At 43.7% G+C, this 125,902-nt stretch overlaps 1 protein-coding gene across 1 annotated transcript; it reads left to right on the top strand.

Moving 5' to 3' along the window:
• Window positions 1-4,553: 4,553 nt before the first annotated feature.
• TOX3 (TOX high mobility group box family member 3) lies at window positions 4,554-89,094 on the top strand. Its single transcript, XM_044427959.1, has 7 exons — window positions 4,554-4,655; window positions 63,851-63,916; window positions 69,403-69,660; window positions 79,681-79,950; window positions 83,035-83,262; window positions 84,677-84,757; window positions 87,274-89,094. The coding sequence occupies exons 1-7, from the start codon at window positions 4,554-4,556 to the stop codon at window positions 88,009-88,011; spliced, it is 1,743 nt and encodes a 580-aa protein (XP_044283894.1). The 3' UTR covers window positions 88,012-89,094.
• The last annotated feature ends 36,808 nt before the right edge of the window (window positions 89,095-125,902 follow it).

The following is a 125,902-nucleotide window of genomic DNA, read 5'->3' as shown; positions in this document are numbered from 1 at the left end:
TCTTCTCTTCTCTTCTCTTCTCTTCTCTTCTCTTCTCTTCTCTTCTCCAAAATATCACCCTCACTACTTTTCCTGGCCAGTGTCTTTGCTTTCCTTCTCCCTGCTTACTTTTTCCTTCTTCCTGGATAAGTTAAACAGGTGTGTCCGCAGTAAACAGGACAGCCATCAGATTTAGCAGTGCACTGACAAGGTGAGACAAGAAATTTAATTTTAATGTAATTTAAACAAACATTTATATCCTGTCCTTTCTGATGAATGGCTCAGGATGGCTTACGATTTAAAATATTACAATAAGACAATGATAAAACAGCAGGTATTAAATCAATATAAAGCAGCACATCATAAAACTAAGGGAAAGAGAGGAGGAGGGAAAGAATAGAAAATGCGACTGTGGAAAAAAAGATTTTAAAAATCTAAAAACCTCAATAATTAAAATGATGGTTGAATAAAAATAAAAATGAAGAATGAAGGCACCCAAAACTCACTGAGGAGGAGAGGCCAATCTACTCCACGGGACATGATCCAGCCAAGAGCCCCAAAATCGGTCCTAAAATTCTTGGCAAAATGGGCCATTCTACTTTCGAAGGATTGTTTTGGCGGTGCCAACTCTGGCTTTGGGGAGGAGCATGGGCCCCTCAACAGCTCTTCTAAAGGCCCAGCATTGGCTTCCTGCATGGCATCCACCCGTCTCATATTTGGTCCTCTCCACGCTTGTCTTCTGCAGGAAGTCATAGAATCATACGGTTGGACAGGGCTTAGAAGCCCATTAGGCCCAACCTCCTGTGTGCAGGACTCAGCTTACCCATCCAAATATTAACCCGTCCTGATGTTGCTTAGCTTCCAAGGTTAGACAGGACCAGGTACTTTGGGCTATATGGAAGCTTCTATGGAAGCGTCATGATGTGCCCAAAGTATTCCACCAGCAGCTTTCGCTTCTCACCCTTTTTCAACAGGGCCGCCAGTCGCTTGCTTGGCAGGGTGGAGTCAAGAGCAGGGACGGCTGCTCCTGCTCCTCCTTGCTACCCTGTTTCCTGGGCCAATGGGAGAGGACCAAGTCCATAGTGACCCCCTGTGAGGCCCTTCCTTGGCTCTCCATTGGCACTGGCCTTCCGTTTGCCTGTGTGGGCATAGACCAAGGAGCGAAGGAGTTTTGCTATTGTTGCTTTGCTTCTGCTGGCTCCATGCGACTGCCAAGTGCTGCTATTTAGGAGGAAAGCCTCTTGCTTCTTCCTACAGGCGTTCATTACTTGGCACCACAGAGCAGAAAAACGTGTACAAGTGGGCCAGTGTGTGTTTGTGTGTGAGACAGAGATAAAGAGATTGTGTGTTTTTAACCCTACTTGGAGAATATAGGAAAAATGGAGCTTGTAGCTTTCCTCTAAAATGAGGTAGCCAGACTACAGTATGAATCAATAAAGCAGAACGCAAGGCATGTTGAAGCTGCAATTTATTCTTTTCTTTTTAAAGGGAAAGTGGTGGAAAGTATTCACTTGTACCAAAAAAGTTTTCTAGATCTACCAACTGGCTCTTTAGAATGCAAAATGAAGCATGGCAATAGAGTAGGTTGCTGGGAAGGAAAAATGGAAACCTCCCAAATGAATTGTCAACAAACAGGTGCTTTGGAAAATGGTTTTAAGGTGGCAATTGAGCTAATAGAAAAGCCCACAACGTTGTGCCAAATGCTTCCTTGACCCTTCTTTGGAGCATCTTTCTCCCTAACACACACACATACTCTTGTCCTTTCTTTATTAGATCTGCATGGTCCCTTCCCTGATTTCTACGTAGCCGTACATTCCTTCCAGACGTCATTGCAGCCTTTTCCTCCCCAGTCTTCACCACATTTGAACAATAGTAATACGTATCCGCACCCGCATGGTTCCACACTTCCTTTTTCTCAGCCTGGGCAGTCTAGGTACAAGATGCATAATGTTTCCCACTCTAAACCATTTCTGTGTGGGGAATCCATAATGCACATACGATGTCCAATACTTACCCACACCCAGATCACCAAGACACCCTTCAGATGTCTAGTTCAATTGATGTGTGCTCATTACAGCATCACTTTCTCATTACAAACATCAACCGCCTCCCTGGAAAAAGTTTTATGTTTTTCTCTGCATGCACAACCATCGCTGGATGACTTCAGCATCAAAAGGGATTTGTGCGCGAGAACAAGCCTCAGCAGACAGAACTTTCATTCTCCTCTCGTAGCACCTCCATCACAAGGCTTTTCAAAGAACACCCACCCTTATTTATTTATCTGAAGTGCTTATATACTCCTTGATTTGATACACTCGCTAAGCTTTTGATATTATAAACTCTCTAAGCTTTTTTTTTTACACAAAGGCATGAAATACAAAATAAAAGCCATCATAAAAACAGCAATAAATATACGAAGAATGTTACAGTAAAATAACACACGGCACGGTGGGGAGTGCACAGGTACATTTTCAAGAGGCACCTGAAACTCACCCCAGTGTCTGGTTCATGAGAACGACACGCGGTGTTTGTTCCAGAGGATGGGAACCATGCTAGAGAAGGGCTGTTATGTGCTGTTCCTTGATGAGAACCAAGGATGGATGGAGCCACATTGGGTTGTGTGTCAGGATGGGCTGAGGGGGTAGCTAAGTGAATAGAAAGCTATGTGCCTGCATGCATGTCACTTGGCTTCTCACCCACAGATCTGTTCACATGTTATGTACACTAACATGGGAATGAGACCTCTGCATGCCAGTTCCCACGTGTTCAGCAGCATGTGGAGAAAGCGCTCTAGATGGAGAGGTGGGCCCCTTTCAGATGTTACTTTGAGAGCCAGTGTGGCATCGTGGGCCAAATAGAGGGCTGGAGAACTGGGAGATGCAGGTTCTAGTCCCAAAATGGCCATGAAGATCACTGGGTGACTTGGGACCAGTGGCTCACACTAAGCGCAACCTACCTCCCAGGGCTGTTGTTGTGAGGATGAAATGTAGCTGGCTAAGCTGCCTTGGGTTCCTCACCAGAGGAGAAAGGTGAGATATAATTGCCATGTTAAAATATTAGTATATGGAACCCATGAAGGTTGGATGCCCCCCTCCAAAAAGAACCAAAGGTGATGTAGCCAGGAACAGAACGTGAGAACTGGAACTCTGCCAAGAGGCATCGGATCCGGGGGAACATCAAGCGACGGGAAAGTTCGGTCAGATCACTCTGTGCAGCCCAGGCATGTTCCCACGTCCGAGCGGTCATCGGCCTTCTCTCGGGCAAGGGAGGGAGGCTCGGCCAACGTGCCAGGATGGTCTGGGTGCGCAGGGCTGCGGCAGGACCTCCACGGTCCCCCGACCGCGCAGGGCGAGAGACGTGGCCCCTTTGCCCGGGCGCTGCACGTCCCAGGGCGCACGCGGTCGGTCCATCGCACGGCAGTGCCGTCGGACCGGGGCAGCCCCGCTCGCGGCGCGCATCCCGCAGCCCGCGCCCGCCTGCGCCCCTCCGGCCAGCGAAGGCCCGTCCGTGCGCCCTCGCCGGCCAGGCGGGGCGCGGGGTCGTCCGAGCACCGCGCGCCCGGATCGGGCCGGCGGGCCGCTGGCCCCCGCGTCCACCCCAGCCCGATCGGGCAGGAGGCGCTAGGGAGACCCCCCGCTGCAAATGCCCCGCTGGAGAGGCTCCCCCAGCGCGGCGGGGAAGGGGGCGGCGAGGCGCGCGACCCTCCCCCCTCTCCGCCCCCCCCAAAGTGCAAGAGTTTGGACTGGCTCTCTGCCTCCTCGCTCCTCTCCCCCCCCCCGCGTTTCTCTCTTTTCCGAAGAGGGGAGGGACCCTCGCGAGGCTGCTCCGGCGGCGGCGGCGGCGGCGGAGGAGCGCGCGCGCGCCCGCCCGCCCGGCCACCCGCCCGCACGCCCCGTCGCCGTCCCTTCTCCTGAGGCTGGCGGGCTGGCTGGCTGGCTGGCTGGCTGGCGAGCGGGCGGGCGGGCGGCGCGGAGCCGAGCCGAGCGAGCCGGGCGGGGTGGGTGTGTGCCTGCGTTGCGGGGGGAGCGCCGGAGCCGCCGCCTGGGCTCCCTCTTTCTGGTCCGCGCCGGGCGCGTGGCTCCTTTGTGTGGTGCAGCTGGTCCTGGAGGCGGAGAGGCAGGAGCCCGGGCTGCCGTCGGAGGGGGTGGGGAGTGCCTCCCGGCGCCGCCCGCCCGCCCAGGCGCAAAGCCTCCCGGCCGCCGCCGCCGCCCGCAGAGCGCCCTCACCTGCGCCCCCGCGCCGCTCACCTGCCGCGCCCCCTCCGGCCCCGCGCGCGCCTCGCCCGCCCCTCGCCGCCCCCCGCCTCCCCGTCCTCCAGGAAGCGCGCCGGCGCCCCTTCCCTCCCTCCCTCCCTCCCCGCCCTCCCGCCCGCCGCCGCCGCCGCCGCCGCCACTTGATCGACGCCGTGCCCCGCAGCCCCGCGGCACTCGGGAAACTGGATCTATTTGGAGCCGCTCCGAACTTCGCCCCCTTGGACCGCGCGGACCGGCCGCCCCTGCCCTGAGCGCCTCGCCCGCGCGGCCGCCCGCTCCGCGCCTCTTCCCCCATCCCGCCCCACTCCGAGCAGCGCCAACATGGATGTAAGATTTTATCCAGCTGCCTCTGGAAGCGCTCTTCCCGGAGACCCCTCCAATCTGGACTTTGCCCAGTGTTTGGGTTACTACAGCTACAACAAGGTGACGACTTCTTTAATCTCTCTCCTCCGCGCCCCCGCGCCTTTGTTTCTGCTGATGCCCCGGGGGTGCCTTCCGGGGTGCAGCGGGGTCATTGTGGACCCTGGACTGCGTGGTCTTACGCCCCCCTCCCTTAGACAGCCATGTACAGGACTTGTGATATGTTAGAACAACAGCGACGAAACGGGTGGATGAGAAGGAAAAAAAAAGAGAAGGAAAACAGCCAAACCCAAACCTCTTGGCTCTGGGCACTTTTGCCTTTTTAAACTCACTTAAATCATAGCGACACCATGTCTGCAGGAATAAAATGGAGTGTCTTTCTCTTGCTCCGGTGCCTCCCTCACCTGCCACGCGCTGAATGGTAATTTGGGGGACCCCCTGGGTTTCGAGGGCCTGGACTTTGTCCCCAAGGTCTCGCCCTCGTGGCATCGTTGTGCGCTCTTGTTTACGCTCGGGGTTTATGTTTGTGTGTTCGTGCCCGGGGGCAGCCAGAGGGAGGAAAAAACATCGGAGTGACTTGCTGTTAAAACTTTGTTTCGCTCCAGTTTCAGTGGGACAGCGATTTTTAATCCAAACTTTTAATCCAAACTCACCAAGACTTGGTTGCTCTCTCTCTTTCTGACTCTCTCTAACATGTACAAACCATTTCGGACTTTTTTCATCCCTCCCACACCCCCTGCTTTTGGCAGCATAATCCCTTATCATTTCCTCCCAGTTCTTTTGAAATAAGGCACAATTTCCCTGTAAACAGACAGGCATATATTTAAAAAAATGTGCAACTTGCGGAATAGCTACAGTTTCATTGGCCATGGGGGAATTGCTGATGAAGGAAAAGTGCGTGCTTGGTGTATCTGGGCAAAAATGTGCAGTTTCTAAAGATGTAGTGTTCTGTCTTTCTTGGAAGCCTGGAACAATAGACAGTTTTGCTGAGCCTTTCAGCAGTACTTTGGGAATTGCAGCCAGGAACCAGCAGCTGCCGATGTCTCTTTTGTGCTTGCTGGATGTTTTTGTAGAGATTAGCCCTATTTTTTTGTCTCAATATTTCGATTATGATAAAATGCAATGCTTACCACAGACTATGCATTGTTGCAGATTGCGTTCCCTTCTCCCCTCCTTCCAGTTCTCAGTGGTCCCCCCTCCCGACCTGCAGCACACATTCCACAACTGTTATGCTAAGACATTAACTAAGGCTTTGGTTCTAAGACAGTAATGGCTAGAGTGGAAGTTTTACTGAAGCTTTGGTTCTAAGAAAGTATGGCTAGGTGGAAGTTTTACTGGATTCCATGGGAATCCTCACTGTGTGAGGGTCCAAGTGCCATTCCTAATGGGAATTAGTTAGGCGGATGCATGGATCCACAGCTACCAATGACATAAAAGAAACAAACCTTGTAATTTGGCTTGTTAGCCTGATGGAGAAGTTGTAGTGCTATTTTTAGCCTGTGCCTTATTTGCATTGCTCTTGTGGTGTTTATAGATGACAAGGTACATGTAGCGGCCAGAAGGGAAGGGCATTCCCCGCAGCAAAATACATGTACAAAAAATATGTTTCAGCCTTTGCTGGGCTGCTTTTTCCAACAGCTGAGAAAGAACAGGGAAATGCAAACTTAAGAGGGATATCATGAGTCATACTATTCTGCAAAGGAATAAGCTGTTTGCACTATGCTGTGTCAATAGCACTGGGCCTTCATACATGTTTATAAGGATTCTTTTCACAGCCATTTTTGGACCCCCCCTCCCTGCCCCATACCCATTCTGTTTGCCCAACCTCTGGGGACCCTTTTGAGGTTCTGCCTAAGATGCTGAGAAATAAGAGATGGCATGCAGGCAGTCCACTAATTCTTGGCATGAAGATGATTCTCTATATCAAGTTTGAGGAGAAAGAAAGCAAGCCAGTTGAGGAGGAAAATAGGATTTTAAAAGCAATTTCAGGGGCTTGTCGAACAAGTTTCTTATTGGAAAATTGCTTTGCGGGAAGATACCACGGAAGGAAAGTTTTCTCGTAGAAGCTCTAGCATTGCATTTACATGGTTGGGAAGGGTGGTGCTGAATTATGAAAGCCAAGCTGGTGTTTGCCCTGTTCTGTTTAGTCAAAATGGACATATGTCTTTTCACCCAGTGATATGAAACTGCTCGTGGATCATGTGTGCCTGAGCATGCACTTGGGGAGATACACACTGATTGTATAAACACGCTGCTAGGTTGGAAGCATGAAAAGAAAGGGGGCGCGCTTAATGCCAGTTAGGGATGAGAATATCTGCTAGAACATCAGCTGGAGTTGTTAGGGTTTTCTCTTGGCTTTTTGTACGCTTGGTACAACTGCATGGTCATTTGGTTGGGTAGCCAAATGTATGTATATTTGTTGCATGCTAAGTACCATAAGCATTTTGATGTGGGCCCTGGTTTTAGGTGAGGACAGAAAGAAATCTGTGTAAATAATAGGTTGTGTGCTGTTTATTTATTCCTATAAGCGTGAATAGCTCCAAAATTAGAACTTGGTGAAGCAAATCAACCGTGGCACTGTTTGAATAACTGTCCGATGTATCTTTGGAAGTATGGTCGGGAACAGTGATAAGAACTGCTTAGGAAATCATTCTCCTTTTGACCCGCCTGGAATTTGTTAACTCTGTGTCTCTTTTTCTGCACCTTTACAAAAGGAACTTTATGGCCATTTATACTGGTGGGGAATGGAGATGACTTGGGCTGTGAGCACCCAGCTGGAGGAAAAAGACAGTTGAACTGTGTAATGCATCTAAGAAAACATGCTTTGTAGGTTGACACTGTTACCTAACGTGGCACTTTTTAGAGTGAAACTACTCTGTTAAGGAGTTAATCCAGAATAAGGTGTTTGTAGGCTCTGGTGAGGGATTTTGTACTAATTTATGCAGCTTTACACAACAGCTGGCTAGTTGGCTGATGACCTCCTCAGATTTCCTTTGCTTCTTTCATTAGCTGATGTCATCCAAGCAGCGTCTGGATGCTTTGTCATCTAAAATCTCATTGCATCTGTGTATCTTTTGCACAGGGCTGTGCAGAGGCTGGGGAGTCTTGCTCCTCTGTGCGTGATGGACTTCCTATCCACTTCTGAACCAATGCTGGAAATGGACCAAGCTGTGTCTTTTTCCATGGATTTCCATCTGTAAGATGGGCTGTGGTTTGCGCTGTTAAAAAAAAGGAAAAATAAACAACCCGCTGTAAACAAAAAAAAATCTTGAAGGAAATTCCTGCAAATTGCACAGGAATTAGCAAATTGTGCTATTTCTGCAAATTTGCACTGTTTACACAAACTAGAAGCTGCAAATTTCTAGCAAAATTTGCACGGTAGTTTTCCACTCTCAGTTTGCTCAAATTGCACAAATTGTGTGGTTTGGGCAAATTTCCTTAGTGTTTGCAAAAATATGCAAACTACAGCCTTTCTTATAGGTGAAAGACTGTGAACTGGCTTGAGTCAGTGCCAGCACTGAGTTAGCACCACTGTGGGGCTAATGAGCCAGAATCTGAGGGGGACAAAATGTGAAAAGAAGGGGAGTTAACCCCTTCCCACCAGATTCCTCATTCATCCATATTTTATATACATGATCATGTGCTGGCACTCAAGATCAGGTGTATCTACTTTATAAAACAAGGTTGTGACAATGTTACTGCTTGTATGTTTTTGTTTGGTCCTCCGTCTAATGCAATAACCTGGTTTTTGCTGCACACCTTGTTTAGGAACAGGCGAATAAACTAAAGGAGGAAATAGATTCACCTATATGTGGTTATCTCATGGACCAATAACTTACAATACAGAGTTTTTATGTCTCTGTTATTGCTCTTAGTCTCAGCCACTTCAGAATAATATGAATTTAATGGGATTTATTTAGAGTGGTTCAACACCACCTGCATTAACAATTAGGTCTGGTCTAAACATGGAAGGCACTTCTCATGAACACTTTTCAGCAGTGGTGAAAAAAGACGTGTGAGTGTGTGTGTGTGCATGTGTGTGTGTGTGTGAGAGAGAGAGAGAGAGAGAGAGAAGCACTGAAAGCCACTGCTGATTGATGGTTCATATGAAAACAAGTAATACCTTTGGATTGATAGATTTGGGCACTATTATTTATCATTTTTTTCAAGTATTTTGAAATTGTCAAATAGTGGGATAGCCACGCAGAAAGGGTCCCTGAGTTGAGTCAAACAAGAAAAGAGATGGCTTGCAAGTCCACAGGCTTGCAAGGAAAAGGGGATGGACAAGGGACAGGGGGAAAAAAGGAAAAAATACTAGTTTTAAGTATTGCTGGTGCAGTGGACTTACTTCTCTGTACCTCCCTCTGTAACAGTAGAGTCAATTTTTCCCACAGGGGAGCAGCAATCAATTTGTTTAAAATGGTGTTCAGTTTCGGTATAGGCAAATGCATTCTTCATAATCTCAAATGTTTTGGGTACTAATGAAATGTGCTAAATGGAAGATGTAGGTGTGTTGACATCAAAGAGCCTTGCTTTACTGGTTTCCGTGGACCTAACTGGTCCATATTCTTGTTATTTCTTTGCTTTTTCAAAGAACTCGGTCTGGTGTCTTCCTTCTTTCTTTATTAAATGATACCTTATATCTAGTTTGTAATGCACTAGATGTGTGTGTTAGCAAGAGGTGTCCCAGGACATTTGGGGCTCCTTTGGAGATCCATATCAGAGTATCTCCAGTGAGAAGATCAGTGATGGTGCAGAAGCTTTCCTAGAAGACAGTTGTCCATCACTACTCTTGTTACGGTTCAGAAACCTCCAGATTGGAGGATCTTCGCTGAAAGGTGTCAGGCAGTTGGAAAGACCTGTACTTAAGAACACACAGTGCTTTGGGACAGGAAAAAGGGTCTGTAGCTCCCAGCTTTCCTCAGCCAGCGCTGCAGTGGCCTCTTTTCTGTCTCAACATGCGTAGCTTTGCTCCTTAAGATGCTGAAAACTCATTGCCAGTGAAACGACAACATGGAGCTTAATCCACACTTACTCTGACCAGCAATAAGACGGCTTCCTCTGTTTTTTGAAGGAGGGGCTTATTTCATGGCTAGAGTGCACACTTTGTATGTAAAATAAGAGCCAGTGTGGTCTAGGGGTTAAGAGCACAGGACTGGGACTCAGGCGACCTGGGTTCTAGTCCCCACTCAGCCATGGACCCAACTGGGTGGCTTTGGGCTGGTCACAGACTCTCAGCCTAACATACTTCACAGGGTTGTTGTGAGGATAAGAATGAGAGCAGCAGGAGAGAAACAACGTAAGCTGCTCTGAGTTATTAAAAAAAGTAAAAAGACAGGCTATAAATCTAATTAATACATAAATAATGGCTGCAGAACCTCAGAACTGGGGGCTGAACCTGAGACCTTCAAGGGTCCCAGCACAGGGATGTCTTGGAAGGTCCCAGCTACGTTCCATAAAGCACGGATGCTTTCTTGGCCTCGTGTGCCATTTTTCTCCTTTCTGAAAAGCCAAAATTCTTGTCCTAAGGGTTAGTTCCCTGTGGTAAGAGCTTTAAGCTAAAAGATGTTTCACCCCCACCCGCATCCCCAGCTGTATTCACCACAAGAATGTTCTCCCATCAGAAACTGAATTTGGCCTTCATGTTGAAAGAGGTTTGGCACCCCTGAGGCTGGCTGTAGAAAGCTAAATAGGCAATGTTGTGATGCTTTGCACATTGCAACTAATGTTTCCTTGAAATGCACAGATGGCTGAGGACTCTTAGGTGTATTCTCCGCCGCTTTTCCAGAAGCCACCTGTCCTGGGGCCTATGAATTCTAGAACCTACCATGCTTGCCAGAGCTGGAAAAATTCTCTTTTAACTCATCCCTCCTTAACTTGGCTGAAAGGTCTGCAGCTCTCAACCAGGATTTTGGCCTTTTTTTCTTTCCCCTGTTAAGTCCCACCATTTAACAAAGAAGGCAGTGGCAAGCTCGCTGTAACAAGAAGAGAGCTGGCAACTCTTTTAGGTTGGGCTAATTTACCCCAGGGAAAATGCTGCAAATATTTATGATGCAAACAAGCCACCTGGGATCCTGGCAAACCGCTGTGCACTTGATAACTAGGTGTTGGTTACTCAGGGTTGCTAATTTCTTGGAGCAGAAAGAGCATCAGCTGCAGGAAGCTGTCTTTGTTGAATCAATGGAAAACTCCATAAGTATACTGAGAAGAATGCCAGTGTGTGCAGTTGTTAGTTAAGAACTTCTCAGGGTTTCTATATAATAGAGAAATTAGCTATCAGATCACATACTGCCCTTGAGTAAACAGCTACAGCAATTGTACGCGGACTGCAATCCCAGGCTACGGTAGGGGTTATTGTGCTGTGTTGTTTTCAGCACATCATGCTGGCAAACTTTCCAGCTTATGCAGGCACATCCTCAGCTATGCTCAATGCTAGAGTGCTTGGGAGGCTACATGGATTATGGCAGTCCAATCGCGAACGTGATTTTTTACGTGGAAAAAGTAGTCTGCATGCATACACAAATAAAGTCATTGGACCTTACATGTGACTTGTGAACTGGCCATTTGGGATTTCTTCTGACAGGGTGCTGAGTTGCTGCAGGGGAATGGGGGTAATGTGATGCTACATTTTTCAGAACATATGGCTTCCTTTTGACCCAGCTAATTTCAAGAATGGGCTTGGGATGCTTTAATTGGTTTACTCTAATGTTGTGATTTCTGTTTTTGTCTTAGGCTTGCTTTTTGTTCTTACTGCTTTCAGCTCTGAGTTATCCTTAACTGTTTTGAACTTATCACAGAAGCTGAAATTGATAGCTAATTGATAGAAAATCCTGATAAGTATCTAGTATATCAATCAAAGAAGCCTTCTCCTGATTAAAGTTCCCTTTAAAAAATCTTGTTGTACGTCCTACATAAAGGATAGGATATCAGTGGTCCTCCAGATGTTGTTGGATTTCAAGTCTGATCTTTAGTCAGGTTGCCTGGAACTGATGAGGTTGTAGTCCAACAGTTTCTGAAGGGATGCAGTTTCCCACCTGTGTTTTGCACAAAATAAAACCTTGGCTTGCTCGCTAGCAGCTGTATTTTGTGTGTGCAGTGCTGCCATTTTGGATTGTGTTTGGATTTAAGTGCCCAGTGTGGGTTGGCTTTTGGCTTGGTTTTATGAATGGGTTGATGAGTCTCCATTGCAGCCCATGATATCCTGGTTCCAATTCGTCCAGGATAATGTGCATTAGTACCTAGTATCAGGGCTCCACACACATGCTGAGCTTTTTAAAAGCAGATGCCACCCTCTGGGTCCCCCTTCCAGTGCGCAGTCCACAGTCTGTCCCACGAAGGAGGATGCTGAAAAGTCTGCAAGCAGGCATGAGAAGGTGTCTTTCTGTTGAATGTGTCAGTTGAGACACTGTAAGTCTGGCATCACAGAGGAATGGAGCAGGACGGCTCCATCTGTTGCTTCATCTGGTCTGTGTTGTACCCTGTCTTTCTGTCAAGGAAATGGTGCTCAAGGAGGCTTACCATCAAAAACAGAACAGCAGTCACAGGAGAAGAACTTCCTTGAAACAACAATAAAACGAGTACACCAAACACCATTCAAGACACAACAGTGACAGAACAAAAGCAATACCCAGCCAAACACGTCCTGTCCTCCCCAGGACAGAGTTCCACCCCCTGAGAGTTGTGGCAAAGAAGCCCACCAAACATAGCTCTGTAGGAGGCAGTTCTGAAAGAAAGGCCTCTGCGGAAGATCTTAAAACTGAAGCGAACTTGCATGGGAGAAGGCTGTCTTTCAAGTCGCCTCTGCTCCCAAAACTTGCGTCATGATGCATCAAAGCAAAGCAGGAGCTTTGCTCCCCAAGTAATTTTGATACGGCAGGGCAGTGGGTGAAGGCCAGTGCCATTCATGAACACAAATCTCATGTGCATCAAGGGAGCTCCTAATGCTTTGGGTTGCTTCAGTGGAGGCTGAGCTGCTCTCAGGACCACATTCCTCCTAGGAGTTATGTTCCCCTTTCCAGATCTCCAGCACCCCCAAATTGTTGCGGAGGCATAGTGAAGGCGAGTTGTCAGTCTCTGCTATGCTGAACTCATTTTTCTACATTAATGAGGCTGAATTTACTGTGAGGGCACATAGTGGTGTGTCCATTGCAGCTGGGAGATTTTTTCACTGGCCCGGTGAGGACATGGGCCTTGTGAAGGTCTTACTCTACTCCCACATCTTTGGCAAGGGAGAAGATAAAGTTAAACTGGTCCAAGATCTATACTTACCTGTTCCCTCAGAAGACAGCCAAACTGAGGTCAAGGAGGGATGTTATGACCTGTTTCCTAATACGAATGAGTAAATGGGCACATTTGCTTGGCGCCATCTCTGTGCCTTTTTGATTTGGAATCAGGGTTTTGAGGTCACCTTGTGCTATGGCACAACTAGGCACAGTTTCTGGTGAATGCAAACTACAGCCTTTCTTATAGGTGAAAGACTGTGAACTGGCTTGAGTCAGTGCCAGCATTCATGTCAGCCATAGGATTCAACTTGGCCGACCTCCTCACCAGTTAACTTCAGAATATCCATGGGAGGAAGTCAGGCTGAGAGAGAATAGCTGGCCCAGGGTCACCAATGAATTTCGTGGCTGCGTGGGGAGTCGAACCAACATCTTCCTGCTCGACACCTGAACCGGTACACTGGATTGGCTCACAGTCACTAGCAAGGGTTTGAGGACAATCCGCCTAGCATATGTACACCACTTATGAAAACTGGGCAAGATTCTGTGTTGCTCAAAATGGACCATGACAATTCAAGGCATCTGTACAAGCCTAAGCAAGAAGAGAGAACCATGGTAGGCTCTGGGATGACCTTGCATATGGAAATAACCAGGGATGTGATGGGAAAAAGCCATGGTGATGCTGGATGCAGATTGTTGTTCTTGCAGGTTGCATCCCAAGGCAACTGACACAGTTATCTCCAAAAGTAGGCCATGAGAAAGGAAGTGGAGGTCCGTATCATTGGGAAACAAACTGGCCCATATATTTGCTTGGTGAGGCATGAGCGGATGAGCAAAGCATTGTTCAGACAAGACAGCACTGATGCTATGCACATGTGGAATACATGCAGGACTTGTTTTCCTGCACAATGCTAAATATTATGCACAACTGGTTTGTATGATATCGGTTTCAGAGTTTCTAACTGAGAGGAGACACAGGGAGATGTCTGTTCGGGAGAGATGCTGTTCAGATGTTTTGGACTCTCATCATCACAGAGCATCTGGTGACCTCATGGTTGAAGAATGTAATAAGCTCATTGTCTGTCTCCTTTGATTTCTGAATGAACACATCCATGGTGTCTCTGGTCTAATAGAATAGCAAAGGTTGTCATACACTTCTGGTTGCTATGGGTTTAGCTTTCTGGTTTTCTGGAGAAAGGGCAGTCATGGACTAGCCAGCTTATTCTACGGAGAGTTTGGTAGAGCTTAAAACACTATGGGCTATGAGCACCATTGCTTAAATTACATACACACTACCTTCATGTTATGGACAGCATTCAAATAACACTTGGTTGGTACAAATTGAGTAGGTTTGGATCTTTTGGTAGGACAGGAATGAACAGCTGATGGTTGGTTGCTTTTTATGGCATCTGATGTACTGGGATGTTGCCCAGCTGTAATAATTACAAGATGCTAGCCAGATCTAACCATGATTTGGCTAGAAGGGTAACTCATGAAACTTCACAACATGTTTGCTCTGCCAGAATTGATTGTCTGAATAACCCTGCATGCAGCAAAGAGAAACAAACTATCCAAGTAAGGCAGTGTTGCCAAATGTGGCTTTTAGTGGCAAGTCCACTGCAAGCATAACTCTGAGATTTGTGTAGACATAAAGCTGCTGAGCCTGTTTGCACTTAATGGTTCAGCGGGTTAATTAATCCACAATTTGCTGGGTTGTTTGTCAGGCATGAGCCGTAGCTGCATGCATAATCAGTGTATCGATTACCCTGATAAGAGGTTGTTTTCTGGCTTTCAAACCTGGATGCTATGGCTTATTTAACAACTCCTGTTCAACCTATGATTAACTCTCAGGTTAACCGTGGGTTGTTTAACCCATGAATAACCCATATTGCTTGAATTCACATTCCCAAAGAAAGCTCTGAGCAGATTGACTATGTGGAGTGACAGAAGCACAAACCATGCATACGGCACACAAATTGTAGGACATCTCATCATGCGCAATTAACCAATTCACTGCCATGGTGTGCAAACTGGGTGATTCTGTACCTTAAAGAATATTCTCTCAGGGGACCCTGTTTCTGGCAACATCCTTTCGGTGAATGTAAATCGGAGAGTGGGAACACGTGACCTTCCTGCCTGTTTTGGTGGGCCTTTTGGCTCGGTCAGATTTGCCATGGTGCCAGCTACCTGCACCCAAGAGAAGAGTTTCTACAAGGAATCAGATGTGTGGGAAGTTCACATTCTGTTTCCAGCAATGCCGTGCTCCCAGGAGCTTCTCGGGAGCACGATTCCGCTTGCAAACTAATCCTGCCGTCTCCGTGCCTTGTTGCTTTACAGAAAGGCAGCTTTTTTGCTGCCTTGGCAAAACCATTTTGGCAGGGGTGAGGTATTGGTTCTGTGGGGGAGGCAATGTGGCCCCCCCATCCCTGGAATTTGCCCACTGCGGGAATAAGCCAGTTTGGCTCATGACACAATTAGCTTTTAATAGAGCTGAGCTCTAATTTGCAAAACGATACAGTGAGCCTGAGCAAGGCTCATTTTGGTCTCTTTGGCCTCTCATTTTGAACTCCTTTTTGGGGGGGAATATCACCACATGAAAATGTTGCAAAAGAAAATGCTCTGTATTGAAAGATACCAGCTGCTCGACATTCTGCTTCTATCTTGAGCCCTTTTATGGTTCTGCTGATGGAGAAGTAATTTTGGGCACTGGCTTTTAGTTTAGTAGCTTTTAAAATAAACAGCCTCCTCCCCCCCCCCCCCGCCATACCCCAGTTATTGAGTCAATTACATGCCTTGTACTGAAAATATTTCGCAGACACCCAAATACTAAACAATCTGTTAAGCACCCTCAGTTCACTTGCAGCAACTCCGTTCATGTTTTGCTGATTTTTAAACAAATGTAAGTAAGGAGTCTTTCTCCTAGAACTGTGCTAAAAGCTCATCCAGCATCCAAGTATATAACAAGTCAGAAATAAATGTTGTGTTTTGGCTGGAAAGCTTTATCGATTGCATCAAGGGGTTTGCTCTCCTCTACTCTGCGCTAGCTTTTTTCAAGATGGTCGAGTGCTTATTTACTTATCTGTTCCAAAAGAGAGTGGCTTCACAGTTCCTCGAAAGAGGAATCCATACAAGATCCTCTTGTTTTCTTCTGGGCCCACTCCCATGCCTCGTGCATATGACGTCCTTTTCCTTGCAGCTTTGTGAGGCTTGGCTTTTTGTTAAAAAAAGGAAGGAGGAAGAAAGAGCTGCTCTTTTCTTTCCTGCACCCGTCCAAGCCGACATTTCTGCCCCCAGCTTATACCGTGTCAGTGATTGACGCCGATGCGTTTAGCTGGAGGGTTTCTTCCTCTTTCCTTGATGCCAAGACAGCGGTTGTCGTCGTGAAGGACCCGAGAAGAGGCTCATCCAGTCAAAATAAAGCCCAATCCCTTATTCAGGCATTCCGAAAGCATGTTGTTCTACCATGGAAGGAGAGGGAATGTTCCCGCCCCATCCCTCGCAGGGGCTCCCAGGTATGGGTCTCTCCATGCAAACTGTACTCCAAGAGGATCTTCCGTCCACTGCTGCCTGCGTGTACAAGGTGATGAGAGTTCCTGATGGGGTGTGGTGAGAACGCACATCCTCATTGTGTGTTTAAACAATATGCTTTCAGAACAGACTGCCACGCATAACGCATCATTCTGCCCTTCTCAATCTGATCCTCACAGCAACAGCCCTGTGGGGTTGGTTGGGTGAAGGGGCTGTGACTAGCCCAACGTCACCCAGTTAGCTGACTGGAACCAAGATCTCTGGAGTCCCAGTCCTGCACCCTTAACCACTACCCCACACTGTCCCTTTATGAACAAGATCATAAAGGGACCCATTCAGATCCTCGGGGGACCCTGTAGATGAAACCCCTCTATGGTGAGAACTGTTGGCTTATTCTTTCAGCTTCCTGTTCTTTAATCGACTACCAGTGTTAAAGAGGGCTTGTCTTCATATTCCATGGCTGCTAAGTTTGCTCAGGAGTCTTTGGTGAGGGACTTTCCAAAAGATTTTTAAAACTCCAAATAAAAAACACCGGCTGAACGAGGAACTAACTTTGCAGAAGCCATGTTGATATTTCCTGAGCAAGGTTTGTTCTTCGGTGTGGTTTATAATGTTTGCTTTAATGATTTTTTTTCACTGATTTGCCTGGGTCAGATGTTAACCCGAAGGGTCTTGCATCTCCCCCGATGCACATGTTAAAAATGGGCATTAGCCATTTCCGCAGGCCTCTCATACACAGACTGATCCTGGGGATATCTTATATCTTTTGTTAGAAGATTAGCAATTTCACATATGACTTCTTTAAGAACTCTCAGATGGATACTATCTGAGCCCAACAATTTGTTTATTTCCAGTTTGCCAATAAGTTCTAGAAATTCATCTCTTGTCACCACTCCACTGAAGCCTTCCCTGGTTCTGAAATTTGCTATTACTCATCTTCAGGCAGGCGAGCTCAACATGAAATTGGATAGCTGATTTCATGTATTTGGTTATTTTGATTGACTGCCCACCTGGACTACCGGAGAGTTGTTTACGTACCTATCATAGCTGCCACACGCAGGTCAGCTTGAATTGCTCTGTGCATGCAACAGCTGGAGGTGCAGCTATTTTATCTTTGCAAAACCCTGAGCAGTGGGTTAGGCTGAGAGTCGTGCCTGGCCCAAAGTCAGCCCATGACTTCCATGATGGAGTGGGGACTAGAAGTCAGATCTCCCAGGTACAGCTTTCCAACAGCTGCATCACACTAGCTTTTCAGGTGCTGGCACCGATCCACTTCCGGGCTTTGGTGCCCTGCTTTGTGCAAACAACATACTTTGTGATGTTCACTGTCACACAGAAGGATTTGGAACAGGTTTGCTGAGCTGGCCGGAAGATAAATGACTGCTGAATTTCAGAATGCTCAGCACTGAGCTCCTCCTGATTGAACCCCATTCTGAAGTGAGCCGTGGGCAGGGTCTTGGACATCTTTACAACTGTGGTTCACTATTGTGAAATAGTGGTTTAGGAGGAACCCTGGTCATACTTAGCAAAACACACACCTCGCAACCCTGCAACTCCCAGGGTTCCCCAGCCAGCATGCTGGACAGTGTACAACCTTTTCTAGCTAAACGTTGCCTTGTGAGCAGAAACTTGAATGATCTGTGATAATCCTAGTGAAATGACTCAATGGTGGACCTCAGTGAAGGGATCTGTAAAATGGGAATACTGATAGCCTTATTATCATTGCAACAACAACCCTGAGAAAGGAGAAGAATGTTTAAAGCAGGTGTGCATGCAAATGTTTGGATTAGTCATGTCTTAAATGAATAGGTTGTTCTTAATTAGCTCCCAATTATATTACAAAGTCAATAGAAATCCTTAATTTCAAAGCATTCCATGTGTTGGACTGTCAATCGGTTATCCACACAGAATCACCTATCTCTGAGAAGCCACCAAATAGTCAGTGTATAAAATGTACTTATACCCAGGGCAATTGTGTCTAAAAGAATTCTCCTGGAACTCAAGACATGTTGATCCAGCTCTTTCAAATAAAGTAGACAGTGACATTTTCTGGATCGCATCAAATATCATACTTGCCCAGGGGAAGATGGCCAGTTGCCTTGAACAAATGGGCAATTCCTGGTCAACATCTTAAAAGTCACGCATGTTCATTGTTCATTATATTTCTCACTCAGAAACTCCAGCTCCAGGTGACGCAGCTGGAATGGAAGCAATATTACATTTCTTTCTGGGTTCGTATGAGTCAAAGCAGGGAGCAATTTACTCATGTTTACTCCACTCCTTCTCCAAGCCGTGTAGAGGAAGGTGGAACGATAGTCGGTTGCATCTGCTGGTGGCGCTGCTGGGAGAATCAGGTTGTCCTTTTCAGTGTGGCACCCCCAGATGTGTAGTCGGGCCTCTCCCATCTTCCCCAGCCAGCACGGCTTCAGACTTTGAGGAATGGCATTGCGGAGGAGCCTGCAATATGGGGGAAGCTCTTGGAAGTTTCACTGTCTGAACTCAAGATAATTGCTGAGACATGTTAACCACTTGCACTTCCCATATTGTGAAACTCTGAGATGATGGGTGAATGGGACCCAGAAGAGATGGGGGAAATTCGCACTGCATTTTTAAGTGAACCTAAGTGATCGATCCTTTACATTTCCTGGACTAATGCATAGATTGCAACAGGTTGTGTACATATAATTAAACTATGGAATTTGCTGCCATGGAAAGTGGTGATGGCCACCAATCTGGGTGGCCTTCAGAGGGGATTAGACAGATCCATGAAGGAGGAGGCTATCAGTGGCTACTAGCCTTGCTAGCCATGGGCCACCTCCTTTACCAGAGGTGGCATGCCTGCATACACCAGTTGCTGAAGAGCTTGGGCAGGAGGAGGACTCACACCCATCCTCCTCGACAGATCCTGTGGGCAGCAGGTTGGCCACCGTGTGTACAGAATGTTGAAGCTGATGGACCTTGGATCTGATCCAGTTTGGCTTATATAATGTTCTCATGGATTGTCTATAGACTTATTTGGCTGTTCCCAGCACACAGCAGCTTTATCTTCTGGGTTCACTATTTGCGTAGTGGCAGAAAGTCACCTGTGTCATTGGAAATAGGCTAATGGATGGAGATCTATGGGCCTCATTCAGAAAAACTCATTTTGGAGGGTTGGAGGAGCAGGAGTAAGAGAAATTAGTGGAACGGACTTTCAACTAAGCGTCCTCTCCCTGAGTTTGCAAGAACTGAGCAGGGCTGCCTAAGAAAGACTATTTGGAAGGCATGCATTCACAGGATGGCTGTGAGTCAGCGGTGGCTTGACAGGCACGTAACCACAATGAAGCCCTCTGGAATCGTTATCAACAGTAGAGACAATCAACATGAGACAATCTGTCCTCAGGTTTGGTTCACTTGTTTTTGGCAACCACATCGCGATGAACTTTTTTTTTAATGCCAAAACAAAAGAGGAAAATGTAAGAAAATCTTAGAATTTTCAGCAAACCCTCATGGTGTGATGCTCATAAAATTGAGCTGTGTGCAGCTGATCACCTCAAGGAACCCTCTCTGTATTGAATAAAGAGGAAGACACTAGCAAAGCAATTAATGTAGAGGAAATGGATACATCCTGCCACTGAAAATGATTTCCTTGCAATTTTCTTGAACCTAAAAACATCATTATTCACCTATCTATAGGATTGATTTGCTATGCACCTTTAAAAACAAAATCTGGCAGATGCGAAATTTGTAATGGATTTGTCACCACCGGTTTCTCCCTTTCTCCCTTTTGCTGCTTCCTTTGAGGTGGTACCCACTCGCTGTCCATTTTCTGTCTTCGTTCACTGTAACATTTATCACAGTACCATCAGTTATCGGACTTCCTCTGCAAGGAACAAACTGGGGGAAACTTCCTCCCCAGAGTTAAGACATTTTTATTCTCTTAGGCATTTTAATGGCTTGCATGCCAAAAGTTGCACGCATACAGTGGAAAACAGTGGAAAAGAAGTTTCCATTCCTCATTTAGTTTACAGGCAATTGTCTCATTTATCGGTGTTCAATGTTTTCTTCTATAGCTTCTTGTTTTCATAAACCTCACATGCTGACTTGCCCCCAAGCTTTTACCATAATCCCCAGCTTTTACAAAAAGAAAACTATTTAGGATCGGGGGAGAGAATCCCAGGGACCACTGAGTTGTTTGGCATCGCACTTCCAAGGCCCTGGACTGCGCTCTGACTGCTTCCTTGCCCTGTGCTGATGCTGGGTGAAGGACATCTGTGGAGAAAAGAAAGGCAGCATTCTGGCGGGAGGATAGCAATGGGTCAAGGGCCAGGGCCAGTCTTGGCTGGAACAGAAGCCTGTCTAGGACAAACCGTACCTACAAAGAGTATGGCAAGGCCATCAGGAGCATGGCTGGGTATCTTCTCACGTTCCACAGGTTGTTTGGAGTGCTCCTTACAGGGCATAGGATGGCATCTTTACTTGCAGTCTTTTGGTGCGTTTGCTTACTCGCTCAAGGGGAGAACCAAACCACTTGGCCATATCTCAGTCGAAACCAGTTTGCCGGAAAGCAGTCAGTGTCACTCCTCCAAAATTGGCCTGGGATGCTCCATGCAGCCTGGTCCTCTCCACAGTCACTTTGAAGTAGCTCTGCTTTCTCTGACTCTGACGCAGAGCATGCTGCAGCAAACCCCAGGGTGCAGTGTGACGGGTAGGGCTCCTTTTGGAGTACTGAGCTTCTGCACTAAGCCCTTCTTCAGACTGAGACTGGCTAGCCCATCCGATAGTATTAGAACTGGATGGAACCTCAGGTGCAGGCCCTGTGCCCTCTGTGGGTTTTCTTACGCCATTTTGGGCACGTGTAAAGAATTATGCCATATTATTCAGCTCTCTGGCAGGTTCACTTTGGGAAATTTCCAGATTTCAGGATGGCTCAGGAGAAGAGCCTTTTCTCCCCCTTCCCACCTCCCTCTTCCCTTCATCCTCTTGTCTTCCCTCTTTATCTGAAGAAGCACTGCTATTCCTTCTTTTAAGCAGAATCCCTGGCTGGCTGTTGCTCCAAAACAATCTGAGCGTCATGCGGATTTGCCAATTAATGGTACAGCTCCATCACTTGCTGCAGTGATTAGGAATATGTCTGCTTTTTTATTTTATTAAAATCTAATGTTGCTGTCAGAATGATCTTGTGTATATAATTGAGTCTGATTCTGCTGCTTTGATATCGTTGACAATTGGTTATGTGCTATTTGTATCTTTTGATGTTAAGGCCTCTGGCTGAACCAATTAACAGATTCATTCATTCAACATGGCAATTACAGGCAGGAGTCACCTATTTGCAAAAATGGATCATGCTGCAGAGGAGGAATTGTTGCTTGTGGCATGCAGTTCAACCAAGTTTTTCATTATCTTTTCAGCAAGGAAGAAAGCTATAAATGTCTGAACATAAATGAACCCTTTAGACTTTTAAATGGGTTCGCCAGTGTTCCAGCCAACCTCCTTAGGGTCAGTTGCTTTGAGCCATATTTTTAAAGACTCTGGCAATAGCAGATGTTGGTTATTTCCCCCATTGGCAGCTGTTGGTCATTCCGGGTTGTTGTTTTTTCTCTTGCTAGCTTTTTCATTCAGCATGACCAGGAAGCACGGATATGTAAGCCGCTTAGAAAGGCTTTGGACTAGTGAACAGCGGAATATAAGTTGCATACGTGAATAAATAAATGAACATGTGGGAAGAGATCTAGATCAAGATGCTTGGGTATCTTTTGAGTGGTACATGGATTTGTTGTTGCTAGTTGCGAAGTCGCATCCGACCCGTCACGACCCCAGGGACAACACTCCTCCAGGCCGTCCTGTCCTCCACCATCCCCCGGAGTCCACCTGAGCTCATGCCAACTGCCTCAGTGACCCCATCCAGCCACCTCGTCCTCTGCCGTAATTCAGGAATGCTCAGTTTTTGGGAAGGAGTGAACACCTTGTTAGAGAATTTCATGGAAGCAGCTGGGGGAGAGATTGCTAGCTCATAAAATGGCTGTCCCAGTGGACATGTCTGGTCACAAAATACTCATTTCCTGGAAGGTGAAATGGGGAGGCTAGCAGAAAGGCACCTGGCCAAGAGGTGGAAGGCTGCAGTCTGAGCTCCAAAACAGAAAGCCGCTATTTTGAACCCACTGAGAGCTAGAGCTGGAGCTGGAGGGTAAAGCTTCTCTGTGCAGCATGTAGACTCCCCAGCTTCCCAATCAAAAAGCAAAAACAAAACCTTAAGTGAATGAAAACCCAGCAGGAGTGTGGATCCTGCCAGGAACCAAGAGAAACAACAGCAGACCTGTTGCTTCCATGGGCACTGCACTGGAGACCCAGGCAGGGAACAGGAGAGCCAACCATTTAATGTGGCGTCTTCTCCACATGGAAGCCCTTCTAGAGAGGCCACTTACTCATGATTAAAGCCGAGGAAATGCATAACCTGATCAAGGATGCAAGGGTGCCGATCTGCCCAGAATTTGCGTGTGTGCATTTCTATGTATAGATGCACATTCAAACACTGTTACTATAGCCTAGATGAAAATTCAACACATTACTGGGAAGGCTGTAGTCAATCCAAGTGCAAACTGTTGACGAGCAGCATTGGAACCCCCGTTGCTCTCCCTTCTGTCTCTAAACCAGATTTCGACTGGCCTGCGCTTCAAAGAGAGGAATGCCTCTGCAATGCAGGGCATACGACCACTCTTCCTGTGAGCTGTAGCTTTCTCCAAACCATGTGCTATGACCGGAGAGTCCCTTTCACTTGACACCCAGCAGGAATGGCAACTCTCTTTCAGCTAGAAGGCCAAAGTCATGTTGGAAAGCTCTTAGGGGCTCCTCCCACTGGTGGCCGAGCCAGAGGTGGGACCCGGAAGGCACCATGTTCGCAGGTCTATTGTTCCTTCTAGCTCCTCCTGCCGTTATGTAAGCTGTAGGAGAGCCACTTCAGCCTTTAGAATGGGAAAAAGCTGCATAAAAACTGGAAACCATCAAAGCAGAGTTTGGGGAGAAGGTGTGTGCCCACATGGGGGCCCCTGGTCTCCATTCAAACCAGCTTCATTTGGTGGGTTTCTCGGGTGTTCTAGAAGTCTTGTCATTCCTATTCAGTTTGCAGGTGCTAGTAGCTAACACAGTCATATGAATTTATGTATTTTTATTTATTTACAACTTCTTTATACAGTCCCATCACAGACGTCTCAGGATGGTTCCCAACAACATTAATAGAATAGAATAAAAATGGAAGAAAGAGCAAGAGAGGCACAGCATCCAATGTTAGGTATAAAACCACAAATGAAAATAAATTAGCAATTAAAATATTGGGAGAATAAAAAGGCTTTCGCCTAGCACCCAAAGGAAAGAAGCGTTGGTGCCTGTAGATTGGGAAGGAAAGAACCCACTCCTGTATGTGTGCATTCAGGCCAGTCCTTTAAAAGCTTTTCATTTACTGCAGCTTTGGTACAGCAGGATTTGAGGGAGCCCATCATCTGGGGTTCCTAAAATAGGTGTCTGCAAATAGTAAACATTCGCACGAGAGGGTTCTCCTGGATGCACTTGCTAATTGTGTAAACAACGTGCATTATGCACACTGTACATTGCGGATGGATGATGTACACAAGGCAATGACATGCAAGTCCTATTCTATACATCCTCTTTTACTGCGTAATTGCTTCATCTCTTATGTTTGCACTTCTCGTGGCATACAAAACCCCCACATCCATGCTTTGAGGGATCTGTGGTTCTTCTCATTCTGAAAACTGCAGCTATCTCATGACTAATTTTTTTGTAATTGCTCGATGGTACGGCAGTCACATTGCTCAAATAAATAGCTTTATTTGAAAAGCCATAAAGATTCCCTTACTAAAGTTTATTCACAAGACTGCATGTGTGCTAAATGCTCCTGAATAAGATGGTCTCTGACTGACAAGCTTTTTATAGCAAAATGTTAATTTCATTAAAGTCTTAAGTAGTTTGGACAATACCGTACTCGCTTTAAAAATGTTTTACATGTCTTAACAAAGACTATAACCATGTAACATGAACAAGATTCTGGCTTCATAGAAGTATTCTTCTAAGATCCTTTGTGGTTAGGGTTTCTTTCCACAACACAAGAATGACTATTTTTCTTTTGCATTGTTGCGTATAATTAGAAGCTCTCTCTCGCCTTGCAGCTGGAATCTCAAATTATTTTTCTGGCGCAGACCCTGTTCATTTCACGGCGGCTGCGATAACAGAATGCTTTGCGGCTTGAGCTGCTGTATTTTAAAAATGGCTGATGATGCAAGCTTTGAATAACGAGCAATCAGTCGCAACTTTGCCTATGTCTAAAATAGGAGGTGTTTCTGGCACAGTGTGCATGCGTGTTTAATTTTACCAAGGGGCAGCTGAAGTCCTCCATATGCCGGCCCCACTTCATTTTGCCACAGCTACTTCTGCCCATTTTTAATTTAAATCGATGAGGAAGAAGTGATGGGGCCTCTGGATGATGCCTCTTGAATGATAACTGTACGGCCCCTTTGTCTGGCACATGTGGGGCATTATTATTCTACAGGGCTCCTTAAATAGATGGTTTTTGAATGGCAGCGTAAAAAGAGGGTCATGCCAGAGGTCCGTGAACATTGGATCAGTCCTTGGGTGCATCTTGTTCAGTGTTGCCCAGATGAAGATGCTGGGAATTAACTAAGCTGCTGTCTGAATGCAAAGCACCTGCTCTGGCCCTAAATGCGGTTTTCCTACATTTTCCAAGAGAGGCCAACCTGATCAGTTGTCCTGGGACTGTGCAGGCCAAGATCAGCCCCCTCTGAACTCTACTACCACTCACGGAATCATAGAATAGTAGAGTTGGAAGGGGCCATGAAGACCATCGAGTCCAACCCCCTGCTGCTGCAGGACACCACATTACATCACCCTCCTCAGAGGGCTGCCCAGTTTCTTCCTGAATGTCTTCCGTGTGGGAGAGCCCACCACCTCTCCAGGCAGCTGATTCCACTGCCGTGTTGCTCTGACAGTGAGGAAGCTTTTCCTGATGTACAGCCTGAATCTGGGTTGTCACAACTTGACTTGATTATTCCATGTTCTACACTCTGGCACCAGCAAGAAGAGAACTTGACCTTCCTCTTTGTGGTAGCCTTTGAGGGACTTCTAGAGGGATACCATGTCCCCCCTCAGTCTTCTCTTCCCAAGGCTGAACATGCCCAGTTCTCTCAGTCTCTCCTCAAGGGGCCACAGACCAAGTTGTACCCCCTGCCTTCCATCTTGAAGGGAGACCGCAGTGGCAAGTGAAAGCCTGTGTGGTGTAGTGTGTACGAGCACAGGAATGGGACTCCAATGATATAGCTTCTGGTCCCCACTCAACTGGGTGATTTTGAGCCAGTCATGGCCTCTCAGCCCAACCCGTCTCACAGGGTTTTTGAGAGGATGAGATTGAGAGCAGGAGGAAGGCAACGATGTAAGCCAGATATAAAACAAACAAATAAATAAATGTGGGGAGTCAAACCTGGCTAATCTATCAGTCAGCTTCAGAGATTTTGTTTTAATACTCCCTGCAAGAAAAAAAACCAAACAAACAGAAGAACTTTGTATGTAAGAACTAGTGCCTGAACTTTTCCTTTCCCCCCACAATCCTGTTGTGTTTGTTAGGCTTTACACCTGTTGTCTCAGAGCCTTTTCCGACCACACAGTGAAAATTCTAAGCCATTGATGTAGCTGTTCCAACTGATGATGCCCTGGGTGACAAATCAGGGAAGTTTGCAAAGTGGGTATGAAGGAACCACCCTCCTGCATTTGTGCTCTGCAAACTGACATCCAGATGTTTTGTAGCTATTTCACATCCTTTTTAAGCTCTTCACTTGTGTCTGTTCAGTTTCGGATTACTGGATGGTTGGGACCTGGGTATCAAAATACTTTGCAATGCCAAAATTGTGGGAAGTGGCGATTCTATGATTTTCCCACTTCAAAAGTAGTTCTTTTTAATTAGAGGTTGGTTTGGCAAGTTGCTGAAACAGAAACATTTTAAAGAGAATTGGAAAAGTATGAATAAATATGCTTCAGTTTTCTTAACTTCTGAGGCATCCTTTGAACAATTTTCTACAGAAACAAAACCTTGGTGCAGGACAGTGTTTTTACTAAAATATGTGAAATGCGGAGTGCGAGAGTCCTTATTTTTCTTACAGTGTTCTAACTTGTGGTATGAGAATCAAATTAAAACTTTTTTATTTCCTTTAGGCAGAGTTAAAACATTAACTCCTCACAGTGTGTCTGTCACCTGCCTGCCTGCCTCTTTTGCTTCTACCACCAATTCTGTCTTTTGGTGAAAAGGTGCTTTTCTCTGTTTTATCAGGGCATTCCCAGCCCTCCCTCCTGTTCATTAATAAAGCTATCAAAAACACAAAGGCAGCAGCGTTGGTCATAAGATAGATTTTAAAATCCATACAGGTTAATGTCTTTATGAGGCTAAATCAAAGATCAGAGAAATATGCAAGCTTTCAACTTCTTGGGACTCTTGGGCATACTTTTAATTGGTCTAATAACAGTATGGCACTCTATTTTACATAGGCATTACAACAACCAGTGTTATTCTTAGAATCTTGGAGGAATCCGGACACTTAGGCCTTCCAGTTACTTCCTTCTGAAATTCTGAGGATGTAGCACAGTAGTCTTTGCTGATAGCTAACAGCTCACAACTGGAACCTTTTGGTTCACTCAGATCCACTTATGTATCCAGATGCTCTGATCCAAGTCAACATGGATCTCCTGGATCTGCATATTACAATTTGGTCAAGTGAAAAACACTGTTAGAATTTCAGGCAATTTCAGGCCTGGTACCCGAAGGCGTGCTAGGGGTGATTCTGCAAGATACAAATCAGGTTCAAGTGCACACACTTAAATCCTGTAGTATGAAATGCGTGTTCAGTGTCATAGTTCCACTTAGCTTTTTCTGTTAGGCAATCTTCTTTCTATAGACATTAGCACTGAAAAGACTATTTCAGAAAAATAGCTTGGCTGGTCCTGCCCATGGAAGATATTTACACGACAAATACTTTGAACTTGTTTGTATAGTCACAGATAATTGCTACCCTGCAGGCTTTCCTCTTCAGGCTTGGTGTGTCATTCTGAAGCACTCTTTTCTCGCTGCCCTTCCTAGGGAGGACTTTGAGGGAAGTCTTTGCTCTTGCGTGGCTCTCAAAGCCAGATATCTCACATAATTCAGCCCGTACAGCTGGTGATCCACCACGCCACATGTCAACCACACGCCACTGTGTTTCGTTGGGTGTGTGGTATCCTGTCCACAAGCTATGCTTTGGTGTTTCCAGGCAGACAGCAAAACTAGGAGGCTGCTAAAGCCATGAAGGGCCACCATAGATGGTCTGCTTAGTGCGTCATAATGATCTTGTCATAAAAATGGTGGTGGATAGGATAAGAATGTAAGAACATTAGAAAAGCCACGAGGGATCAGGCCAAAGGTCCATTTAGTCCAGTGCTCCATCCGCATGGTGGCTAACTAGCTGCCCACCGGACCCCTCGAGCAGGACGAGTAAAAGACCAAGCTCCTTAGCGACTCGTGGATCCAGGCATGCTACCTCTGGTAAAGGAGGTTATGCATGGCCAGCAAGTCTAGAGTCTCCTCCCTCTCGAAGCCAAAAGAAAAGAGAAACATAGCCCTGCTGTGAAAAGGAACTTCGTAGATACATTTGTGCCTGTGTACGCATGTATAGATTTATTCTTCTTACGGCATCTCCAAGTTTTTCAGAACTCTCCCTTAGTGAGGGTCTCATTGCTATGGTCACCAGGTGCTGTCTTTCTCCTCATTGGTAATACTTGACTGCTTGACAGGCTGAGAGCCAATGAAAAAAGCAGGAGCATCTGTAGCTTCTCATCTGCACCGCCCACCATTCTGGGACTGAGAGAGCGGCTGGTCATTGAGGAGGGTGTGATAGTGAAGAGGTGGGAAAAGTCCCTGAGGAGTGAATCAGTGGGATGCTGCTGGGGTGTGGGAACTTGGCAGGTGTCCAGCTATTTCTTTCATGGATGCCCAGCATTATGATGATGGTTGATTTATATCGATGATGATGATCATGATGATGATGCTACTCCTACCATGGAGAAAGAGAGAAAGAGCACAGAACTTGCAGTCACACAAGAGCAAACTTTTAGGTGTGTTCCACTATCCTCTCAAGTCTTCTGCCTCCTGCTGTGACATGTCCCACCTGAATGGGCAAAAAGGGTGCTATAAGCAATGGGACGGCATACAAAAATTCTAAATAAAATAAAATAAAATAAAGGCTGTCTGGAGCAAAGTGCAGGGCAGAAGAAATCGCCTCCAGTGCTCTTTTCCCATTGGCCACCAAAACACTCACTTTGCCCCTTTCCCCTTGCTGGTCTTATGATCACCAAGGACATAAGCCGACAGATTGTGCTCTCAGGAGCCCTTCTTCTGAACTGTCCCCCTCTCGCAGCTGACCCTACACAGCTCTTGGTCTGAGTGTGTGATCCACAGTCCTGAAGGTACTGAGGACGTCTCAGTGTGTGGGCCAGCGATTCGAGCCCCATGAAGCTCTGGACGTTTCAGGACTCAACTATGCCGTGCCCTGGAAGATTATTCCACCGTCCTCATCCCCCCTCTGCATGTGCTGTCCTGGACCGGCCCTGACATTGGGCAGAGTGATGCAAGCCCTCTGTTTGGGCCTGGGCAGAGGCGGGCAGGTCCACAGCTGCTTCTCATCCACTTTCAGAGTTCCCTTCCTCTGGAGACCGGAACTGTGGATGTTGCACAGCTTGCCTTCGACCTCATCAAGTCGCTTCCTGCCGTTGGTGCCTTTGAAGAGACCGTCTCATCACTAGGGTTGAAGTGATCCGAGTGCCCATCCAGTTAGGTTCTGAACAGGACATGGAGAGCTGCCATAACATTGTTCACCTTGAGCAGCTAAATGTCTTCAGTTAGTCATAGCACTGTAATTAATGGGAGCCACATGATTAAGCATATGCTTGTCATCACTTTACGGAATAAATTCTTAAGCATGTCAAATTCTCAGTTGGTAAGCATGTCAAATTCTTGGCTTGGTAATTGAATATATGTAGTGATCAGAAACGAGAAGCTTTTTCTTGCTTTGCTTGCAGAAGTCCCAGGAGTGGAAATGCAGTTCCCACATTTGACAGGTACACTGGACTTCATTTCCAAAAAACCTCCCCAAATCTCATAATAATCTTCTTTCAAGTTAGAAACTATAACTCCTCCTCTGTGTACAAGAGCCCTTGTCAAATAATATTTTATGAAAGGGAAGTATGCAATTCACAAACTGTGGTAGAATATATGAGATTAAATTTCAACTCATATACTGTTTATTTCTCCAGATGCCACAGTTTCAAGGCATGCCTTTTCAATACTACATGTGAAATTCCAGAGTTTCATAATAGCACATGACATCTTAATATCCTTCGCGGCATCCTACTGGTCACATCCAACTGTGATAAACAGTTCCATATGTTATATGACTGACATCTACTAAGCTTGAGGATAATAGGAAGAACACAAAATCGTTTTCTTTGCAGAATCCATTCCAACTCTTGAATGTTAATTTTGAGGATGAAAAAATAGACGGTAAATTTAAAATTTATGTCTCGGTTAATAGTCCTTTATTTCTCCAGGAGGTGTGTGTGTGTGCGTGTGTGTGCGTGTGTGTGTGGCAGGGGGGAATGTAGACATCCCTGCTTTAAATGAATTTAATGAACTGCAAAGACTGACGTTTTCACTGTAAAAGTCACACTTCATTTCATGAAGTAGTTAAATATTGATGGTATATTAAAATACAGGCTTGAATATAAATGGCAGTGTAGTTTACAAAATAGGGATCTTAAGGATTTCTCCCTCGCTCCCCCTTTGTATTGAAAATTTCATGAAGTGAGGAAATAATAATATAGTTGAGCGTTCCCTTAATAAACACAGAGTGCTCTGCTGGAATAACACTGAGTTGCCAGACAAACTGCAAAAAGCAAGGAAATCAAGCTAAGCTTTGTCTGTGCATTTTAAGGTTAGGTTATTCATCCTTAAAATAATAATGGGGCGTTTGTTACCGATTGTTACCGATGGTTTCTATTACTATTAAGCAATATTTACCTTTGGTTTTAGAACAGATACTCTCACATTATGTTCTCAGATTGCAAAAGCGAGACCTTGTCCTCTGTAAGCCTTCATGGCAGAAGCCACGAGTAAAAGAACGTTGGGTGGAATCCAACGGGGCGCTTGTGCCTGCTGAAGCCTTTCACACCGCCAGTTTCTTTCCACCGTGCCAATTCCCTTCTGCAAATGGTGCGTCCATCCGATTGTCTTGTACAAGAGGAATCCTCTGCTTAAAAAAGGGGAAATTTATCACATCCCTCGAGAAGTCCTGAAACAGGCAAAAACACAAGCTTCTGGAAGGAGAAAGATCTGCGGAGCACCGTTATACAAGTTTGGCTGGCTTGCTCCTGCCCAGGGCATTTCCAGCAATTTCGGGTTACTCTGGAAATGCTAAACCACTGCAGGGTTTACAAGGAGGGGCACCTGTGGAGAGGTGGAAGAGAATCGATGGGGCCAGAAGTGCTCGGTTTGATTCTGCTATGTTGTAATGACATGCATCTTGTTTATTGCAGCCCCTGGCTTACATGTATTGTTTTGTGATCATTCTATTGCATGAATTAAGAAAAAAATCCATTTTTAATCACTCTTTGGAAAACTGTGTAAGCAAACCAAAATGTCCAAGGGTGGCATGAATAAGCACTCCGTTGTATCCTACACTAGTCATAGGCTGAGAAGACCCACTGAAATGTACGGAAGTCAATTTTTTAATTGGAGACAACCCATTGGCTTGGATTTACTTGAGATGTGTCCTGGGGAAGATCCAGTAAAATAAATCAGAACACATGTTCATTATTCCTGCTTTATTTTCATATGATGCAAAAATGGAAGCACCGGTGGTGTGGCTTAGAAGCCCCTACATTGCATCACCCTTGTTTCAGTTCCGATGGATCGGGCTCAGTCACAGAGCACAGGTTGTGTATGTGCAGGGTTCAGTGCATGGGACCTGTTCTGAAATACCTGTCGGCAGCATGACTAGGAGAGACTGTTGGCCCATAAAAAGCTTCTAGATATGGGTCAAACCACTGGACAAGCCCATAAACACTGTGGTAGGGCAGGACCTGGCTGAGTGAGTCCTATCCCGTCAGTGGGAAAAACTGGGGATTGCTCTCCCAGCTGCCTCCGGGTTTGCCCCACTCTTCTCCCAAGCATGACCTGGCTTGGATGCAGCTGAGAGACCTCTAGCAGACCTGGGTGTCGGAGGATCCTCAGCCATAGCTTGCCTCAAAGTGGCCTTGCATGTTACAGAGGGCAGTTATCTTGTGGGACTGCCAGAGAGCTCTGCTTTTGGGGCTGCCCAGAGGTTCAAGATAACTCAAATATAAACCATTGCCGTTAGAATCCGGGCAGTAGACTGGCCAGTTGCTTGATCATCACCTTCAGTGCTTTGCTTCAGTGTACTGCATTTCTATTTGAATTATAATCATCATTTTTACACTGCATCTATACCGAGAGTTCATCATATGAAAAGTTTGTGCACATGTCTGTCCTCATCAAAAAGGCATGACACATGAGGAAATGGGATGGGGAGGGAAGAGGGGAAAACGAAGCTCAGGTGTCAGTCCTTAAAGTTCCGATTCGTACAACCACTATCTGGGATGCAAACAGGTTGGGAAGCCTGATGGAATTGCTGTAGCTCTTTCCGGGGAAATAGGGAAATTAGGTAAAAAGGAAAAAAAAGTTAGAGGATGATTATAGAACATTTCTCTTTGTTTTAAACTATCCCAAGTTGCCAGTAGACAGATAGTTTTATAAAGCCTTAAATAAATAAAATTATTGTACAGAGGATCTGAGTATTTCTTCCTGCATTGCAAGTGGCACAGTCCGGAAAGGTTTTACCAGCTCTTTGACAATTAGGCCCCAGTCAAAGATTACAACATGAAGCAGGCAACAGCAAAAGCACCCTGGATTCTTGCATCCAAAGCAGGGGTGGATACTTTGGCAGGTCCAGAGGGTTTTTCTTCTGCTGCCTCTGGCAGCTCATGGAAACAGGAAGTGGCCAACCATCTGCTAATTTGCCCCCAATCTTTGCCAGGAAAGGGCTACAAAGCGCTACCAAAGCCATATTTAGAGAAGTAAATGGGCATGCCAAGGTTTTCAGTGATGCGGAGGTGGCTGGAATGTACCAGAGGTCCGTGAGATGTGTGTGGCTCAAATTAGCCCTAAGGGCAGGCTAAATCTTTTGAATGATTTTGGAGAACTGCTTACATGACGCTGCATCTTCTACCAGGAATATTTGAGGATGTGGTTGGGCAAGCCCACCTGTGAAAACTCGGGTGAGCTGCACAGCAACCTTGCCGACAGCCCAAAGTCATATAATGGAGTAATAATATTAATAATGCTTCATGGTGGTTTTAAGGAAAAGATACCGTGTTGGTTTGATTCTTTAAGCCTACTGAATGCATGTTTGCCTAAGCTTAGATCACCAAGGTCAAGAGCTTGTGCTTGCAGTACTGGACTGGGATTCAGGAAATTTGGGTTCTGTTCCCCACTCAGCCTTGAAACGCAATGACTGACTTTGGGCAACATACTGCCTCTCAGCCTAGAGGCAGTAAGTAAAATAAAAGGTATTTTGAAAATAAAAGGTATTTCATTCTCTCTGGAGGAGGAAGTGCATGTAGTTCACTTTGGCAAGAGGAAAACTGATGGGATATGAATGCAACAGAAATTATAAGGCAAGCTGTAGAGCTCAGCTGTCACAATTTCAGTACTTCTCATTCTTTTCATTTAATGTGTTTGAAAAATAAAGGCTTGATTTGCCAGCTGGCTTCTGCTCTGTATTGTGAGAAACATTTTTTCAGCAGTGTGGCATGAATCAGGGAGTTTGTATTTATTTAGCAAATGCTGAAGTATATTTTTATTTAAGTATGGCAATTGGAATGTTTTTTTGGTGGGGAGAATAGAATAAAATTAAGATTTTGAAATCCCAGGCTATTTGGTGAAAACATGAAGGATGTGTTCAAAGATCTCACCTTTTAACTTTGCCAAAGTTGTTCGTTTCCTGTTTCTCACAGCCTTCCTCTTTATACCTATTAACAGAAGTGCTTATTTGAGGTCATTTGCTTCATTAGTACCTGCTTAGAGGGCCCCTTATGAATTGCCAAAAAAGAGGACATATGCCAATGTGTATGCATGGATGCAAATATAGAAATCATTATCATAATTCTAATGAAAATCAACCATCCTGTGGAAGTCGATGCCCAGGTGATCTGCAACTCTTGCTCAGGTTGTTGCCCTGATGCTGTGACTGGGTGACCTCAAGGCCTAGCCCTTCCTTCTGACGGGTCTTTATCTTAAACTGGATATGGACTGGACAGCCCTTCAAAGAGAAGGCACCTTCAAGATCCAGCACGATGCCTGGTCAGCCTTTCACGACATGGTGGGCATGTCGTGAGCGGAGCCGGCTGTTGCCGGAGGTCAGACTACATGGCCCGGGAGACCCCTTCTGACTCGCTCTGCTTCTATGTTTCCATGTTTCCAGCAGAGGATTGCTCTCTGCAAAAGAGGACACATGGCCACCCTAAGTTACCTGCTCACTCCTAGCACTGAAACTTAAGTTTTGGGGATGACCTTTGGTTCACCGTCTGGTGCGCTGTGTTGGGCTGCCCTTCATGTTGGTTCAGAAGCTTCAGCTTGTGCAGAATGCGGCAGAGGTTCTTGGGGTGCATTCCTTGTGATTTAGAACATCTGTGTTGAAGGATCTACAGGGTCCCTGCTGCTGTCGAGCTGGGTTTAAACTGATGGCATTAGTCTACAAAGTGCCTTATAACTCAGCAGCAGGTTCCTCCAAGGAATGTCTTCCAGGGCCATGACAATTTTCAGTGAAGGCCCTGTTGGCTGGGCAAGGAGCTGCAGGTTTCCATTTGGTGGCAACACAGAAAGGGCTTTCTCAGCACTGGCGTCTGTTCCATAGAATGCTTTGGTATGTCAGTCAGTTTATTGAAACAGTCAAAGACCAACATAATCTGAGAGAGAGAAACAAAATCCCAAATACTGCACATTTAAGTTCAAAATCCAAACTCTGAAAAGATGGCGATGCACATCGTGTTAAAGAAAAACAAGAAGGCTTCATATTGGTGTTTTTTTAGGTATTCATTGGAAATATACATGTTCACTTTTGATTTTTCCTAGCTCTGCCTTACCTTTGTACTAGACTTGACAGTATGAATGTGTATAGAGATATGTGGTCGTTTAGTTCTGTTTGTTTTCATTCTTTTGCATTTTGGTTTGAGATTTGTTGCAAGTGTGAAGCATTATATAAGTACTGAATAATGAATAAATACATAAAATCCGATACCGCTTTTTGATTAGGTTCTGTGTGGATGTCCATTTAGCCAAGGATCGTGCCCTGTGTCTGGCAGCTGCTTCTTGACTTCATTTGACTGTAGCAGAAAGTAGCTGAACCCAGAAGTTTCTGCATGTGAAGCAGGTGCTGCATCCCTGAGGAACTGCCGCTTTCCAAAACGCACCATCGGTTTTGTCTCTGAGCCAAATTATTAACAATGGCAAGTTACAAGCCATGCACTGCAAGCAGTTGCTTCGGCTGTGGGTTCAGCCCCGAACTTCCTGCGTGACTTGAAATGAAGCCATCCGTAGAGCCTTGCAAACTAGGGTTAATAATATGAGCGTACCTTATCGGATCGTGCATCTAGCGGGAAGGCTAAAACCACCATGATGCTTTGAAAAGAAATCCCTACTCTAAATCAAGGATCCCTTTTAGCTTTTTAGAGCAGGAAGCACACCAAACCCAGCCCAGTGCAGCGAGTAGGCAAAATCCACGTCAGTCACCAACTCCTGGTTTTGGGCAGCTTTCCCTCATCCTTTCCAAAGACTGGCAGTGAGAGCTGTGAGCTCATGAAGGCTGGTACTGGGGTCCCCATCAACGAGAGACGCCTGCCAAGGGCCTCCAACCCAATTGTGTTGTCCACTATGCTCCTCATCTTTACCACTGCAGTTGATCAGCCTCTTGTCATGGACCAGACAATGATGATGATGATGATGAGAAGGAGTTGTGGACGCCTCTGAGCTTTCTTTGCCTGCCAAGCCATCAAACTGTTGCAATTCTGAGAAAGGGAGTGGAGAACTATCACAGCTGATGACGAGGGTGGCATGACGGTGGAACGGTTGAGAGAGGGAGTCCACTTAATGTCTTGCCCAAGGCCAATGACCTACATTCAGCCCTTGCTGGTATCTTGGCTCTTTGCTCCACTGGAAAGCTTCTCCATGATGGAATTTGGTCTACGCTGCAAGAGATTGGTACCCATGATGCAGCTTATAAAAATACCGTGACTGTATTTCTCTTGACTGCTGCTAATGTTCTTTTGGAGCTTGTTGATTAATTAATGCAGCTTAGATAGTAAAACTTTTTAATTTGAAGATAACATATGAGCGACAAGGTATTAATTGCACCAAAGATAACATGCTAATTAAAAGGTTTCTGCACAGTTGTCTAAGGTTAACTGTGCCTTGAAATACTTGAAAAGAAAGCCTAATTATATTATGATCTCTGAATGGCGTATTTTTAAAATTTTATTTTGTACAAGGAAATGTGAAGATGTCTTTTCTTCCCTTTTTGTATTTTCCTGCATTCTTTTGCCTGTGCAGGATTTTGAGAGAAATTCCGCACAATTGTTCCTTTTGTACCACAGCTGTGCAGATAAGGAGTAAATAGGAATGGCAAACTACTAAAGCAGGTGACTCGCCCCACCAAACAATCACATGCCAAACGGGTCCAATGGCATGCATATATTTTAGAGCGGTATACGGATCTCAGGAATTTCAGAGAATGGCTGGATTTTGCTTTAAGATCAGATGCAAGAGGGTGTTCCAGGACTAAGGAGCACCTAGATGAGGATTCCTCAATGTGGTACCGTCCAGATGTGCCAGGCCACAGCTCCCAACATGCCCTGGCCAGGCCGGTTGGGGAATGCTGGGAATTACAGCCCAACAGGTTGCACACACACAGTGAGGCTGTAGAGGCACAGTTTTTTCAGATTCCAGGAGGTCTAGAGTTGGACACCTCTGCTATGATGGAAGAAATCAAAGTCTTCTTAAATGTTTACAGCTAGTGTTTTGTTTCCTGTTGGGTGCTTCAGCATGAGTCAAAATGGCTCTCTTCCCACATCCACTAAAACCTGGGACTTGTCCTTTGTTTCTTGAGGACCCCGCAGTTTGATATCTTTGCGAATATTGCACGGCACCTTCAATCAGTGCTTGGATAATTCTGGTTGGATTCCAAGGTTCCCACCCCCTGAAAAAAGCAATGGCTCCTTCCGCTGGAAGAGGACACTTCTGAATCCCACTGTTTGTTTGCATCTCTGGCTTTCCAACTTGGATGCTTGATACCAATATGAGATTTATAGTTTACAAGGAAAATAACGGATCTCTTGATCTCTTATACAATTTTTTCAGACCACCCCTTGTCCCATACCTTTATCTTCAGTTCTGTCTTCAATATTTAGAAGCCAAAGTTCCATAACTGAATTTGTTGCTTTTCCCTATCATGTTCACATTGGTTCACTCATAAATTCAATAATCTGTAGATTAAAAATAGAGCTGCATGAAATGTCACACTTAAACACACATTTCTAAACACATTTTCTCTCCAAATGCGCACGTTAAATGTTGCTCATTGAGCTTGTAACTGTGTCAGAACATTTGGCAAACGTGAAAGCCGGTGGATGCTGAAGTTCTCAAATGCAAAGTAGTCTGTGAGGTGAGAATCTGAACAGTTTGTGTCAGATTTCACAAAGATCAAATTTCCCAAGCATCCCATTTCCATATGTTGGATTTAGGGCATCTCTGCACAAGGTATTTATTGTATGCTCATTATCCCTCATCACTTGTGGGGGCTTCTCACAACATTGTCATCCTGTAGGGACTCTCTTGAGCTTTTCAGCCATTTCCATAGCTTCTTTTTAGGACAAAGAAAGTCTGCTTTTTTCCTAAGATGGCGCCATGATTCACCATGGAAACTCGGTATATTTTTGCAGTTCTTTTCCATATCACAGCACTACCTTGTGTTGTGTCATGGAAGACACAGGAACATGTAGAAAGGCAGAAAGGAAAGTCCCTGGAAAAAGAAGGCTTTAATCTTTGTGCAACAAAAATAGTCTTGGGAAGGCGCTGGCAGATGTGCTCATGTGGAGAAGCCCTTCTGTAGAATATCTCAAAAGACAGGATCAAAATTCAGTTCTGTCCCCAGTTTGGTGACAAAGCCTGTAACATCTGGGTAAACCATAAATATGCATGCACCTCGGAGTGGTGTTGTTAACATCTCAAGGCAGGTATGTGAATCTGATCATTTGTGAAAAAGCAACTCGGGAAGTTGCAAACCACTGGTATCTCAGCTGAGGTGGAGAGTGAAGTCACATTTTTAAAAGTTTGTAAGTGACCTTTGAAAGAAAATAAGACCCCCTATCTCCCCAGCCCCAAGGATAGGGTTGCAATTTTTATTAACCAGGCAACTGAATGATGGATCGCGTAATCCAAGTGTCTGTTTGTAAGCTTTCAAATTGGGGGATTGCATCTTACAGGGGGTGGAAGTTTCAATCATGCACAGACTAAAGCAAATCAAACAGACCTTCACAACCTGGCACTCTGCAAATGTCTTGGCCTGTAATTTCCATAATTAAAGGATGCCAGGGTGGGAAAGATTAGAGATAATAGAAAAGATCTCAGTGTTTGGAGTATCCATGGCTATGTGGGTACCTTGTATGAACAGCCTTTACAGTAAATATTCGTGGACTTTGCACCTCTTTTTACTTTTCCGGAAAAGTTGTTTGCTTAGGGAGATGGTTGAAGCTACTGCACTTGTTGTTCCTGACTTTTAAAATTCATTTTAAGTGTGCATTTTGCTCAGCTCTTACACATGGGAAGTATAAATGCAATATAGAATTGAGTGCACTGAATTGAGTGCACTGAGTGTATAAAGCTTCTATTATCCATTCTGATGGCTGATAACAATCAGGCTGTTATGTTTTCCACTGTATAATGTGGAGTACAGGTCACTGCAGGAAACCCTGTTCTAATCATGGCTTCTCCCAACATAAATCCATTAACCTGCAGTGATAACCTCTCCTCTAAGTTCTGAGATAAACAGGACTGCATTATAAATGATAGAGACTCCATGCATAAACTGCTTTTTGAAAGGACATTGTACACAAAGTAAAGAAAGTTAGTGGGAAGTAAGTTGTTCATGAGACTTTCATCTCAGGATGACTATGGAACTATATGGATGCGCCATGTCTGCTCTAAGATGTAGAATTCAAAGCAACAAAAAGTGATTATAACCTTAATGTCTAAATAGACAATCGTAGGGGGAAATTTAAGGATGGAGAAAGGACAAGCCATGGCTGTATTCAGGTTCCATTTTTCTTCTGTGGGTGCCTGTCTTGCCTTTCCTTTATGCACCTGCATTGATGCATCATCAGCTCGCTTGATGGTATCATGGCATGCCATTTGCATCTGAAGTAGCCAGCTCTGTTCTGAGTGAGCCTTCCAAAAAAGGTGGCCAGCTACTCATCCCAAGAAAAGAAAACACAATATGCATAGAGGTAGTTTTAGACATTTGTTTATAATTTGGATTGGAAGTCCAGTGCAAGCTGTTGATGGACAAATTGAGGATTATACTCTCACTTATTATGGAGCATTCTCTTTAAACCATATTGGAACTGGACAGCTCTTCAGCTAGCAGGAGTGGGCAACTAGAATTCCCATCAGTCCGAGCAAGCATAGCCAATGGTGATGGATTACGAAAGTTGTAGGCCAAAACATGGGCTACAAAATGGCCACTCCTGCAATGGAGGATATGTTCAAATAGAGGACTGTTCTGTGCTAAGTTCAGCCTAGCTTCAACTTGCTGCCCAAGTGTGAGTGCAAGCAGTGGTTTGATTCTGTTTTGAGATGGTGGACTCACTCAAACCAATGTTCGCTGCTTCGACTGCAATGCCAGATAGTTTGATCGACCCATTATTATCTGGAATACTACGTATCGAGCTGCACTCGTGATGCCCCATGATTCATGCACAATCTTATGAAGGGTTCTGAATATGACATCTGCATGCAATCATTAGAGAGAAAGATACTAAAAAATAAAATAAAAATCTCTCAGCTAAGAGTTGAAAGCCTAGAAAAATAGATTTGTCTCAAGGCGTTTCTTCAAAAGTGACAGAAACAGCACCATCTGAGTATCTGGAGAGAAATGAGTTCCAAAGATAAGGTGCTGCCAAAGAAAACGGTCAGGGAGTCATGAAACAAAATGTAATCCTTGATCTAAGACTGTTCTAAGAGGATTCAGTTTCTCCCTTTTTACCATTAAGATGAATTGAGAACACGTCATAAATTTATTTATTGAACATGTTTTAAATGTAGCATCCAGAATAAAAAGCCGGTAACAATACAAATGAATGTTTAATAAAAGCTAATGATGATTGGATAAACATGCAGCCTCCCATCCAATCATAATTGCAGACTAAAAACAATCATGTTTTTCTGAGTGTACCGTACTGTTGGATTTATGGACTTCTCTACAGTTATTAATGATTCCTCACAATGGTTTGCAGGAGATCTTCATCTCCTGCAGACTCTCTCTTGTGCTTTCCAAGTGTTTCTGTAAATGTATTCTTTTAGATCAAGAAAGGTGTAGTATTATCTGAAAAGAGTAAATTAAGAACAGGTATTTTTGCAATTCTGCTCTATCTTGGCTCCACCTTGTGGTTCTATAATTGCACAGTCAGAAAGATAGAGGAAAGCAAATGTTGGGAAAAGAACACATGTTCAGGAGCTGCTCTGAAATCCTGCAGAGAATCTGGAAGCACAAACCTTGGTAAAGTGGTATGTTAAAAGGAGAGAAGCTCTGTATTGGGGTGCAGATCCGTTTTCAGCCCAAGGCCTGAATTCCAGTTTGGAAAAGCTTCTGTGTGCTGCACTGAGAGTTGGGATCAAAGCAAAAGCAAATCGGGACCAAAACCGAAATGGACAGGGCCAAAAATACCAGGATCTTTAAGCATGAAGCTCTTACTGCCAGCAACAAAACCTTAGAGGAGCCTTTTCAATCAAAACAAGCAAGCATCAAGCAACCAAGCAAACAAAAACCCGACTCAATACTCAGAAAACCACCGGTTGGTGGTTGAACTGGAGGGACATGTGGCCTGGCCATGTGGGAAGATGCCCCTTCTTAAGAGGAGCAAAGAACTGAGCTTTCTACTTTTTTAAAAGAAGAGTTGTTCACCTTTTCTTGTGGACCTGGCATTCCCAGCCATGGAGCACCTTAATGGTCAGTATCCCCAAAACCTATCCTTGCATATTACTTCACTAGTTCCAGAAGACGTCTATCTCTATCATATCTTCTTCCCTCGGATTTAAATGCAGGCGTTTGCTTCCTTGTAAACATAGCTTGACCATGCTTTTCTAATAACTTACGTTTTTGCACCAATGAGCTAGCAAGGACCTGCCATGTGATCCCTGCTCCTGAATATCCAGGGCACTTTGCTATGAAAAGTTGCTTGCCTTCTTCACTATTCTCCCCCAATTGGTAATTATAAAGTTTCATTGTTGGAGGTCACTGTGAATTCCCTTTAGTAGTTCCCTTTCTGCCTTCATTCTCCTCAAATGTAATAGCTATTTTATATTGAATTGGTATTCATTTTAGTTAATACAGAATAATCAAATCACCCACCATTATTACTGGGGCATTGAAAAAGGAAAATAATGGGGACATAACATAAATCTCATAATGTAATGAAACTCTCATTGTATTCGATTAAGAATGCTAAACCTGCCGGTTCCAGCTCACTAGAAACAGTGATTGAATAAGGAAAATAGAAGGCAGTTTCATTTTGCCATGTACATACTAATTTGAATGCATACTTGCCTGTTCAGGACCAAAGAGGGGATGGATGGTTCATGAATATGTCCATAGTTTATGGTAACCTGAATACTAATCTTCATCAGGGGAAGCTCCGGCATTAGGGGGATTCAGGGTACTATCAAAGGAAGCAAACATTCATTTATGCTGTTGCCTTAAATGTACTGATACAGCTTACCTGACTGAGACTCTTCTTGTTCTACTGCTTCCTGGTTCTTCCTTCGTTGTATCTAGTTAGTCAACTATTAGATTATAAACTCCTCAGGACAAAGACCATCTTGTACTGTGTGAGCACCAAATATATTATGGAATAATATGAATGAATGAATCAATCAATCAATCATTGCTATCATCATCATATTTGAGCTACCAGTGGTAGTGTTTGGATTGTCTGCCTCAGGCCCCCAAAAGTCTCCAGCTTGGAGGCTCCATGTAATCTTCTAATGGCTTTTGGTAGGCCATGAGTCATATATAGTTGTTAGCAATACATCTTCCACAGACATGCGAGCCTGTTTCTTAGAAAGGCCAAAGAAGAGTCTGAAAGGTGGCCCACAATGAAGATGGGAAACAGAATAAAATCACAATAACATCACATTGCTGTACAAAAGAACTGAGAGTTTTAAATCCGAAGTGGTGCGATGGTATCTAAGACTTTATATTTTAATCCCAAAGGGACCCAAGGTTTTTATTGTTCATTGTTAGATATTAGAGAGCTCCAGTAAGGGCAAATGCTGTTTTAGGCTACATTAATAGAAGTATCACTTCCAAATCATGTGAAGCACTTGTTTCCCTTCACTGGTTGGACCTCATCTGCAGCCCTGTGTCCAGTTCTGGGCACCACAGTTTGAGAAAGATGTAGACAAGCTGGAATGGCTCTAGAGGAGGGCAACAAGGATGATCCGGGAACTGGGAACAAAGTCCTTTGAGAAGAGATTGAAAGAACCAGACATGTTTACCTTTGAGAAGAGAAAACTGCGGGGGTACATGATAGCAGTCTACAAGTACTTGAAAGGCTGTCACAAAGAGGAAGGCCAGGATCTCTTCTTGACCATCTCAGAGAGCAGGACATGGATTAATGGGTTCACCTTACAGGAAGCCCGAAGAAATTCCCAACAGTCAAAGCAATATGGCAGTGGAACCAATGACTGGGAGGATGTCTCTCCCACACTGGAGGCATTCAGGATGCAACTGGACAGCCCTCTGAGAGGGATGGTTTACCTTGGTGTCCTGCACTGAGCAGGGGTCTGGACTCTCTGGCCCCTCCCAGCTCCACTATCCTTTGATGCTATGATTCATGGAAAAGGGAAGAAAAAAAGAGGTACAGGGTTGACAGGGATGATCAGGAGTGGGTGAAGTGACTGCCTAATGAAGATGAATGAAGAAAATTGCCCGTATAAGAGTCACATGTTGGGCTTACAGCCCAGGTTGCTGGAATTGTGTGATGGAACCTCACAGCTCCATTTATCAGTGTCATATTTGGGCTAAAAGTGAGCAGCATTGTTCTCTTTCCTCCTAGATGAATAGGTCAACTTTAATATATATGGCTCTTGTAGAACATTTGTTTGATGTATTTCCATTAGCTAGGCAATAATAGAAAAGCAGTGGAGAGAAACATGAAAGAGCTTCCTCATTTTCCTCCCTGTTGAAATATGGCATATACTAATGTGCAATATTGCTGGACTTGTCATTGATTTTTTAAAGGTTTCATGATCGTATATATGATTCCTTTAAAAATAATGGGAATATATCATCAAGAAAAAATAAAAATATATTACTGGTAGTGTGTAAATTTTTATCTCTGGGATACTTTCAACAGATCTCTCTTATATATCACCTTTCTGTCCTGAAACACATGGAAAGGACTCTTGATAATCTTTCTCAAAAGCAAGTCAAAGCTTGTAATTCAAAGAACTAGCTCATTTAAAATGCACACATAATTTAGGATTTGTCCATTGAAGCATACTTCTTCCCTTTTATTTTGTCCCATATCCCAGTTATGCAAATGAAGCATTTCCATCTTGGTGGAAAGAAACCAAACTAATCATCTTTGGGTTCTAACCCCATTATTATTATTATTATTATTATTATTATTATTATTATTATTATTATTATTTTAAGGACAAAAGCATTCCATTCTTCCATCTTTCCAGAATGGTGGCTTTTGGCTCAGAGGACACATTAAGTTGTCTGTTAGCCAATGTTTTTCATGCATTGTAGGGGAAAAATCAGGGATGGACTTGAAAGTTTTATGTATTATCCAAGTAAGACAACAGTGCATGTATATGTGTGTGTTTAAAACAGGTGTTTTTAAGTGCAATGCAAACATTCTAGCCATATGTTTCCATAATTTAAATTAATTTGGTACAGTCGTACTGTTAATCTTTGGTGACTTGTTGATTGGCATTTTGCAGACGTATTTCTGGAAGTCTCCCAATACCATTTTTTGCAGGCTTCCTGGCGGTAGCAGAGAGCATCGTTTCCACAAATTGGAGTCTTGTACAGCACTGGGAAGTGAGCCAAGATTTAAATTAGACAATAACCTCTGCTCTGTATATAGCTTGTATTCCTCAACAGTAGGGAGAGTGATTTGTTTAATACAGTCAGTCCTGTAGCATATAATAGACTGATAAATGAGTCATTCCTTGGCAATGCATGTTCTTTAAATTTGTATAGATTGAACAACTGGATGGTAATATACTTACATACAGTTGTGCAAACAGTAACCATTAGCAAAGGCTTACAGAAATCCAGCAGGGAAGAAAAAAACCTGCATTGGCTTTGGTATTAAGGGTTTTGTTGGAAGTATTTCCCCCCTGCATGTCTCTGAGTGCAGCAAGAGTTTGTGCATAAACATGATTTTTGGAAAGATGGTGGCAAATGTGTTGTATATCATATTTGGTTGTTTCTCACACTCCCTGGCTATAAATATTGACTTTGGCAGATCGCATTGCTCTACAATTAAATTTAGTATCCATCTGCATTTGTGGCTGAATAATTAGGACTCTGGTCTTTTTCGGTTGTGTTGGATTTGCCTTGCTCATTGTTTCCTTTTCTCTCCATTGCGTGTTTAAAATGTGTCACTGACAATTGATATCCATGGAAGCAAGGAAATCTTTTCTTTCCAGACAACAAGAGGATTTTCTTTAAAGCAGGGGTGGACCTCTCCATACCAGTGCAGTTCATGTTTATTTAAAAGCTTAAAATCATTACACCAAATCTCAGTTTTTGTCTCTCACAAAATTGATTTTGCTCACAAAAATGTAGAGGTCTGAAAGAGAATATTCAGAAATATGCAAATCTCACTGAGATAGAAATCTGTTTGAACAGCTGCACAAAAGCAATCCGTTTTTTACCCCTTCTCTCTCTTTCTTAACCTCAAGAGATTATTTAGCTATGGTGTGAACATTTCTAAACAAAATTGTCACCTGCCTCTGTTAACACACACGCACACACACACAGATTTTGAGAGAGAGAGATTTTGAGAGAGAAAGACTGAGAGGACAGGAAGAGAGAGGTGCAAATCTTTCTAAGTTGAACAGCTCATAATGTTTCTCATTTCTGCCACTCTCGCATTTACAAAATAAAGCACAGACTGTATAAATATTGAACAATACAAAGACACCCTTCATAACAGTTTATAGCACACTGCACCCTACCCTGGATTCATGCCAAACAGTAGTTAACAGGAATGATATGCCAATCAAAAATTATTATTGCAAGTATATCCTGTTATACTGCCATATCTTATCTGGAAGTGTCAACTTGATATAAGCCAGATGCTTTCTTTTAAAACTCAAACTCTTACATATATAATTCTGCTTGTTACAAGGTAATCCTGCCTCTGACAGGATCACTTGAAGTGCACTATATTAAGAGCTTTCTGGTGGGGCGCACACTCACGCCGACCCACCGTGATTGCACGGCCTGCTGCCATAGGCCCTCGCTCTGGTTCTTCGCCGGTAGATCCTTGACACTATCACTGCAGAGATTGTGACAGACGTGGAGCCAAAGTATTGGCTGCTATTTCGACTTAGGTGGGGTTTTGTCATCCTGTCCTCTGGAGCCCCCAGTCCCAAGGACCAGATTCAAGTCGTTTTGCTTTTCTTCAGCTCCATATCCAGGGCCAGCCCACCCACTGAGCAGAAGGAGGAAGCTGCCCCAGTTGGCAGATGTTAGGAAGCTCGATAGCCTGCTAAGCTGCCTCCTCCAGCCCTTCCCTTTGCTGGGCAGAGCTGTCCAGCACTTCTAAGGGAACCTGCTGCCCTTAGGAGTGGTGGAGCACATTGATCTGGCCACCAGATCGAGGGCAGATTTCAGTGGCGGGTCCAGATCACTTCTGGACATGGTATGATGAGCAGAAGAAGACGCACCTTGGTCTCTGCCTCAGGAAGTCAAGAGCCTTGAGCCAGCTCTGACCATTTCCCTCCATCTGCTTTTCACTCTCCATTTCCAAAAGCTCTGCTTCCTGATGGGTCTGACCGGTTCTGAAACTATAACAGAGGACAGTTCCTCAACCCTGAGCCTTCAAATATGAATGTGGGGCCTACTCTTTATCTGAGTGTGGGCAGTGCCCATCTCTTAGTCTCTCCTCTCTGTTTCTCTCTCTTCCCTTTTCCTGTTTTGTTTTTCTATATAAAAAGAAATCCTAAATACCATCAACAGCCAAACAGAGAGTGGTGGGAACCATGTGGGAGCCCTAGCTTACCAGCTGAAGTGGCTGTAGTCTGCCCTGCCCTGCCCTGCCCTACCCTACTTCCATAGTGCAGACCCTCCAGGCGATGGAGTGTTTGGAAGACACCAACCAATTTTGGAACTCAAAGCTTCCCTGCCTCACTGATTATAGATTTTAACAGGCATATCTGATGTTATTCTCTCAAGGAATTATAATACATTTGGTGGGTTTCCCCCCCCAATCTATTAAAGGCTATGGTGTTGGAAGATGGCTATGCGTTGCTCCTGAGTTAACTCATGGAGCATGTCTCCATCCTTTTTCACCTATTAGTTCTTCACCAGCAAAGGTGTTGCTGCTCCAGCAGGTAATTGCAAAGGCTTCCACACACATGGATTCACCTAATTTGTCAGTTACATGCTCTCCAAACAATGAAGGTCCTGCTGGATGGGTGGGCTGATGCTTTTATAGTATGTAAGGATGCTGTAGGGATGAAACATATGCTAAGCAGTCCAGTGGAAGAACCGCCCTATAGCAAATGAAGATATGTATGAAGGGCTCTTACGGAATGATGTAAGTGATGTTGCCATCACTTTGGGAAGTAGTTTGGAAGAGTGGATTGAAAGTAGACTAGATAAACAATAGACATCCTTCTTCTTTCAACCTAAACCTCAGTTATTGTCACCAATTTATATCTCGAGGCTGCTTTACCTCTGTGAGGTAACCCTCAGGTTCCTCAAACCTATGTATGCAGAGTTCCTGTGGTTGTAATTTTACTATATTTTGCATTTTCAGTGGGATGAAATTATCCTTCAAGCAATGCTGTACTGATTTGTCAAAGGGTAAATTCTTTTCACAGCTTTGGAGACTTCTCTGCTCCCCAATATTGTTATAAAATACTAGTGCAGAGAATGTGACAGAAAGAAGTCCATTATGGAATCTGAATTACTGTTTTTGTTGCTACAAGCTGGGCTCAGAAGGAAAAGGCTCACAGCAGGACACTAAGGGGAAAGGGAAAGAAGTAGAGAACTAGGCTTTTAATGTTATTGCTAGGACTTGGTTTTCCAGGATTCATGGCTGTGGAGAGTCCACCTTCTCCCAAACCTTACATTACGAGGAAGGAGATCTGTGTCAGCTAAAAGAAGATCTCAATGACACAGTTAGTAGTTAATAAATACCAAAGTCATCTTCTGGAACACACCAAAAAGTATGTCCTTAAGTTTTCCTCCTGCTTTTCTAGCATCCTGTTAGTTGGCAATCCTGGCTGAGGCTTCCCCAGCTTGGTGCCTTCCAGGTTCTTTGAACCAGCCCATTGGTCATACTGGCTGAGGTTGATAGGAGATGAGGTTCAAAACATCTGGAAAGTAGCAATGATGCTACTTTACCATGCAGGACTTCCTAAATGATGCCTTGGGGAATAGTGTAGATAGCACAGACTGGCCTTTCTCTGGTCATAGTCCTGGTGACTATGTCCTGGTGACAGATGCCTAAAGATTTGCACCATTCAGCAAGAGAATGGATGGCACTTCTTTCTTCTAGCTGATATGTCCAAAACTGATCCTTAAAGAAGGCAATGTTCATAGAATATGTGAGATTATCTGATGAAGTTAATCTAGGAAATGGTTTTATTAATGTGGCCTCCATTATTGTTATTGTTATTAATTATGATTTCATTCTGGGAGGAAATGTTGATTTTTTTTATACTGCTGATTGGAAAGGGTCTTCTTTAGGCCAGTGCTTCAAAATCAAACTACCTACTGGCAACTCAAAGGCAATTTGAGAGCTATATTTCATGAAACAAGTTAGTCAGATCTTTGCTATAATGCCTAGTTTTTCTTTTTCCCATTTCCTCCCTCATTGTCAAGGCATCTTGTACTTTGAAGTCAACATTTTTCTTGCCCTAAGTCAGGGTGACCAGATGTTTTGGCCCTATCATTTATCAATATTTGCTTGCAAGCTAGTTATGGTGGGACTTGTAGGCTAAAACATCTGGGTGGGGGCGGGGGGTCACCAATTGTCCACTCCTTCCTTTAAGCATAAGGGATTCCAGTCATAATGCTTTCCCTGAAGGCTTTGTGGTGTGTTTGTGTGATCGTTTTCATTACTGTTATTGCTGCTGATATTATTATTAGTATTATTATTACTATTATTATTACATTAAAACCCTTCTGTAAAAAAAAGAGTATCCCCATTCTCCCTGCCTGATCAGGAAATATAATTCATTATGAATTGCTCATTATGTGGCTAGCAATTAAGTTCTTAAAGTCCTCCGCAGATTCTGCTCTCTTCAAGAAGAGAGGTAGAAATGTATCAAAGAACTAAGACACTTGTAAGTGCATTCATCTGCTGTGTTTAACCTAAAAATGTCTTGACTAATCTTTCGTTATGATTATTATAAAATACCTCCATCTGCCTCACCCTTTCCATGTCATCATCATTTTTTTTAACATTTGTAACTCAGTATAATTTGCGGCTGTGCAATTGAGCCAAATAATGTTCCAGATTAGAATTCACAATTTTCGCTTAAGTGAGTGGAATTTGATCTAAGCATCTAAGGAAAGCTACTTATAGACCAATTGCAGTATAATCATATATTGCTTGAAATTCATTTGAGGAAATATTGCAGTCATCTCTGATTCGGTAGTATAAAACCATTTCTTAAGATTCCAAGAATAAATTATTATTATACTTTGAAACATCAGCTATTAGGCAGAATAGAAATGTAATAAATAAAATAGCTAAATAACTTAAATTCAATAGCTGGGCTTCATCTCTCTCTCTCTCTCTCTCTCTCTCTCTCTCTCTCTCTCTCTCTCTCTCTCACACACACACACACACACACACACACACAATTATACATGTAATATGTTTAAAGTTTTATGAGATAAGATGGATTTTCAGAGATCTGTTTATGAGATAGAACTGATAGATCCCTTTATTGGATGAGAACTTCTGTGACTGCTGGTTGGAAGTGTAAATATTATAAGCAACCAGTCTCCTCGAGCAAATGTGAAGATCTTGCAATGTCCCTTTGCAGTGCTCCAGAAGACAATGTTTAAGCTTCACACAGTGTCCTAGAATGACTCAGGTATAGTGGCACTATGGAAGTCAACACACCAATCACATCGAACTTCCCAGTGCTAATCAATACAGCTCTTACCCAGCCTGAGCAAAGTTGAGCAGGACTCTCGAAGGCTCACCAAAGGGGCCCCTCAACTTTGGAGTTGGCCCTGAGTTTAAGGAATGATCCTCAGCAGCAATTGGTGGACAGATTAGCCATGAGGAGTCCTGCAAGATAGTGGCCAACTACAGTCTTGAACTTCTTACTGATCAGCATTGCAACAGCCCAGCTAATTTCTTACTACAGGATTGTTGGTGCATCCCTTGAAAGATAAGGGACAAAAGAATATAGTGAATGGTGTGTTGACCTGGGCATCTTTCCTCCTTTCAGGGGTTGCCAAGGGCTCACTTTTGCAGGGGGATTGTCCACTGTTTGAAGGACTGCCAGCAGAATGTTCTCTATTTTGAAAGGGTCACCTATGAAAAGATGAAGACCCATCAGAAGGAAGAACAAAAGGACCTCAGAGTTGCCCATTAACAGCATCTCAAGGGGAGATTGAGCAAGGTTCACTGGTGACCAATTCAGAGTCTTCCACCCTACGTTGATATTTACTTTCTTCCTATTTAAGTTATATGGATTAGGTCCAAATTAGTATCCACCCACCCAATTTGGCCTAGGCATTATTCACACCAGTTGGAAACATTCTTGCCTTTTTTGTTTGTTTTTGTGATGCCTGTCTAATTTTGGCTTCCCTAATACTTAAGCTCTTTATTCCTAGTGGCCACTGCTCTGGTTCTTGTCCCTCTTTCATACTAATCTTGGCACGGAGTCAGTTTGTCCTCCGGTACCTTCTAGGCACCTGTGTTGTGGTTGCTTTGGCTGTAGAGAATCAGAGGAGGGAATGGGAGGTTTCAAATGCCAGCTGAGGCCAGGATTCCTGTTATGTGTGTACAATGCCAGTCCACAGGGGCGTTCACTGATTAGCTGGGATAGTAATAACAGCTTGCACTGAGCCAGTGTGAAATACTCACTCTGCGTTAGAAACAAACGTGTGTACCCTGCATAACAGATAATAAATACAAATTGAAATACGTATTTGTTTCTAAAGAAATGCAAATCTAATATCCACGTTCTGTGTTAGATAAACAATTCTATCACCATCTCCACATGCCGAACACTGTACAGGGCGGCTCTTCACGGCCTACGGAGAGGCAATTCCCACTGAGTTCAGTGGAGATAACCCAAGGAACTGAGGTTTAAGTTTGAAGCCTTAGTGTCTGTGAGAGATACCATTAAATTCCGTTACCTCAAAACAAACAGCCAGACAATCAGACAACATTTGCAAAATGTTGCAAAATAAACAATCAGACAACATTTAAACTACCTTAAAAGAAATCATAAATGAGGTTCTGTTAAACTTGAAATAAGAGCAGGGAAGGCATACTGCAAATCTTGCTCCATCCCTGAGAAGACTTGGTCCTTGTTAAACCTCAGAATTGATCTTTCCTTCAGGTGAACCTGAGCAGAGGGCTTGTGGAGCTGATAGGAAAGCACTTATGCAGAACAGGCTGATTACCAAAAAGAGGACCTGTATTTGCATGAAATTAATATATATATGTGTGTAGATGTAGATGTAATTTCTGTGGTTTAAACAGCAATGCAGGACTTCATTGTAGTAGTAAGGAATGTGTCCAGGTCAATTGAGGCTCTTCCAGAACAAACTTGTTGAAGGGTGCCTCAAAGGCCCTAGACTACTTTCATAGTTAAAAAAAAAAAACTCCTTAAATGATCCTTGGTTTAGAAAATCCTTCAAATAGAGGACTGCCCTCTGTATACTAGAACAAGTGGATACCCTAAGATTCAGACAGGTGAATGCACTCTTTCAGATTACTTTGTCCCTGACCATTTATGTTATGAAAAGATGAAGGCCAGGAGTTTTGACCATACGCAGCCTGTTAGGCACCATTTCCCACTTTTATGTATTGTGCTGAGAACAACTCTCCCAATTTTCCTTAAAAGGCTATTTGACTAGGTCGGTGGTTCTTGGCCAGGAGAACTTAATGACCAATGATTTCACATATTCTGGAACTCTCTTCATAGCTACATATACAGGGGGAAACTGATTAGTCATCACCATCTGTGGCACATACTTAGAAGGTTGGCAACTGATCTGGAATGGTGATAACTGTTGGTGAAATGCTGTATTGCGATGAAAAGTGGAGGCCCATCTCCCATGAGGGCATCAGACAGTAATTTATTCTTCCGTAATGTAACTGCAATGACTTGGTTGATCAGTTGAAGCAAACCTTCCATCCCCCTGCTCGCCCAATCGTTTGTTTTGTCGCCAGCAAAATATTAGCACACACTGTTGTTGTTTGGAATAATCTTGTTGAAGTAACATTTGTCCCGATCCTCATTTTTAATTACAGGCAGTTTATTGTCTAGGCTGCCCCACTTTCTATGTGGCTCCCCAGCAGCCAACTAGACTTAGCCATCTCCATTAATTTAATCTGGCATTTCATTCAATCAGAGAAGCTGTGAACATGGTGAATTTGGGAGGAGGGGACAGAAAAACAAAGAAAAGCCAATATGTGTTCTTATCAGAGATTTGCCAGAGAATTTTAATTATTGGTCCAACCCACCCACCCACCCACCCAATGCAGCAAAGAGGTTTTCTGATGGACTTAATAAGATACAGTAGTTAAACCTAAGTAATTTAGTTCTGGCCTGTAATTGCATCTTTTGGGATCATCATGTTTCCTCTACCCATGAGGATAGCTAAAGTTCTAAAACTATTACATTTTATAATTTTCCTTGGAATCCTATTGAACTTGAAAGGTGCTTCATAAATGTATTAAATAAATAAATGGACAGTATAAATAATAATAAACCCATAGATTTGGTCAGATCTGTCAGCTTTAATTTCTCATTTTTTCCAAAAAGTTCCATTACTTCTATTCCATTTCTGAATTAGTGTGAAACTTTGTAAAAAGCACAGTAGGCAAATTTGCATTCATTTTCACAATTATTTTCCTAATACGTTTGTGTGCATTTTTGTCCAATATATTCATTATTTGCAAGCAATTTTATACACATTTTTCTATATCTTTCTTCCACTAACTTACAGATTTGTCCATTTATCATTGTTTGGAGAAGTGCCTTGTAAAATTCTCTAAAGCTCAAATAGCAAAAAATAATTGCATTCCAATCACACCTTGATTCAGGAGGTGCGAATTTGAAAAATTTCAATCAAAATGCAAAGAAGATAAAATTTGCCCTGTCCGTAACAAGCAGATGACGCCTATTCGTAGCTTTACAATCTAATAAAATGCTAAGAACTTAAAGGGTGAAAGGTACAAGAAAAGAGTTAGGTATTGTATATCACAACTCTTACAAGCAATCAAGAAGGTAGGACGTATTTCTGGTGCTGTCATTCACATATGTGTGAATCCAAAGGAAAAAATGATGACCTGCTGTTGTATATCCTTCCCATTTGCACGTGTCTTGATGTGTGTGCACACATGTGCACACGGGGAGTTCATGATCCCGCTGCAGCATCCTTAACCATTCTTTTGGTCTTGCTGAATGTAGCATAGGAGCCTGCAGCCTGAATCCTGGAAATACCTTTTCAAATATTTTTAACCATATGTGAAGTGTGACATTATGGCTTTCCACACCCCTTGCCAAGGCTGTTAAGGTGCATTCCTCATTCATGATTTTACAGCTAGTGCTGCCTGAGTCAGAAAGGATTAGCTCAATAACCCCTGCAGCCTGTCACTGTTTTCATAAGAAGTTATGGTGAACCGACTGTTTTAACATGGATGGACTGAAACCTAATCTCATAAGTAGAGGGAAATGTGTGTTTAATATACAGCACAGGGTGAGCTTCCCATATGCTGAGCTCCTTATGCACTCTACACACACACACACACACACACACACTCACATAAGAACCTTGCTCTTTCATGTACTTCAGTAGGAGACAACAGCTCTATGTTGACAACATTCCGCAGTCCTTGAAGCTCATGGGGGAAGCGGTGCTATCCCGTGGTCACAGACCTTGGAGACAGGCAAGTGGGCTCTGTCTGGGTGAAGAGGATAGTCTTTGCTTAGTGCTGAAAAGGTGATGATGCTCATGGGGACCTAACTGGGGGTTTCCATATTACTTCCTTCTGGAATTCCCTTGGAGGAGGCTGTAGGTAGAAGGCAAAGTATGTGGGTCATAGTGTAGGAGGTGCCGGAAAGTCTTAATCTGGCGCCAGAAGGATTAGTGTGGGTGTCAGGTGGACCTTCCTGGGGAGAACATTCAGCAGTCTGGGGGTACCATGGAGAAGACCTTCTCCTTCAGTTCTGTTCTCCAAGCCTCTCTTGGAGGAAGTACTCAGAGGATGGCCTCAGATGAAGCATGCAGGTAGCATCATCCCAGGAAAGATGATATATGTGGAGCTTTTCCCAGATATGCCAGGTCCTCATATGTCTTTTCAAGGTGCCATCTGGGCTCCCGAAAGGCACCTGGCCTTTGGAAAAGAAGGCAATAGAAGATAGCAAATCAACATGCATTTCCAAGCAAAAAAGTAGGAACCTACTGAGGTATAACACGGCTAATGATTGCAAACCTAGCTGTGAAAGCTCATTTATTTGTACTATTTCTTTACCACTAAATATTTTTAAGATTTCTATGTGGTTCCCATATGAATATTAAAATCACATTTAAAATACAGTTTTAGAAACAGTGTGGATGGGTCAGACACTGAGAACATGCTTGGTACCGGAGGCTGGATAATGCATAATAAATGGGAACAGCTCAAAATAGTGTGGAGCTTGGAACTGCCTGGGGGAGATGCTTTTGCTAACCTGGTACTGTTGCTGGAGAACTTGGCAGTTTTGTTTGTGATGAATTAAACCCAGCAAATTGTTCGAGAATCCTTGTCTTGGCTGTAACCTGCAATCGCGGTAGGGCAAACTGCGATGGGGTGGGATGCTATCCCTCTTCATTTCGGGTGGACTCATTGCCACCTCCTTTCTTCCTGTTGTTCTGTGCCATCAGCTCCTTTCTGATGTATGATGATCCTGTGAAGGAAAGCCCTCCAGAATGTCCTGTCTGTCTGGCAGTGGACCTTGCTTCCACAGTGGACCACAATCATGAGGAAAACATTGCTATGGCGCTTGGTCTGGGGACTTCCTCCTCATGCACTGAGGGGAGAAGCCAGCCAGGGATTTCCCACCTGATCCAGCCCAGGTGCAGCAGGAAGCTGACCACACCTGAAGGTCTGGCTTTGGACTGCAGAGGAGGCCAAAGTAGGCGGAGGGTGCATAAGGCAGAGGGAAGATTGTGCCACGGCTGCCACTGTGCCTGCCTTGCAAAGCAAGTGAAATAGGTGGACTTGGAGGAGCCTCGGCAAGAGGCACTGTCTCTGCCCTGCCTGGCTCTTAATGGCAGGGGTTGGATGGAGGGTGTATCCTGAGCATCGGCCAAATAGGACTATGATCTGGCTGGTGCTGAGTGATTCGAAGGCTTTGAGGCCATGTCTAATGAGGACCGGCATTTATTTGTTTTAAGCTGGGGATCCCATGGCCCTCTAGATGGTGCTGGATTCTACCACCTGTAATCCCCAGCCAGGAAGACCGATGGTCATGAATGATGGCAGTGCAGCAATATCTAGAGGCCATATGTCCCTCACCCTGCCGATGGTTTAATATCTATTCAGTTAGCATTTATTTATTTAGCAACTCATATATATATATAAAACCGTTCCCAGCTGATCACCAAGAGTTCTTTAAATTAAGAGCCATTAGTAATAAGCCTCATATACATAGAAAAGATATGTGAGAAGGGCTTTGCAATTCCTTCTCTCTACCTCAGGTAAGAGCTTTTTAAATTACTTGGGCCACTGGAGCCACCTGCTAGACTTCAGATGCTCCGAGACCAACATTCCAGCAGGCTTCAGTGCTTTTCGGTGTTAACATTGTTACTGATTTTTCTCCACATTTCTCCAGGGCCAATACTAATTAATGGATACAATTCGCAGCTGATTAGCTGCAGATCCTACAGTAATTACATTCACATGCTAACTGTTCAGAGGATGATTTCTAGCCCTGTTCTTATTTCTGTCTAAGATCATTATCAATGTTCCAGACAGGGCCGCAGAACCTCAAGTCCTGAAGCCAAAGGGGTCAAGGCCAGGGAGCCGAATCTCACCATCCAGGGTTCCCCAGAAGGCCATGATCCCACCCTCAATTCTTCAATTGCCAGTAGTGTGGCAGTTCAACTGCTTCATGCACCCCCACTCCCCAAATCTAGAAGTTAAAAGAGTTACCTTCAGTAAAAGCTTGAAGCTAAAATTTGCAGCTCTGGTTTTTTGGCTTCCCCGCTTTTACCTTTGGCCCACACGCTAGTGGGACGGAGCCAACCAGAGCTTCTTTGAATGGAATTGGGTCCTTTGGGCAAAAGAGGTTCTGCACTTCTGGTTTAGGTCCTAGACAGCACCAGAAGGATCCTGGCATATGTTGGATTCCTGGATCCAAGTTTGGAGATGGTGCTTCTTCTTCAAAAGAAGGCATGTTTGACTCCTTCCTTTCTCCTTCGCAGCTAGTGCGGAAAGGATTGCCAGTGTTGAAAAGGCAACTTGGATTGCAGGGAAAGGGGGCAGTTTGGTGGGTGAACAGTAGAGGAAGCTGGAGATGCCAGAGTGCCTTCATTTCTCCTCTGAAATGCTGCCGTCAGTGGGGCAAAAAGTCCCCATCCAGCAAAAATTCAGGGCTCAAGGATGGGAAGGTGAAGACGTCTACCAGTACTTCTGCCCTAAGACAAGCATAAGCTTCCAAGTTCCAATAAGCTTACAATTATCGCAATAGAATTGCATCCTAAGGTAGCTCATCTAGGCCACCTCCCTACGGTTCACGAAAGGGCATGCCAAGACTATGGAACCGGGCGACTCCTCCTTTCCATCTGAAGACACATGATGTCCCTTGACAGAGCAGGTGATCTGCACTTAAAAGCTTCCCCGCCGTGTCTGAGTGCCTCCACCACACCTTGCCACCTTGACACCATCGGGATTTTGATGACGGCGGGCAGACTGGGGAGAATTAGCCCTTCCAGTCTCTCAGCACCCACAGAAAATGTGCGGGAAAGTCTGTCAGCCCTGAATCTGGCATCCCCATTTTCCGTTCCAGTGCAAACCATGGCACAGAAATTCTGGAGGTTAAAAAAAAGCCAGCCAACAAAATACGAATTTAAAAAATGAAAACCCTTGGAAATGTAGTGCCCTGCAAAGTCCAGCAAGAATCCCAGTTCAGTTGCACTTCCTGCTTGGATTCTTTCCAGCTCAGCCCATAGATTCATCACTCTGCCAAATTCCTTTATTGAGTGTTAGGTAATATGTAGCGAAGTTCATGGAATGTTCTCCATCTAAATGTTTCTCCAGGGGTTGAGAGGCATTTGGTCTTGTTTCAATCAGGAATCTGCTTCTTTTTAATCATTTCCCCAAAATACTATGTCTAACTTTTTGAAAATTTGTTTCCAGTCACTTCATATAAATTAATTCTCATTGTGTAAAACAAAGGTATCTTTTGTTAGCCCTTGCCACATCAGGATTTCTTTTTATAAACATGAAGTGAAAGCCACATAAAACCATTAATACACTAATTTTAGAAGTCTCCGAGTGAACTAGAAGGCAGGCAGGCAGGCAGGCAGAACAAAGTTCAAAACAAGAACAGAATGGAGGGAATTGACTATTTCCTAGGTGAAAAGTTCCTCAGCTATTTCACCCGAAGAAGAATTTCCTAATTGTGCTGTAAGCACAATTTCAGAATGATGTGGACAGTAAAATATATTACTGAAAACCAGAGTACTCTTGAAGCCCAGTTGTAAATTTTGCCTGTGATTTTGCATTTGGAAAAATGGTAATGGTTGTTCTTACTTGTGGAAGAAAGATGGTCGCCTATTACAGACATGGCTTTCTAAATTTTTCTTCAATGGATTCTTAATTAGTGGGAGAGATAAAGAGAGTTCGAGCCATTGACCTGAATAGTTTAAAACTGCTCTGACTCAAGCAGCTGCAAAACAAGTTAAGCCTGGGCTTCACATGCACCCACATCTCTGACACATGTGTCCACATGGCAAGCGCATGTGCACCCCCCCCCCCACACACACACACTTTATACCTGAATGTTAGGAATATCCTTAATCACAGAAGAGAAGAAATGTGAACTTAATTTCATGGGGTCAGGAAGGGTAAACTTAGACCCACCTTTCCTCTGATTTTTGCAACCTTGCAAGTCTAGATACAGCCTAATCAAAGTTTGGGTTTGCCCCCAATTAAGTTTCCTTTAGCATGATTTTATGAATGCAACTTACTTCAACCCGGGCTGGTTGGGGGTTTGAAGAACCTTCCAGGTCAGGAGAAGAGGCAGAACATGCGCTTCACCTACAGATGGCTCCAGGTTGTTGTTGTTGATTTCATTTCTCTACTGCCCCACAGCGGAAGCTCTGTGGGCGGTATGCGCAATCCATAAGAACAAATGATAAAAATACAATAAAAATATCAAACTCAGAAAAAAAATTAGAAACTTTAAAATAGCTGAAAACAGATGATTAAAAAGAACCAATGCAAAGATGGACGAAAAGAGTGATTCTGTGAAACATCTAGAAATCTCCTTCAAGTCCACCCAGGGCTGAATAAGTCCTTGCAAGCCTGAGAAAGGAGAGCCATCTTAACCAGCCCCTGCAAAAAGGACAGATTCAGTGCCACATGGGCCATAGTTGGGGAGATTATTCCACAGACAGGGGAACACCACCAAGAAAGCCCTGCCTCCATTGGTACCCTGGGATTGGCACTCTGAGGAGACTGCAGAGGTTGGGCGCAGGGTCTGAGCAGATCATGGCTGGCACTGTGATGGGTATTGCGGTCTTAATCGATGTAAGGCTTTACAGGTTCAAAACAGGACCGTGAAATGGGACCAGAGGCATGCAGGCAGCCAGTGCAAGTGGGACAGAACTGTTCTTCTATGTTTGGATCTTCACATCCCAGTTATTAATCTGGGCACTGCATTCAGCACCAGCTGCAGCTGAGGCATCCCTGTCCAGGTAGGAGCACAGCTGGGCCACCAGCCAGAGCTGGTAGAAGGTGCTCCAAGCCACTGATGCCACCTGGGTGACAAAGTTGAATCTAGGAGTACCCCCAAGCTACAAACCTGCTCCTTCAGGGGGAGTGCAACCCCATCTAGAAGAGGCTGAATGCTTGCATCCACTCAGTGGAACCATCCACCAGCAGCATCTCAGTCTTGGCATCTCAGCATCTCAGGCTCAATCCAGAGAAGAATCAGGTAGCAAGGAATGAGAAATACACTCTGATGGAGACCCTGAAGAGCGGCTGCCCGTCCGAGCAGGCAGAACTGGGCTCAGTGGATGAATAGTCGGAACTAGTCTTAGCTTCCTGTGTTAGTTGGGTGCCCTGGGTACAGAGTTACCTCCTCCTGACACATTCAGTGGCCTCCTTTGTGGTACTTGTTCTTAGGCTACCATTTGCAACCTTCCTGGGTTCTTTTTCATGTGTTAATAGGATATTTTTGCAGGGAAAATGACCATAAACCACCATCTTCTCTACTTTTCTTGCATTTCTCTGGAATGTTAATATATACAGTCTGTGTGCATGTTTTGTTTTGCTTTGTTTTCCATTTCAGTTACCATGTATTCCTTTTTCTCTTTTTTTAGTGTTTTTAAGGTTTTTTAAACTCCCATTTGAGAGAACAGCTCTTTTAAAAACCATTAGAGTTTCTCATGTAAATCCAACTTTGTTCCCTGTTCAGTGACACAAAAAAGTCTATCTTGTCAGTTTTGCAGCTCCTGAATGAATAATGAGTAATAAGACTGTGTGCTAAAAGTCACCATGAAATCTTGATTTGGGGGAACAGAATACATTACTGTGAAAATGGGGTGGGGGTAGGTAGTTTGAAAAATGGAATGTCTTGATGGCATTTTATACCCTTTCTGTTATTTACTTGTGAGGTATAAATCTCTTTAGACGTAACCTGGAATTTACTGGACTTTTGCAACCAATGCTCATTTTTGTTTGCCCCAGCTTATGCATTCAGCTGGAGAGGCAGTGAATTACTGTGGTCAAGAGACACTCCAAGATTTCCCCCTTACCCCCACAGATATCCTGTAGTGTCAAGTGGGCCCTCCATATCAGCACCAGAAGCCACAGAGGTGCAGTGCACATAATACAGGGAAAGTATTGCCCCTCCATCAGTGTAAGACAGTGTGGGGATAGAGGAATGAGCCTTATTAATTAATTAATTTATCTCTCACATTTCTCCCATGGAGGAACTCAAGGTGGCTACATGGAGATCCCTGGTGGTCTCCCCTCCAAGCTCGGGCCAGCCCCAGACCTGCTTAGCGTCAACATGGCAGATGTCTCATGTGCCTTCAGACCATGTCTAGGGTTGTGATCATCTTGTCTGGATTCTGGCTCAATGTAGTTTGCAGATTTTTCTTGTGCTCAGAAGGTGAGCTGCGCCAAGAGGAGGTCAGGGAACACTTGTGGAATGGATGCTGCACAACCAGCAACCTTCTTTTGCTTCATGTGCACAAACAAAGGCTGCAGACATGTGCATGGGAAAGGCTGTGGAGGTGGGCTTGACTCCTGACAAGAGCCATGTGGGCGGAACCCAAGGAATGGATTCCCACCTCCAAGCTGGATTCCTCTCACATCCTCACTTACAGCCAATTCAGACCATACTCCTTCTAGCACAGCAGTGTTGGGACTGCAATTCTCACCATTCCTGACCATTAGCCATGCTTTCTAGGGCTGATGGGAATTGAAGACCGCATCATCTGGAGGGCACCAGCTTTGGAAAAGCATGCTTAGGAAAACATCTCAAATGGCAAAGATGTTGGGAAAGTAACATTTTTTCAAGAAATGGTGGAGCTGGCATAAGTTTTCAAGGCCAATTCACACAACTGTGCAAAGCCTTGTTTGAGAGTGGTCATACTCTCACCAACAGACCTATGACTCTCCTGTGCTGAATTTAACAGTTTTGTGCATGCCACATGTTTCTCAATATGATGATGGGGCAACATAACTGTTCCGGTGCTTCTAAGAACCTTATGGTTGTGGGAATCACAGAACTGTCGAGTTAAGAGGGGCCCTCTGCTTGGTGCATAACTCCAAGTTAAACCATCCCTCTCTGGTGGCTGTCCTGTTGCATCTTGAGTGCCTCAGGTGTGGGAGAGCCCACCACCTCCCTAGATCATTGGTTCCACTGTCGTACTGCTCCGTCAGGAAGTTCTTCCTGATGTCCAGCCAGAAGCTGTCTTTCTGTAACTTAGGTCCCATGTCCAGCGCTCAGAAATGATTGAAAAGAGATCCTGGTCTTCTCCTTTGTGACACCCTTTCCGATACTTGAAAAGAAATACATGTCTCGCTTCAGTCTCCTCAAGGACCAGTTCTTAACATGACCAGTTCTTAACACCTCTCCTCACAGGGCTTTGTCTCCAGTCCCTGGATAATCCTTGTTGCCCTCCTCTGAACACTTCCACAACTTACAAATGTCAGTAAACAGTTCCTTGTAGATTCCTATGTCAGATATGGTGTTCTCATAATAGTTGCTACAAATATTTTAATGTGATTGCCTTCGGGCAAAACCGCTTCAATCAAAGTGGAGCATGTAACTGAGTTGTACCCAGCCAAGAGAACGGAGAAGTGCTAACATTGCTCCTTCATCCCTTCAGGCGGCAATGCTATGCTTGTTTAGCCAGAAAAAGGTTTACAGCTCCGAGCATACCCCAGGTTTCCAGTTCGATTCCTGGAATCTGCAGGTAGGGTGTAGTTACAGGCCTGTGTGAAACCTTGGACAGCTACTCTCTGTTAACGTGGGCAAGGCAAAACAAGATTAATATATGGCGATTTGATTTCAGCCACTCATTTTAATGATTGAGAATACTTTAATGTTGTCTTCAACCTTTGGCTTCAGATGGCAAACAATAAAGTTTCCAAAGAGGCTAAAACCTTCTTAGGTACAAAACTTGAGAAATCAGAATTGCAGCTGCTTTGGTTTTCCTTGAAGCTCCCTGGATGATTGTGGCAACAGAATAATGTACCAGCGAGTTTTTTTCTGCCAGAAATCAAAGCTAAATATAGAGATGCATCTCCTATGTCCAGGGTTTTATGCCTTTCAATATGGCATCAGATTGAGAGCTTGAACTAATCATAATTTTTCGTAAGGAAAAGAATTTGTCAGGGGTGTGAGCTTTCAAAACTATTGACTTTTCAGCACAGCTTCTTTCTGGCACAAAGATGTCTTTCTTTTCTTCTGTCATTCATTCCCATGAGGTGTCTAAGTAATACTTTTCACTATTGCAGTTTGATTACATTTGTGGGGATGGAGAGATGACAGTTTAAGTAGAGACACTCTGAGAAGGCGGACGGAGATCGTTTTCCGTTCTTCATCGGCAGGCTTGCTTTTCACGAGAAGGCACTCTGTGCGGGGCAAGAGATTTGTCTTCCAGAAGATCCACTGTGGTTTGGCTTCCTGCTAAATGACACACAGTGTGCAGGAGAGGGCTACATGTGTGAATGACTAATTGCAGACGGAATCTGTGCCTTGGCCAAAATGGCGCTTCCAGTGCATTTGCATCCCAATGAATGAGGTCCATAAGTGGCTACAGGGAACATCCTGTCAGAATAGGGCGATGCATTCTTTGTTGCGCTGGTATTCCACTGTCCCTGAGAGGTGCTTTACAGGTCTCCCATCTCCCAACTCTCCTTGCAACATCTGTAAGAACAATATGAAGAGCCCTGCTGCTCACTCCAAGGGTCCACCAGGTCAGGTACTGGGGGTACCAAGATAAGCACGTTCAGACTTCATACTCACCCTATGAGGCAGGGTAAGCTCAGAGTCAGGGACAGCCCAAGGGCACCCCATGAGTTCCATGCCTGGAGATGTGAACATGCGTCTCTCCAGCCCTAGCCACGTTTTCTCCACGACCACTGTGTCTCCCCAGTTTTGGCTAGCTTTTGGTGAGAAGTTGTCTTTCTGCAAGTTTGACGGACCTGCTCAAACCCTCTAAGGCTCCTTGAACCAATTCACATTGCCCTGGGAAACAGAACGGCCTGTATGACTTTTACCGTGGATGTCATTGCTGGAACAGAGTCAGGGATGGAGGCAGCTGGGCTTCTATTGCAGAGATTTCAGCTTGTGGCATCTGATGATGTGGACAAATTTCTTGGAACTAGAAGAGCCATTCCCTACTCTTTGAGCGCATCCCATAGGTCCTGGTTATAAAATTATATAGCATGTCATTCTTGTTCTGGAGTTTCAGTGTGAAGCTCCAGAACACTGTGTCATACTGGCTCATCCCACCCTTTATGAAAGATGTGCCAATTAAAAAAGAACAGTGTATGACATCTCGCTTCTGCTGCCCCTCTCTGCCAGCATTTCTGGACAAATCTTTTTTTAGTTTGGGCCAAAATGGTAGAACACGCACGGATCACTCCTGTTATCATGAAACCAGTCCCTGCCCTGAGATTGGCCTCAGCTGCCCCCATGTGACGTGCTGATGAGCGAAGTCTTTTCAGTGATGTGGCCATGGCTTTGGAATGCCCTCCCAGCTGTACTGCATTTGGTCTCCTTCCTACACCATTGTAGACCGAAGCTGAAGACCCCTTTCCTTGACGAGCTTTTAAACTGATCAGGTTATTGCTGTTCTGGTATCTGAGCTTAAAGCGTAGGAACTTAAATTATTTCTGATAACAGAGAACTAGACAAGATGGGCTTTGGTCTGATCCAACTCTTTGTCTACAGGCAGGACAGGGTCTGACTCATTCTCAGATTTTCTTGTGCAGAAAAGGCAAACCATGATGCCTGGGATCCATCTTAGCTTGCGTCAGCCATGCCCACTGGAAAGGGTCCTCATTCATTGACACAGTCCATACTCTGCATAGAGAAGGAGCCGCAGCTCAAGATGAGGCTGGGAAAAACTCCCTGTTTGAAGCTTTCTGGAGCATCGTTAGGCTATGGTACATAGTCTGCAAATAGAATGGGATATTCTGGCACTCCCTCAAGCCCTTCTCCCCAGCTCTTGCAGATTTACTGGTGTGGCTAAGCCACTGTCAGACAAGCAAGTTGTGTGGAACCTCAGGCTGAGGGCCAAATATGGCCCTTTGGGGTTCCCTGGAAGGCCACCAGCCATTGGTCCTTTGTTTGTCTCCTGGATTTTGTGCTGCCTATCCCATTCTAAATGACTGGAGCACCTCTCCCAAGACTTAGCCACTGGAAGAGCCTGAAGCTTAAAATACATGGATATTATTTGCATTTGAGGGCTTTTTGGCCTGCTCATTTTGCCTTTGGCTCCACCCACAGCAGGAATGCAGTCCTCCAAAGTCCCTACAAGCTGGATGAGGTTTTGCACCCCTGGTGGATAACTCAAGGGAAAGCTACTGGGGTATCACCAGCCCCCTGTGCCACAACGCTTTCTCTCCAATGGATGTTTTCCTCTGAGTGTTAGTTTTTGCATAGGTAATATGAACCCACTTGCCATGCAGCTTTCCCACCTCAGATGCATTTGTTAACATTTCAAGGAACATTGGTGTGTTTGGAATGACAAGGAACGCTAAGAGTGTGACAATTCAATTTCATCAACCATCCAGCTAAAACAGGGATATTAAAGTGATTCTTGTAGCATTCATATTTTTGGAAGGGGGAGTTGACTTGCCATTCCTAAAGCTATTATGAATTGTGTCTGTATGCATTAAAAACGTATTTTTATTGCGGTATATGTTAAAATGTAGGTGCCTATATTTTTTTTCTTTCAGTTTGGCAACAACAATAACTACATGAACATGGCAGAAGCAAATAATGCATTTCTTACTGCAAATGAGGTAGGTGTTTGATTTCCCAACTCCCACTTCCATTTCCTCATCCCTAGCACAATTCTGCTGTTTGCTTTGATAATTTTTACAGACTTTCAATGGATGATGGTCAAAGCGCTGAATTTTGCATGTGTTTTATGGAGCACAAAATAAAGACTTTAATGAGAGAGAAAATAACCTGACAGCTCTCCATTACCAGTCAATTTAGTTGTCCATAAGACAGTTACTTACATAGCATGTCAATAGAAACAAATCTTTTTTATATATGCAGGAGAACTACCAAGGGGGAAAAAAGTAACCAGAAGGAAACAAATGCAAGGCACAGTAGGTGTACATCTTTAAAGCAAACGGAGTAGCACTCATTAGAAGCTAATGCGCTAATTATGGTCATGGATACAAACATTTTATTTTTAATTTGGGTTCTTAACACTATTAGGAAAACAAAGGGAAAGCAGCACAGTCGGCGGCATCGTTTGTTTTCTGGGGAAAATAAGAAAAAGACTTTCAGCGGCGAGGGCTCACCAGTAGGTTTAGGAAGAAGCATTAGATTTGAATTGATGGGGCCTGACTAGGTCATGGAGGCGATGAATTTGGCCTCTAGCTTCGAAGGATGGGGTGGGAGTGAGGAAAGGGTGTGCCAGTCACCGTGTTCTTGTAGCTGGTCTTTTCCATGTGGCAGCCACTTAAAGCACATGCAGTACAACAGGCCGTTAGTTCAGGACTGAGTGCCTTCTTTTGCCCAAATCAAGCATTCTTCCCTTTGAGAGCAAAATTTGCGGTATTCAACAGATTTCTTGCTTCTGTCTGTCTGTCTGTCTGTCTTTCTTTCACCCTGTTTATGCTCACACAGAGAGAATATAGATTGCAGCGCACAGTAATTCGCATCAGAATTATACTTGGTGAGCGCTATGCAAAAAAGCATTCGGAGTCATCCGAATCGGGGCAGTCTTGACCTTTCTGTTTCAGGCCAGCAATCTCCTCCTTCACCACCAACCCAGGATGAGTGTGCTCCATTCCCTGAATGCAGAAGAAAAAATACAGGGAAGAACCATTCATTAGAAAAGACGTTGTTGCAGTAAATGTGACTATATTACATTTAGCATTTTTATGAGCCGTTTTCTAAAACAATGGCTGCCTCCCTCCCTCCCTCCCTCCCTCCTTCCTCCCCTCTCTCTTTTCTCCCTCCAACAAGACTGCCTAGATAAGGGAAGATTGCTTGGCACTGGCTCCAATGTTAGTTGTGATAATGAACACAACCCCCCATGTGTAATGACAACATGATGTTTCATTCTGTAGAATTTCATTCCTCCATTTGAATCAAACATTGATGAAAGTTCCACTGCCAGCAGCTGTTCAAAGACAATTTAATTCCAGCTGTGATAATTCACCGTGTCAGACGTTGGCTGTTATATGTTGATACAACAGCTCTCCAGATTTGCATTTTTATCAAAAGGAACAAATGTTTTGAACATTTCAGTGCAGATGGCATTTAACCACACACACAGTCTTTGTCGAGGGTTGGTGGAGTTTTTCTTTTTAACCCCCTAAAGAAATCCAAGAAACGTATGAAAAGTTAATAGCTGTTAAAATTGTGATTGGTAACATAACCCTTTAAAACTATGATATTGTTCTAGACATATCACTACCTTTCTCCACCATCAAATTACATGACATTCAGGCACTTCTAACGGTGTGAATAGCCCCATGATTTGCTATAAGACTACTTCAACGTGAGGGTTTATTCCCATTTAGATTACATTCATTTTATCCACTTATCCATACATTATTTTCAGCAGTCTTGGGATAAGATACACTTCAATATTGCGAACTCTTCCCTTTCTCTTGGAAAATCTCCTATGGGCATATATGATAGCACTTCACTGCCACCACCTTCCCATGTTTGTAAGAAAATATTATTAGCCTGATTAATATCATTGCTAGATAAGATGCTGCCATATCATCTGCTTCTGTTGCAAATGTCTGGAAACATCATGGTCACCCTCTTCAAAAAGCGGGGTAGAATGGAAGGGAAAGAACATTTTTCTTTGTAAAAACATTGGATCTCCTTCATTTATGCTTAAAGCTTCTACTATGGGAGGCTTTTGCCCTGAAATATGGTTTGCAAATAGCACAAATAAAAGAAATGTGATTGCTTTAATTACACAGAACATGTAGGACATGATTGCACTATTACCAGTTGCCCCGAAGTGTGAGTTTAACTTTGGAATTCCTGCCCTACAATTCAACCCCTTAAGTGAATATCTGTCTTTTGGGTGTGGCTATATGAAATCCAAAAGCCTCTTTTCACAGAACGCCCCATCACCGTGATTGTGGCATCCACCCGAGAAGGCCGAGAAACCACGATGGCACCTTTGTGCCGCAACTTTCTTCCATTTCATAATGGCAGTGACCCATTTTATTTTGTTTTGTTCCTTTTAATTCCTGAAGCACCTTAAATATTTATTGAAATAATATTTCAAGTGTTAATTACTGTGGTAATGAAAACAGCCAAATGCCACATATCAGGAACGAGTGTTTATCCATATTGTTAATGCGATATGTTAGATTTCATTAAGCAGTAATGGGCTAGCAAATGAGTTGCAAATTACCATTGCATCTGCTACTAGACCGCATTAGTGCCAAACCTAACTGCAAATGTAGCCATAGGGTTGTGTTCATTAGCCATCCGCTTTCCATGGCCAATCCATCCTTTCTGTGTTGGTGAACTTCAAGTCTCACCAGTATGGAGACGAACTTTGCTTCCTCCTCGTCTACTTCTTCTCTTTTCTTGAACTAAAGGCTCGGTACGTGCCTCCATAATGTTGGACAAAGCTTCCAGAAGTGGAATGAAGTTGCCCCATCTCTCCGCGTGTACACTGCACTGGGACTCCTCCAGTCTCCAAAGACGGTGCTACTCCTGCAAAGTGTTAACTGTCTGTTACCTCATCATTTCTGGTGTGAGACCAATAATGACAGCTGACAGGTTTTATGTGCGAGTAAAGGGTCCCCTCCTCCTTTTTCATGTGTTTCAGTTTCCATTTCCTCTCAAGCGGTTATTAATTTATATCATCATTAACAGTTTGAAGGATGACAATTTCCAGCACTTAATGAGATCTTTCACCGAACATATCATTTTTAAATTAACTGGCATTAAGTCATTCTTTCAGACAGTGTAAATAATGCATGCGGGAAGATTCTGTTCCCTTTCTCCTGTACCCCACTGCTTCACCTCTACAGGGAAAAAAGCTACTGGAAACAAGCACTTCCAAAAGAAACATGGCAGAACCCCAGCTAACACACCAACAGAAATCCAAACCATCCTTCCGAATCTCTGAATTTCCCCCTATTTTCCTAGTGTCAACTCTTTGCATTGCTGTATAGCAGGGCTTCCAGAAGACCGGTGCGTGGGAAACGGCTTTTGGAAAGCAAGGGTGCTTTCCATGGGATGGGCAGGGAGATCAGAAGCTGTTGCAATCAGTCTGGAGCCTCATGGTGTGGATTTTGCGGGCTCTTGGGCAGGACACACTTGAGAAGCCCCCCACCCCCCCACACACACACATGCCGGGAAGCTTTCGTCCCAGCTGTTGCTGTTCCTCCTCTTCCCCACCAGGGCTGCCACTTGTTTGGTTCTTGGTCTGTCAAGCAAAGGCAGGAAGAAAGAGCATCTTCTGAAAGAGAAGAAAGAGCATCTCTCCAGCGTCCTTGTCTGGACCAGAGTGAGAGACAGGCGAAGAAATAGGTTGCAGTGGTGAAGAGGAGGAGCAGAGACAGGGTGTCCCTGAAACACTCTGTGAACCCTGCTGTGAACTGATCAGAGAACTTCAGCTACTGGGCAGTGTAGAATCAATCAATCAGCAAGCATCACCCTGTTCTAACAGCTGATGTAGGAAGCCATGTGCTGCCTGATCTTAGGCATACGTACTTTCTAGGAGGCACCTTTGAGTTCCCATGCTTCAGAGCTGGGGAACCGCTGACTCTTCAGATGCTGTTGAACTCCAATTCCCATCAGCCCCAGCCACACTGAATCAGACCAAGAGGCCTGCCTGGTCCGGTAGTCTGTTCCAACCAGCAGCCTCTAGGAGAACCACGGGTAGGATGCAAACACAACAGGCCATTACTTGGCTCTCCGATACAAGGAAGATGCCCTTTTGTTCCGGGGGGCAGTTAGAGGGATTATCCCAGGCCGCATGTGCACAAGGGGCATTCAAAGGATCTCCCCCCAGCATGGGCCATGTGAGAGCAGCCTTGCACTTTCTGGCTCCCTTCCTTCCTGCATTCTGAGGCCCTGCCCACGCAAGTGTGGATGCTCCTGTGTCCCGTGCCTCCTTACGAGCTAGTCCCGGAATGGCGATCGGGTCAACATGGGGGAACCCTACGCCTGCTCACGTGCACCCCCTTGGCAATGGCCCAGGATGCACAAGCAATGGGGAGCAGCCAGCCAGTGGTGAAGAGGGCCCAGCTAGCCAGTGGCTCCTACTTCAGGTTCATGAGTTCAGGAAACCAAAGGAGGCCTGTCCTTTGCTTATCGCTTTTGAATGTTCAGTAAAGTGTCCTTCCATGTTGAATTCAGAAAAAGTCTCACTGCAGGTCCCAAGAAGTTGGGGTCCTTGCACCTTGTTTGGCGGGGAAGAAGAGACAGCCAAGTTTCCTCCCTCGGTAGGTGCATAAGCATCAATGGGACCTTTCAGCTAAATAAGGACAGCACTTCAGCATTGCTTGATCTTGAATAAACATTACCTTTAAATGTGCATTTGAAAAACCTGAGGAGAGTGAGAAGGAAAGGTCTCTCGCACTGAGTGGTGTGTGTCTTCCAGCACAACCCTTTCATTCACTCACAGACACTTCGCGTCAAATAAAAAATGACGAAACAAAGCACCTTGGTCTGTACACGGCTCCTCTCCATAGATACCTGGGTCCCAAACAACCACCTTGGTAGCAAAGAGTGCATTATACTCCTTCAGGGGACTAGAAGGCAACTGGAAACAGGATTCTACTATTTCATATTTATGGATTGTAAAAGAGTTTGAAGTATTCACTGTCAGATTAATGTTGTGTGTGTTCTACCAAAATTCTCCACATTTTATTGAAGCACCAGAATAATGTGTGAGCTCTTTGTGCTATTTTACTAACATATCAATAAACTGGCAATTTGTTATACAGCAAAAAAAAGTCCAAAAACTGCAACCCAATGTAGCTGATGTTCATTCCAACAACAAAGACAGATGTTACTAATTAAGTGTGCATTAAAAAACAGTTAATACTGGTACACCATTAAAGCCATATGATAATGAGACTTAAATCTTTAATCTGAAGGATCTATAAAGTTGGGCATATGTGAATCTTGCTACACTTGCGTCTTACAAAAACAGAACAAAAATATTGGCTTGTGAGCTAAATTGTACGGGTTATAAATGAGACCCTTCCGTTGTGCAGACTGCGATGTTTCGTAATGTTCCTCTGCAGTGAAGATGTTGCCATTTATTTTTCTCTTTTAGCAAACGTTCCATACGCCAAGTCTTGGAGACGAAGAGTTTGAGATCCCGCCAATTACTCCCCCCCCTGAACTGGACCCCACCAACCTGGGGATGGCAGACATACTCCTGCCTTTCCAGAGCCTCAATGATCAGCTGGCTGCACAAGGAAATGAGTTCACCCCGCAGTTTCCACCACAGAGCTTGGATCTTCCTTCCATTACGATATCGCGAAACCTTGTAGAGCAAGACAGTGTCATCCAAAGCAACGGATTACGTATGGTAGGAGTTCTTCCTTCTGTCTCTTGACTGCCAAACTGTTTCTTTTTGTGATGTAGAACCATAAGTCTGTGAACTGAGCTAAATGAGTGTGTGTGTGTGGAATGACCGTCCAGCAAACAGAAGAAAACCACCAAATGGAACGTTGCAATGCTGCTTCTATCCAATGCTATATCATTATTTGTGCCCTTAACCATAACCCCAACCCTAACCCAGCTTTGGGGATCTTCCTCCCTGCACACACCACAGCCCCCCACCCCTCCATGGGCAGGGTCTCCTGACTCTCTGTGCTGCATTGCAAGGGGGTTGAAGTTTCTGTTGCAGGATATAAGGGCCGGATGCCCATTTGCATCAGCGCAGCACAAACCTGATCCACCCCTAGGCCACTTAGTCAGTGGAAAGGAATTGAGGCCCATGTTTGGCATCAGAAGAGCACACTGATTCTGCTCACAGTCTCCATGATGATTGTCATTATTGAACTGTTGAGTGGCTACGCTGATCACTTATTCCATTGTGAGTACAACTGTCAGAGCCCTAAGATCTTCACTTCACAAAAGAAGAACCTGTTCAGAGCATTAAGGAATCTGATTATTCTATTCTATATGTTCCTTATATATAACATGCAGGCTAAACCACCCCACAGAGCCTTGAAAATTAGTCAGAATTCAGGTTGAGTTCTATCAGACCAGAATGGGATGAAGAGATCGGAGAGATGGGGGGGGGGGGGGTTGAGATGCAAGGACAGGTCTACCAGGCTTGTCATAATCCCATAGATTATGAATTTAAAACCATGAGCTTGTGGCGAAGGAAGAGCAAAATGGAAGCTGGTATCTATCAGCAGGTGAACATACCATGGCTTATAATGAGTTGTTTCTAGAAACCAAGTTTTGGTTTGCTTTGAAAGTTAAGCTGCTGAAAATGGTGCTCAGGGAAGGAACTTAGAGATACCACAAGAGCCAGGAGGTGTTCTTATTCCTTTTTGGCCAGCCAGTGGAGTTCACGTCAGTTGGTTCAACCTGACATTACAGGCTTTGCTAATCTAAATCGGCCTTTTGTGAGACCTCAGCTTCTGTGGGGCATCATGAATTGACATAATTCATGATTCACATAATTCAGATTCTCATAAACTGCCTTTTTCCCACCACAAGGTGAATATTTACCAAATGATTCACATGTGGATTCCATACTGGAAGGATTCAGATGTTTTAGCTACACAGCTTGCAGTAGGGTTCACTCACTTGGAGAAGCACAGAAATTGTGAATTTGGTTCTGTGAAGTCATTTTTATTTGCAGAGATAACACCTGCTTTATAGCTTAACAGGACAGCATTGCTGCAGCAAAGAACTGGCTAACTTTATTTATTTAACATTGGAAATTAATCGTGCACATGAATGAAATGTCTAAATGTCTCATGGCAAGCCCCAGAGCCACACCCCCAAGAAGAGTCCAGCAATGCAGCTGGGTCTGCTGATGGAGTCCAACAAACCAGTTCCGTTAGTGCTCCTCTCCACCAGGTCCAGGTCTTCTGAAAATGAATGGATCTCATTCAGGACCAGAAAATACCTCAAAATACTCACAGCAGGGATAATCATATCCATCTCTTATTCCTGGAAAATCCAGTCTCCTGCAGCTACTGCTAAGCCCAGAGGGAACAGGGTGGTCTGAGAAGGTTGTAGAGGACAACCTGCCCATAAACAGTGCTGGCCATAAACTGCTCTATTGCCTCTCCCTGGTTGTAGGGGTCTACAGTGACTGAAGCTCCCTGATCTACGTTAAGGGCAATCCCACATAACCTGTTAATGTTTTTTTCTATAGGATAGAAGAGTGTATGCTACTCTTCTGTCCCCCTGTGCCCCCAGATCACTGCAAGCAAGCAACATGAAAGAGAAGTCTGTAGCCTTCATATTCTGGGAAGGGGTTGGTGGAGGAGCAATGGGAAGTGGTGGGTGATGCAAAAGCATCCCCCCAATTCTCCATCAAGTACTGTTTCTTCTCCAAATTGTTCTATTCCAAATATCTAATTTACATGCCAAAGATGTGGTGATAAATGTCTGCCATTATTTATTGAAAATGTGCAATTTATTAAACTGATAAATATTTATTAATAATAGAATTCATCTTTACATTGTATATTTCACGAATTACCTTTCCTCAGAGCCATAAAAATATATTATAGCAATAAAGAAGCACGTAAAAGAGGCATTTTAACTATGAAATTTCATTTCATGGTCAATTGGGCTTACTGTATCTGAAAAAACTAAATAAGGGACCATAAAATAATTATGATATTCGTCTACACTCGCAGAACAATGCCTGCATGCATCAGCGTCGAGCTTGTCATATTTTATTGCATCTTTGTTGGCAAGTTGCTAATCAGTACTGAGAGACAGGTGCTACTCATTTAAAGAGGGAAGCAGTATATTATTCGGAAAGAAGCCATGACAGTAATAGAAGTGTCGTTGTTGTCTCCTTCTCCATCTCTGTCTCTGTCTCTTCCTCCTCCTCCTCCTCCTCCTCCAGCTGCCATGTAAAATCATGACCACTTTTGGAAACACAATTGTGTTAGACAGCTTCACTGCAAATGATTGCTGTTTTAATTGGATTTATAGATTGACCCTGTTGAAATGTCCAGTAGAACTTCACCTTGAAAAAATGCCATGAAATTTTCAAGCACAAACAGAGAAGAAATGAAATGTGTTGGGCAAGAGCAATGATTAATACACTGTGTCTCTGACTTTAGTCTGACTACCACCTGACATGTTCACCTATATACTTGAATGCAAAATCGCCAGAGGCACAGTAAAAATAGGTTATGTCAAGGTTCTTGTACGCTCCCCTCAGGGCACGGAGTTGGCTAGCTACATAACAGTACCTTTGCAGGCTTCTCTGAGATTTGCTGCAGGAAGGCCACCAGAATAATAAATATTGCTTTACATTCCATTACTGACTTCGGATTGCTATATCCTACAATCCATTTTAAGTGCAAGCAAACTGTTTTATCACCAGTGTGAATGTGGGCTAGCAGTTATTAAAAATGACTGTGTTGATGGATTAATATATTTTTCTACTAGTTTTAAAAAAGTATCTTGTGATCTATTAGCTTGGATTCCCTACCCAGCCTGTTATCGCTTTTGTTTGTAGCGAGAGTGACAATTTGTCATATTGCTGATTAGTTTCATTATTATTGACAAGAAACAAAAGCACATTCATCTTAGTTTAAATGCATGCTGTTACACTGGAATTCTCCCCACCACCACCATATTGAGAAGCACAGCAAAAGAAAGAGAGAGAGAGGGAGGGAGAGAGGGAGGGAGGGAGGGAGATAAAACCCACACAGTATGATTAGCATTTGCATTTTAACAATATGCAAATACCAAAAAAATCAACATTCATAAATGAATCACTAGAGGAAAGAACGAATGGTTTCTCGTGGAGTTCAGAAAAACACCTGGGACTTGGCATGATGTGGAATATATCTATATGTGTGCATACACACACACGCACACACGCCTGCACATAAATAGATGGAAATCAATTGCCATATGCCGTCAAAAGTCATTACAGACTAAATCACAGTTGACTGTTTAGATGATCACCTGAGAAATTATTTTAATCTACAAAGGATGGCAATTCTATAGAGCTGCTACTTGTGCTCCGTAGGGTTCTGTCTTTTTATTCTTTCCCCCCCTTTAAACATCTCTCTGTAATCTTCCCTTCCTGGTGAGTAGCACTGACATCAGTAGTACATCAATTTCAGAAAGTGGATTATTTTTACTAGACAGCTATTGTGACATATTGGGTCAGTCATAAATGAAAGATATTCATGCAAGCATGCAATACTTGTAATGAAGTCTCACTCTGACCTTCTGTATGATTGATTCTGTAATTTAGTTTTCTCAGGCACTGCCTGAAATGAAATGAAATCATGTTGAACAAGTTTTGAATACCCACCGTGCACCGGGAGAAGAAAAATCGGCAGCCCCAGAGGCTTGTGAAAGAGCAGTTGAACGATTTATCTCCATGCTATTATAGCCTTTGCCAGCGTTCAACATTTTCTTCTCCCTCTCTTTTTTTTTCTTATTTGGCTTAAGTACTTAATTCTGCAGGTAGCTGTAAATGGGAAAATAAAATGCTGTTCAGATTTAAAATGACAGGACAGGAGTATGTGCAAGGGACTGATAAAATATCTTGAATAGAACTGACCTTTTATGTTGCTGAAAGTTACTGGGGGATTCATCCTAATAATTACCATATAGATTATTTTTTATTTCTTTCCTGCAATGAAACATTTCAAGGAGCAGTGTTGCTGATTGAATGAAAATTGAACTTGTTAACATTCTTTTCAGCTTAGCCTGTTGTACATAACAGAAGGTTAGCTTTGATGAATTCCGAAATTCCTTTTCTGATATCTAAGAAACAGACGGTAAAATAATTGCCTCTTTTCAGCCTGCATTTATTTTCTCTCTGTCCCTATCCCCCTTCTCCTATTCTCTTTTATTTAAAAAAAAAGATTACATCCAGTTTTTACAAAAATAGAGTTAACAGTATGCACATCATCCTCACACTGTGTGTGCATAAAGTTTTCCCTACATAAAAATGAGACACTGATCACATTTTTAAAATTTAGTAGCATTTGGCTTGGGTACAAAACTTTGTTTACATGGGATTTCATTCTTTTGGAAGGAATAAATAACTGGGGTCATGTGCTGCCATAATCTAGTTCTGCCCACCCACTTCCCACTTGGACTGACTGTCTCCTATGGAATATTAAGGACTCGTGCTCCCATTATCAAGATGTATGGTTATAGTAGCTACTTTCTGACGCTCTTCCCCCATCAGGGTAACCAGACAGAGGGCTTTGATCTGTGATACCCCTGGGAATGATTTCCTAAGGAATCTCACATGGCACCGCCTTGGGTTTCGACCAGACAAATACTTGTTTAATTTTCCTAGATTTTAATTGCATTTTATGAATTGTGCCTTCTGCTCTTTTAATCTACACTGGGCCCAAAGAGACTGCTATGCTGAAGAGCCCTTGAATTTACAGTTCCATGGACCTTTGAATCTTGGCCGGTTTGTTGATCAAATTGGCCAACATCAAAGGGACATGCTACTTACCTTAAATAAGCGATTGGGGCTGGTGTTGCTGATATTTAATAATATTTTTAATGGCTCATATCAGTGACTTACAAATATTTTTTTTTTGCTTTGCAAAGATATAAACAAATGAATCGACACTTTAAAACTTTAGTTAAAAATAGCAGTCTCAATCTAGATATGTCTTCGAAGTTACTATTTTAATCTTTCAGCAAAGAAATGAATTGAAAATTAGCAATAGGTTATTTCAAAAGTGGCATGGTTTCAGGTTATCTTCCTGCAGAAATTGTGTGTCTCCTTTATGCATCTAATTTTCTTTTAGAAAGAAACTTCCACTATTTATTTTTAATATCCACTTTACAATCTTGATATGGGTGTGGGGAAAGAGCGAGGTTGAGATTACAACATTACAGCAATGTTGTTTAATATATCACAAATAAAACAGTTATTTCATGGTTCATTAATGTGTTTAGTGTCTGGAACTCTTTATTAAAAGAAGGCTTGTTGTTGTTATGAACATGCTGATTGTCATCGTTAAGTGAGGGGGAACCCAACTAATTACTGAATGCAATCATGTGTTCATTTACAAGGATGGTGGTTTCTCACCTGCAATGCCCTTATTAAGTCTTTATCCTCTGACACCAATCAATTAAGACCAGAAGCGCCAAGGTCCTTTAGCACCATCCTCCAGGCAGGATGGAGCGCAACAAGAGTTCTGTTGGGCAGAAAAAGTCTTACAATGCCCAGCAACCTCCAGCCAGCATGGGAATTTCTACGTACATTGCAGGACCCATCTTCAGTCACAACATGCATAATATTGCACTCTGAACCCTAACCTGAGCCATACGAGGGGTAGCTTTATTCATTTGAATCCTTTCTATCATTTTCTTTGATTTCTTCGCCAAGCTTTCGGCCAACCCGGGCTCTTCTTATGGGTAGATGTGATGTACAAACTTCAAAAACTGAATTAAATTTTTGAGAGTGTCTGTCTTCCCCAACCATCAACTCCCTCCAGGCTTGGACTGGTCTTTCCTGTGACTAAGCTGACCATCCCGGCTTTCTTCATTTTGGTGCCAGAAAAAACCAGCCAGTTTTCAGATTAAACCTATCTCAAACCACCTCTTTATTCTCATAATCTCAATGCTTTTAAAAAGTCTTGTATTGTTTAATCATGATTGACTTTCTCCAAGCCCTTTTCTGAACATTGGCTCTTTGGTGGGAGAAACACTGAATGCAGAAGTCACACAGTGCCTCTGTCCACTGTGATGTTGAATATATTGCAAATATAGGCAAAGGCCTGCAAACACAAAGTAAAACACGAGACCTAGAAGAAAGATTGGGGTATTCTGAAGAAGCAGTTGGCAATACCTGCAGAAATCTCATCAACACGGTGAGCCATCAAACTTGACTGCCACACCAAATAACTCAAGAAGGTTTTGATTGGACATTTAGCACACGATGTAAAGAAAACCCATTTGCCGCAGCTGTCTTTTGCCCACGAGACTTCCCCAGCCTGATGCCTTGCTGATGTGGTGGACTACAACTGCCATCATCCCCATGTAGAGATACATCAGAGCTTAGCATCCTCATTCTCGCACCGCCTCTTAATGCAAGAGGTGCACAATGCTGGTGCTTTTACATGCCGTGTTGGCTGCCACTCGTTATCAAGAGGAATAGTTCCTGGCATTGCTCCAGGGTTGAAACAAGGGTGCTCATCACAGGAAACCCCCAAAGCTTTGAAGGTATCAGTCGAGTCTTGGGAAGCAGCACAGTGTGTCTTGTTCAGCTCCAGAGGGTGAATCCTAAAGACTGGCATCTGCCCAGATGTTTGGACCTTGGCTAGATGGTGTGGACAGTGTGTACCTAAATTGCTTTGGCTCTGAAAAGTAGTCCTTCAGGGATGCATCATCAGCAGGATCGGTCTAGAGGAATGGTGTGGGGAGCCTGAGCTGGATAGTAATTTCAGCCAGGAAGCCCACGAAAGAAAGCAGTGAAATACGAGTTGGGGAGATCAGCAAGCAATTCCAGTGGATCCAGCCATTCCTGGGGTTACTCTCAGTTCTGCCACTGATGTATTATGCAGCAATTTCAATCTCCAGTATTGTGTGGCTTAAGAAGAAAGAGGGGAGGGAAATGCCTTGACCCTTAGATAGGCACACACAGCGAGCCATTCCCAAAATATCATGCTGACATTTGGAGAGGTGAGCGCCTTGGAGGCAGTTTTATTCAGGGCCAAATATTGGTTTGCCCCACTCAGAGCTGGACTTGAAAGGGTCGAGGAAAAACAATTGCTGGTTCTTTCCGCAGGGCCACATGAGAGTTAAAACAATCTCAGAATGCTGAGAACAGCCTGAGATGCCTGCACCGAGTTCAAGGGAGCATTTTCTTTCTTAGCTCCGGGTTCATGCATGTCTGCTGTCTTTCTCCATCACTTTTTGCCTGGTACTCCAGCTGAACAGTGGACTCCCACTCCTCCATCTGCCGAGCAGGTGCAGGAAAGCAGGCAATTGCTTGTTTACCGTTCACGCCCAGCAACAAAGGAAGCTCTGGAAAGCCAGCCCAATCTGTTCGAGAAATGTGCAAAGGTTGGTCGGGATGCCTGAGGGGTGAGAATCTGTTGCATTTCCTCCGTCTTTGCTCCTTCCTCACCTTCCCCTGCCTACTTCCTTACTCCCCTAACTCTGCCCGGTGCCAAGCATTTGTGCAAGTATCCATCAGGTAGCAGGTGCCGCAGTGCGAGTATTACTTGTGAGTCCAGCTTGCACATCTGCTCCTGCCGCCCACCCACTGTGTAAGCAGGGATTTGCTCCTGCAGGTGTGGCTTCTGGGCTTTGCATAGCATTCCTGAGCATCCGTGTGCTTGATCTCGGCTTCCTCGCTGGAGCTGAGCGCAAGGAAGATGCCCAGTGCAAGCAAGAGGGCTGCATTTCAGGCAAGTCTTTGCCTCACTAAAGGCTGGTGCCCAAGAAATTGCTTGCAGCGAATGAGGGAACAAGGGGCAGATGTTTGCACATGCTGATTTGTATCGCACAAATGCAAATTTAGAAGTTACAATTGAAGTGGAAATGCAGTCAATCTCCTCACAGGACAGACAACTTGGATTGTCTTGCTGATTCCAGTTTGCTGTCCCAAGTGGAACCATATAAGAGGACATACGGCCACCTTATAATGCATGTTATTTTGGCACCTATGTAATACCTGCCCCTTGCCTTTTTAGTGTACTTGATTGCTTCCAAACACACATTTCCTGAGCAGACGCCATTTCCAGGGATCTTCTAAAGTAGGAGAGCGGTTCTTCCAGAGTAGTCACACTTCAGTGATTTGCTAAACCAAATTTCAAATCCTTTCCTTAAAAAAAAGCACTTATTTATGCACTATGTTCTAGCGGAGAGCTGGAAAACTTATATTTTGAAATTCTAAGAAGCAACTGAAGCACAGGCATGAGCCAATTAAGGGGAGCAGGGCTAAGGAATCCCCAAAAATATCAAGGCATTAAATATAAGGTTCCATGTTACAACATAGATTTTGTATGGAAGAGGGGCAGTGGTGCTTTTCTGGCATGTCTTGTTCTGAATTCCTGTAGAAGGACTACCAGTTAGCTGAGCTGGGTAGAACAATGGTCTACATTTTGTATTCTGTACATTTCTGTTTATTGGTTGCCCTGGTAGGAAAGGAGAAGATACGCTGCAGTATCTAGTTCCATCCATAACCATGAAGTGCACTGAGCAATGTGGCCAAGTCGACAGCTCTCACCTAACTTGCCTTAAAAAGGTGTTGCAAGGTTAAAAGGGGGAATTCCACAGGGTGCGCTATCAAATAAACACATCATAAGAACATGACATGCTGATGGAGGAGAATTTGACAATACGTTGGACGTTCCGGGGCTGAGCCGGTGTGTCCTCTGAGACAGGCACATGGGCACCTGTTCAAGTCAGAGAATACCATTATCAGGTCATTCTTCAGAAAGGGAAATAATGACTACGGGGTGTTGGTGGAGAAAGCACTAATGGGCAACTGTCTGGAAAGATGGAATCCTTACGAATTCTTAGGCTTGCCTAGGAAATTGGATTTGGGGTATTTTTAATTCAGGAGAATTTAGCTTCAATAAAAACCTCAGACTGAACCTAAATGACAAGACTTAAAGTGAAACATTCATTAATTTGGGTCTTTATATTTTGCTTTATTTGGATAAGAACTATAAGGATGGGGGGAGCTTTTTATGTAAGAGTTAAAAGCAGACTTTTATAGATAAGAAACCACCAAAAAATAGGCTTCGGCATCACTTGAATGCTCTCATTCTTTGGTTTGTTCCTTTGTGTTGCATTCACAATTCTACTGAGCAAAGAGAGCTGACTTAACGTGTGGAAAGTAATGCCTTCCCCTTGAAATAAAACCCAATAATATTCTGAATGACCTCAGATGTTCTGCCAGTAACGGCACAGATTAGAATTCCCTTATAGTGAACAACAGACGAGTTTGCATAAAAGCTGTCCTGAAAAGAAGAGGCAGCCTAGCAAATCCTGAGGTTGATTACCCTGGCAGAGCAATCCTAAGATGGTGTTCAGGAACCAAAGCAGTCTGTGTGTTCTTTTGGACCTTCTCAACCACATGCATTGTAGAAACTTGTTTTTCCCTTGTCTTCCACTGATTGACATCTACAAGAGCCTATGGCTAGGTTGACACATGCAGCAGAAAAAGGATGGGGATTTTGTCGTGTCTGTTTGCAGGACTTGCTCTTGGACTGTCCTCCTGCCATCTCCTGGCATCTTCAGCCTGCACCAACCTGCCATGGTGCTTCCCCTCTTGCCACCTCAGAACTTTATCATCCTTGTGCCTGTTCACCCTCATTCTCCGTAGGGCTGCAGTGTTGACTGTCTCAAGCACCTGAGTCCCTCAGTAGTACCTTTCCCCCTCTATGTTTTCCAGGATCACAGTCATACAGATGTGCCTCAGTATCGGCAGGACCACTCTTTGATTATGAGATCTATTGTCCACATGACGGACGCCACTCGTTCCGGAATTATGCCTCCCAACCAGCTGACCACTATTAACCAATCCCAGCTGAGTGCTCAACTGGGGCTGAATTTAGGGGGTACCAGCTTGCCCCACACTTCACCTTCGCCTCCTGCAAGCAAATCGGCAACGCCTTCGCCATCCAGTTCTATAAATGAAGAGGATGCAGAGGACACAAATCGGGTAAGCCGCAGTGTGTACTAAACAAAAGAAGATGCTTTCTGTTCCCATAGGTGTTGGTGTGGCTTTTTTACCAAGAAGGAGCATGACTAAGAAGGACCATCTTTAGTTGCATGATATTAGCTAATCATCAAGATACATTGCTGCCATTCTGTGACTTTTTAAAAAGAAGGACGTTACTAGCATAAGTTTCTTTATGACAACTGTCATATTTTATAGAGGCCATAATTCTGTTTGCCGTATCTGCTTGCAACACTTCTGACATTTTAACGTCCCTTGCTGTTGTGTTTTATTTTTATTCTTTTTTTAAAAGATATATTTGTCTAGATAGAAAAAGTGACCTTTACCTTGTCGTGAAAGTCTTGAGTATGCTCTCAAATTCATTTTCATCTGGGATTAAATGGGCATGCGAAGACAAAATAGCAAATGGAGAAATATCTCTGAACAATGGCAATCTCTTCCGGAGATATAAACAACTAGCAGGTGTTTGGAGGCTGTAATCTATATCTGTGTGTCCGTGTGCGCATGCATGCACTTTGGGCATGGCAGAGTTGCTCTTGCTTTTTCAGAACACTCCGCAGTTCTTTGCCTTAAGTCTAAGCATAGGAGCAGCTTATAGAAAGCTAAATAGAGGGATAGGTTGCAAAGGTTAGATATGCAAAATTCTTGATCAAAACCATGGGAGTTGCACATGTGAAAGGCCTGAAATTAATCTTGTGGATCCATCAAATGCCCGTTCCACCAGAATTCTGCCTACCGGCTATGGAAGGCAGCTGCAGAGAGATTCACTGAGGCTCAGTAGTGATTGAAGAATGACTCTATTAATTGTTCTGTGACCTGGAAGAGGGAACAAAGCCATAGTAAGCCTTCTGACAACAACAACGGAAAAGGCTGCAATGATGGGAATGACTTGCTTCCTTCTGCTTTCTGATGGGGTATCCCATTGCTGTAGCTCATCTTATATACCAGTGAATCCTGCTTGGAGCCTTGGGACAGGAAATCCTGTTATGGCTCACCAAGGAGGAGAGAAGGCATCACCAAACTAAGAAGACAAAGGAGGGCACCAATCTGCACAAAATCTTTCACTGCGAATTTAGAGAGAGAGAAATGGCGTTGTCAGTATGATTATAACTTCAGCAAGGAAACTGTCTATCTCAACATAGTTCAGATGACTGTGAGCAGGTGATGTATGAATTGCCTTCTGCCTACTGTCCGGAGGCTGTTGATTGGCATCTCCAAGGCCCAGCTCTTCTGTAAGATGGTTCACTAATTCATGTACTACATTTCTGTACCTTCCAATAGCCAAAGCTCTTTGGGTAGGTGCACCTGTTATTTTACAATTGGATTTGGACTGGACAGGCCTGTTGATGGAGAAGACCTTCAGAGCAAAGGGTCACTCTCTAGAAAAGAGAATACATGGGCACCCTACTACAAGAAGCACTAATCAGGAATGGAACCTAATGGATCCTGTTGCGGGTAATAGGTATATGGATCAGGGCAGATCAAGTTGGTTATGAACAAATATGCCACTCTTTTAATAATCAGATAATCTGTCAGTGTCCCTCGTTCATTCTTTTGAGGTCATTCCAAGTTGTCTATTTATTTGTTTAAGTATATCTTGCCTGTCTTTCCGAGTTCTCTCAAGATGGCACAGAGCAATAAAATAACCCAATAAAACCCAAGGCGTAATAAAAACAGGAAAAACAGCATGGCAATAAAATGTGCATAATAAAAACCCATACGGTTATAAAAACAGCAGCAGCAAACATCCGAAAATACATCACATGCCAGCAGAAAACAAAACAACATCTACCTACTGTACACAACTGCAGTTGCAACATAGTGCTAAAACATAAGAGTGAAGTATGAATCTCTCAGGGCCATCCTGAAAGCCTGAAATCTGGCACACTCCCAGTGGCAGGTTACTCCAAACATTGGAGAGGCCGCTGCAGAAAAGTCTTCTCATGTAGTCACCAATAAAATTGCCCTCAAAGGTAGGCAGATGCAAAGGACCGCTCTCTTGCTGGTCTGAAAGGGAGGGCAAGCTGATCGTGGTTAGGACAGTCCACTGTGAACCTTGATCCAAACCGTTTAGGCTCGGAACCAACCGATAACCAGTGCCACTGGTGATGCATGGGCCTGATATGGTCAGCTCCCCTCATTCCCACCAGTGCCTGGGCAGCTGCACTCGTCAGCAGTTGAAATTCCAGTTGCATCTTTCGAGACAGCCCCCTTGCAATCCATTCCTAGCACAGTGGAGGCCACCAGCATGTGGGGAGCTGTGGAAAGGTCCATCCCCCACAGATACAGTTGGCATCTCTGCCTAAGTTGGTCAAACACACTCTTGGACTCAGCTGCCACCTGGGCTTTCCCAGTTAATACAGACTCCAGGAGGACTCCTAGATTTGTGCTTGGCCTTTGATAATGGGAACGAGACAGGCACCTGTTCTTGGCATGCCCTCCCAGGTCACGCAGAGCTAGACCCCTCCGTTCATGTACTGTGTGAAGATGCACTTCCTTTGATTTGTCCCGAATCCCCCCAAGATCCTAAGACAAACAGAAATCTGGTTATTGTGGCCCATCGTTGGAGCAAAAAGACAAAATTTGCAATATACATACATACAAAAGGGAATGTCAGACAAAAATTACAGTATGCATCAATGAAAATAAACACTTTTATTGCAAAACAATACTAGCATCCAGAGATGCTAGTAGTTGGATGAGATGTAAAATAAAATAAATAAAAAGACCTAGCCATGCACTTATGCAAATAACATGGCCTCTCTCATGGATGCCATTCCAAGTAAAGTTTCCAACTTTCAAAACATTAAAATGAAAGTCTCCAGTCCTTACGATCAGAAGTATATTTTCTGTCTTTAGGCTACTAGAATTATTATGTTGTAGTCATCAAATATTTAATTTTTGAAGTCCTTTCTCCATGTTTTCTTGCTTTATCTTGGAATTCTTGGTAAATATAGTCGTTGGTTTTAACACAGAGTGCAAACAGCCTCATGTGTATCTAGTCAATTATATAATGACCTGTTCCAAATTTAAGGCTCTGATCTTGTTGCTGATGATTTTTATTAGACTGCAGGAGAAAAAAGAGCGGCTCCCGATTCTGGCAAGAAGCCCAAGACTCCAAAGAAGAAGAAAAAGAAAGACCCCAATGAACCACAAAAGCCGGTGTCAGCATATGCCCTTTTCTTTAGGGACACGCAAGCAGCAATTAAAGGGCAGAACCCCAATGCAACCTTTGGAGAGGTGTCAAAAATCGTAGCATCCATGTGGGATAGCTTAGGAGAAGAGCAGAAGCAGGTAACCAAGGGGCCCTTTGGAGTTTTGGGGAGGCAGAGGTGATGATGCAACAAATGGAAGGATGCCAAAGATTACAGTCCACCTAATTAAACACCAGTGGGCTGATGCTTCTGACTTCATTAATTAGAAATGCAGCATGGATGGGAGCGCCGCAAATGCAGTCTCTCATCCCAGCTGAGAAGCTCCTTCCAAACTCAGCTTCTCATGGTGTTATTAGGGCTGCGTCCACAGCTCACTGCATTGATTGAGAGTGCTCTCGAATGACTAGGAATGTGTCCCAGTGAGTTGGGCTGCGGGATTTTTCTATTACAAAAATGTTTTCATAGTAGCTCTTCCACAAAAGTGTAGAGGACAAGCGCCTCCTTTAAAAGAGGTATTCATTCTTCACAGGAAGAAATTCTATAGTGCGGGGAAAGAAACTTTGCATGGAGAATTGGCCATAATGTTAGCCCTCCCTTGTAGCCTGAAGTGGTTAGGTATTGGCGTTGCATTTTAATTGCCATGACGGGAGCAATTTCCAAGGTGGATTGCAGCGGCGGAGGAAAGGGTCAGTCTTCTTCCCCGCATTTTGCAGCCCCTCCAAACACCCACAAGGCAATTATGCTTTGAAGAAAACAAAACTATTTGTGCAATGGAAAGATCTTCCTAACTTTAGCTATCAAGCAAAGGGAGATTTTCAAGAGCATCACAGTTGTGGATGGAATGGTCATGTGGCTTTCCCATGCCCCGAGTCCTTTCCATCCCTGTTCCATACAGCAGTGAAGGTTAGGGTGGGCTACAGTGAAAAGAGTGTCTCGGAACCCCTCTTCCTGGAAGTGTATCATGTCTGCAACACCCAGGCCTGGAGAAGGGCCTCCTTTGACATCCTGTCCATAAACATCCATGGAACACCTTCCTAGAGAGATTTGCCGGCCACTGTCTAGATCCCAGGTGTACCTGCTGGGAAAGGTACAGCCATTTCTGTACCTTCACACATTCAGCCATTTCTCTTCCAGCAAGCTCTTGTCCCTTAATCCATCACTCTGGTGATTCACGTCACTTTTGACTCTCTCCTGTTTTTAAGCTATTTTCTTATTCTAACTGTTTAATATCTTGATTGGTTTTTATTTTTTCTGGGTTTCTGTTTTTAATGAGGGCTTCAGCCAGTCAGGTGATACACACATTTAAGAAAGCAATTGATCAGTCTGCACAATATAATGTTTGGGTCAAGTCCAGTCTCGAAATGAGGATTTTCTGGGAGAGAAGGGTTGGGAGGAGATGGGGAGACAGGGAGGTTGGGAACTATTTCTTTGCTAGGTCCTTGTGGACATCGTCCCTTTCGACTTCCTTAATTTTAAGTGACTGTAGCACCCCTCTTCAAAGGGAAGATTATACATTGAGGGAGGCATTCATCAGAATGTGTTTAAAAAAACAGGTATATAAAAGGAAAACTGAAGCTGCTAAGAAGGAGTACCTTAAAGCACTTGCTGCCTACCGAGCAAGTTTGGTGTCCAAGGTAAGCAGAAATTCTGACTTCTGTAGGAACAATGCTTTTAATGCAGATGTTGTCACCATATTAAACAATATACTTAAATCCCCCCCCCCAATTTGCGATCATGCACCACAATACAGTGGTAGAATGCCTTTTTGTGTGCAAATTCATCCAGGTTCTATCAAACCGGGATGACAGAACTTGGCATCTCCATTTAGAAGGCTTAGGGAGCAAGGTATGAAAACACCTCACTTGGGTGCTGAACTACACATTATACTAAATGTACAGCCTGCAGCTCTGTAAGGGTAATTTGTAGCTTAGGGATCCAATCTGGATTGGGACCACAGTCCACTGGAAGGAGAGGTTCAATGCTCTGCTTGTCCATCGATCTCTAACGGGGGAAAAGACCCTCTGGGCACATGCTAAAAAGCAACAATAAAAATAAGCACCCATTGGCATCCGCCGGGCGCTAATTGGGATGTGGTGGTGGTGGGGTTTTGTGTGGAGAGAAGAATAGTAAGGGAGGTGAAGGATTGAACCTCCCCTCTCTGTATGCTGCACCCCTGATCTGGATTGGGGGCGCCACTCTTGCTTTTCAGGAAGCCAAATGGCATTTGGAGGAGCAATGCTGTGGAGCAAGTTACAGGAAGTCAGATCCTGGCTGGATAACAGGAAAAAACTTCCTGACTGTTAGAGCAGGACAACAGCGGAACCCTTGACCCAGGGAGGTGGTGGGTTCTCTCACACTAGAGGCACCCCAGATGCAACTGGATAGCCCTCTGAGCGGGATGGTTTAACTGGGAGGCCTTTACTGAATGGAGGGGGGAGGGTTGGGCCCTTCCAGCTCTGCTCTTTTAGGATTCTATGATAGTGAGGCCTAGAAGGCTACTGTCTTCCAGAGCAGACAATGCTGAGCTAAGTGACTTTATGGTCTAACCCAGTACAAGGTGTCTTCCTAGAAAAACCTGTGCTTTGTGGATCAAGGGTTGGCCACAGAAGCTCATGGGTGCCTTATTGATGTTCCCTAAGATGCCCAAAAACTCCCTCCTTTTTGTTTTAATTGACAAACTAATTAACACGTTTTCTTACCAGCCGTTGATTTGTCATGAAATAGGTTCTGTTAGTGCTGAAACAGTGGCTTGAACGAAGTTGCTTCATGCACCCTGGCTGAGACCTTTGCCTTATACCAAGACTTTTACCAGACCACTTGACCTGCCACCTTTGGTAGCCAAACTTCATTGGTGCCCAGGGCTCCGTAAGGTTACCCACCCCTTGCACGCGCACACGGATAGCGGTTGTTGCTTTTAACATGACTACAAAATGGCCAGGCAGCTAAACAAATAAAAACACATCATGAAAGGGTATTGCCACTTAAAAAATGCAGAGCGATGCCAAGATTAAAAAAGCGTACCAAAATACATTCATATTATTACCACTACTATTATTATTATTTGCCTATATTACTATTACCGCTATTATTATTTGCCTATTCCTGGTAGTGGGAGTCAAGGCAGTTTAGAAGGTTGCAAACATATGCAATTAAATATTTGCAAGTAATGCAAATATGTACAAGTTAAAAATATGAAAACCAGAAACCTTTAAATGGGCCCTTGCCTTTGTGGAAACAGATATGGAGAAGGTGACAACCTTTTCTCCCAGGGTGGGTGTGAAGGAAATCTCACTGTGCTCTGGGAAAAGACACGGGTAGATTAGTAGACCTGTCAGGATTACAGTTCAATCGAAGAAAGAGGGATAATGAACTGTATACAGTGAGACAAAGCAGAAGCAACTGCCTTTGCCTAAAGCATTGCTGCATCATAGAGAATATTACGGGAAGCTCTAATATCAGTGGGCTGACACTGAGGTTGTAAACACTGCATTATTTAGTGGAAGCAGCCCTTATAGGGACAATCTCTTGGGAATGCCCCTTTCGTTGGAGGAATTTGTATCTACAAAAATTTGAAACAGATGCAGAAAGAGTTGGTAGTGGTGCACTGGATAGTTTGCGTTGCATTTCGCTTGGAAATAAGGAGAACCTTGGCAGAGAGCCTCAGCTATGGGCAATAGAAAAGACAGACAGACAGACAGACAGACAGACAGACAGACAGACGTGTAGCTTCAAATCACCGCACAGCAGAACCTTAGAATAGAATCATAGAGTTGGAAGAGGCCTAGAAGGGCCTTTAGGTCCAAGTCTCAATGCAGGACTCAGGCCTCCCATCCAAATACTTAACCAAGACTGACCCCACCTAGCTTGCAAGGTTAGGCAGGATCAGGCACTTCTGCCTATGAGACTCCTGTCCCCATGCAATGAATACATGTGATGGAGAATGACACGCTAGCGAGAGCTTCCGTCCTGTTGGTCCCACACCATCTGGACCTTCCGTAGTGGAGAAATCAGAGAAACCCTCACATGCGCTGCTGGGAGTTGCTTGGAGGTTGTGCAGAGCATAACACACGCAATGAGTCAGTATCACTGGAGGAACCATCCTCTAATGTCTGCTGTTAACACTGTTCTCCGTAAACCCATCACCCCACAGGCCGCAGCAGAGTCGGCGGAAGCCCAGACGATCCGGTCGGTGCAGCAGACGCTGGCGTCGACCAGCTTGTCCTCCTCCCTCCTCCTGAACAGCCAGCTCTCCCAGCACGCGGCCGTGGCCGGCTCGCCACAGACTCTGCAGCAGTCGCTCCCCAGGGCCATCGCGCCCAAGCCCCTGGCCATGCGGCTGCCCATGAACCAGATCGTGGCCTCGGTCACCATCGCCCCCAGCATGCCCACAAACATTTCCCCCTCCCTCCTCAGCTCCGTGGGCGGCAGCGTGGCGGGCGCGCCGGCCGCCTCCCAGGGCAGCCCGGCCCTGCAGAGCCACCTGCAGCAGCACCTGCAGCACCACCCGCCGCCGCAGCCGCCGCAGCAGCACATGCACCAGCAGATCCAGCAGCAGCAGCACCAGATGCAGCAGCAGATGCACCAGCAGCAGCAGCAGCAGCAGATGCACCAGCAGATCCAGCAGCAGATGCAGCAGCAGCATTTCCAGCACCACATGCAGCAGCACATGCAGCAGCAGCTGCAGCACATGCAGCTGCAGCAGCTGCAGCAGCTGCAGCACATGCAGCATCCGCCACAGCCCTCCCCGCAGCAGCATTCGCCCGTGGCCTCCCAGATGACCTCCCCCATCCCCGCCATCGCCAGCCCGCCGCCCACCGCCCCCCAGCACCAGCCCCAGATACAAACCCAGGCGCAGACTCAGCCGTTACCGCAGGCCGGCATCTTCTGAAGGCGCTTGGCAAAGGTGCTTCGCCGGACGCGGGGAGCGGAGGGAAGCGGCCCCTGCCGGCGGCGTTATGCAGGGATGCGTAACAGGCCGAGCGAGCCTCCAAACTGTCTATTAGATAGGCAATAAGGAACTACCATGTAGCTGTGTATACTCTTAGCTGACTCGCCATCTCCCTTCCCCCGTTTCTTTCCAGTTTTCTTTTTCTTTGAAGGGAGAAAAGGCTGTGCTTTTCCTTTTCTGTTTCTCCGCGTCTTCATGTAATGCCTTTTTTAATTTATTTCGAGGTTTACCTACAGTATGTGAATCAGAGAATCTCGGATACGACTGGGCATTAAGACTGAATGAAAGAAAAAAAAGGCCTTTTCACAGTTTCAGAGCAAAACTGTCCATTCTTGCAAGATTAGTAGGTGCGCTCCAACACCTGGGGGTTTTGTCCTTTGTTCCTTTGAACTCACAAAAGCCCTAAAAGCACAGTTGTAACTACCTGTAAAATTTTGATTGGAATTCATGCAATCACACTTGTGTGACATGGCTAGTTGGCGGTGTTTTTCTCTGTCATAAACAGAAAAAATAATACTGTAAAAAAATTGACTTTTGCCAAAGCTCCTTTTTTTTAACTTTTTAAAATGTCTTCTGAAGGGGAGGAAATGGAAGTGAAAGTTCTTAAGTGTCCAATCCCACCTTATCACCTTAGTTTAATTTCTCCAAATACTACACTACTTTGTATTAAAATATATTCTTACCCTGTTCTGCTCATTCCAGTTTTAAAAAATGTGAATATTATATTGTGTTTGGGTGACAACTTTCAGATTTAATACACTGTATTTTTTAAAAAAGGAAATGCACTTAAATAAATCTGTTATTACAAAAAAAAGGTAAGAAGGAAAAAAATGAGGGTTTTGTTCTTTTGTTTTTTAAAAAATGCTGTAATAACAGTAGACTATTTAAGAGGATTGCCACATCTGAATAATCAGTGTAAATATTTTCTTTAAAAAGATGTAAGTTTTTCATATCATGTGTTGTAAAGTTTTCATAAATGAGGCTTTAATGTAAACACTGGTAACATGAATGATTTAATTGCAACATTGCTTATTGTGTTTTTATGCTGTTTTATACTTTTTTATGAGTTAAGATAGCAGCAATTCTGTTTGTATTTTGCTTATCTAAAACAAATGCTTTTATCTTGCTATAGAATAAACACATTTCAGAAAAATACAAAACAAACAAACAAAATCCAGATCCCGAATGCTTTGCAAGACTGTAACCATCCAATCCTAAATGTTTAGGATGGGGTCCCTGCTCAAACCATGACTTTTCCCATCATGCTCAGGGCTTATCTCACTAGTACAGACTAGTATAGGTGGCAGATTCTCCCTGAATCTGGTGAATTTAGGGTAAGAACACAGTGGCATCTAGTTTTTCATAAATTGAGGTATTGAATGAAAGAAGTTATTCATTAAACAGTTCTCCTTCAGTCCAAGCTTTACATGTTGATCTTGCATGCAAGTCACTTGGCAACTTGGAAAGAGGAAAGCACTTCTGGGATCCCAGAGGTGGAATGTAGAACCCCAGACATTAACCTTCAAAATTTAAGAAGTCAAACCAAGGTAGTTGGGCTACGCTGGCAATTTGCAAGAAGGATACATCAGTCCATGGGTACCAGTCTGCGGGGTATCCGCTTCCTCCAGTATTAGAGGCAGTGTTTCTATGTTGCTGAGGAACATGAGCAACAGGACGTGATTCCACCCATGTCCTATACTTGGGTTCCTGCAGACAGCGTGTGGTCCACTGGCTGAACCGGCGGCTGGACTCGGTGGGCCCCTGGTCTGATGCAGCACGGTTCTTCTTGGGTTTCCTTCCGTCACCAGCTGGAAGGAGTGTCCTTTCCATTGAGCAGGAGAACTAATGGGGCACCAACTGCCCCTCCAGGAAGCCTTCCAACTCAGAAGGAATGAGTCTAGGTGGAGGAGGAGTTAGTGTTCATCATGCTTCACCAAGAAAGAAAAAGACACTCCACCACAAGAGTGGGCAAAAGATGCTAAGGATGAAAATGTATCTACGGATGCAGCTATATAAAGAATTACTATAATTTATTAGAAATGCGTTTTACCAGAGTAGGAAAGACTCTGGTCAAGGGACCTGGGTGTTGACGGCATCTGTTACCCAGGTGCTACATGTTCATGTGAAACCTGTTGCAGGAATCCGTGGAATGATCAGTGATTGAAGTAAAGCTGGTGGTTCCAGGGGATGGGGACATGGTCTCCCTTCTCTGGAGGGCTTGATTTGGTCCCTGGACCTGAGGTTCTGCAGCCCCAGTGTAGACAACCCTGCACTGGATGGTTCAAAAGCTCAGTTCAGTCTAATGCATCTTCCTAAGTTTCTGTAGTGCCCTGATCAGCCCCGTCAATATGATTAGGCAGCCTGCTGTCTTCATGAATGGCAAGAGCATTCCAACTCCATCCTGTCCTGTGCAAACAAATTCCAATGTTCAGATCCCTTGAGAGTTGTTTGCAGTTGCCATGTGGGCAGTACATACATTATCCTGCTCAGGATGGCCAGGTGGATTAACTCTTCCAGTATTTATTTATGTATAGGATTTATATACCACTTTATATTTGATAAGATACCCAAGTGGTGTACAATAGCAAGCAAGAAAAAAGAATCAAATGCAGAATTGAAATAGTTAACATCAGATGATGCCAACAGAAACATGGCTGGTCAGGAAGGGAGGGGTAGTCTAACCCTCCCTTATTGTCTTCAGCCAGTACTGGAAACAGCACCTGCCCAAATGACAGAGGCAGGGAGTCTCACGTAGGGGAGGCCCACACATTGAAGACTTTGCTTCAAATGGACTCTCAAAAGCCTGCAGGTCCTTGTGGAACGACCAAGAGCACCTCTTCTGGTGACTTTAGGCCCTGGCAAGGTCTCTCGGTCACCCTGAGATACTCAACTGGGCAGTAATGCAAGGTGGGAGGGCGAGAGAATGTGGAGGAAGAACCCTCAGCTTCCCAAATCCTATGCATCTCACATGGACCAGGACAACATGAGGGGAGAATCGGGTTGCTATGCCAATTTTGGCATGCAGTTGGACAAAACGTTTCCCACACACGTTTCTCTTTGCAGCCACCACGTAAGGTGGTTCAAGCCAGCCTACCACCCTCTGCTGCACCCTTCCCCCCACCCATGTGTTGGACTCCATCCTCCTTCAGTCCTAGCCCACATGGCCAGTGGCCAGGAATGCTGGGAAGCACAGGTCAAAAACACCTGCAGAGCACCAGACTGAGATATGTGACTGGACCATGAACATCCTGGTTGAGTGGGAGCTTGGACCTGTATTCCCAGCCAGATCCTGTAACCAAGGCAACAAACACATTGCCTCTTTATTTCATTGACTTTACTCCAAGTGATGTGTGCATTCTGGAACATTCTGGATCCAGGATCTGCCTTTGTTGAAGGCTCTGCTCAGAGGATCTCGCCACCCTTCTGTCCACTCGCACGTCACAGCTCACCCTTCCACAGGGTGTCCAGGCACTCTGTGTGGTTATATCTGGGGTTTGAAGGGTCTGCTGGGGAATGAAAAGGCAGTGGTGGCCCACTTCCATCCATGCAATTGATCTAGCTTACATCTGGATTGTATGGTAACAGAACAGAGTTAATAGCATGAAAGAAGCAGAGTTGGAAGAGGGCTATAAAGCCATCAAATCCGACCGCCTGCTCAAGTGCTACATTTGGTCACCCATCCAGATTGAGATCCATGCCTATGCAGCCTAGCAAGGGTGACTTAACTTGCTAGCTCAATGGATAGGGATGAAGGCACGGCGGAGACGACGATAGACGCCACCATGCCTGCTCATTTTAACATCCCAGCTTCGTGCAGTGCATGACATGAGAACGAATCCTTTCTACCTGCTTCATGGGCTGCTCCTTTGGAGCCAACGTACCAGGATGCAGTACGCATTGTGTTCTGAAGGAAGTCACGGAGGCTGTCGTAATCACAGTGTCTTCCCTCCCCCCCTCCCTCTCTCCCCCTCCCTTTCCCCTGCACTAGGAGAGCAGTTTGACCAGTATCCCCAGTTGTCTTGCATGATTAATTACAGCATCTGTCCTGTCAGAAGCTATAATGAAGAGGTCTTGATAAAAATTGCAAATTACCACTGGCAACAATCTTAAACTGCTTATGATAAAATGAAAATTAAAAACAGCAAGTGAGAAGCCTGAGCGGAATCCTAATCGGAAAGAGTGTGAGGCTGAGCGGAGGCTGTTCCGACGGCGGCTGTTCTCAAGGCTTGCAAGCTGGAATAAGACAAAATAGAAATCCGCACCTCGTGGCATATAACGTTGCGCTCCACCAAGGAACCCTGCACCTCGCATCTCCTGGATTCAGTTCTATGGAATGCAATCAGTGGTGATGCCCGTGTTTCCAAGAAAATTATTGTGCATTTTGCCAGAGTGATTTTGGTCCTCAAATGTATCCATGGTTTTTTCCATCTTAGTTAACTCCTCTAAAATGCGTAAAATCACATTTACATTGCCCCATTGATTTCAATCAATTCCAGGTTCTGTTAGCTAAAACTGCCATCCCCTGGTCTCTGGGAAGCTACCTAGGGCCATCGAGATCTTGTGGAGATCTTGCATTGGTGGAGAAGTGGTCTGCTCTGCAGTCCTTGTAGCAATGGTAGAAACATCTGTATCACCCCACTGCTAGTGCTCCAAGAGTAAGAGGGCAATGAGGAGGTATTTGGGGCAGCCTGAAGAAGTCCTTTGAGGAATCTGAAACATCCATTTCTCTGAGATCCTGTAAAGTAGCCCAGAAACTATGCCAGCCCTGTAACTGGGAGAGGAGAGGAGAGGAGAGGAGAGGAGAGAGGGGGAGAGGGAGAGAGAGAATGAATTATAAGCATTCAAGAAGACCATGCTTGGCTACTTGATTAATGCTTGATTATGCTTTCTTGCATTATGCAGTGCATTCTACAACAAGGGCCCGTTTTCAGCCCATAGTGGAAAAGTTTGGAGATGATATTTTTGTTTTAGCAGTCTAGCTATCCCAATTATTTGTATGTTTTGGCTTTACTTTGGGGTATTGCTTCTGTTTGGGGTTGTTAATTTCTGCCCATGGACAGCAATGGGAGGGTGGCTATTTACTTATTTATTTAGAAGGCCATGGTGGTTTATAGGCCGAAAAGGGCACAAGCAGCCCAGCCTTGGGACACAACAGAAGCTACATTGCAGATGTTTCTTCTTGCCCGCCATACAATAGTTCCATTGGTGTGGAACCAATGCCTAATCTTCTGCTATTTTCAAAAGTATTATTATGCATGTGTCACAGCAAGAATGCTTGCTTAATTTATACAAGTTTGGATTTCTGGGAACAGAAAGAAGAAAGAGAGAGGGAGAGAGATCATAGATGAATTTCTAATATCCCTTCAGTGACCTTGCACCTGTTTAATCCTGAAAGTGACTAAAAATTAAAACCAGCAATTCAAAATTATATTCCTGATATTTAAAATCAGTGTAACAGCAATATGTTGTTGTTGTTTTTTAAAGCTGGGCAGATACACCATTCCGCCCCATATCTAAAGGTCTGAGCAAATATAAGCTGCTTTCAAAAAGACAACAAAGTCTCCATCAGGTGGGACTTCAGGAAGAGAAAGCCTCTGCCAAAAGGACTTAACCCTCAGTCATAGGGAGGTATCAATTAGTGTGCTTCTGGTTCTTCTCCATTTTATGTGTGCTTCATCTTCAGTCAGTGATTTTATTAAAATCCACAAAGCTACATTATTTTGTACTCATTTTACTCCAAAGTGCACATTTTTCTGCTATTTGGAATCACAAAATTCAGAGAAGTGCAAAACGTGTCAGATAAGTGAATTCCAATCCACAAGTTGTTTCAGGAGGTGTGGATCAGGTCCATCCACCTAGGAATGTTGTTTTTGATATGTGCCATCAAGTTGTCTGTGACTTGGTGACCCTATGAATGGAAGCCCTCCAAAAGGCCCTATTTGTGACTTCCTGGCCCAGCTGTTCTAAATCCAAGACTGTGGCTTCCTTTATGAAGTCCATCCATCTCTCCTTTGGTCATCCTTTTCTTCTTCTGCCTTTGGATGCATCAGTCCTGTCTTCTCTTGGTGCACCCAAAGTAGGACATCCTCCATTTTGTCATTGTTGCTTCTAGGGAAAGCCCTGTCTCAAGCCTAAAAAGGATGGCCAAATTAAATCCTTGAGCATCTCGAATCACCCCCTTTAGTTCACGTGTTGCGTCTGTAACCAGCTGCTTTAGTTCTGACAGCAGCATGGCTAAAGGAATGGCTTCTGGAGATGATCTCCAACTCCATCCCAGGTCATGCAGAAATACGTGGTCCTATGTTTGCCCCCATGTTGCCAGAGATTAAAACATCCAGATCAGCCAAATTACGAACAGGCGCTATTGCAATGAATACATCAATGAACATACAGCAGCCAATGATTTTATGAGTGCGCCAAGAATGCACATTACTTAGAACTAACTCCTACTGTGTTTAATGAACTTTATTCCATAGATACATGTGGAGGATTTTCAACCTTTGTTTGTTACTTAAGACATTTGATGCAGGGTAATATTTGGACCGAACAACAAAAACAGTCAAGGTAAGCATTCCAAAATGTATCTAAATGAACAAGTGAACACAACAGCCAATCCTACTCATTGCAGTCTGACTTGCATGAAAGAACTTCCCAGGGGATTGTGTCCAATATAATTTGTTTTCTTTTTTTCTTGTATCCATATGTCAGTTTCAACTACCTTAATGTAGCAATCAGAGCCCTTTTTGGAGATTCTGAATTTCTTAACCAATGCCTTCAAGGAAGGAAGGCTAAAACACATGTGACAGTAATTGTGTCTACAGCTTGTAATTGTGGTCTCAAAGAGCCAGAATGCATCTTTGGGAAAATGTCACAAGTGATATGGGTTAATGCCAAAGGAAGTCTATTTCCCCCAGTTTGGAGCAAGAAACAGCTGCAATTCCACTCATTAAAGGACTTCAGAAACCCAGAGTTTTATCGGGCTCAAAAGCCATGGCTGGGCAGGTCTGGGTGAAGGAAGAGGAACAGGAATAAAGCAACTGAATTTAGGGCTGCACTCTTCAACACATTTACAAGGAGAGAAGACCATTAAACATATTCAGACTTACTGCTGGGTAAACATTCAGTAGACCTGTACAGTTAAATCTATTTATTCTCTCCTTCTTTCCTGGGAACATCTCATCTTGGATCACTTGTCGTGTGTGTGTCTGCTTACATCTCACTATTACCTCTTTCCTTGCTAAAAATCAGAAAGGCCTTGCTTAATTGGGAAGTCCTGCATACACTGTGTGTGCATCATCCCACTGGTTTGACTAGTCAGGGGCATTTATAACTCCATAGAAAGAGCATTGGATTAAACGCGGTTTCCACTGGTATAGCGTGTGATATTTTTCTTTCTCGCTGACACCTGTTAAATAATGTTTTCCCTCTTGTCATTAATAAGTACTTTTCTCCCCCTTCCTGTTCTGATGGAGTCTCCACTTTATCACCTCAGTTAACTATGTTCTACTCTCACATTAACCTGGGCTGACATATGATGAAAGAACATAAGGAGTTTTAATTTTTAGCTGAAACAGGGTCATTAGTTCCCAACTACGAATGAAAGCTTTAAATACTTTTATGGGGCAGTGTTTCCATGATATATTATCACCTGACCATTATAGCTTCAAGGGTATTCCATCCACCTTTTCTCTCTTTTCCCCTTTCTTTTTTGAGACAGATGGATTAAATATTTCAAGTTTAACCAGGGAGATTCCACACAATGGGGTGTGTGTGTTTTAAAGACATATGAATAGACCCCTTTCCCCATTTTTCACTTCATCGTGTATTTTGCAACCCCGGACTTCATTCTAACCTTTCCCTCCCTGCTTTGTTTGTCTTTTGTTTCACAACAGCTGTTATTATCGTTTTTTGGTCAGCTGTGATTGCTGGAGGCAAAAGGGGACCAGATGGTGTTTTGCGATGCATGAATGGCGAGTTAGAGGAGCTGGCGTTGAATAGGCGAAGTCTGAATGGTGTCTATGCACCACCTGCCCCCCTTCTGCAGCAAGTAACACTGATCAGAGGAGCATGATCCGTCTCAGACCAACTTGCGTCGGAGGGGGAATGGAAAGCTCCTCGTTGGGTTTTCTCCATATTTATTGATCTCCCATGCACTAACAACATAATGCAGCGCACAGTCAATTTGAATTAATTGGATATGACACAAGACGTACATGTAATCTATCACTGTAGTTGTCTGGTACGTTATGGGATTCCCCCTCCCACCCCCTCCATCGCCAGAACATGTGAATCTGTAACAATGCACATTAACTAGCTAAGTAGGCAGAGGGGAGGCGAGAAAATGCGGGTTGTAGAAATGGCCTTTTTCATCTGTCCCTGACACATTTTTATACACGCATTTATACTGTGACGTTTTTCAACAAACGTTTCTCACCCATCTCACTCCAAAGGACCCATGTTGCAGCATTCCACAACAAAAATAAGCAATTAACATGCAGTGAAATCCAGCGAAACCATCATATATAGATAGAGATGATATAGATATATTAATCAAGCAAACCGTGGTATAGAGGTAAATTCTGAAGTGCTGAAGTGCAGGTAGTGGGGTTGATACCAACCAACCTAGCAATTTTCATCTCCCTAAAGGGCAGTTTTCTGGAAAATTGACCAAATTTTCATTAAACGTTCCACACCGAGTAACTCCAAAATACTTTGCTGTACAACAGGTAACAGTTTATTGTGGCTAGGAACAACAATTTACCATATCAACAGCTGTGGGAACTGCAGCTAAGCTCAGATGATTCAGGATCTTCTCAGTACCTACTAGCACTCCTGGAGGACTGTCCCTTGCAAAAGAAGACATGCCACCACATCATTTTCTTTTACCCTCTTTTTAGTAGGCAGGCCCATTTCGTACTGTAGGCATTGCATTTAAAGTAGGACAAGCCATTGGCAATGGGGCGAGCTATCTAAACAAAGACATGAGATCATGGAAAGGCTGGGGTGGAATGTGGGGGAAACAACATCTGAAGATATCTAGGGAAATATTCATGGCTGAAATACATTAGGTTGGAGGCTAATCTGATTTGGCATTTGGTAATCAATAACCTAGGCATTACACCAGCATTCTTGTTTGATTGACCTTTTGTGGCGGACTGTGAAGTCAAATACATGCAACACATTTTTTCCCCTGAGTAGGGAGGGGCTGAATGCATGTGTGATCATGTGCCAATTCTAGACCCTCCAAACAAGACTTGAATTCGCTGGGTGCCCTGGTGGACTTGATGCGTCTGCAGTCTCCAGAGTATATTTTTCTCCTTGAACCCTGGATCATCACACCACAAGCAAAATCTGAACATGTTCAGTTGTTCTCTTGAGTCCAAACTCTCTTAAGGAGAATAAGTCTGAGCTGTATAACTGTTAGAAGAAATTTGTGGGATTGATCCTAAAAAATGTTAGAGTTGCAAGACTGCCCTTTGCCGCCTCCTCCATCCCCTTTTACTGCTTCTCATTTTCACTGTTTTTACTTTATACTAAGCAAGACGCAAGGGAAGGACTCTTTGGTGGAATCCTGACCTGGAATAACCGCTTAGGTAACCCCCCCCCACGAATATTTCCACGAGGGCATACGAGGCCAGGCAATCCTTGTCAAATCCTCCTGTGCTTGCTTAATCATACTGAAGCTTCTGGAAGGTGTGGAATGGCGTGCACAGGTGCAAATTAAGAAGGTTTAGTGTAGGGGGAAATAAAGGCATTGGGAGAGTCCATGCAATCATTTCAAGAAAAGGGCCTAGAGGTTTCTTGCAATAAGTAACACACAGAAGGAGACCTGTGCTCATTCAAGCGATAAAGCAGGAATGTAAATTGAGCTGAGTAAATGATTTACTTAATTGCAGCTTGTAGGCCTTAAACAGGCTTAAGAATATACATAAATGCATATATATACATACACACAATGCATGTTTCATTTTTCCATTTTAGAACGGCTGACATAACACAGTAGCCCAATGTCTTCTTTTCTACAGATGGTGTTTATATAGTGTACATGAACGAAGGGTTGGTGAAAGTCATTAAAAGACTTGATATATATATAATTAGTCACAATTCCCATTGTATAATTGGAGGGCTTCAGCTGTTATATTAAACATTTTATGGAATTAGATTTGCAGTTACACTTGCAACTCACTTATTAACAATGAGGGGGATGTTGTAAACGACCACATGGTTGGTTTTATTGTGCTCACTCTTGGATTTGGCTGTGATACATGGACTCTGAAAAATGGGAGCGTGCTCTTTGTATTAAAATGTTCTTTAATTTAAAAGGAATGCAAAGGCCTCGGGGAAGATAGATGTGGGGCATCGCTCTCTTAATTTATTGAGAGTGCTGGAGGAAGGAGAAGGCAGATTGGGGCTAGACCCACAAGTATTTGTAAGCAAAGAAGTGAAGCTTTGGAAGGATCATGAAATGAATGAAGTACATATGGCAAATATCATTGCTCACATCTCTAGCTGTTACTCCTGGGGACTCAACAGGCTGAAGACCCACAGCTGGTGGAGCACACAGTCAAAAGGCAAGCTCACATAGAAGGAAACTGTCTTGCAGGTCTTCTTGGCCCATTCCCTCTAGAATTTGAAAGGCAATAACAGCTCATGCTTCAGAATGAAGGAAGAGATACTTCAGTTGTGGCAAAACAGGTCTCACGTGCTTCTCCCTGGAATGAGACTTGCTTCCACAGTCCGAACCAACAGATGTTTCTGGAGACTCTTCAAAGGTGGACCCAGTGAAAGCACATTGCACCAATCTAGTCTGGAGGTACTGATGTGTTGGAAACTTAGTCCTATGGAGATGTACAGCACATGGTCTTCAGTTTGCAATCCCCAATAACCAGTGAAAGAACCATTGACTGAGATAGCCGGCTGACAGTCATGCGCAGTTTTTGTGATGCATTCTGGGAGGCTGCCATAGATCCTTGTGAAAGAATCCAAGGGCTGCATACTGTTTCACAAGATGTGCAGCCCTGCTTGCCTGATTATGCAGAGCCTTGTGTTTGGAATTGGTTAGCTCTATCCACCTGTCTAGAGCATTCACCCTCTAATGTGGGCTGTACCTTAACAGGCATCATCATGAATTTATAATATAATATAAATAAACAAATGCTTTTTGCAGGGTGAGAGGGAGGAATGAGGTCTCTATTACTATTCATTAGGTGTTTATTTTAATGAAATGAATCCAAATCGGTTCATCTGATATTCTTCCAGTTTTGCTAAGTGCTTCTACAAAATGTTCACTGTAATGCTGCATTAATTAAAATGAAACTTATTATTTAAAGTGCTATCAAGCCCACTTAACTAGGGGTGGGGGAGTAGCAAGGAATTGTGCATGAAAAGAGGAAGATGCTGCAATAGCTGAGATGCACAGACTTACCAAACTTAATCTGGAATAAGCACTTTTGTTAGGGCTTTACTAAATTGTCTTGCTAGATTTGTGAAATACTCCCTGAAAATTCCTTGGGCTGAAATTCTACATACAGTGCACCTACCTGGGAATAAGTCCCACTGAATTCCCTGGGGCTTATTCCTAAACGGATATGTAAATGATTGCCTTGTTAAGTAGTGAGAACCATCACCTTCTTTTATAGCAGGTTTTATGCGGCTGTTTCTTTACCTGCTGCAACTTTGGCCCTTCCTTTTCCCCTTCTTTTCCCTTCCATCCACTATGTGATTCCAGCACATACTGAAGATGATAAAATCACATTGCTGTGCCGGAAACACAGTTAGCTGCTTGCTGACGATACTGAGTCCAAATGAAGGCGATTGTCAGTGAAGGCAATGCTTCCTTGACTGAACCTAACTGATCTTGATTCCATGTAGTTTATTGCATTTCCATGCTGCCTTAGGAGACTTCTTTTGCTTCTGCTCTCAGGCCATCTTATATTTTGCTTCATCACCCTCAGCTTTGGAGTATGTCATGGAATATGCCATCTCTGCAAACAAGCATGGCACTCCTGAAAACAAGCCAAAATTACAGGCTGGTGCTTGGTGCTTGATGAACATTTCTGTTCCTGACTCAAACCCTTGCCTGTGTAGGAAGCTTTCTCTTCCTCAGTAGGATCACTCACCTGTCTGATCCAGTTTGGCCTATTCTAGCAGATCTTCAGGGACACTTGCATTACTTTCTGCTCACCACTTGCAGCCTGATCATTGACCCGAGGATGCCAGGACTTCCTGAAGGAGGATGGCAACACTCACTTGGCTCTTTCTGTTCCACTCTGTTCAACAGCAAAGAGAAGACTGCATCTTTTCAGGTGAGCAGGATCAAGGGACCCTACAAGCCAATCATGCTGCATCTGACTCTGATGTAAGTGTTCATCCCCGTGACCTTGGCCTGGTTTTTGGTGTGAACAGCTCTGTGCTCAGACCAGGCTGAGCTTGTTCTGGTGCAGAGGTGTGAAGAATCCCTGCTGTCTGGTCAACATCAAGCATAAGATGGTTGGGCACCTGCTGAAGGCCCACACCCTAGCAGAGTTCCCCTGATGTACTCTTCTTCAACACCAATGAAGCCTGCATGTTCACCTGCCCCTCATTCTGGCTGAGACAAAGTAGCAGTGAGAAGCACAAGTTGTGGATGCCAATCTGTGTTTGCCAGGCAGTGATAGCGAAGAGGAGGCAGAAGATAAGGCACTGATAACACTGGCAGTTGAGAAGGTAGATTTACTGAGGGAGGGTATCTTGCCCAAGGCCCTGAACAACCTGAAGCTGGAACTGGCCGCTATGGATAACAGCAGTGACTTCTTAGGAGGAATCCTCTGAGCCATGAATAGGGTGTTCTGGACAATTAGAGGGTCAAAGTTTAGACAAACAACCCAGTTATCTTTATCTCAACAAACAAGCAGGTGGATGATCTTTCAAAGTTAGTCATGAACAGAAGGATGGTGATAGGACTGGAGGCCTTGCATCTCCTGTGACCTGGAGATGACATTCAGCTCAAAGCTAGTATTTGCTGAAAACCAGATGCCGCAGACTACGAACCAAACATTGTGTGTGTGTGTGTAATTGAATTACATTAAAAGGCTTCATTCATTAACAAAGGCAATCAAGCAAAAATTGCAGTAAGACACGAGCTCTTTGCAGCATAATGAAAACAGTAACTCCTTTATTCACCACAGGACAAAATGTGACTTTAGTTGACGATACTGATTTGATGTGAAATATCGCCAGATTATCCTTCCTTTCTGCCTTCTAACTATTGTAGATTTGAACAGGTTATGCCAGCTAAATGCCTGTTATGCCAGTGAGAGCCAGCATGGCTTATTGGTTAGAGAGTTGGACTGGCACACAGGAGATCTGGGTTCTTGGCCATTGAATTAATGAACATCCGTAAGTAAATCAAACAAAGAAATAGACATAAGAGACATTCCAGAACTTTTCGGAAGTCCCTCAGAAATGACTGGATTGCTTGCTGAAGGAGCTGTTGAGAAAGTAAGTAGACAAAGACTGGAACTTCCCTTGTGCAAAAATGGGAAGGAAGCATAACTTCCCTGAGAATAAAATAATGCCTTTCCAAATCGTTCTGTTGATTTCCACAGTAAACAATCAAGAGCGGGTTGTTGTATTTGCCACTGGAATTTGAAGCTCAGAGTTGTTTAACAAGAGAGCAATCCCAGTCATTTCAGGGGAAGGGGCAGTTTGCACATGCAAGCACACCAGTGTGTCAGAGCTTGCATTTCCCCCGTTAACTTTGTAGCTAGTTATTCTGGTCCTTTATGACCTCTGCAAACAGACCTTCTGGTTAAAATTTGGGTGACTTTTATTTTGTCGCATGGGAGATACACTGGAGGGAAAGAACACTTAAGCCATATTTTCCCTACCCTTTGCCAGTAATGGCTCCATTTTCTTGGCCTTGCTCATCCATTACAGTAAGCACGCAATGGTTTGTCCAAAAGATCAATAGTAATTCTTAGTCTTTGAAAGCCTTATTTATCTACTGGTCAACAGGGTGGTTGAAATGTAGAACACTTAAGGACTTGGTCTTATGGTCTTCTGTGAGGTTCAGAGAAACATCCTTATCTTAGCGTATAGGAGCAATCCTAAACACACCTCTGCAAAGGAGGTTTCAAGTTTCTGTCCTCTGTCAGCTTTTCCCAAACAGTAAACTGCCAAATACATTACTCCTCTGAACTAAAACAAGAGATGCATATTTCACTAGAGATATGAAGCCATAAGAGGAAAAAAATAGATACTTCTTCTACAACGTGTTTTTTCCATTTTTTTTTTCTCCTTGGAGAAAAAAAGAGGGCTGGTTGGGTAACCCAACACATTTTTCCTGCTTTTTCTTCCCAATCTACTATCCTTTTGGTGCCAGGTTAACTCTTTCCTCCAGGCCAAGGCATCTGAAGCTCTAAACAACACATGGGGTATTTGACAGCTTGGGTAGTGTCAGATGCTTTTACAGGTCTAGTTGTGTTAAACTGCCTTAGTGGTGTAAGTTGTTTAACTTTCCATTTTAACCCTCTAGTGAATTTTTATGAAGTGTTTACTGTTATTTATTTTTTACTGTATTTTATGAATCGCTGTACATCATCCAGAGACCTTAAGCAAGTGGGTGGAATAGGAATGAAATCCATAAATTCAAATAAGCTCCAAATTCAGCCTTTGGCTTTTAGAGTGAATAACATGGAGACTGAAAGAAAAGTTCTCCTTGGAGAATTTTTGGCTCAAATGTTGGGGTCCTGGCTGAAGAGGCATGATGGGAAATTGCAGGTGGGAGGCCTTCTTGCGGAGAGAGGGAAATTAAGAATGCTCCCTAATCACGGGGCGTCCAGCAGGAACTGAGCCCAAGTGGCTTGCACACATGTCGCCCACCTCCTGCGCACCTTTTGCGCAAGCCAAGTTCTGCTTATGCAACATGCCGGCTTTGTGTAGTTCGTGTGCTTTGTGTAACGAAGGCGACTACTAGCTTTCCCAAGCATTTGCAGACTCAACCTCTGCTTGGCTCACTTCCTGGCCGGTGCTGAGCATGGGGAAGGAGCACAAGAGAGCCAGATCTTCTAATGCCATCTTCCTTTGCTTGGAAAGTCAGCCAGGAAATATTTTGCAGAAATAGATAAATTCAATGACCAGAACATTTTATTTTATTTATTTATTTAGAAAATGTGTACACCATCCAATTACTTGCATCTCTCCACATACTACGGGCGTGTGGTTCTACTTTAGCCCAGTACTTGCTCTCTCTCCACATACTACGGGCGTGTGGTTCTACTTACATATGCAACCAAATCTTCCAGCTTGCTTTCTGGCACCATTTTTGTGCTCGAGAAATTTTATTTCCTGCTGGCAAATTGAAGACCCTTCCTTTTTTTTTTTTTTTAAACAGGCAAATATGAAATCAATTTCATTTATTGAATGGATCTTCCAGCAATGATGAGAGTACTTGAGGCAGAATGTAACCAATGCAACTGCATAAAAAAGAAGGAACGATCAAAACATGATGAACAGAATAATGAAGATTAAAAATGAAATGCAAAGAATTTGCAAAGTGAAAATGACCCATCTTCTTCAATCCTAAAGGGCTTGTCTATTTTTCATGTTTACTCTGATCGGCTATTTCTGTGTTCATAATTTCCTGCTCGATCATCAATCATTGTCAATTTTGAAAAAGTATCATACTTAGGGTCATTTATCCAGGACCAGTGGAGTCTAAAATTATGCATCTTCAGTCAAATATACATGAATAAAGACTGTCATTCCTGATTAATGGCATGTGACTGGAGTGTGTTACAGAATCATCTTCCCATCCAAGCTTTACAAAAAGGTTATTCTGTAAGGACTGCTCTAGTGCTCTGTCTTTTTTTGACTTGTTATTCCCTTCCAAGAACTCAAGCTACAGAGTGGAGTTGCAAGAGCCTTTATATTCTTCCACTGGTTCATGAAGCTGTCGTATACCATGACAGGCCATTGGTCCATGCAGCTTGTAATTTAAGACATTGAAGCTGCTCTGGGCCAAACCTGGCATATTTGGGGTTTCAGTCCAGCTTTCTTGCATTCCCAGATGGTTATGCTCCTTCCCCTGGCCTGACAGCCTTTCCCTGACTTACAATTGTTACCCAGCTTTCACGTGTTTACAACCTATGCTGAAGGGTTACTCTATCTCTTAATGCTTACTGTCTGGCAGTTAGAACTGTAAGCTACACTTAGGGATGTGTGAGGAATCCAAGAAGGAGGTAAAGATCCAATGGATTCGACTTGGTCCTGTGGATTCCATTCCATCAGTCCTGTACTCAGGCTAGCTCAGTCTGGTACAAGATCAGCCAGCATGCTGACTTTAAAAATAGTCTCTTTTTAAAAATAGGCTCTGGTTCCCTTCCCTTCCCTTCCCTTGGAAATTCATGCAAAATCTGAGCCTCTGCTCTGCAATTTGTACAAATTAGGGCACAAAGTTGTGGCATCCCAAACTTTGCAGAAAGGTGAAATTCTCTATCAGATAATTATCTGTGCATATGCAGGGAGAGAAGCATGCTTTTTTATCATTTATTTTCATGGTATGGAAACACCATAGAGTCCTCTGGCAAGAGCAGCCACAATGATTGCTGCTTCTAGCCTTCTAGCTTTATTGCCTTCAGCACTTAGCCACAGACACATCCTGGCTTGCTTTAGTCCCATTGGCTGAGTGATATGCTCATCTCCTGGTTTACTTTTGGAAACAGAGGCACAGCACCAAAATACACAGAGAGGGAAAAGAGGAATTTGGTTTATTTCATTTCATTTATTACATTTGTATGCTGCCTCATAGCCCATAGAACTCCCTGGGTGGCTTACAATTGAACTGAACCGAACCGAACCGAACCGAACCAAACCAAACCAAACCAGTGTGGTGTAGTGGTTAAGAGCATTGGACTGGGTGGGTGGGTTCTAGTCCCTGTTCAGCCATGGAGCCAACTGGGTGACTTTGGGCCAGTCACAGATTCTCAGCCCAACCTACCTTACAGGGTTGTTGTTGTGGGGATAAGATGGAGGAGGAGAATGATGTAAGCTGCCCTGAGCCCTTTGTAGGAAAAAGGCAGGATATAAATTGAAAAATAAACAAATAAAACCAAGCCATATTCCAAACAAATACAATGATGCATTAGAGCTATACAATCAAGCAATACAATATTTAACTGTAAGCAATATAAAATCAAAACAAACTTTAGTACAATTATATAATACAAAATTCAATACATAATATCAGTACATAAGACAATTTAATACATAACACAATGCATAATATCTGTAATAATAAGATATAGCTATAATCCCCCACAACAGATGAAGCCCAATTACCCATAAGTACCATTGAGAAACTGCCCCAGAATTGTGGTAAGAGTGTTTATTTTCATTGAATAGCATCTTGTTGGGGGCCAGAGCAGTGGGGAAGTACCAAAAACATGCAGGTACACTTGGGAGTGGGAAGCGGGAACTCATCTCAAGATCACAGTGAACCAATTAGGAGAAGGCTGCTCCGATAGACAAGAATGGGGGAAAGGCAGGGATTTCACTTATGAGCTGCCAGGATGATGCGGGAGGCAGGCAGGACAGTGGGCAGCAAGGCAAATGTTCCGTCTGGGTAACTCCATGATTATCTGACCTGTAAGCCTGGGCAAAAACCTGTTGCCATGGAAACAGTGCATGCTTGCATTCTGTGTTGTGTGAAACTGGCCATTGGCTTGGATTATGGCCATTTCTGGGTGCCTTTCCCATGGCCATCTATCAGGATTCTGTCCAATCCATACCCTGGATAAACTTTAGGGGAAGAGACTAAGAACTCTACAGAGGATCCTTCTCTAAGTGAAGATAAGGTAGAACTTGCAGTGGCCTAAGAGAGTTTCACCTCAGGGGCGCCTCCTCTGATCCCATCCTAAGCCAGGATTCCTGATTCTCTCCCTCCTCTCTTCATGACTGGCAACACCCCAAAGTTGCCACTGAAGTGCTCGCTTGCCTGCCAAAGGTTCTAACATCAGAGGACGGTGGAACACACTCAAGCTTCAGGAATGTCTCAACTGAGGTCCAGGAAGAGGAGAGGCTGGCGATAAGTTCAAAAACCTCCTCTCCACTCCACCTTTCCTGGCTTGGCAGCTCCATTTGAAGCATCGCCTCCATTTCCTTGTTCCACCACAAGTGTTGCACTCAGAACATTTTGCTCTTTAAGAATTTTGTTTCAGTTCAGATTCGGTAGAAGTTTAGCAAAATTTGCAAACTACTGAGCTTTAACTCGTTTATTTGTATCCTTTTAATCTGAGTATGGGAGGAATGAAAACAGACAGTTTCAGCCATTCAGCTTGACATGCTTACAGTTTTTTGAAGTCTTGGCTAGAGAATCCTTGGACATTTATCCATGTTAATGTGGGGTTCAGGTTGCCACTTCTTTTTTCTTCCAAGATTCTCATCTTGATCAACTTCAGACAAGAAAAAGTCTCACTGTTCTAGGAATAACTGGACTCATTCAATTAAACTAGTGTGGAGGGGTGAAATCTGAACTATTTCAGTTCAGATTTCTAAGAACTGCCAATATTCACAATATTCTTAATATCCGGGGTAGAAGAGCTGGGGATTTTAAAATTTTGAATGTGTGAGAGTGCATGGGGAAAGGAAAACTGATAAAGTTACCCATCCTGGCTGCCATGTGTGAATAATTCGCATGATCAGTGTTTGAATAAGAAATCAAAAGTCTCGGTACCAGCTGGCTTGTGACATTCACAGCCAGAGCTCACTTCATCCCTGAAAAGTTATTCCCCAGGTTGTTAATGTCCAAAGCATTTGTGATTTCTTCCCCTGTGCAAAGAAAGAAAACCAGGTTTGAAATAGAAACGGGATGGGTTTAGATTCACAGATGTCCTAACCTTTACGAAGGCTCTGGTTACATTGGATCGTACAAGATGAGCTGTGTTATGAAGTAAATAGATTGGCTTTAAGGAAAAGGTCAAGACATATGTTCAGCTAAAATCTAATTTCACTCTATCGCCTTGTAACCTATTGCTCTCTTCTGTACAAAGGGATAGGATGGTCAGAAGTTTGCATTAATTATCTTGGTGTTCTAAAGCATGCTCCTCCCGGGAGGATACGCATGAAAATGAGAGGAGATGTATTCCAGAATATTGCTTTTGGTTATAGGAAATGTTTGCCATATGCTTCAGCTCCACTCAGCTTTGTACGCAGCCCACCCGAATCTATGATTCTTCCATAATTTGAGTGAAATTTTAAGAAGAAAACAAACTAGTGATAATCGCATCCTTGTTGTATAGCTTGCTCATCACCTGGTACATTCATCATCAATCTCTAATCCTTTATGCAAGATGAAACACATCCTGATAACGAAGCTTCATAATATATATTTTCACTGATACTCTCTTGATTTTTTAAAAAGAGATCTTATCATGATGAAAGAGATCTCCCACAATCTCTGTGTCAACAGCCGGCATAGGAATCAATGGACGTAATGCATCATCTTAAATAAAGGAATAATTAAGAAGGGCTTAGTCATGTTTTCACAGATGTGCCTGGCAACAATGAATCAAGTTGTCACCCAAGTGGAAAGGAGATATTCACTCTGCATCTGGAGCCAGGGTGGTGGAGAGGAGTGTATGGCTGGGACCGGAGGAAGCCTGGGTTCAAATCTACACCCAGCCACGCATCTGAGTGTGGAGACTGGGTCTCTCAGCCTAGCCCGTTCTGAAGATGGATGGAGGAAAAGGAGCTCCTTGCGAGGATGGGGAGGTTGCTGTGAGGGTAGAATGGAGAGGATTATGAAGGCTACCTTGAGTTCCTTGGAGGAAAAGGTAGGGCTATAGATATAATGAATATAATGAATGACTACATCCAATGCAGCTTGGTTGCAGCTCCCACATCTGTGTGAAGACAGTGATAATGAGAGACATGTTAAAAATAATCTGCCATGCTCCTGCGTAGCCTGAAGTGCCCAGTCCTGTCTAAACTTGGAAGCTAAGCAGGATCAAACATGGTTGAAACGTTGATGGGTGACTTAAAATGTTATGAAGCTGCCAGAGAGCTTTGGCTCTGGGTGGTATAAAAAAGTAATGTGATGACAGCGATGATGGCGCTTATATTGGGAATGTCACAGTTTATACCGGAAAAGAGCTTCTGGATGCAGCTGTTTATATCAGTGATTAGACAAAGCCAATGTGATAATATACCATAATACTATAACATACCATACTATAGTATATAGCAGTGATGGCAAACCTTTTAGAGACTGAGTACCCAAACTGCAACCCAAAACCCACTTATTTTTTGCAGAGGGCCTACACTACAATAAAACCTGAAAACTGAGGCTTTAGTTTAGAAAAAACAACTCAGAGCCAGTCCAAGCAAAGACATCTATCTATCTATCTATCTATCTATCTATCTATCTATCTATCCTTGGCAACCCACTGACTGGCCATGTGAAAGCTCGCGGCTAATGAGTCGCGGCACGTGATGTCATCACCTGGCGTCACAACTCCTTTCTGATCATGCGCATGGCCCCTATGTGCGCTGTTTTCTGATGCTCGGCTGCTGGGGCGATGCTGGGGCGACTTGACTTGCACGCCGACAGAGAGGGCTCTGCACGCCCCCTGTGGCATGCGTGCCATAGGTTCGCCACCACTGGTATATAGTATATTATAGTACTATAGTATTGTTATAATACTTATACAGTACCATACTACTATAATATTATTGTTATACTTTTATTGTTATTTTTGTATTCATTTATGCAATCTATTATATTATTGTGCTTCCATGCTATTATTTATTACATTTATTATATTTATATCCCTTTTCTCCCATGATGGAAATCAGGGTGGCTCCATGCAGTTCCTAGCTGGTCTCCCCTCCAAGCTCAGGTCAGCCCAAGACCTGCTTTGCTTTAGCATGGCAGATGCCTTAATGTGCCTTCAGACCATACTCTGGGCCTCCCGTGTTTTTCTCAGTCTGCCAGTGCACTCTTATGGGGAGAAAACCATTCCAATCTTTGTTGGTTGTTAGAGTGGAACCCATGGTAGTGGTGGAGGCCAGATTTGGGGATAGCATTTCCTCGTTTTATGCTGCCCAGGTGCATTTCTCTTACCAATGTACCCAAAATGCCATCCCTTAAAAATGTAGCATTTCAGAGCTCCTAAGATCTAGCCCTGAGTTGCTGCAGAATTAATTGTAATTACAAAGACTGATGGGTTCACTACTTGTTATTCTTACTTTTTTGAAATTCTGAAATGAATGTTTTTCCCTCCACTGTAACTGATCATTTTAATTTCCCCAGCTTTGTCTGTAATAAAAATTGACGTTAAAGGATGCCTGAGGCAGTGTAATGAGAAAATGAAATTAGTTTTTCAGTTGGCTGATCAAAAGCATTTTATGTGTGATAATAAACAGTTTATTTTACTCTTTTTTCTTATGACATAATAAATGACAAAATGTTTTCCTGAAATATATATTGTCCATTTTTCCTGAAGAAATAAACTAGTGATTTGCTGAATGTTTGGAACTGAATTACATTTTTTGGTATGAAAAAGAGCCTGGGAGGGGGCAAAACTCCCTTCCAAATGTATCTTCTCTTCCTGCTTGTGCCTCTTCACCATACCTTGCTTCAGTGTAATGCACCAAAGACACTTTTGTCCTGGCTGGTGACATGGTCCCAGGCAATCAGGGATCATGGTGCCACCAGGTTCCACATAGCTAATCAGGGATCATGGTGCCACCAGGTTCCACATAGCTAATCAAGTCTGATTATGGGTGGTCACTTAATGAAGGAGAAACCCTTAGGCTGATAGTCTGGAATGCTGGAGATTCCCCTCCAAAATATATGGATAGCACCAGCTTGGGAGAGGCTGCACTAGACAGGCAAATGGTCCAACTTAGTAAAAGGAACCATTTGATATCCATATGTAGTTAAAGTGAAGCTCTGTACACAGTTTCCTTGCCCAGAAAGTTTACTCCATGCATTTCAGTAGAGGGGGGTGTCAACATCTCTGAGCACATCCCTTTAATCTTAGCCTCCCTTCACAAGTGACTTACAAAACTGAATGCAGTATCTGTCACTTGGATGCAAGGCTTGCAAAATTGTGCTTGTCTTCTCCTCTTTGCCTTGAAGCTGCAGCAACAGTGTTGGTATTTCCTACAATTAGCTCTGCCACTTTCCTGTGTCTCTGGCCTACACAGCCATGCAGACTGATAATATGGAGAGACTTTGCATCAGGAATGTGAAACTGGTCCTGTTATTTCCCAAAGAGTTTTCTCTTCTAACTCCTGGGAAAGCCACTCTCTGGGCAACCACAGGCCTAAACCATGTATCAGTTCGGATGTATATCCAAATAAATATACACTGCCTCTTTCAGATACATCTGCATCCTGAACCCTGTCTCTCACTATCCCCTGGCTAGCTTACAAAATCTTTTTAGCCTCCAGTTGAATTAATTTGCCTCCCAGGGGAGCATCAGGTGGAAATGAATAGAAAGTGGGTTTGTGGTAATTGTCCACACCAGTCAGTACAAGGATCTCTGCATTGGAAACAGGACCTTCCAAATTATCAAGGCCTCCTGACTTTTAATCATTAGCTAATGCTGTGAATAAGGGTGGTTATATAATCCATCTCCTTCAATTTACTTCATTAAACAATAGACTAATTAGATCCCATCACTCTAAAAATACTTCCCAAGAGTGTCTAATTCTGCATGTAATGAACTCCATCTTTATAATGTCTTGAAGCTTCCTTAACTGCATCATCACTTGAATTGTATTAAGACTTTAGAGATAGATGTGAATTTCAGGTTTGCAGGCATCCCCTGTTTGAAGCTTGGAATGCGACTGTGAGCACATCTGCTGGAAATATTCCGAAACTGTCAAACATGCGCTCACGTTCATCTTGTTCCCAACTGGCAGCTTGATTTGCACATGTTTTCTCTGAGTTATTCCCACTTATTTTGCACAAGTTTGGGTACACTGGCACAAATTTTGGGAAGCAGGCATCAGAAATTTGCAGCAATCCACCATTCAATCAATGCTTGATTTGCATGTTTGTGCAATACTAGCAATTGGGCTTGAGATGAGTTCAGATACTCCAAGCGATCTTGAACATGAGCTGCTTGCCTGTCCATATTTAAGACCCCCTCCCACTTACCCCCACATGCAGTTTTGCCATGGTCTAATGGAGACACACAACGGAGCAGGACGCTGACAGATCAATGGGTCTCACAAAGCTGCAGGTACAGATTGATACAAAAATGGACCACTTCTTCTCAAGTCCACCCATTATGATGTGCAATTGAAATGGACTTACTTATCCACCCCTCTCTCACGTGCGTCATATGCTTTCCTGCTTTATTTTCTTCGCCATTCTGGCTTTGGCTATCTCCTCCATATCTCTTCTTTCTCCCCCCCTTCTCTCTCCGGGTGACACATCCATTCCAGCTTGTCACCCATCTGTTCTTCCTCCCTTTCCCCTGCGTCTTCTTCTTTACTTTCTACTCTCGCCCTGAATCAGATATTGTTTGTGAATGGTCTTCACCATCAGAAATACAACAGAAAAAATAGGCAAGGGAGAGCCTCTTTAGTGCAAAGGTTGGATTCAAATGTGAAAAAAAAATCTCTTGCAGGGGACATTCCGGGGGTTGGTGGGCCAAGTCAAAACTGGTGGGAGCAGGAATGCAAAATATATCAGCATAATGTAGGTTAAAACTCTTAGCTCCAGGAGCTAAGGCTTGGGAAACCTATGTGAACTTCTTAGAATGGGTGGACCTCCAACAATACCATTGAGAAGAAGGTGGGACTATGGGAAAGCGGTGTGGACATTTTGGTGGTGCGGGGGGGGGGGCGGAGTTCAAACCTTGGAGGGGGTGATTTGTGCCTGGACCTGACATTACCCTCCCCTACGATGAAAAGTGATCCTGGGGAAGAATTGTTCCAATCTCCTGTGTAATACACAGGTCTTTGACTTTTTTCAAATGCGTTTTAGAATAGATTTAATAAAGAATATAAGAATAAAGAAAAAATCTGACATCATTATGAATGATTAGGGACTCCTTTAAAGTTTCTTTCCCTCCAAGTTCCTCTTCCTCTTGGAGAACCCTAAGATGGCTTTCAAACCGTAAGGCATTTGAGGGGATCGCAGTGGGAGGGAGTTCTTAAAAATGCAGAGGTAAGGTGGGAAGTCCCACTTAAATTTCACAAGGCATGCACCAAATCTTATTCCCTAGGTGTTGTGTATATAATCTTAATAACACACCAATTTAATCAAGTCAGCTACAGTACCTTAGCTATCATTTAATTGACTGTGCTTTATATCTTGCATATTTAATAGTTAGATGATTGAAAATTTAATGATTTTAGTCACTTAGCTAAGAAAGACAAATATTAACAACTGTTACACCGTCAAATCAAATTAAACTGGATGAGTTAAATTTCTTGGATTTTTTAAAAGGTACTAAATAAAGCTCATGGGGTCTATCTTTTCATTTGCTCTCTCATTCTGATCTCACAAATCTAAGTTTTCCTAAACATGGACCATTATGCAATGACCAAAGACCATCCCAAGCTTTCCCCCCCACTCTCTTTAGCAGAAGATGTTTTCTTCACAATCTTCAGCAATATTCACCCTTCATCAAAAGGACTGCAACATTTTTCTTGACATTTTAACATTGTTTCTTCACCCCTCTTGTTTTCTGTGTATCAAAATAAACAATTAGGAAAAAACCCATTCCACGCTTTCCACCCTTCTGTGTGTGCGTACACACACACACACACACACACACATCCTCTGGCAGCAGATCAGTTTATTTTTCCCTTGTTTCAGGGGACCTGAAATCAAAGGACCTTTGACCCCTCTCCCCTCCCTCCTGTGCAGTCTTGACACAAAGGCTAACAGCCAAAGATGGAAGCTCTCTTAAGCTCTTAGGCAGTTATTGAAGAGATGAAACTGGCCCAATTTGTTTGTGCTTAAATTGCAATCTTTTTTCATTTACTTCCATACTGTCAAAGAGCCAAGGCTCCCTGGATGGGCTTCCCAGCAATGCATTAAATGCAAAGTATGAATGCAGCAAAGTACAGCATAAATGCCCATATGCAAAATTAAAATAGTATCTAGAACCATTTCAGTATTATTATACCTGTTCAAACAGCTGACATGTCCCATCACATGCCATTAAAGGACAGTGTTAATGTGGTTCCAAAAAGTTGACAAAATTGGCACTGAGCAGGCCTCAGTGGGAGGACATGCTGCAATCATGGGGCCACCACTGGAAGGCCCTGGGGCAGCCCTTGAAGACAGTCCAGAGACTTCAAATGGTGCAAAATAGAGCTGTCAGGTTGCTGTTGGGGACCGGTTGTTACTCTCATATAACTCTAGTCCTCTATCAGCTTCACTGGCTTCCCATTGAAGTCCGGGCCCAATTAAAGGTGTTGGTTATGACCGATGAAGCCCTAAACAGCTTGGGACCAGGATACCTAAAGGAACTTCTTTTTCCCTACATGCCCTTCCACCCCTTAAGATCCGCAGTAGAGGCCCTGCTCGGGGAACCCTCCTTGAAGGAGATTAGGAGACAGAATACCCAGAGGAGGGCCTTCTCTGTGGTGGCACCCCGGCTTTGGAATGCACTCCCTGGAGAGGTCCACCTGGTGCCGGCATTATATGCTTTTTGGTGCCAGGTCAAGACCTTTTTATTCACCCAGTATTTTAATGTTTAAAAGATTATAATTATGTTTTACTTCAGTTGTGGCTTGTTAGTCTTATTGTTTGGGGTATTTATGATCTTTTTTATTGTTGTATTTATTGAATTTTGTTTGTAAGACATCCAGAGATGCATAGTGATTGAATGGGTTTGAAATATCCCAAACAAACAAACAAACAAACAACATGTGTTTTGAGTACAGATGAACAAACAAGTGATATTCCAGTTAGCTAGGATTGTCTGAACAGCTTGCCCCTCGTCTCACGCCTGATTCTTATTTGCATTTGCAAACATGACTTGCTTTGCACAAACAGAACACTTGTGCAAATCAAATACTGCTTGAAAGGTAGATTGGTGAAAATTTCTTAGACCAATCTCTCCCATTTTAAAGAAGAGGATGAAAAATAGTGATTTGAGCAATGACGTGAAGGAGACAGAAAATAAAGCATACTTAAAGCTGTTCTTGTCTACATGCTTGTCCCATGAAATATATGGGTCTTAGTTCTGACTAGATGCAGGAAAGATGTCATAGTAAATTATATAATAAGGTGAGGAGGAAAGGGCAGGAGGAAGAAACTTTGGGAGAGGAGAGGAGAGGAGAGGAGAGGAGAGGAGAGGAGAGCCCATCCATGGTAGAGGCAGTAGATAAATATGGCCATTTGATGGCCACTTGATTTAAATGGGTATTTTAGCTAGATGGGGAGAGGGATGAGGCTGGGCCACCAGAAAGGATCAGTGAAAATCCACAGCCCTGGATTCCTCCACTCCTCCAGAGCATGCCCTTTCCCCTTTGGAAGCCCTGCTGTGCTCTCAGGGAAGGGAACAGCTCTGGTTCCAATTTTTGCCAATTGGTTTCTGTCCATCCCTGCACTCTCCAGGCAAGCATTGCCTTTTTCATTATATTATGCATTATCTTTGCTTGTCTGAGTTCTCCGATTTATCTCCCCTGAAATTACCCCCAATGTGTTATAATAAACCTGATTAAAGTAACAACTGTCCCACACCTCAGCTGCCATTCAGTGCTGAACAAGCCTTTTCCAGGTCCTTTCCAGTCCAAATCTAAATCCCTACCCACTGCAGCACCCATATCAATGCTGCTAGTGATCCTGTATGGACAGAATCCATATTTTACTATGAAGCATAATAAAGTTAAACATAGTTAATTAAAATGTCCAGGGATATAAATAACCTAAGGTTACTTAAACATGTTTCCAGTCTAGAGTAATCCGTACACCCAGGTAATGCTTATAATTAAAGCTATAATTTATCTTCCCGCAGACGCTGTTTTAATAGTAGCAGTAATATAATGCTACATGCAGAAATGTAATAATAGATTTGTTTAGCACTGACATGATAAACAAACGCCGCAGTCTATTTATTCTAAGTTATGATACAGATTCTTTACTCATATATTCGACAGCCTTTAAACCATTTCAAATGAACTACACTAATGTAATCTAATTCTTATGCTGAACATAACATTTCAGTTTGAATTATCCCGACTCCATGATCCATTTTATTATTCACAAAGCACTTCACACATTTATGATAATGGCAAACTTCACTCTGTTGTTTAAATCCCATTTCGGCTGAGGGTTTTTTTTGTTTTTTTTTTCATCATCATGATGATGATAGTGATGATTTTACCTTAAAGAAGTACCACACACACACACACACTCACAAAACATATGTGGTAGGAAAATACAAATAAAGAATTATCCGTGCTCAGTAAGCCCTTTTACAAAGCAAACAATTCTGGATTTTTTATGACATTAGCAAATAACAAAGAAAAGATTTGACATTTACAGTTGATGAAATTTTATGTTATAACAGAGATGAATGGAATAGAATGAAAATCACACATGATAAAACCTGGCCATGAAATTCAGAAGGGCCTTTTCGGGGCAGGTGCGGGGAGAACAGAGATCTCTGCTCCCCCCTTTTGAGATCCAGGTATGTTATTTTACTAGAGCTTCATTTTTCCTGAAGGGGGGTGCCTACATTAAGGGGCAAACCTTACAAATATTTCCTTAGTCTTGCAAACATTGAAAGTCATCCGATATCGAGTCAGACCACTAGTAAAGCACACGTCTGGCAAGTGGAAGGTGCCAGTTTCAATTTGCACCCATCCCAAGATGCAGAGCTGAGGCTGGGAGAGGAAGCTCTTGGGCGGACCGCGTTCCAGTAGAAAAACACCAGCATATTTTAGCTTATGGCCAGTAAGTAAGCCTCTGGAGAACCATTTCAATGTTTCAGATGCAGGGGCACCAAGCTGGGATATCACTAAACCTGAGAGAAAGATGAGGTGCTGGTAGCCCAATGCATACACACACACACACGTTTCCTGCTCTTCTTTGGAAAAGGATCTCTATCTATTGATGTTTGTTTATTTGTTTATTTATTTATTAAAACATTTCTATGCCGCCCCATTCGCCAAAGCCTCGGGGCGGCTCACAACATTAGGTTAAAATACAAGAAATAACAATATAAAATAAGTCACCCTGGCCAGATAAAATAATCAAATAATATTAACAATTAAAATGTCGCTTAAATAAAAAGGTCTTCGCCTGGCACTGAAAAACAAATAACGACGGCGCCAGGTGGACCTCTCTGGGGAGCGCATTCCATAGATTGGGCGCCACTGCAGAGAAAGCCCTCCTCCGAGTACCTACCCTCCTAATTTCTTTCACGGAGGGTTCCCGAAGAAGGGCCTCTCCCGCAGATCTCAAGGGGCGGGCGGGCATATATGGATGTAAGCGCACCCCAAAATACATGATCAAATATGTAGACAAAAGTCAGCCAGTATCAAATTCAGCACACACCATCCTCCAACGAACCTGCCCTAATACTGTACACAGACTCCACTGTTAATCTAATGGCAGGGCAGAAAAGATTTGTTCTCCCACAATGCCAAAAGTGTCGATGTTGGTTTGACTCCCAAGAGAACTGGTGTCTTTCCAAATCTCAGAAGGTCTTTCTAGGAAGTTGTGAAGGCTAGATGTTGCTTGGTGAGGGGAAAAGCCAAAGGGCTTCGCTAGGATATTTCAGGTCATGGGCAGAATGATACAAAGACAGGTGCTCCATTAGGTAGGCATTTAAAATAGGTGATGCTTACTTTTCAGTAGGAAGAATTTTGCTAAGAGAAAATGTGCAAGTGTTAAACTGCCTTGTGTCTGCCAAGGCAAAAGGTGGCCCCAGAAGCATCACCTGTACCCTAAATCAGCTTCCATTCTTGGTGGGTTCCAAAATCCTTCTTTCTCTTGCTATTTTAATATGTAGCAAATTCTGAAGTCCGTGCTACATTTCTGGATTTTGATGTCACGAAAATCAAAATACAGATGTGTATATTATGAGCTTCCAGAAGTGTCTGGAAGATCATTTCATCATTTGCTGGGAATAGTGAAAAAGATAATAGCAAGCGTCTTCCACCCCTGACAAACACAGGATTACATACAAAGAAAATCCTCTCAGTGTTGATGTTCATACTGAGCTTATCTCCAGAGAGAAACAAATCATCTTTACTGAAGAGAAGTTAAACTAAAAACTACAGTAGTTGCATTCTTTAAAAATCAGTTGTGCTTCCAGGCAACAAGGACACCTTCGGAGTTTTGCAGTGGTAGTTTTTCATGGTAATTGTGGTAAGATTTTCTCAGTTGTGTGCAGTTGGTCTGAAACTGATGCTCATGTGTAAACACAGAGACACTGCAAAGACATCAATATTTACAGCCCGAATTTATGCAGTTGTTATTTTGTGCTTCTAAGTAAGGCTGCGCAGGAATTGGCTGGGTTTGAATGTAACACTAAACAATGGTTTAACAGTACCAGGAACAGATCTAGCTTCTTTGACCCTTTCCTCTCCCTTCCCCTCCTCCATTTTGTCTCCAAGAAGACTGAAATCTTTTTACTGGTTAGCTAGTTGTACTTCCTTGTGAAGCATGTAAGGGGGTCATTTAGATTAACCATAATATAGCATATTATCTGAGTCTTAAACTGTAGTTGGTTTTGATTATGGTTAGTGGAAAAAAGCCATTTTCATTGAACTAAGGCTATGTTCAGATTAACTACAGTTTCTCCAGGTTCAGATGACATGGTAAGCTGCAGTAGATAAAATGTAGAAGCAGAAGCTTTTGGACTTATGGCCACACCAGAGAAGGAAAATAGGCATGTGAACATGTGTGAAGCAAAACAGCAACGTATTTCATATTAGCACCCTTCCATGCTTCACAAAGAAGTACCACTAGCTGATCAGTAAAGTGTGATCTGGGGAGAAATTGGAATGGGACTCACAATCCAAATATGTATAAAACCCTCTAGAAGGCAGTTAGCCTAACTATATTTTGTGTGTGTGGTTATTTCAATATGACCCAAGACAAAAACAACTGTGTTTTTTTCATCTTCGCACACTTTCTTGAACCTCTTCAAGTACTCACTCAACCTTGATCACTTCCTATCATGCACATGTGTAAATTTACAGTAAATGTTTCCCAGAACAAAAAAAACTGCTAAGGAGAAAGGGGAAATGGGAGTGATGCGAAGTGTTGGAGGAGATGGAAGTCGGTTCCAACCTCATCACCACAGATGCAACTTAATCGCACCTGAAGTGGATAGTCATGAAGACCAAATACAATCTAACTAAATTGCCCCAGGCCTTTACCACTAGAGAAATCACCTTCTTTTCTTCCCTCATTTGAGTTTCAGTATTAAGACAGAGCCAGAGAACTGTGCTTCATTGCGGAGCTTTCATTCCAAGAAAGACTGTTTAATATTTATATTGAGCTCATATGTAGTTTATGCACCTGTCAGAGTGCTAAACGATATGATAGTGATTGCAAAATGAGCTATTTATCAGGGGGAAAGGGTGGAGGAAGAAGAGGAGAGATGCTGCATCTCAGAGTCAGAAATCCAGGGCCTGATCCAAGGTGGTGCGAATTGGTGGGAGAGGATTAAACAAGGGAACCGCCCTTTAAAAATAACAACAGTAATAACAGCCTGCCTATTCCTTGTGATTGAAGTGATTGAGTGATATTTAATATCGTATGTTTGTGCTGAATTGACAGAACGTTTCTTCTGCCCATCTTCCTGCCAGTGGTAGTTGTAGAAGGAACAGGAGCATCTGGGAGTGGAAATAACCTTGGCTGCTTGGACCTTCTGGATCCAAAATCAGTACTGTTCCACACCAAGAATCTTGTTAAGGCCCTGTGTTGCCTCACTAGTAACAAGGAATTCAGGTCGCTGGGCATTTCTATAGCTAATGTTGCAGGGTTCTATTGTGAGTCAAATCTTGGGTAGGATTCTGGGTGGGTCAGGATTTGCAGGGAAGGTGAGCTCAGCCCCATGGAAAGAACCAAGTGCTGCTGGGGCTGGAAACCAGATGCAGTTGTCTGTGCGTTGCCCCAGTCAGGAGCAGAGCAACACTGAGCCTGACATAAGAGGTTGGTTGTCTGCCTCCAGGTCACCAGCCTGGCTTGTTTTTAGCAGCCTCAGTCTGTGACCATGTGGCAGTGCCAGGCCACAGCACTTGGGGTCTTGTGATGGGAATGCCTGGGAGCAGACTGCTGGGATTTGTCTGTGGAATTGAGTGTTGGTGAGTTGGAGGCCTTACGGGGCCTTTCCAGGACCAGAACTTCTTTCTGACTCATTAACTCTGGAGCCTCTTCTTCTGAGGCCAGAGTCCATGATATGTCCTACTAGGAGCTGTGATAGCAGGAAAGAAAAATACCCCACCGATTTCTGAGCTGTCAGGGTTGGGGAATGGAGAATCCATCATTCTTCTTTTTTCTGACCTCCAAGAATGGGCGAAACAAGCTGCAGATTGTCTCTCTCTGGCTGATCTGTGGGGCCAGCCAGGTTGGTCTTCTCCTGCAATGTTTTTTGTGGAAAAGAGGAGGTGCTGGCTCTCAGTGGCCCTTGGTTGCTTTGGTTAGAGCCTGCCTTCTTCAACAGCTGAAGACAAATTCACCTCTCCACCTGTTTGAAGGTAATTGTATAGCTGCTCCCTTATGCTTCTCACTCACCTTACTCATGAAAGCTTAGCAGGCAACTTTGCGGAGGCATCTATCTGATATCTCCGTCATACTTGATTTCTACACCTTTATCCTGCTGTCCCTCCGGGTGAATTGGAGCAACTTTTACAAGGGGCATGAAATGCATCTTCACAACTATGTGGATAAAATAGCTGGGAAATCACCACCAACACCACCTAGGAACATGGAGGATTTCGTTCAGTCTGCGTTGTTAAGCCAACTGAACTAATCTACACAAACAAAAGTAACTGAGTGTACCAGAATGTAGTTATTCTTCAGAGTGCACACTTCTCCACATTTTACTATGCAGTATTGGCTCAAATACAGTATTGCAGCGGGACTGCAGGTGGCGCAGTGGTTTAAAACCACTGTGCTGCTGGGCTGGTTGATCGAAAGGTTGCCGGTTCGAATCAGCACAACGGGGTGAGTTCCCGCTGCTCCGTCCCAGCTCCTGCCAACCTTGCAGTTCGAAAGCATGCAAATGTGAGTAGATAAACAGGTGCCACTTCGGTGGGCAGGTGACAGCGTTCCATGCACTTTGGTGTTTAGTCATGCCAGTCACATGAGCATGGAGACTGTCTGTGGACAAACCCTGGCTCTCTCGGCTAGGAAACGGAGATGAGCACCGCCCCCGAGAGTCAGGCATGACTAGACTTAATGTCAAGGGGAAAACTTTACCTTTATTGGCTCAAAATGTGGAGAAAATATGGAACAGATGTGTATTTTTAGGGGGGAAATAATGCACAGGAAAGACAGTGTGGGGTGGTGGTTAGAGTGTAGGACGAAGGACCTGAGATTTACAGTTTCTAGTCCCTAATAGGCCATGAAGCTCACTGGCTGAATTTGGGCTTGTCATATACTCTCAACCCAACCTACCTCATAGGGCTGTTGTTGAAGAATTAAAATGGAACGTATGCAAGTTTCCTTCATTTCCTTGCACTTTCTTAAAACCATGCAGTTTCTTAAAATATTGAAATTGAGATGATTGGACTTATGATAAACCACATGTAAAAGTGACATGGACCAGAAATGGTGTGACCCACCCATCACTTCCTGAAGATAACTCAAGGAAACCTTCACAGCTGAGGATGGATTGGAAATCAGTTCTTCACTGCCGCCCATGTTAGTCATCTATCCAAAATTCACAGTGCATAGACCTTAACATTCTTTCCATAGATGAGGGATAACCATTGGTAGCATCTCACCAACAAACGCAAGTGAAACCAAGGAACCTGAGATAACGCTTGTTCTTCAAGCATGTCAGATAAGTTTTTAACACAGTCATGAATTTAAAAGCCATTTCCTAAGAGACTTTTATGCCAAAGATGTATTAAAATGTATTAGGTTAATTTACGGGTAGTTTTACATGGCATGCTCATTCGAGTAACTTAAATGACATTGCCAATATTCTGGGAGCAGAAAGACGTGGACACATTTGTTTTGAATCTTCTCATTGGATAATGAATTACTACTCTTCTGATCTACCTCTGCTAAAAATGTAATGCGATGCACGTATAATTATGGCCCGATGCGAATGTGAATTATAACTCCTCGCGCTACTTTCTTCGATGATTTGCTGGAATATAAATAACTATGATTTATTCCTGTTTCACCTACTGCTCTAGCAGTGATGGATCATAAGGGCAGATCATGATCATTACAAAATCAGAACAGAGTCGGTATTTTTTACCCACTTATGATTCCATTGTAACTTTGCTACGTAGATGACTGTGAACCAGGATTTATCTATTTTATTCTTCATTTTATTAGAAATGAGGATATTAATCCATTTTTGTGCTTGCTCTTTTCTAATAACTGTTTCAAAGCTTTGAGGGGTTTTTTTAAAATTAAAATTCCATTCTTTTTTCCATGATTAGGGAAATGTAAATCAGCAAAAGACGTACTCATGGAAGCTCAGGATTTCCTCTTGGAGCTCACTCTGACTCAAGTGAGAGCAAGCTTTTTCCCCCTTTCTGTCTGAAAATTCATGCATACATTTGTGAGAATTTCCCCAAAGGTTCATGGCAATTCCACACATCTCTGCAAGGTATGTGTCACGAACTGGTTCCTTTCATTCCAAAACTCAAAGCAAAATTTTCAAATGCAGTTCTTTTATTGGGATTGCACAGATAGCAGGACAGTTTCGGCTCTAAATAGCCTTCTGCCAAAGCTGGAAAAAGATGCTCATGTGAAAATGGAATCCATACTGGAAACTTTGTCCCTCCTTTTCAGTAAAATGTCTGACTCCAGTCCCAGGGGGCCGTCAGAACTGGACAGCAAGATGGCACAAACAGTGACGCTTCTCCAGTTGGGTGGCTTGTTGCTCCTAATGCCTCCTCATGGGGTGAGGGATCGGTTCTCGGACATCCTGGGCCTCCAACAAGCTCCTGCAAACCCTTGCTCCTCTTCCAAAGCAGGCTGAGTCACACGCTTGGCCTGAGAAACTTCATCACAGTTGAAGGAGCTTCAAAGGTTTAGATCCAATCCCAGCTCTTTCCCCTCCCCACTCTCCTTCCACCCCTTGAGGAACGCACGTCCTCTGAACAGTCTGTGGTGTGCAAGACTGGCCCACTCCTTTCCCATTGTGCACATTTTTCAGAAGTACACTTTTTCATGCTCATATTTCAAATGTATGGATGCTGCCAAACACATCTTTTGGGATCCATGAATCAGCTGAAGTTTGTCACAGCAAGGGCTTCAGCCACAGATTGCATCTAAATCTCATCTTCAGCCCAGAAAGTGAGAACTGGGTAAATCCAGATCAAAAATGAACTGAGAGAAATGCCTTAAACATCAGCAACCACAAAACACAGAGACTCACAACCAGAGGTTATCTGTTTTGAATCATTATAATGAAATCTGCTGCCTTTCACCTTATACTTCTTAGCGCCTTAACCTCCGTGGCTCAGTTTGGATGTAAGCAACTCGGCTTAGGAAGCTGGAAAGGGTTCAGAGGAGGACAACAAAGCTAATCCAGGGACTGAAAAAAAGCCCTAGCAGGAGATATGGAAATAACTGGGTATGTTTAGCCTCATAAAGAGAAGATTTGAGGGGGGATAGGATGGCACTTTTCAAGTACTTGAAAGGTTGACACAGAGAGGAAGGCCAGGATCTCTTCTTCATCATCCAAGACTGCAAGGCAAGGAATAAAGGGCTCAAATTACAGGAAGCAAGGTTCTGCTGAATTTCAGGAAGAACCTCCTGACTGTTAGAACAGTGTTGCAGTGGAACTGATGATCTAGGGAGGTGGGGGAAAGAAATTCCCAACAGTCAGAGCAATATGGCAGTGGAACCAATGACTGGGGGGATGTTTCTCCCACACTAGAGGCACTCCAGATGCAACTGAACAGCCCTCTGAGAGGGATGGTTTAGCTGGGCATCCTGCACTGAGCAGGGGGTAGGACCTGGTGGTCTCATAAGCTCCTACCAACAGTTCTGTTTTATGATGCTATGATTTGGATGGATGAGACTTAGGTCTTTTGAATCATAAAGTCAAGATGTCTGTGATCTAGCATGGGAAGCTAGGTCTAGAACAATTCTGGACAAAGGGTGTTGCTCAACTTAATACAGAGAAATGTGGCTTTGGGCTGCTTTCTCTATAGAGTTTCTGGATTAGGGCGATGGTTTGGCACAATTTGCGAGCATTAAATTGACTGCTGGAATGGATGGAAGAAGTTAATGAATTAAATCAGATTAAACCTTCATTGTGGTTGTTGTTGCTGCTGCATTGAGTTTTTCTTTGCACACGATCCTGGTTTAATACACATACAAAGTTGTTTATATTGCATTTTATTAAATAATTGAATAACTGCCAGATGAATAATTTGCAACTTCTTGAGATGTATTTTGGAAACAAACTTTAATGAACCTTAGAATCCAGGGAAAATAAATGAATAACAAGCAAGAGTAGGGATGAAGGAAGCTTTTTAAAAAAAACAAAACAAAAGGCTTATTTCATGTGCATCTATACAGAGTGTAAAAAGCTTATATCTTGCAACTGAATAAATAACTCCTTGAGCAATAATTTGTTTGCATGCTGTTAATTAGAAGCATAATTAATTTTTGTAAATTGCAAATAATGGGACACAAAATGCTGTTCCCAGTGGATCAAATGGTAATAATATTAAGCAGCCTTAAAGAGCCAAGAAGGGTGTTCAGTGCAACTGATTTAAATGGACTATGATATTGTTGTTTTTCTGAAGTCTTGTATTAATAAAAATCATGAATTTGTCACTGAAGTTAATAATTCATTGGCAAATGTGGGAGACTTCATTAATTATTCGGCTCATTCTTTCTTTCTTTTTTTGCCTGGCACATATGGAGGCAGAATCTCTAAGTTTATCACTGCTTCAAATAAACAGTAGCATAAGTAGATTATTCCCAGCAGAAAGATTTACCCCATGCCCTAATCTCAGAGCAATCATTCACTGATCTAAATGAGCAGTTACTTAAACTGCTAAGAAGAGACAGTAATTAGCCAAGGAAAACTAGGCAAGAGCTTTTAATTTCCCCCAAAATAATATTTTTCCTCTGCCTTCTAACATTTTGCATATATCAGCTTCAAAGCTAACTCCCTCGCCTTCTCCTTTCCTGTTCTATACGATGCCACAAGCTAGCTGGTTAACCTGTCCAGATTGAACCTGAATACCTTGGAATGCCATTCCAAGGGAGCCCCATGGGACAATGGTGAGCAATTCACCATAGTGACTGTCGGAAGGATGTCGCCTTCCATGGTCTCGTTGGGTTGAACAACACATGTGGACTCTACGGAAAGTGCAGGAAGTGTCAGGTGAACTGACTGCAGCAGTGGGGCATGGAGGAAGGTCAGCATTTGGGAGGAAGCTCAGCACCATAAGGACCTAAGAATGTAGGAAAAGCCATGCTGGGTCAAACCATCTAGTCCAACACTCTGGGCCTAGGACTCTTCACATGTGTGGGTGCTCTGTCCAGTCACGTGGAGGGATGCCATGCACATGGATCTGCGGACCTGGAGTTCCGTTTTCATCCAACCTTCTGGGGAGGCACATTCTCACACATGATGGAGGAATCTGAATCTATTATGCTCCTTAAGTTACCATTCCCCAATTTTCCTGAACTTCAAGTTTGAACAGAAATGATATCAACACTATGTCCTCCCCCATCATTTTTTTTAAATCTGAATTTCTGACCTTCCAAATGTCACAGAAGAGGCAGGATTTTCAGGGAGCTGCGAGGCATCATGACAAGGGTGGGTACACGCCTCTGTCATGACTAAACGTGTGGAATTTCGTAGGAGGTGTATGAATTTGTTTCTGGAAAGAGAGAGTGCTGAGTCATTCAGCTCAGTGCCAGAGAGCTGCATGTTCCTGCTGACTCATTCTTGGTGGGAAAAGGGTGCTCATCTTAGGACCTCTTCGAGACTGCTAGGTTTGGGACAGACTGCAATTTTCTCTCACATGAATACAAGAGTGCAGTTCTTAGGGAGCACAACCTGGCTCATTCAGGGGTTTCAGGATTTGCTCCAAGGGTTGGCACCAAGGTGAAGAATGGTTGAGAACTTGCTGAGAACCCCCAGCCCATCTGGGCTTACTGACAACTGGGTCTCCAAGAGTTACTTCTTCTGCTCAGCATTATAGCCCGCTCACTCATCCTCCTCTTGCTCTGGTGGAGAGCTGGTGGAAAGGTCCCTCAGCAGATCCCTGGCTCCCAGCCTGCAAGGCTAGCAAAAACAAGAAGATTCAGAAGAGCTGGTGGCCATGGGAGTAAGAAAGGAAGGAGGAGGAAGGGGGCCCATGGAGGGTGCTTTGCCTGAGGACCCTCTAACTGGAGCCAGCACACTTTGCTCGTGAATGTTGGGGATTTCTGAACTCGTTTGTTTAGTTTTCCAGGGATGGGTGAACACATGTTCTTGCCTTTCCTTAAATATGTACCTGTTATTCTCTTTGGATAGGAACGACCTTGGTCGACACGCAGCCATGGCTGCAAAGTTGGCAACCTGACAAAGAGATGGACGACTATAAACATAAGAGCTGCAAGTTATTCTTAGGGATGTGCGTTGCTGGGGAATCCATTTTGTTTGAGTGAATAAAAAATGGGCAGAACTTGGCAGTAAGAAATGGCAGTAAGAAATGGGCCATG

This window comes from Varanus komodoensis, unplaced genomic scaffold (genome assembly GCF_004798865.1).
Source record: "Varanus komodoensis strain SLA01 unplaced genomic scaffold, ASM479886v1 scaffold19, whole genome shotgun sequence".
Lineage (NCBI taxonomy): Eukaryota > Metazoa > Chordata > Lepidosauria > Squamata > Varanidae > Varanus > Varanus komodoensis.
The sequence above is the reverse complement of the archived record's forward strand: the minus strand, read 5'-3'. Positions and strand labels throughout refer to the sequence as shown.

Coding starts and splice junctions, on each gene's coding strand:
- TOX3 (XM_044427959.1), top strand. CDS start 4,554: ATGGATGTAAGATTTTATCCAGCTGCCTCTGGAAGCGCTCTTCCCGGA. Junction 4,656..63,850: donor GTTACTACAGCTACAACAAG/GTGACGACTTCT, acceptor TTTTTCTTTCAG/TTTGGCAACAACAATAACTA. Junction 83,263..84,676: donor TAGGAGAAGAGCAGAAGCAG/GTAACCAAGGGG, acceptor TTAAAAAAACAG/GTATATAAAAGGAAAACTGA.